General features: G+C 49.2%; 3 protein-coding genes across 8 annotated transcripts; 1 reads left to right on the top strand and 2 right to left on the bottom strand.

Moving 5' to 3' along the window:
* The first annotated feature begins 3,684 nt into the window (after window positions 1-3,684).
* Window positions 3,685-33,399, top strand: NCOA5 (nuclear receptor coactivator 5). 4 transcript variants are annotated; one of them, XM_036075401.2, is made up of 8 exons: window positions 3,685-3,825; window positions 15,794-15,860; window positions 24,951-25,277; window positions 26,673-26,809; window positions 28,042-28,168; window positions 30,224-30,423; window positions 31,754-32,074; window positions 32,533-33,399. In XM_036075401.2, the coding sequence occupies exons 2-8, from the start codon at window positions 15,823-15,825 to the stop codon at window positions 33,120-33,122; spliced, it is 1,740 nt and encodes a 579-aa protein (XP_035931294.1). In that variant the 5' UTR covers window positions 3,685-3,825; window positions 15,794-15,822; the 3' UTR covers window positions 33,123-33,399. The 4 variants fall into 4 exon arrangements, with proteins under 4 accessions (XP_035931294.1, XP_035931296.1, XP_035931295.1 ...); XM_036075403.2 differs by having other exon boundaries at window positions 3,686-3,825; window positions 31,754-32,097; window positions 32,533-32,712; XM_078057253.1 differs by lacking the exon at window positions 3,685-3,825 and adding an exon at window positions 15,252-15,316.
* Window positions 33,400-35,251: 1,852 nt separating this feature from the next.
* Window positions 35,252-72,279, bottom strand: SLC12A5 (solute carrier family 12 member 5). 3 transcript variants are annotated; one of them, XM_036075392.2, is made up of 26 exons: window positions 72,087-72,279; window positions 58,897-58,991; window positions 58,449-58,580; window positions 57,974-58,120; window positions 56,503-56,557; window positions 55,879-56,009; window positions 54,090-54,331; window positions 53,142-53,353; window positions 51,371-51,541; window positions 50,969-51,067; window positions 50,768-50,825; window positions 48,933-49,107; window positions 48,201-48,319; window positions 47,784-47,882; window positions 46,710-46,829; window positions 46,348-46,452; window positions 44,945-45,113; window positions 42,906-43,101; window positions 41,838-42,007; window positions 41,327-41,458; window positions 40,330-40,437; window positions 39,055-39,177; window positions 38,763-38,962; window positions 38,408-38,422; window positions 38,036-38,169; window positions 35,252-37,812 (listed from the first exon to the last, which is right to left on the bottom strand). In XM_036075392.2, the coding sequence occupies exons 1-26, from the start codon at window positions 72,205-72,207 to the stop codon at window positions 37,721-37,723; spliced, it is 3,420 nt and encodes a 1,139-aa protein (XP_035931285.1). In that variant the 5' UTR covers window positions 72,208-72,279; the 3' UTR covers window positions 35,252-37,720. The 3 variants fall into 3 exon arrangements, with proteins under 3 accessions (XP_035931285.1, XP_035931286.1, XP_035931287.1); XM_036075393.2 differs by lacking the exon at window positions 72,087-72,279 and adding an exon at window positions 64,559-64,875; XM_036075394.2 differs by lacking the exons at window positions 55,879-56,009; window positions 56,503-56,557.
* A 4,336-nt stretch (window positions 72,280-76,615) lies between these two features.
* Window positions 76,616-83,879, bottom strand: MMP9 (matrix metallopeptidase 9). The gene is made up of 13 exons (XM_036075400.2): window positions 83,668-83,879; window positions 82,927-83,159; window positions 82,419-82,567; window positions 81,991-82,119; window positions 81,729-81,902; window positions 81,350-81,523; window positions 80,779-80,955; window positions 80,521-80,676; window positions 79,434-79,704; window positions 79,170-79,309; window positions 78,707-78,857; window positions 78,512-78,615; window positions 76,616-76,930 (listed from the first exon to the last, which is right to left on the bottom strand). Exons 1-13 carry the CDS (start codon window positions 83,803-83,805, stop codon window positions 76,812-76,814), a joined length of 2,115 nt encoding a protein of 704 aa, XP_035931293.1. The 5' UTR covers window positions 83,806-83,879; the 3' UTR covers window positions 76,616-76,811.
* Between the last annotated feature and the right edge of the window lie 22,789 nt (window positions 83,880-106,668).

The raw sequence follows: 106,668 nt of genomic DNA, 5'->3' as shown, positions 1-106,668 counted from the left end.
AAAGGCTGAGAAGTGTTCTCGTGAGACAACTAGCAGAGCAAGACGGCAAGAAGTTCCTAAACCATGGAGTGCAGTGCAGCTGGGAGGTCAAGAGCCCAAGTTGTTCACCTCCAGTGCTCTGGGACCTTAGGCAAGCTACATAAGCTCTCTGTGCCTCAACTGCCTCGCCTGTAAAATCGACATAATAACAGTATTTATGAAGAAGACTATCTATATGACATTAGGAAAGGGAAGGAATTCTTTTTTTTAAAGATTGTATTTATTTATTTATTTGGCAGAGAGAGAGTGTGCACAAGAGAGGGGAGCGGCAGGCAGAGGGGAGAAGGAGAAACAGGTTTCCCTCAAAGCAGGGAGCCCACTCGATCCCAGGACCCTGGGATCATGACCTGAGCCGAAGACAGACGCTTAACTGACTGAGCCACCCAGGTGCCCCAAGGGAAGGAATTCTTAAACAAGACACAGAACACCACAAATCATAAAGGGGAAGGTTGAAACATATGACTACATTAAACTGTAAAACTTGTGAATGACAAGACACCATTAACAAAACGATAAACTGCAGCGAGAAGACCTAACCCTAACATGAGATCAGTACCCAGAATATGTAAACAACTCCTACGGATCAATAAGAAAAACAAAAAAATACCTCAATGGATGTGGCGCCTGGGTGGCTCAGTCATTGAACGTCTGCCTTCGGCTCAGGTCATGATCCCAGGGTCCTGGGATCGAGCCCCACATCGGGCTCCCTGCTCCGCGGGAAGCCTGCTTCTCCCTCTCCCACTCCCCCTGCTTGTGTTTCCTCTCTCGCTGTGTCTCTCTCTCTGTCAAATAAATAAACAAAATCTTAAAAAAAAAAAAAAATACCTCAATGGAAAAGTGGTCTAGAAATATAAACAGGTAGTTCATAAAGGAAGAAACTTGAATAGCTTGTAAGAAAAGATGCTCAATATCACCAAATTCAGGAGAATTTAAACTAAAACAACAAAGATATCATTGCATACCTACAGTCATAAGCAAAAAATAAATAAATGAATAAAGTCTGAAAATATCCAAAGTTGATAAGGGTATCTAGAAATGGTACTTATATGTTGCAGGCAGGAGTATACAACAATACATCACACATACTTCTTTGGAGAGCAGTCTGGCTAAACCTCCTAAAGTTCAAGATGTGATATATACTACAAAGTCAGCAAATCTACTCCTAAGTGTGTATCCTAGATGTGCACCCAAGGAGATATGTACTAATATGTTCAGTGCAGCACACTTTGTAGTAGAAAGAAAATCTAACTATTCCTTAGGACAGATACACAAACTGTGGCCGATTCATGCAATAAAATACTATACAGCAAATAAAATGAATACATTAGAGCAGTAGTTCTCAGAATTTAGGATGCATCAGAATCACCAAGGAGGGCTTGGGAAAGGACAAATGGCTGGGTCCTACCCTTGGAGTTTCTGATTCAGTGAGTCTTGCGTAGGTAGGGCTGAAATTCTGCATTTCTAACAAGTTCTCAGGTGTTACTGATGCTGCTTGCTGGTCCAGGGACCATAAAAGTAGTTACACGTTTCAGCACAGTTAAATTTTGAAAACCTAGCAGAGTTAAAAAGATAAAAGCAAGTTGGGAAAGGACCCATAAAATATATATCTAGATACATTAAACAATAGTATACAGATTGGAGAGATATTGAGATACAGATATACCTTTATAATAAAAGTACAAAATATATGTGGGAATGTATTTCAGGAGAGTGATTATCTCTGGGAAGGGAGAGGAAGGAAATGGGAAGAGAGTCTTAGCAGTGAGTAGAAGGGTATGTATTATATTATTTTGTGTACTTTTAATGCATGTTTGAAATGTTAAGGAATTGAAGTTCAAATTATATAGCATCTATCTCATGGATCAGTGTGAATAACAACTGATACAATGTGAAACTTTCTGGGTGGGAAAAGATAGGAAGATGAAGTTGGGCCACAAAATCTCTGTCCCTGTATATCTAACCAGAAAAATAATAATAATAATAAAAATAAGTTAAAAGATAACAAAAAATAATTAAGAGAATCAATCAATTCAACAAACAATGAAAAAGCATACAATTTTATGGCATAAACATCAAAAAGGGGTAACGCAAGAAAGAAACAGAAGATTCTGAACTGAGTCAAGTATGGTTCTTAACCTACGCACAAAAGGATACAAGGGAAGCAGGTGAATCCACAAAATCCTGAGACTTCTCACCTAGAGTGAGTGAACAACCTGGGGAAAATTAAAGAAAAAAAAAATCCCTGGGTGTAGACGTCCCTATCTGGCTCTAGGAGCTCTCAGCCAAGGTGGGAAAAACCACCCAGCTTCCATTTTCCCAGGTGCCATGATGAATTATGAATTATTAAGGACCCAAAGACCACGCTTATCTGTCCATAGGAATCAGGCACACCCTGCACTCACCGCAGGCGAGACAAACTAGACAATCCTTGTGTCTCTGTTTCTTTCCTTCAAGTATTTACTTGTTTGTAATTATACACTCAAATGTGATTATTCACCTAATTCTCTCTCTCCACTAGAAAGTAATCTCCAAGATAGCAGAGATGGGTCTGCATTTGCTCATGACAGTGCTTTGAAAGTAGGTGTCTGATAAATCATAGGGCCACCTAGTAGGTGTATAAAAAAATTCAGTAAATGGAGCACTGGGTATTATATGCAAACAATGAATCATGGAACACTACATCAAAAACTAATGATGTAATATTGGTGACTAACATAACATAATAAAATAAAAAAATTTTTTAAAGTATACTAAAAAAAAAAACATTCAGTGAGCAAATGAGTGAAGGAATGAGCAAATGAGTGGTTGTCAAAGAAATCTGACTTCCCATAGCATTCCAATTCCACAGCCACCATTTTTTCTTGGCATGCACTATTCACAAGGAGAAAAACTAGACCCCCGCGGGGTCTGAGGCATTTCCTAACTAATAAAAAAGCCTACCTGATTCATATAGCGATAGCTGTGATTAATAAAATGTATTTACAATTATGTGAGCAAATTCCATTCCCTCTGACAAATTATTCTAGAGATTAAATGAACAATACAGCATATTGCATGCTTCATAGTCAACAGTTATATTCTGCAAAATTTATTTTTTACATTAAATAAATATTCCAGAAAGAAGTAACTCAAAAAGAACCTGTGACTATATCACCAGAAGCGTTTTGCCCCTTGTCAGCGAAACTAATAGGGTACACAGCCTATTTAAATGTAAATTTAAATAAAGCGTTTTTTCTACCTCTCTGCTCTCTTTGTTCCTTGGGATCCGGAGGTTACAGGAATATATATACTATTCTCCAACACACATCCAAAGGTGTTTTGTTTTCTGTTGCGTTTTATGAAAAACTAAATCGAAGTATTTTAGGATTTAAATTATCTATTTCCACAGTTAGAATGGAAGGAAGGCGCTCCGAAAATCAGAAGAAAGGCGAAGCCTTTGGGGTCGGGGGACCAAGCCTGGCCCCATCCTTAGCCTTGGATGCCGTTACTAGGCAACCCCTAGCGTTCTCAACGGCCGCCGGGAAGCCACTTCCCCGCCCTCATTGCTAAGGAGATGGACGCCCAACACAGCCCTGCCGTAAACCCACGCGCTCTTACGACATTGCCGCGCCTGCCGCTGCGTGCGCGCCCTCTGCCCCCACTCTCCGCCCCAGCCGCCATTGCCTCGTGCCCGCGCCGGTCGGTTGGTGGCGCCTTTGTCCTACGGCGGGCAGGTGGGCTGAGGTGGAGGCGGCAGGGGCGGGCCTGAGGCGAAGGAGAGGCCGGGAGCCCGCCGCGCTGGTAGCGGTGAGTGCCGGGAAGCGGTGGCCGTCCGCCGAGGGTGGGGCTCACGGCAGGCGGTTGAGGGGGCTCGGGCCGGATGGGGAGGCTGAGGCGGGAGGGCCCGCTCGACGCGCGGCCGCGGTGGCGGCCTCGGCTCCTCTCCGGGTGCGCGCGGAGCTGCGCATGCCCGGTGCGGGGCGCGGCCTCTGGCTCCCGTCAAGCCCAGGCCCGGCCAGCCGTGGTGGGCTCGGGTCCGGGCGGCGCCGCAGCGCGGCCGCTTGTCTGTGCGCGAACCGCCGACAGTAGTCCTCTAAGCTTGTCTGTAGGGTAGGCTTGCACACCCCGCGTCCCTCTCTCGAAATGGTGAAGTCGCTCGCCTGCGGGCCCTCAGCAAGTCGGTGGCGCAGGTGGGATTCGAACTCGGACCGAGGCGGCTCGCCTCTCCGGGCGTTCTACCGGGCGCGCAGCGCCGTGCGGCGAACCGAACGCTGGCCCCCGTCGCCGCCGCCTCTCGGCCCCTTGACAGCATCTTCAAGGCGTCTGTCTCCTTGTCGCGTGATACCCCCACTCATTTTATAACGCGGACCCCGGGCCCCAAGGATGGGGAAGAAACTGTGCCCGAGGTTACCGCGGAAACTAGCGACAGAGCCAGCGCCCCAACCTGCTGGCTCTTCTGTCTCCTGGACCCAGGGCACTCTCCGCTCCCGAGGACCCGCCGGGGCCTTTTTTTAGGACGGCGTTTCCCAAATTTCAGTCTCTCGCGTTGCACCTTTCTGTCCGTGTACCTTCTGTACTGTTATTTATTTACCAAATGTTAATATTTTTCTTTAAACTGACTCCTTTTTTTTCTCCTTCTTAAATACATTTGTTTAAGGTGGAAACGTAAATCGCAAAATGGAAAGCCAGTTATTTTTCTAATGCTCATAAAAAATAAATACCTATCTATTAAAATAAACAGTGCGTCCTTGTTCCTCCTCAAGTTATTCTGCGTTCCACGCTTTGGGAAACGCTGCCCTAGGAGTATGGGGTTAATTGTCGTCCTGGCTTTCGCTCTGCACAGAATTTTCCCCTGAGGCGTAGCGGATTCCATGAAATGCCCCAGGATCTTCGGGGATGATGATATTATAAGGGCTTTTTCGTTGTAAACTGTTCTCATTATTGACTTGCAAGCGATAGTCCCAGGGAACTGCAGGAACTGTCAGCTCAAGTGCACCCGGTGTGCCCCTTCAGTTTTCTTGTAGCACTGTGGCATGGTAACCACCTGACAATTTCTGCATACGAAGATGGAGCAGTTTTGGTTTTTGACAACTCTAGATTTAATGTTTTCTGTATGAGCCAGTCTGGGTGTGAAAAGTAACTTTCATGTTGCCTTTTTCCAACCAGTAAACCCCAAGCTTTTGCATTATGGGTATTGGAGATCACTTGGCTATTTAACATCTGTTTCTTCCTATATTCTTGTTTCTTTGCCTTTCTTTTAGCTCATCTGTCACCCTCCAGGTACTCTTTGAAACCTCTGACATGATCTTTTAACCTAAAACATAGAAACTGTAGTTTTCCTTGTAGAATGTGCTGGAGAAATCGTATTTCAAGGCCCAGTGGAAGGAATTTTTCTAGGTGCATGTTGTTCCATGTCACATGCTGGTGAATACTGCACATTTAAAGAAGGCATTAGGAGCTCCTGTCTCCTTGCTAGATCAGATGCTGCCAATTGATGAATTGTTGAATAAAGCTAATTAGGTCTTTTCAAAGAAAGGGAGGCACTGAGAGATTAACTTATTTATGTAAACAGTCTGTTCTGTTTGTAGTCCGTTCATAACTCTTTTTGTGTGTGAGAGAGCAGATTTACTTTAATTCATTGAAAGGAAACTCAGGAAAGTGCTCAGGCCATTCAGTTGTTGCTTCGTCAAAGGCTCTTTAAAAAAAAAAAAAATCCACATTCCTTGGGGTTACTTTGGTAAGAGCAAAATGTAGAACTTACATAAGGCTAAGGTGTAAGGTGGTCTTCTTCACATTTCTCAGCATCAGTGCTGTTTAGAGAAGAAATGAGAATTTTCTACTCAGGTCCATTTCAGAACTTCAGCAAATGGAGCTTCAGTCTACCAGTGCTCAAAAGCTAAGTCATTTGGAGAGGTTTTAGAAGTGTGATAAAAAAAGAGTGCCTCATGGTTTGAAACTTCATTCTTGGTAACCGTTGCAAGCATTCCATCCCTGTGGCCTGCAGATGGCAGTGCCTTTGTATGGCTTGTTACTACTGTGAGAAGTATTGGAATTCAGTTGTGCTTTTTAGAATGAGAAACCTGTGGAGGAAATGTATTTAATATTCCCTTCAACTATCATTGTTTTTTTGTTTTTGACTCCCCACATAAAGAATGAAATGTCTGTTCTTAAACTCACTATCACTCTTAATGGTAATGATAACATACAACCATCGGTGCGTATGATTTACAAAGCAGGTTTTAAAGTACCAACTCATTTGCTCCTGCCAATCATCTTGTGAGATAAGTATGCTGATATTATTAAATATTTTTTGCTTATGAGAAAATAATGGCACAGAGAAGTTAGATTTTTTTTGCCCAAATCACATACTTAGTAGAACATATTCAAGATACTATTGAAGATAAAAGATTTTGTGGTCAAGCAAAATTGGGAAATAATGAGGTAAAGAGGTGTCCATATTCCAGAATTTTAATATGCTGAACATATGCACTGTAGATGTTCAAGAGAGGAAGGTATCATTGGTACCTTTCTCTTGCTATCCTCCTATATACATGTTTATTTTCCCAAACTGACTATTCTTTCTGCCACACTCTGTTTCATCTCTGTACCTTGTGGTTTACTAATGATTACCATGTGTCTTGAGACAAGTGCTTTTAAAGCTCAGTCAGCTTTTTTTTGTGCCAAAAGATTTGTCCTGTGAACAGCATACACATTTGTCTAGACTATTTGGCTTAAGCAGAGTTAAACTATCAAGAAGTTAGAAGGGCAGTGACCAACAGAAAATTACCCTTTATGCTACTTTCATTAATGAGAAGTGTTAATGAAAGGATCAGGGTAAGGCCACTGTCTGAAGCAGCAGCACATTAGAGAAATATGAAGTATACTGACAGCTAAATACATAATACCAGCATGCCTGCTGCTTTTTAAATGGTGGTTTTATTACCACCAGATATGAATATTTATAGGGATGGTCATTTTCATTCTTTATCCTATCACTAAAAAAAAAACGAGATAATAGGTCAACTGGACCAGTTACTTTTTTTTTAATTTAAATTCAATTAATTAACATATAGTGTATTATTAATTTCAGAGGTAGAGTTCAGTGATTCATCAGTTGTACAGAACACCCAGTGCTCATTATCAATTACTTTTATGTTAAGAAAATAATTCCCCTCAAAGAATCAGAACTTTTGCAGACCATAAGACTCTTTTCCCTTTATTTCCTGTTCAAAACAGTATTTTTGTTGACCTATATAAAGACCAACAACTTTAGGGAAGCATCAGGGCAACTTAAGTTGCATTGGAGGACATTTATAAAGCAGAATGTCTTATAACTTTAGCTCTATAAAATATCTTGAGTGATCCCCTGGTTTGGATCTAGAATGATTGAATTACTGAAGATTAGGTTGATCCTGCAGTTAGTGAGCAAGCTTTGGAGAACTTTGAATTATGAATAATTTGACTTTAAGTGAGTATACTTAATTATGCAATTGGAGATTGAGATAGTAATAACATATATTTACCATCAGAGATGATACAAGAAATTTATTTTTAAATGTCTCTTCAGAAATTATTCTTGATACCCAAAAGACAAAAAAATAGGAAAAATATGATTTCGTTCAGTGCAAAAACTTAAGATTATGAACTGAGCCTTTCTTTGGAAAACTTATTTCAGGACAGCATCAGTCACTAGAACAGCTTGTTGAAAGTACAAATCTGTATACTGCTCCCCAACTCCCCAGCTGACCAGTCTCTGGAAGTGGGGGCTGGGGAATCTGCCTTTCAGAAGCAACCCCTGCAGTTTTTATGTACATTAAAGTTTTGAGAACCCCCTGATTTAGGCTTTAGAAAATGAGTTTTCACTGGAAATAGAAGATTGAAGCAGATTCTAGTACTAATCTATTCATATCCCAGATTACTAATAGGAATTGGCAACTCTGGTCTATGGTTGGGTATACATTTTAAGCAAAACTGTAATTTAACTATAAAATGTTCTTTGGCTTCGTAGTTTGAACTAGAGGTAATAGCAATAGTTAGAGTATCTGTAGAGTTTTCAATATTGTAATTCCTTCCACTCACATCAGTAGGATGCTTTTACCTTCTTGAGAACAAAGAAAGCAGACCTACCAAGATTCCTTGGTCTGCTTATTAAATTTAGATTTCCTCCACCTTGCTTTTAGTGGTGTGGATGTGAAATCATATGTGTGACCATTTTTCTCTTCTTGCAAAGAGATGCATTTAGATACGAAAACCAAATGCCTCAGAAGAAGCAGGAATTTTAGCCCCTGCCAGCAAAACAATATCGACAAGTCTAGTTGGCAGAATTTAGAGAGAACTTTAGTTGGCAGATTGCCATTTATTAACCAAAGAAGTGGATAATATGCTATCAAAAAGTGGCAACTCAGTGGTTATTATTTTTCTTGCTATTTTATAAGTAGGTAATTGGGAAAAGAAGCTTAGATTTTCAGGATACTTTTTAAATGATCAAATAAAATTGAAAAGAAGTTGTTGGTGCACACTCCTCCTTGGGGGCGGGGGCACTGACCTATAATTGGATATTATTATTAACTGTAGTACAATGGAAACTTGGGTTGATGATTCCATTTTCTTTGGAGGTAGCTATGTGATTATGTTTTCTATACTGTTTTCAAGGGTTATACTTTGACAGATTTTAGCCATTATCGTGACGTTTTCTTTGTAACATGATGTTTATTGGTTATTGCTCCTTGAATAGAAGAGTTTAGAGAAGTTTCTAAATGGAGGATCTAAATATATGTTATGCATAAGCTAAAGAGATAAATAGGTAATACAGTTCCCAAATACTTGCCAAGAATCACCTGAGAAGCTTGTTAAAATACAGGTTCCTAGGCTTCATCCAAGTTTGAGATGGGGTCTGAGAATAACGTTTAACCATCTTCCTGGGTGGTGCTGATATATTTTCATTAAAGGAACGCGACGTGAAGAATGAAAATATGTGTATATATATAAATGAGGAGAGGGGACATGGGAAACTGTTTAATGGGTATAAAGAGTTTTTAATTTTGCAAGATGAAAAAGTTCTGAAGATCTGTTGTACAACATATGAATATACTCAAATGTACTAAACTGTACACTTAAAAATAGTTCATATGAGGGACACCTGGCTGGTTCAGTTGGTAAAGTATGCTACTCTTGATCTCTGTCATAAGTTCAAGCCCCACGTTAAGTATAGAGCTTACTCGAAAAAAAATAATAGTTAATATGATAAATTGTATGTTGTGTGTGTGTGTGGGGGGTTTTTTGTTTTTTTTTTTAAATATTAGGAAAAACTAAGGAAGGGTGCTTGGTTGTCTATTTCTTCCAGAATAGTGGGTGAGACTAATATTGTGGGCCATTAATTACTGACTCTGGCCCTAAGTTTATTTTATATTCCTTTACTGAAGGTAAAATCATAACCTTTTAAATACTTTTCTCATTCCTGTTCCCTTCATTGTCAAACCAGTGATCCTTGAAAAACATTACTATAGTTAACATTTTGAATGTCTTAGGTTTAAATACTCCTGCCTCCCTTTTTTGGGTAATACACATACAGGAAGCCTTCATTAATTTAGCTTCACTGAGACTCTATTATGGTAGCTCAGTTTATACAGGCCCTTTTGCCACCAATTTTTTCCTTTTCAGTAGCAAAGTTTTTTGTGACCTCCTTCTAACTCTGGCTTGCATCTGTAATTCCTTTCTCTTTTCTTCTTCCTGTCCCCTATTCCCTACACTAAACTTCTTATAGTATTTCTAATTAAGTTCTTCACGCCATTCCTTCACCTTTTACATGTGCTGGAATGACTTCTCTCTTTCTGGTAAACTACTTATCCTTCAGGACTGTTTCTTTTAGGCCTCCCTGCCTCCTCCATGTCCCTCCTACCCCTTATTCTTTCCAGTCTCCTCTCTGTCTTGTTCCTCCCCCCGCCACACACACATACACAGACCTTCATTATCTCTGCCATAAACCCACTTTAGATTATGATTATCTGTGTATATGTCCCACTCTCCTTTATTAAACAGTGAACTTCTTTAAAGCAGAGACTTTAGCCTTATTATTTCCATATCTCTATGGTGTAGTACAGAGTGTGACACATAGTAGGCCTAGAGGCATCTGATGAGCTGATTATAAACTGTCCTTTCAAGTGTGTTAATTTAGTTCTGGAAGGATCTCTACTTGTACAGTTCAGTTGAAATTTTACCTGTGTTAAATAAATCTGTATTTTACATTTTTTTGTAGCACAGGCTGTTTTACTAGTTTAGATTAGCTCCATCTTTGTGAATCCAAATTAGTGAGTTTTTTCTCTTAGCTGATGTTCTCCTTGAATCAGCATAACCAACACAGGTAGAATATCCATTTCATCAGGCTCAGAGAAATCAAATGACGACTAACCATCCCCCGCCCCCATTAGGACTAGAACTCAGATATGCTGATCAGGCAAGTGCTCTTTCTTTGAAAGAAGGAAAAAGGGCAGGAAATTAAATGTTGATAGAGAATTTTTGTCTGAAGTGTTGAAGTGATTAGAATATTGGTAGCAAAGCCAGAAACACTGTACAGTTGACCCTCGAACAACATGGGTTTGAACTGCGCAAGTCCGCTTAATATACGAATTTTTTTTACAGTACTGTAAATGTGTTTTCTCTTCCTTATGATTTCCGTAATAACATTTTCTTTTCTCTAGCTTATTGTAAGAATACAGTATATAATACATATAACATACAAAAATATTTGTTAATCAACTGTTCATGTTATCAGTAAGGCTTCTGGTCCACAGTAGGCTGTTAAGTTTTTAGGTAGTCAAGTTTTTCAGCTGCGTGGGGACTCCTAACCCCTGCATTGTTCAAGGGTCAAATGTAGTTTGAGGTGATAGAAATTGAAGTGGCAATTGAATAGGCTCTGCTCTGCTGGGTGTCTGGGGCACTTAAACATTGGTGTGACTGGCAAAGACTGGGCCTTTCCCAGGTTCTATCATTTTGATCAGGGAGTCTTAGCAAGCATTCATAATGGAAACCATGTTTTTCCGTTCCCTGTTGGAGCAGTATAGCATAATAGGTAAGCATTTTGGTGTCAGATCTGGATTTGAATCCTAGCTGTCTCTGCCTCCTGACTATTATGTGACCTAAGATAAGTCATTTAATTTCTCTAAATCTCAAATTTCCTCATTCGCAAAATAGAGATCATAATAGTACTTAACTCCAAGAGTTGTAGAAAGGATTGAATGAGATAATGCACATGATGTTCTTAGTACAGGCCCTGGGACAGAGTAAGCATTCTGTAAATATAAATTATCATTGTTTTTCCCATTCCTGTGCCTAGGAATAATAATCTGATACAGTTAAAGATATAATCCTTATTTTAATTAGAGAATGAAAGAGATAATCCAATATGAGGGAATGCATAGTTTTTAAAGTAAGCTTAAAGGATTGATTTAGAAACCATAAGCAGAGCATTCTCTTATCCCTGACTCATCACAGTATAACTCCTTATATATCCCTGATGTTACAGTATACCATCAAGGTCATCTTCATAAATCTAGTTTAAGTGAGAAGTCCAATCCTTTCCCCTCCCAGTTTGGGGAGTTTAATGTGTGATAACCTCTTTCTTGTCAGTATGGTTTTTCAAGTGGCATTATCTTTATCATCACATGTTTTCAATTTAGTAATTACTGATTATTAGTTGGTTTTCAGCTAAGCCTTTGGAGAATTTTATTTCATTTATAATCACATCGAAATTGTATAGGCTTCTACATTCTTTGAACAGCCAACAGTCCAACAGTGGTACTGTCAATAAGTGCAGCGATTCATGCTGCACTTTGTTTAGAATAGTCCTTATGGTTTTCTATTGTGATAGCTTGTGATAATTGATTTTAAGGTGAAAAGAGTTGTTTTTATGATGGTACAATTAAAAAATAGAGCAAAGCAGTTCTTGGTACTATGAATGAAACATGAATTTTTATTTATAGCATTATACAAAGACCATTGTGTGAACCCTGTCTAGCATATTAGTCGAAAATGTACATTAGGCATTGTGTCATTCTTTGAAAGTTCTTTACCCCAATCTTTTGTGACTTAAAACAGTTCTGCCACTTCCTGTGTGACATCATGTTTTCTAGATTATTTTCTGGGTTTTTTTTTTTTCCTCTTATGTAGATCCCTTCAGTTGGTGTTATTTTTCTTGTCTAAAATTCCTTACCTGAAAAGTGCTTTTAACTATTTTCAGAAGACCACTTAGAAGATATTCAGGCCAAGGTACCTTGTAGTGATGGTGATTTTGAATGGCATTCACATTGCTAATATAGCTCACAAAGTATGGATGTACCAACCAAGCTGAGGTGAAAGAGACACTGAGAGACTGAGTCTTTTTTTTTTTTTTTTTAAGATTTTTGTTTATTTATTTGACAGAGAGACAGCAAGAGAGGGAACATAAGCATGAGGCGTGGGAGAGGGAGAAGCGGGCTTCCCACGCAGCAGGAGCAGGGCAGGGAGCCCGACGCGGGTCTCCATCCCAGGACCCTGGGATCATGACCTGAGCCAAAGGCAGATGCTCAAAAACTGAGCCACCCAGGCGCCCCCTGACTTCAGGTCTTAAGGGCATTTGGCCAGGATGAGATAGAGCAGGAGGGGAAAGAAACATCAAAATTGCCACTGTCCTCTTGTTGACTAAATTCTAATTACGGTTCCCTACCTGATGTCCAGAAAGGTGCCCAGGTTGTCTTTCCATCTGTTTTTTCTTTTCCTTTACATTAACGTTGTTTCTATTTCCTTGGCATAGATTATATATCTCTGTAAGGATTTAAGAAGGAAAAAATCTGGTTAACTGATTAATACAAAAGCCCCCTTTACCAGTCCCAATATTTGCATTTTCAAACGAACCTCCAATCTCCCAGTTGATGGGTTATTGAATTATGTGACCCAAAAAAAAAAAAAATTGGGATGGGGCAAGGGTTTTTTTTCCCTTGACTCTTTAGATCTTTATTATACTTTGTGATCAGTTCCCTGAAGTTATTTTACTTTTGGTAGCTTCTCTATTCTTCCTGTATTTCTGAACTCCTAGGTTTTCCAAAAGTTCTGTGTCACCACGTGTTAGAATTTTTTTGTGTATCAGGATTGGTGGTGATGACAGTTTTGTTTTCATAACTCTCACTGAAACCCACCCTCCCCCAACCTTCCTCCAACCTGAGCAGCCCTCTTGGTTGGCAATGAAACTATCAAAAATTTCCAGGTCTCATTTTCTCCATATCTCACCCAAGGTGGAGACATAAGGAACTCTTAAATAGAGGTGAATAAACAAACACTTGGCATTTAAGAAAAAAATTACAGGGGCGCCTGGATGGCTCAGTCGTTTTGCATCTGCCTTCAGCTTGGGTCATGATCCCGGCGTCCTGGGAGTCCTGGGATTGAGCCCCACATCAGGTTCCCTGCTCGGCAGGGAGCCTGCTTCTCCCTCTCCCTCTCCGTCTGCTGCTCCTCCTGCTTGTGTTCCCTCTTTCACTGTCTCTCTCTGTCAAACAAATGAGTAAAATCTTGAAGGAAAAAAAAAAAAAGGAAAAAATTCAAATGGTCTGAGAGTTCTCTTTTTTACAGAAGAAACATAAGCCACACCATCCAAATATAATTGCTTTAGACTATTTAATGAAAATAGATGTTAGGAGGCAAATTATAATCAAAATGGTTTAAAGATAAAATAATCTTGAATTTTAAATAATCTTTCAAATAATTGCAAAAAAATTTCACTAACTTCAAATAAAATATTTACCTTCTTCATTCTAACTGGAACCAGCTTTGCCCCAAAAGTGTTTTAATACATTACTACTTTGGTGTCCCCGGTCCTATATGTAAGTGCTCACAGAAATGGATATAATTAGATAGTGTAATAGTCCTTTTCATATCATATGAGCAAATTATATAACATTAATAGAAACTTGCCAACTAAAGTGGTACCATATGTTCTGTACTCTAACCTAAATGTTCAGGTCAAGTCAATGTTTAGAGAAGTTTTCTTTATTCACAAGACCATTCAATAATATATGGAATCCTGCTGGGAGATATGGTGCTTATTTAAAAGAAATCTTCACACCCCTACCACCCTCAGTGTATTCCAGAGATACTTTGAAAACTACTTAAACAATCAAAGAGATGACATTTCTTTCTGAATCATATTCACCCTGTATTAGAGAGCAGTAGGTCCTTCTAAACCTGAACTGATACTCTTCACAATAACATATAAAAGAACTAGGTATTCCCTATAAGGCTTATCATTATATAATGTGCAGTTCAGATGTTGCTGAACTTTTAGGGTTGTAAGTGAAAGTGCTACTTGCCATACCAAAGCCATGGTCAGATATTACTGGCCAAGTCCTGTATAGACATTATTTTCTGATTTTTTTTTTTAAATAGAGGGATGATAGCATTGTGTCTACTTAATTGAAAATGTGAGAGGCAACTTAGGGTGAAATATGCTTCTCTTACTGTTTAGATTTATGTTACTTTCAGTTTATCAAAAGTCATTCTTCTCCTAGATACAGTAGAAACTCTGACTTAAAATGGAACTGAAGATCATTCTCACTTGAATAAGAACTCAAAAGTTGACAACATATCGGGGTAAAGTCTGTGCCAGACCTCTTCAGTTTTTTGTTATTACTGTGATCTCTCACACCATAGGACTCCGGTTGGAATTTTTTAAATACATAATTACTATTTTAAAGCACTCTAATTATGTGAGTGCTTAATACCATTTAATGTCATTAGATACACTACTAATTGCTTACTATGGAACATGGGAAACGAAACTACACTGCAGCAGGACGCAGTTTCATTTCTTCATTCAACCAAAAACAAAAATTTTTAATACATTTATTAATCTTTAAGTCATGTAAAAATTGTCCTGTGTTATCTTTGGACATAGATTGGTACATTTCTTTAGATATTTCATCAGTTCTTTCTTATACATGGTGTTTTTATTATTCACTTCAATTTTTGCAAAGCAAATTTGTTTTGTTTTTAGCAAGCAGGCTTTAACTGCACAAGTTGGCTTTTCTGTAAGTTTGTATGATTCCACTGTTCTCCCTTACCCAGTTGTAAATGCCATGCTTCTCTAATGAAAACTTCATATGTGGAGTGTTTTACTACCTAACCAAATGCCAATTCTTATTCTTAGGTACTTATCTGTGAGGGTTGTAGTTGCTAACATGTAATGTACTTCGTTTAGGAAAAAAAAATTTCTTCCCTACATCTCATTCTGGAACATTCTGTCCAGTGGAATGCAACACAAGGCACATTAAAAGTAGGTCCTGCTTCATGGCATATTGGAAGTTTTAAGACAACAGAGTCCAGCTGTTTCTTCTTTGTAACATAAAATGGAATTATTTGCCCTTGCTCTTTTTTTTTTTTTTTTAAACTCTGTCTCCTGTCTTTTCTCCCACTATCCTGCCCTCAAAAAAGAATCTTACAGCTGGCACTCCAAGAGTTTAGCAGGCAACCTTTTCTACTTTTGGAGGGGGCAGTTGTTAGGTTTGGGACTTGGCAGAGCATTAAAGCATTGTGTTAGCTAGAAAATGAGGGACATTCCTTATCAAACCATGACAATGTACTGCCGTAACTTAATAAAAATTGCCCAAGTGACAGTGTGTCTGCTGAATGGATTTTCTTACACCATCTGGTTGTCATTGTAGTTTTTTTGTTGTTGCTTTCATTTGAAATGTGCTGATGATTTTGTTTTTATTCCGTAGCATTGAACAGATGGGTTGATTATTCTTTTCAGATATTAATAAGGCAGCGGAAAGAAGAAATATGAATACGGCTCCATCAAGACCCAGCCCCACACGAAGGTAAAGTACCCTGAAGCAGTGAGTTACCTTGGGAGAGTTGGGCTCTGGGGAGTTAAGCCCAACTTCGTACATCAAGGGTCTTTTCTTCCCCCCAACAAATCAGAAACGCTCAAGCAAACAATAAGAACATGAACCTTGTGTGAAGGGCCTTGCTGCTTTTTTTAAACATACATCAGGAGATGCAGAGAAGCTTTGCGTTTTCGGTGACAAACCCAGCAAGTTCAGCTTGCAACATGAGTTGCAGGCGATTGGAAGAGGATAAACCTCTGTCTGTCCCCAGCTCACGTGTCACTGGGAGCCTCCACAGCAGGAGGAGTGCCCCAGGGTCGTTGGTGTGTGCCATGCTGCACTGCAGTGGGCAGCAGAGATTCGACTCTTCATTCCAAATGGCTGCCGGTCCAGATGTTAACCAGGTTTATGGAAAGTGCTGCTTGAGAGATTGCTGCCGTGCCTGTGCTGCAGATCCCCTGTTTGCTCGCATGCTGGGGTTACCATTTGAGGGGAAATAAAAAGGGCGAAAACACTCCAGCTCTCAAAAGTCTCCCTTTTTCTTAGCTTTTCTAGAAATAAAAAGCATTTCCCTAATATATTCTTTCTTCCAGTGTCTACAAAAGAGATAGTCCTGATGTATACCCATGAGATATGCATTAAATTGGCCCCTTCTCTCAAAGAAGAGCCTTATTAATGTTACCATTTACACCAAAGGTGCAGTATCCAAACTAGCCCCCTAACAGTACACAAGTGGATGCAGTGTGTGCACTTTTGTGTGGAACGCAGACAGATATGATCTATTCCATATCTTGTGTCTCTTCATGGCCCAAATGGATACTCAGTATGGATTTTGCTTTTACCTCTAAGTAAAAATACCAGTTTTCCACAATAAACTACATACCGTGGTAGACTACATTTCCTACAGTGAACTGAACACTGCTGAGTACGATGAATCCTGGTCTGTACTGGTAGCTCCGCAGGTCACCTGGGATATACCCAACTAACTTACACATAACATACAGCTGTCCTTTGAGACAAAAACACCTATATTTTGTTCCCCATTTACAGGAAAGAATGGCTGCTGTATGTTTGGTGTATGTTGCCCCCACTTGGATGTGAAGGGTGGGTATTTTCTAAGCTACCAGGAATAGATTATACATGACTGCTCTGCAGAGTTCAAGCAGACTAGCAGCAAGGTGGTGGTTTAATTTGGCAGCTTTGAGAGGTCTGCCGGTGCAAAGGAGTTGAATCTGACACCACAACTACAGCTACGCTACAGCTGCCAGGTGGACGCCCTGGCTGTCCGTTGGTCTCACTGCGGAAGTGAGCGTATACATTGCTATTCTGTCTGTCCTCTCTAACACTGTAAGGAATGCCTGTAGCTTACAGGTAAATACTGTGCTGATTGATTTTGTGGGTATGTGTGAGTATCCTAAAGAACTTAAATGAATCCTGCAGAACTTTAGCAGTTCCACATAATGTCTGCTTCCATTATGCTGCATCAAACCATGCTGTAGATGTTGGGAAGTCCCATCTGTGTTGCTTCTCATTGCCCCAATAAACCTGGAATACAGAGGGCTAAGAGTTTACATCTAATGGTCAGAAATAGGGGGCATCCATTAGAAGCTGTGGTTGCCAAGGGGCTTGAAAAGAGATAGATACAGTGTGTATCCAGTTTCCAAGGAGCAATAATGCATGTGTTTCTGAACTAGGTAGCTTACCAGAAGGAGTATGGAATGGGTAACTGTAAAGACCCTGGCTCCACTAGTAAAATCCCCTCCCCTCTCTTGTCCCCATGATGCTTATAATCTCTGGATAATGTCTGTGTGTTTTTGCAGGCAACTCCCGCCCCAAAAAACAAAAAACAAGGCACATTGAGAATACAGAGTAGTTCCTGTTTGTGCTCTTGATTTATGTCATCCTATTAATGATACTTAGCTAAATGCTTTTAACATTTCCAACTGATTATAGGTATTCAGCAGACATTGGCAATGTTGAGGAAATAACCATCTCCCCTGCTTGGAATCCAATGTAGCTATTGCCAGGACATTAAATTAAAAAGATTAATTTCGGGGCGCCTGGGTGGCTCAGTCGTTAAGCGTCTGCCTTCGGCTCAGGTCATGATCCCAGGGTCCTGGGATCGAGCCCCACATCAGGCTCCCTGCTCCGCGGGAAGCCTGCTTCTCCTTCTCCCACTCCCCCTGCTTGTGTTCCTGCTCTTGCTATCTCTCTCTCTGTCAAATAAGTAAATAAAATCTTTAAAAAAAAAAAAAAGATTAATTTCATCCCAACTTAAAATAACTCTATAATTTCATCTGTAATGGAAGAAATAGCTGTATGCTTTTCTTCTTTTTTCTAATAGTAGATCCCCCTAAAAAAAAAGCATACAAACAACATTGGAGGGGGCTTTTAAAATGTCCTCCCTGCCAGAGACATAAATACAAATATGTCACTTTTATATACCTTTTAAAATATCACCTTCCTCAGGGCACCTGGGTGACTCAGTCAGCTAAGCACTTGCCTTTGGCTCAAGTCATCATCCCAGGGTCCTGGGATCGACCCCTGCGCCGGGCTCCCTGCTCAGCAGGGAGTTTGCTTTTCCCTCTGCCTCTGCCCCTCCACCCCACTGGTGCTCGCTCTATCTCAAATAAATAAAATCTTTTTTTAAAAAATTAAATATCACCTTCCTCAGAAACAATTTCTAAAATGAGGTTGTTTGAGATGTGGATAGGGCAGTAGCTTCCTATTTTTTTTTACAATCAATAGGAGGCACAGTTGGGCTAATTTAATTTCCATCCAGAATCAGTCTTCCCCCTTGGTGCTATGTCCCTAACTGGGTTCCTCAGCATGTTATTTAACATGATGAAGTGTCATACAGTTATGCTTAATAAGGTTCAGGGAAGAAGGATATTCACATTGAGTAGAATGTGTTCTGAGCCCTGTCTAAAACCTGAGCAGAGAGCCCCAGTTTTTTACCTTTAAGAATAAAAATTTAAGGGATGCCTGGGTGGCTCAGTCGGTTAAGCGTCTGCCTTCGGCTCAGGTCATGATCTCAGGGTCCTGGGATCGAGTCCTGCATCGGGCTCCCTGATCAGCAGGGAGCCTGCTTCACCCTCTGTCTGCCCCTCCCCCTGCTTGTGTGCCTTCTCTCTCTCTCTCTGACAAATAAATAAAATCTTTAAAAATAAATAAATAAATAAAAATTTAAAAACTCTTAACGCCAGGCAAATTTGAATATTGTATTCAAAACAGAACACTAACATTTTGATCATCACACTGATCATGTATTGTCTCTTATGGTATACCAATAGGGCAGAAATAAACTGGAATAAGTAGGCAAGATGGATGACTAGTTAGCCTGGAAGAGGCTAATCATTTCTCTAAGGGTGAGCACTGGATATCACTCTTTGGGTACATACTTCCAGTCAGAGCCTTGAAGTAATTCCAGATATACCAGTCTGTTGACAACTGCCAAACTGCCTTCATTTGGCAACCCTAATAAGTTATGTGTCCCCAGCCATAGGATATGCATTGTTCACGGGGGAGAAAAAGTGTATTTGTGGCAGATATTTCCCTTAAGTGGTACTTTTATGTCTTCAGTGCTGCTCCTTTTAATAAAATTGTTTCTAAGCATGCTGGCAAGACCTTTGTAACACCTTGTTTTGCTGGACGTTAACCTTGAGTGTCAAAACACCTAAGTACCTTTGGGAGTTTTCACAGGATTATCACCTCTTCAAATGTCTCTGTAAGCCACAGTTCTGCTGGCATTGCTCTCTGTTCAGTAATGTGCCTCCCTAATGACTCCAGCTGTCAGCGTGTAATTCTGACAATATTGGTCCAGCCAAGCACAGAACTCTACATCAGGGATCCCTGCTCTGGATCAAATTTCGGCCTGAATTCTCATCATTTAACCCTTGGACCACTTCATTGGACTCTTGACTACATTGCTTAGTTACCATGTAAGTTGTCTAGCATTGGTGCTAGGCACTGGCCCTTACCTTCTTCAGAGACCGTGACTCTGGTTGTACCTCAGATGTTCTCAGTTTCTATCTTCGGCTCAACACCCTGGCAGTCCAGGTCTTGGAGCATACCCCTACACAGATGTGGCCTCCAAGTGAGACTCTGTATTTTCTAAACGTTCCTGTCTGACATTAAAAAGAGCAAATAGAACTAATTTGTCTACATCAAAAGTTCTGCAGAGAATTTTTCCTGTGTATTTGTTAAGAATGTTAGGCTTGGTGCCTCTTCGGTGAAAGTCATCGGGGATCGGCTCATCAGAAATATCCTAGCTGTAGACAAGTTTCTTATGTGGCTCTACGGTGCTAATTCCTTTGATAACCACTTGCTCCTTGGGTATGAGACAGCGCTAGCTCTAGGTGGGCCTTGCAAGTTAAGATTCCAGGCTGTGATTACCTCTGCACTAACACTTGAAGAACAGCCATCGGTTCTCAGGAAGTGCCACCTCTACCAACAGAAAAGTCATATCTGTGCTTGAGAAAATCATCATCGTGCTTCCTAGGAAGAAGCATGGACACTTACAAAATTTGGATCTGTGAGGTGTGATACCTCATTGCACCCCATATCCTACCAGCACCTAATGGCAAAATTCTGCACAAGTCTGTTGTCTCTGTTTCTCACGGTAACATGGAGCCATCGTGGTGGGGAATCAACATCACACAGCAGCCAGCCATTTTAGATAATATTTGTGGACAGTATCTGTGACAGAACAGAAGTACCAACAACTACTGAAGATTTTTTTTTCAGGAGCAGGGGAAAAAAAGAAAAGCTGGCCCTCCCAAGGAAAATATTCCAATGAACAGAAAGGAGATGCTGACAAAAAAGGACAGAGGCCTTCCTCCCTGACATTCTGTAAAGCCAAGGCCAAAGAACACCATCCTGGGCTTGAGGTTTCATTCTCTGGAGGAAGAGAAGCTCGAAGTCCATCACAGACTTCCAAGATGATCGTCTGTCAGTTCTTACTCTGTAGGCTCTCAAATGCCTAGTGCTCTGCACACCTCTTTAGTCCCCGGAAGAGAAGCTGTTCTACCAGAAGCACATCACTTACCATCTGAGCTATGGCTTTTCCCTTCACCCACCCTTCTCTTACCTCTCAAATGTTTCTAATGATATGACTATATTTCTCTCAAGGCAAAAAGCATTTGGCTTTTTTCCCCAGCTGAATAGATGAGAAATTTATAACAATTTTAGTAGTGTTTGTCATCTGCCTTCAGTTTGTGGACTCCAGTGCTGAAATTTATTTAACTGGTTCAGTTTAAAAGGTTCAGTTTCTTTTTAGCCTCTGGTGACGTACCTGAGGGTACACTACATTTGGTCTCCAGTAAAACACCTCTGGTGCCATGGGATGAGATTGTGAACCCTGTTACGCTCCAGAAACTTGCTTTTAACCCACTTGTTACCTAAGGTCAAGCATCTCATTCAGAGGCTTCCTCCTTGCGCACTCTGAATTCCTGCACCCTGTACCTCCCTTTTGTTAGCTGGTTCTTGTTTTGAGAAAGATGTTGGGGCCAGCAGCAGGAGCCCTTTTGTTCTGGGGAGATCTTTGTTAGGGTCCTAAATTTACCCTAAAAGGTTTTTTGTTTTTGTCTCTAGAAGAACAGCTTCTGCCATACTGCTCATCTTTTGGAGAAAGGAGAAAAGCTTTGCCCTTTCATATTATTATCTTCTCTGTTCCTACTTCCACTGTTTGTTTGGTTCTTTCCGCCTTGTGAATATCATCTTTTCTACATTTTACCCAGAAGGCAATTGAGGGAATTAGTAGTTTTGTTGCATATGGACTTTAGATTTATTGAGGGAAAGGGAGTGCTTGCCTTCTCACACTGGAAGCATGAACCGAGACTTTGGGATTCTAGGGTTATGGTCAGCCTCCAGGGATGGACTCTGACAGGTAAGTAAGGTATTTCAGTGGATTCAAAAGAATGAGAACAATATGGCATTTTTAATTATCCTAAGGCTGTGAATAATGTGCTGTGACTCGGTGTTCTTAGCCATATCCCTGCCCCTCATTTCCACAACCCGAAGGCTTTGTGTGTGGTCTGTGGTTTATCAGGTTCATGGTATCTCTTATCCCTGATTGCCAAGAACACTTGAAATCTGATTCTACCTCCAATGACTACTTCTAACTGCCCCCCAAGGCAGGATTATCTGCTAATCATTAATCCAAAAATACTTAACAGTTGTCTCTTCCCATAGGATCCTGAGTGTTTTCCCACATTATATATTCTATCAGATGTTACACATGTGAGGAAGATTATATGACATAATAGAAACAAAGTAAGAATCTTGGTTAGTCTGCACTTTAATAGGAAAAATGTTTAGCGCCTCCTCATTTAAACTCCCTGGTCTCCCATGTTTGCTCCCACAAATCAAGAGTACTTGTGAGCTTTAAAATGTATGACAAGGACTTTTCATAGATGCAGAATTGACATTTAAGTTATTTTTGCTGTGCCCATGTGAATGAAGTAAAATTGAGGCTTCTTACCAGGCTTGATGGCATCGTGATGGCTGCCTAATATGTTTAATCACGGTAGGTGACAAAAGTTTAAACAAAACATGACGCCTGCTCATAAGAGGCTTACAGTTGAGTTGAATAATTAGATTCATTAAACATTTACTGAACTGCATGCTGTTGTCCTAGGGATCCAAAGATTTCAGGAGAGCTTACTCTTCAGTAGAGAAGCGATGTAAACAGATAATTACAGAACCGTGTGGTAAGTGCAGTGATAGAAATACATACAACATAAGTCGTGGAGCATCTGCTGCATGCCAGACATTATAAACCTACATAGTGGGTTTATAGTGGAGAGTCAAACTGACAATCCTTGTCCTCATGGACTCACAGTTTAGTAGAGCAGACAGATGTTACACAAGTAAATAGATATGTCAAATTGTGATAAATGACAAAAACAGTGCTATGAGAAAATGTGGCCAGGATTTAAGAGCAGGAAATAAACTTTTAGACTATGAGAATCAGGGGTAAGAGACACATATTATGCTGAGACATAGAGAATGAGTATGGATCTGTTCTTGCTGCTCAAGTAGAGGCATCAGGAAAAACCTTGGCTAGTTACAGCTGAAAGGCCAGTGTGGCAAGATAGTGGTGAACTCCGGAGGGGAGTGGGTAAGGTTGGAGAAGATAGCCAAGACCACGCAGCACCTGACTAACCTTACTGGAGATTTTGGATTGAATTCCGAATACTGTGGGAAACCAGTGAAAGGTTTTTGCATATTTGAAAAATCACTCTAGAATAATATGGAGAAAGATTAGAAAAGAGGCAAGAGCAGAAATGGGGAAGTCTTTCCCCACGGTAGAAGTCTCTTGCTCTGGTTTTAGGGAAAGGTCACTGTGGGTTGGCCTTCAGCAGTACTAATGGAAATAAACATGGACAGAATTGATACTAGTTTCAGAGAAAGAACAGAATTTGGAAATGTGATTGGAAGAGCGGATGGGGCTTTGGAAAAGATGACGTTCAGTTTCCTGGCTTGAGTAACTGAGTAGGTAGGTGTGCCATTTATTGAGATGGAAAGGACTGGGGGAGGAGCATATTTGTTGGGGAAGTTCAAGAGTTCAGGGCAGATTTTATGGAGGTGGTAATCCTTAAAGTAGGTCAAACAAGAAACTGTTGTGAAAAGGTAAATATCAGATAAAGATGAGTAATAGAAATAGTAAGTGCTCTAAGAGTTGAGCAGCAGGAAAGATCAACAGTTATTAGGGAGATTAGACTTCTCTAATCTTGGAAGATTTGGGACATGAACTTTCCTGTGAGGATTGGGTGATACTTGCATTAGTGCAGGAAAAATATTCCAGGTTGAAAAACCATGTGAACAGAAATCCTGAAGCAGATAGGATTGTGTGAGTTAAGTCATAAGAACAGAACGGACGAGGTTGAATCAGGAAATGGGGGAGCAATAACAGTTGGGAAGGGTCCAGATTTGTTAGGGAGGGGTACCTAGAAGTGTGATTGTCAAGCTGCGGTTGGTAACAGGTGGAAATTTGAATGGTTAATCTGATGTTTATGTGTTGAATGAATTGAAATCTGGAAGATTGGTTTTTGGTTTGGTTTGGTTTGGTTTTTTTGTTTTGTTTTGGAAACTTGTTGATATCAAGCAAAAGGGTTTGGATTAAACTTTGAATCCAGTAGGAATGAAAAAGAAAAGTGAACAGGATTCAAGTGACTTAATGGGGAAAGGAAAGGAAGAATTGTTAACTTTCAAGAACTTAAACCTTGGTAACTAGGAAGATGATTTTTGGCAGAAGTGAAAAAGTCGGGAATGGGATTAAGAAGTGGGTTGAATAACAAGTTTAAAGAGTGGGGTGGAATGTCTCATGAAAAATATTGTATGAGAGCAGCCCAAACTTATCTGTGACTTCAAACACTGTTCAAAAAAAAAAAAGGAACCTGGTTCTGCCCTGAACTCAGATTGAGAGAGACCACTACTCAATAACTATGTTGAGAAGACAGAGAAGCTGAGTGTTCTTATACTTTACTGTGTGTGTCATATTGTACTTTTTTCTTTTTTTCCCTTAATTTGATTATCCTGCTCGATATTTTAAGTGAGGTTTTCTGTACTTCAGGAACAACTGCTTGGACCACTGTTACTTTGTATGAGATTGTGCATTTGCTCCTTTTTTTCTTCATGAGTCTTGCCCCTTACTGTGTCCCTCCAACTTTCCCCCCCTTTTAAAATCTCTTTCAAACATGTCTGGTGGGAAAAAAACAGGTTCTAGGGGAAAGATGCTTCCACTTTGAAAACCTGTGGAGATTAAGATGATAGCGTGGCATGTGTAAAGAATACCGAATTACTCCCTGACAAATACTGTGACCCCAGTCAAAATCTTTGGCTTTGGGTCATACATTCTTCTTTTGATGTCCTGATCTTTTGGGATCCTGAAGCCTACTAGTCTTTATTTGCTGACCAGTTGGGTGACTCTCTTTAAAATTTTAGTCATGTTCTCACTGTTTGGCTGCCGTGTTTTAGAGAAAAATGCTTGGAGAGGGTGGGGACCTCCTCCAATAAAGAGCTGAAGGGTTGGCTACCTTCAGTTTCTTTGTCTTAGCTCCTCCTTGCTACCTCCCACAGAGACCCATATGGCTTTGGAGACGGTCGAGACACAAGACGTGATAGATCCCCAATCCGAGGAAGTCCACGGAGAGAGCCCAGGGATGGCAGAAATGGCCGTGATGCCCGTGATAGCAGAGCCATGCGGGACCCCCGAGACTTGCGGGACCACAGAGATAGCAGAGACATTCGGGATCACAGAGACAGCAGAAGTATGCGTGATGCTCGGGACATGAGAGACCTTAGAGACTTTCGTGATCTAAGAGACTCTAGGGATTTTCGAGATCACCGGGACCCCATGTACGACAGATACAGAGATATGAGAGACTCCCGAGAGCCCATGTACAGGTACATATACAGCCATTTGCTTGGATTTTGTTGTTGTTTTTAATAACAGTCTTTTATGGGTATTCTGCTGAACTAATTGAAAGCTCTGTAAGGGCAGTGACTTTATCAGCTTTATATTTCCAATGTCTAGCAAGTGGCAGATGTGCTACTCAATAAATATTTGCTGAATGTGTGAATGTTTGATGAATTATGCTTAGCGAATGAATCTGGATCTCTCCATGTGACCTGTGAAAGGCAGCATTGTGCAAATGGAAAAAAAAAAAAGATGGAGCTCAAATTGTTTTGGCAGTGCAGAAACACAGGGAAAATGTACACGTGGCTAGTAGGTCTGGGGAAAAAACACTCGGCATCATTAGTCAAAAGGGAAATGCAAATCAAAGCCACAACGGGCTACCCCTTCATACCTACTAGGTTGGCTATATCATTTATTAAGGAAAACAACAAAAGAAAGTAACAATATTGGCAAGGTGTGGAGAGATAGAACCCTCATGCATTGTTGGCGGGCATATAAAATAGTGTGGCTGCTGTGGAGAACGGTTGGAAGGAGGTTCCTCAAAACATTAAATACAGCAGAATTACTCGGACCCATCAATTCCACTCCTGGGTACATACCCAAGAGAACTGAAAAGAAGGACTCAAACAGATACTTGTATGTAGCATAGCAGCACTCTCCACAGTAGCTGAAAGGTGGACAAAACCCAAATGTCCATCAAAAGATGAATGAATAAAAAAAGTGATATATCCATACAGTGAACTATTATTCAGCCAGAAAATGGAAAGTAATACTGACACCTGCTACAAGGATGGACTTTGAAAACATAATGCTAAATGAAATAATCCAGATGATACAAAAGAACAAATACTGTATGATTCCACTGACATGAATAGAGAAGGCAAATTCTTATGAGACAGAAAATAGATTAGCGGTTACAGGGTTGGGAAGTGAAGAGTTCCTGCTTAATGGATACAGAGTTTCTGTTCTGGGTGTTCTCAAGGTGATGAGAAATGTATCTGTGTATTTATATGAAATATATATATGGATGTGTGCATGTATTTTAAACCATAGTTTTTAAAAAACACAGGCAAGGGGGATGGGGAAGCATCAAAATTAATATCAGTAGTTACTATCAATTATTTTGCATTTACTTTAAGCCAGGGACTATTCTGAGAGCTTTCTGTATATCCTCCCAGTCATTTTGCAAAGTAGGTTAACATAGTCATGGCCACAGAGCGATAAGCGGTGAATCTCAGACACAAACCTCGTTTGTCTAATCCCAAAGTCCTGCCTTACTGTGCTGCTTCCTCACAGAGGAGTGGGTGTTGAAGAATTCTCTATATCTGAGTTTTGCAGCATAGGTGAGTTTTAACTTTGTGCAAATTTCTTCCACTTTTCAGGAGAGAAAGCTCTTATGACCGATACCTGCGAATGGATGACTATTGCAGGAGGAAGGACGATGCTTACTTTGACCGCTATAGAGATAGCTTTGATGGACGAGGCCCTCCAGGCCCAGAAAGTCAGTCTCGTGCAAAAGGTAAAGCAGCAGTTTACCTTTAATAATAAGTTACCTTATTTCTGTTACTGGTGAAGCCCTCGACAAATGAAACAGGAAACGAATAACCAACTAGAAAGGGACTAATGTCTTGGTGAAGTAATCCACAAAAAGAAGAAGTACAAATATCCTGCTAATATGTAGGGAACATTCAGCTTGAAGATAATTTATAAAATGCAAATTAGTACCATCATCCGGTTTAGTCATGTAACAAGAAGAAATGAATATGAGATTCCAGCAGTAAGAAATGAACAAAAAGTTGGAGCTAAAGAGGGTTAAGTGCTTGCTTTTTGCCAGTTAACAAAATAACTACAACTGTTTGCACTGTCTGTGCATCATGTGGGTTTTTTTGTTTTATATATAATTCTTATCTAACAGCATCTCTTATTTAGGTAAAGACAAATAGTTTTTTCAAAGCCTCATTTTTCTCAATACATCTTTAAAGATTTTTTAATTATTTCATAGTTGAATTAACCTTATTTTTAATCTGTAATAAAACTTTACTGCATGATTTTTTTTCCAGAACAAATTACAGATACCTGTCATTAAGGGTCTTAAATAGTTGTCCCCAAAATGCAAATTAGAATAACAACAGAATACCATCTTTTTTTTTTTAAGATTTTTATTTATTTATTTGACAGAGAGAGAGGGAGAGAGCACAAGAGAGGGAGAGAGCACAAGCAGGCAGAGGGAGAGGGAGAAGCAGGCTCCCTGAGGAGCAGGGAGCACGATGCGGGGCTCAATCCCAGGACCCTGGGATCATGACCTGAGCCGAAGGCAGTCTCCCAACCAGCTGAGCCACCCAGGCGCCCCAGAATACCATCTTTTACCATGTTGGCAGGAATTTTCAAAAATGACAATACCCAGTGTTGACTAAGATGTGAAGAAATAGCACTCGGTGATCCACCCCTGTGAAGGGATAGGTTAGTAACAGCCTCTTTAGAGTAGCAGCCTTGGTGTAGTGTATATCAGATGGCACATTAAAGTGACCATGCCCTCTAATCCAACTATTCCATTTCAGTGAATGTATAATAGTGAGAAACAATTGTACTGGCTATTTTTAGGAGGTAGTCCAGAAGAGTAATTCCGAGAGAGAGTATGTGTATGTTATCACCTTGGCCTATAAGTAGTTTGGGATTCACAGTAAGGCCTCTGACTTATTTTTACAGAAAGTCACAGTCCATATTTCAGTTTTCCCTGTTGGTGTCTTACAGAGCGTTTGAAACGTGAGGAACGGCGTAGAGAAGAACTTTATCGTCAATATTTTGAGGAAATCCAGAGACGTTTTGATGCCGAGAGGCCTGTTGATTGTTCTGTGATTGTGGTCAACAAGCAGACTAAGTAAGAATCCTTTGGGCTATTTCTCCTGAGTAAGGAGAAGGGTCAGAAGAGAAATTAAGACTTCCTTTGGCAGCTGTACCCACTGAATTTGGGCTGTGTATTCTAGCATTGCTCTCTTGTGTTTAGCTAGAGTTCTGTCAGTTGTAGCTTACAGAAAAGCCATTGCAAATTGGCTTAGGCCCCAAAGGGAAATTTTTAGTTTGCTTGGCTTGGAACTTTGGGTATGGCCACATCTGGTCAAACCATGTCATCAAGACTTGGTCTCTGTGTCACCTTCATGCTCAGACATGCTCAGACATGCTTGAAAAGGCAGAAGGGCACTCACCCTAGACATTTATCTTCTTCTTTTTTTTTTTTTTTTTTTATTTATTTGACAGAGACACAGTGAGAGAGGGAACACAAGCAGGGGGAGTGGGAGAGGGAGAAGCAGGCTTCCCGCCGAGCAGGGAGCCCGATGTGGGGCTCGATCCCAGGACCCTGGGATCATGACCTGAGCCGAAGGCAGGTGCTTAACTACTGAGCCACCCAAGCGCCCCTAGACATTTATCTTCTTAGCAGAAACTTCTTCCCCAGTGCTTCTACCTAAAGGCCTGGAACTGTTTCTCACTGGACTGACCTAGCTCACTCTCCCATCCTTGAACCAGCAGTACTGGGATGCCTTGATTGATTAGGGCTAGGTTATGTACCCATTCCTAGAGCTAAAGGTGGAATTAGGCCTGTGGAATCATGTGGACTGAGTAGAAGGGTGCTTTCCCAAAGGAAAATTGAAGAGGGAATATATGTTGGTCATGCAAAGCGGTAGATGCTCCCTTCATGGAAAAACTCCGAATCCCCAGTGCTTTGAGAGGTGCATGTCTCTGCATTTGTCAGCCAAGCCTTCTTTGTGAAGGACCTTTGTGAAGGTCCATGATCTTGCAGAACTGTTAAGAGACCATTCTGGCCAGTCCAAAGTTCACAGTACCTTTTCGCACGCCTCTTTTTCACATTCTTTCCTGAAGAGACTGAGCGGAGAGGCGGAAGGGAGCATAGCAGCTTGCAGGCTTTGGCACTAGCTATGTTCCCTTTCCCCAGGTGGTTAGTAAATAACTTCATGTGTTTTCCAGCAGTTTGGGGTTAAAGAGCTAATTTCAAGGCAGAGACTAGGGAAATAGGTGTTGAGACACGAAGCAGCAGGCAGAGTTCCCAGGCTCTGGGCTGCCTTGTTTAGAGATAGATGCTGCTTTGACTGTAGATAGCTTTTTTTTTCTTGACACATAATAATAACTGTCATTTTCTGAGCACCTACTCTACCACCCCTTGCTAGGCGCTTTATTTAAATTATTTTTAATCTTCACACTCGTCATGTTACATGGATATTCATTCAGTTCATCTCTTATTTGTATGGCGAAGCTATAACGGTAAGCATGCACACAGGGCCCCTTCCTCTTGTGGAGCTCACATCCTGGTCAGGCAGATGACAAAAATGGATGTATTGGTGATGAGCCCTAGGAGAAGAAATACATCAAGGATTTAATTTAGATTGGAGGGAAGGTCAAGGGAATAACATGAACCGAGCCATATTGTTCCTGTTTTATTGGTAAAGAAACAAGTCTGTAAGAGGTTAAGGAATTTGCTTAAATCTTCACAACTTTGTAAGTAAATGATAAGGCTGGGATCCAAACTTACCTCTGTAGCATTAAAGCCCATGGTTTTTTTCCATTATATTATGCAGCCACCCCAAAGACAGACACATGCCACAAGTCTTAGGCAGCAGGATGGTGTTTCAGGATGGACCACTGGACTACAGGACCAAGAGAAGGACCTGGGTGCTAAGGACTGCGCTGTTGGCCACTTGCGTGTGACCATTCTGAGCTAGTCATAACCATTCTGAACTAGATCAGTATAAGAGAAGGAATTGGTCTAGATTCTTGGAGCCTGAAGAGGGCACTAGGGAGACACTGGATATGCTAAGATTTGAACTCCCCTTAGGAGCCCACACTGCTGGCTGAAGTGCAGCAATGTACAGGTTGGGAGTTGGTCAGGGAGTACTCACCTGGATCCTGTTTGTCTCTGCAGAGATTATGCTGAATCTGTGGGGCGGAAGGTACGAGACCTAGGCATGGTAGTGGACTTGATCTTCCTCAACACAGAGGTGTCACTGTCACAAGCCTTGGAGGATGTTAGCAGGGGTGGGTCTCCTTTTGCTATCGTCATCACCCAGCAACACCAGATTCACCGCTCCTGCACAGTCAACATCATGTTTGGAACCCCACAAGGTATGGAGGCCCAAGTGGGTCAGATTTCCAGGAGTAGTCACTAGTCCATTAATTCTTTCATGTCTTACTCAGAAGAAGCAGGTTTTGAGCAAATGACTTGTAGGTCAGCTCAAATGTGGCAGGGCCCTTTTATAAACACACTGGAGGAGACTTGCATGGTCACATTCTCATCTGATACTCTTTCAGTGGATACAGTTCTGGGCCTGCTATCTAGAAAACATATTTATTTATCCCGTAGGTAGAGACAGTGGGATGCTGGCAAATGTTTAACAACTAGTTCTGGGGAGGGGGCAGGAGGCAGTGTGGTTTACAGCATTTGCTGATCTCCATGGTGTAAATGCTCCCACTGTGTCCTGTTTCAAGCCACCAACATGAAGTCACTTCAGAAGAGAGGTGCACCGTCGGCTCTCGCCCGTGAGAGCAGGTGCCGGCACATCTCTGGCGCACACTGCACTGAGTGCAGTAGAATCCTTGCTTTCACCAGACTTCATAATAAGGGACAGAGAACACAACAGGCGATGAGGATACTATCTGCGAGTGTGCTGGAGAAGTAGAAGGGGCAGGAGAGCAGGGAGGAGGCCCTGGAAGTCCTTGAAGCCCTTCCCTGAGGTTGCTTTCAGTACTTCGCACTCAGAATGCCCTGATGCCCTGGTCATTGCTCCTCCAGTGCGGAATTTTCCCTTTTCCCACCACACACGGAATCTCTTTGCCTGACAGGTTATACCCATAACCATAAAATATGTAAGGCTTTCCACTAAGTCATTTGGTCATTTGTCTCTCTGAGGAATAGTTCTCAAGATGTGTGAAGACATTTATGTAAAGTTCTAAGACTTCTCACCACCCTATAAGTCATGTTGCCCGCGGGTGAGGAGAGGAGGTTATGGTTACATTTGATCTTGATCCGTGACCTTTGAACTGATGAATTCAAAAACAGTAGGCCAGCTCTATCTTGAGCATCACAGTGGAGAGCCAGGCTTTACAGAAGGCCTTTTTTGGCCCCCTGCGGCCAGCCTCCCATGGTAATTCCCTATGTGGTCTTTTTGAATCTGTGGGAGACTGTCGTGTTTCTTTGATTTTTGCTACAAGTCTGTGATCTAGGAATTCCCCCAAAGAACCAGCTCTGTGAAAGGTATGTGTTCCCCACCAAAGAAATCTATTCACTTATCTTCGCAGCTTTCATTTCCCTTCTCCCTGCTCCCCATCCCAAGGCTTTTTGTCACCAAAATGGTTTTCTTGCTGGTTTGAGATTAGGAAAGGGCTGGTAGAGCCCAGCAGGTGGGCACTCGGGTGTGTTAGGGGAGAAAATGACTCCTATCATTCTCTCCTACAGAGCATCGCAACATGCCCCAGGCAGACGCCATGGTGCTGGTGGCCAGAAATTATGAGCGCTACAAGAATGAGTGTCGGGAGAAGGAACGTGAGGAGATTGCCAGACAGGCAGCCAAGATGGCCGATGAAGCCATCTTGCAAGAAAGGGAGCGTGGAGGCCCCGAGGAAGGAGTGCGCGGGGGGCACCCCCCAGCCATCCAAAGCCTCCTCAACCTACTGGCAGATAATAGGTACCTCACTGCCGAGGAGACTGACAAGATTATCAACTACCTGCGAGAGCGGAAGGAGCGCCTTATGAGGAGCAGCACCGACTCTCTGCCTGGTGAGCTACGTGGCAGGGCCGAGGTGAAGTTCTGACTCTGCATTTCTCTAACCCCCAGGCTCTGTTGGGAGGGTAGCAGGCCCAGGCTCTTTGGGGTGGGTAAGGGGAATGAGTCCATGCCCTGGGTTCTCCCACGGGCCGTCCTTGCTGATGTAATGATAACTTAAGACTTGGGTACTGAATTCCAGTCCCTGTAGTGAACGTGGCGATGGGTGGGCTAGGATTGCTGGCCACCTGGTAACCAAGATGGATGCCCTTTTGTCCTTAAGTCCAGTGGGACACCTAAGCTGTTTCCTGGAGACAGCACGTACCATGAAGTAGCCCCTTGGGGAAATTGATGTTATAGTCTGTGTATTATGTGATTGATGTGATCAGTGATTGTTGTTCTTCCCTGGCTGCTAAGCCGCCTGCCCACGGAGGGTACTTTCAACTGGATACCTCCTCCTCCTGTCTTTTAGGCCCGATTTCCCGCCAACCACTCGGGGCGACCTCGGGTGCCTCGCTGAAGACACAGCCAAGCTCCCAACCGCTCCAGAGCGGCCAAGTGCTCCCCTCTGCTACACCCAGTCCAGCTGCACCCCCCACCTCCCAGCAAGAGCTTCAGGCCAAAATCCTCAGCCTCTTCAATAGTGGCACGGTTGTGGCCAATAGCAGCTCTGCATCCCCCTCCGTCGTTGCCGGAAACACCCAGAACCAGAATTTTTCCACAGCAGCGAACAGCCAGCCTCAGCAAAGATCACAGGCCTCTGGCAATCAGCCTCCAAACATTTTGGGACAGGCGGGATCTGCTCGGAACATGGGCCCCAGGCCTGGGGCTCCTTCCCAAGGGCTCTTTGGCCAACCTTCCAGTCGCCTAGCACCTGCCAGCAACATGGCTAGCCAGAGGCCCGTGTCTTCCACGGGTATCAACTTTGACAATCCAAGTGTACAGAAGGCTCTGGACACCCTGATCCAGAGTGGCCCTGCTCTCTCCCACCTGGTTAGCCAAACCGCAGCACAGGTGGGGCGGCCCCAGGCCCCGATGGGATCTTACCAGAGGCATTACTGAGGCTCAGTCTCTCAACTACCCCCCCCCCCCCACCGGTCCCCTCATCCCCTGGCCTCCCACCAACTGCGTTCAAATAGAGTTATTTGGAGGATGTTCTCTGCGCCTCTCCAGGTCTACATCGAATGTTTCTACCACCTGCTCTCTCTTCTGCCCAAGGCTGTGTTGCTTACTCCTTCCAGAGTCAGAGTTTATACTGCATTTGGGGGTGTATCTTTTTTTGTTGTTTTTGTTTTTTGTTTTGTAGAAAATAAATATATCTGGGGTCACTTGGGCAGTATAGGTGTCTGGGCTCAGTTTATATGTCATGGGTTTCTCTGGTCTCTGTCCGCTGGATTTGGGGTGGGGGGTGGGCAGGAGGAAGCCAAGCCCAATTGGCTGAGTTTGGAACGGCACTTTCATGTCAGTCGCCACCGCCTTTGTTCATTTTGAATCTACCAAGGTTTTCCAGCTTCGCCCAGGCCGACCAGAGCTCAAGTTCCTGTCTGCAGCTCCTGCCTAGGGTTGCAGAGGACCAGCCTGGGCTTGGCCAGCACGGTGCCGTCGTCGTGCCCCCTCGCACATGTATGGGGTCTGCTTGAGGATTCATAGATCAGCTGCCCTGGAGTTGGGAAGTGGCCATGGCAGCCACAGAAGCAGGCACTCTTCTGCATCATCCAGGGTTGTTGGTTTAGGGTTTTCTTTTTTCCTTTTTTTTTTTTCTTCATTTCATTGGAGGATCTCCAATGGGCTGAACAGCTCCAGTCACCAGCAGTTCAACAAGAACTGTGAAATTGGACCCTGACCATTCTTCCCCCACCGCCCCCTTAACATTTCTGTCAGCCTCTCCTCCTCCAGTGCTAGTTTCGCGGAGGCTCTGAGAAGGCAGCTCTAGACTCCGGCAGGGAACACCCGTTTTTTTCAGTGATTGTTTTGAGCTTATGGCTCAGAAATCAGGTTCTTATTTTTCATCTGGATTCTTGTTCTGTTTTCTGAGCAGCAGGAGGTAGGGACCATTTTGATGTCAGACTTCTGGTAGCTGGACATGTCCTTGGTACCGGTGGCTGTTCATAACTTTTGAGCCAGAGTGAAATTACGAGAGCGCGGACTTCTGGCTGCCGCTCTAAATGGAGTCCAGGGAAGCTGCCCTCTCCCCAGGGATGCGCTCATTAGAGCCCTGTGGAGCACAGTCGCAAGGGGCCCCTGGCGGGGACGAGGGAGAGCGGGGACATCAGCTGAGTCCCTGCCAGTGGCTGAGCAAGCGATTTCACAAATTCAAGGTCCCCAGGTGGCAGCGTTTTGTGTTCCGACCTGTTTGTGTTATAGAGTGTTTTTTTCCTCTTTGGAATTCTGTGTTGTTAATAAGATGAGATGATTACTTTTTAATTAAAATGAAAAAGTAAAACCTGTTGTTGTCTTTTTGGGGCATTCTGTCTGCAGGGGCATTCCCTCCCAAGGTCAGAAGGGGAGGGTCCCTGATGGAGCCCTGACTGCTTTCGGTCTGCCGTGAGGTCTGCCCCCTCTTGTCCTCCTGTGTCAGGCCTGAAGACCTTCTAACCCTAGGCTCTCCTTGTGCATCCCACCTACTTAGAAGCTTTAATAACAGTCCAGAGCTAAAGCCTGCTGGCTAATGACGATGCTGTGTTAAACATCCTTGTTTGTGGTAGACTTTCAGTGTGGCAGCAGGCTTGTCCTCTTAACTCTAGGAAAGGAAAACAGGACCCTGAAGAGGCCATTGCTGGCCAGTGGAGTGGGGCACTCTCCTGTTTTGATTTCGTCTCAGTTGCCACCCTCTGTTCTGCCCATTATGTGAGGAGTTGGCAGAACCATAGAGTCACAGAAGCTGTGGGAGCCTGGAAGAGCATTTAATAGCCAGCCCCACCAGGAAACCCTGGGGCGGGTGTGGTGAAGTGACTGGCCCGAGGCCTCCGGTGGGCTGGGGATAGCGCTGAGCCTGACCTGCTAAGTGCTGTCCAGGACAGGGCCCCACAGCTGTCAGAACATGAACCAGGCCACCAGACCTGGAGGACCAGCCAGCGCCCTTCTGCCAGTGACAGGGTTTGATGAGGAGGCTAGGCTCCTGAAGAGCCACTCACCCCTCTTCCCACATACTCACCCTTCCCCCTCGGGTGTCCAAACAGCACATCTCAGGCTGTGAAGGGTATAATAAAATTATTTTTATTGCATTTTGTGCAGACGGGAGTCTAAAAAATACAGTAAAAGCTGTAAAGCATTAAATGGGAGCATTCAACAATAAAGGAAAGAACCAACGCGCTCCTTTCCGTATTGGCACAAAGAACACAAGATCAATACTGAGGCAGAATGCGGAATACTAAAACACACTGAAAATTAAAGGCAGGCCTAATAATAGTAATAAATAATCTTGATTTGGTTTGCAACCTCTCCTATTTACAAGGGTTTTCAACTTCATTGCATTGCCCTGCACATAGATCGTCTAAAACAAAAGCAACGCTAGTTATCACTACAAGGCTATTGAAATATTGCACTCAGAATTAAAGTCACTTGAATGGACATGAAACATCTAGCTACAATGATTATAAAGATAATTTAATGAATGACTTGTGATAACATTCATAACAAATATTGCACATGTAGCACAGAAAACTTGGGTTTTGTTGTGGGATGTTTGTCTTCATCAATGGAAACTTTGCTCTTACCAACCAGACATTCTGGGTCCAGATAGTGCAACTTTGGTTCCCTAATTGGTGTTGATACAGCCCCCTTCCCATTCTGCCCAACCTACCACTTCAGCCTAGGATGTTCCGGCCCCCAGAAGGCTAGGCCCAGCTGTGGTTCTCAGAGGGTGGTCTTTAGGAAGGGGGGGTAGGGAGGGTCAGGGGAGGGGGCCTGGTGTCCTAATACCTCCAACTTCCTAAAGAGTCTATCTGGCCCCCTCATCAGATCTCAGAGGGCTTGGCCTAACAGACAGATATCCAGACCTACCTCCAGCCACACCTGACCCAGTCTATAGATGGCAACAGCTCCAGCTCCCTGCCTTGGGCTCAAAGGGAAGGAGGTGGTGAGGTCAGGAGTACCCAGTACCCCCAGCTCTGGGAGGTGGACAGGATGTCTAACTAGGTGCGAATGTCAGGGCCCTGGGGCTGGAGGTACTGAACCCAGTCCCAGAGGGCGCTGGAACGAGCATGCAGTGCTTGTCCCCCTTAGTAACGCGCCCTGGGGGAAGGGAGCCCGCCCAATGCGCCTTCTCTAGGGATAGAGGGCGCCTCTGACCGGGCTGCTTGGAGCAAAAGCGCCAAGGATTAGAGTTGGAGAAGCCAAAGATCTTGGGTCCTAGTTGGAGAAGGGCAAAGAGACGCTAAGAACAAAAGCACGTGGCGACTCCAGCCCTCCCCCAGGCCCAGGTGCCTGGGAGACGCAGCTAGAGGCCGCTGCTAGGCAGCGAGGCCGGGCCCCGGGACGCGGAGAAGGCGGCTGGGTCCCAGCGGCCGGAGCCGCCAGCTGCCGGATGGGGACAGGAGAGGGAACATCAGGGGCAGAGCTGGAGCCTCCCCGGTGGGTCTGGCCCCTAAACCCGAATCGCCCCCCTCCTCCCTCGCCTGTCCCAGGGACGCAACTCCGGGGAGGGGAAGCCCTCCAGCTCCCCAGTTTCAGTCTTTGGCGACGAGCCATGGGATAGAGGGAGCAGGCGACAAGCCGACGAGGAGAGACGCCTGCTCCCCCTGCGAAGGCACGGGGGCGGGGCTTCCTCGGTCTCTCCCCACCCCCGAGGAGCCCCTCCCCTGCCCTAGCGCCTGCTCGCCGGGAGCCGAGAAGAGGCCGCGCGCTTCCCCGCAGCCGCTGGGAGGCGGATCCAGGAAAAGCCGGACACTGGTCTCACCCCATCTCCGAAAAGAACTCGTGGGAAGGGTCGGAAGCGCAGGGGCGCGCGGGAAGGGCGAGGAGGCGAGAGCGGGGCAGGGGTGCCGAGGGGCCAGGACCACGACTCCCGCCTGGGCCGAAAGCACTTTTGCTCCCAAACTCGCGGACGTCCAGGAAAACCCAGCCTCCCGAGGCCGCCGCCTGCCCCGGGCGCCCCCAGCGGGAGAGCTCGACAGCGGCGAGCAGAGAAGTCTGTTGCGCTTCTAGTCACAGAAATATGGGGACGTTAAAAATACACGCGATGTCTCCTGTACACTATGTATAGGCGCGGCCCCGCGCGGAGGGGCGGCGGATCCGGCCGAGCGCGGCCTCCCCACCGCGCGCCCTCCGGCCGCCGGGAGCCGGGCCCGCGCCGGGGCGCCGAGGAGGACCGGGCGGGGCGGGGGAGAGGACCGGGCCGCTAGGCCCGCGGGGGCTCCTCACGGCCCCGCGCCTCCGCTCTCCGCGCCTCCCCAGCCTTATTGCAGCGTCTCCTCCCGCGGGGCGAGGCCGGGCCCGCGGAGCGACGCGCCAACGGGGCGCTCGGGCTCCGGCGTCCGCGCGGGGCGGTCCTCTCCGAGTCAGCCCCGAGCGGCGTGGCCTCTGGGCTTCAGGCAGCGGGGAAAGGGGCCAGGGCGCGGGCACAGGGTCTGTATGTAAACGGTGACAGCGGCGGGGGGCGCGGCGAGGGCTCCGGGGCCGCCGGCCGGGCGCGCTCGGGCCCGGGTGGCAGGTCCTGGCTCTCAGGAGTAGATGGTGATGACCTCGCGGCCGCCGCCGCGGACCAGCATCACCCGGTCCAGGTGCTCGGTGAGGACCTCGAGGAACTCCATGTCTGAACGCGCGTCAAGGAGAAAGACCGTCCCCTTCCCCTCCACACACACCGCCCCCCCCCCCATGGAATGGGGGCAGCGATCGGCGCCAGGGAATCCTGGGCCCGCGTCCGGGTCCGAGGTAACTGAAGCAGGAACGGGCTCAGCTCTTCCATCCCAGGGCGAGGACCCGAGCCCCCTGACGTCCGCCTCGATCCCCCACCCTCCACTTTAGGTCCAGGATACAATTTTCGTCACCGTTGCGGTTGCGCGGAGGTCCAGGCATGTTGAGCAAAACCAGCTTGGCATCCCGGGATTTCTTCACGATGACCTCGTTCAGCCGCACGGCCGTGTGCATGCGCCGCACGTTGGACTGGTTCCTGGGGGGGCAGAGGGGAGGAGGGTGTGTAAGCAGGAACCGGGAGAGCTGGACCCAGTACCCTCCCCGTCCCAGGCGCACTGGGCCGCTGGTACCCGGTCAACCCCAGGCCTCCCGAGACTGGGCTATTCAGAAACCCCAAAGGTCAGGACCACGAACTGAGGGTTCATGATAAAGTGAGGAGAGCAGGGACCCTGGCCAACCCAGAAGAGAGAATAAAAAAATCCTGAAACACTTACAAATTCTCCCACTCCCTTCAGGAAACAAGAGAAGCAAAGAAGAACAAGAGAGGGGTCAGAAGAAGGAGAGACTGAGGACTTGGGCCACCATCACCCCCTATTGCCCCCCCCCCCCCCCCCCCGTGCATACTGGTCCCGCTCTCCCACCACACCCCCTTCACTTTTTCACTGCCTACACCTGGGAGTGCTGACCCTCAGCAATTAGCCCAACCCCCCAGTTCTCAGATGGGGAAACCCAGACAAGGTTTGGGCTGGGTCTTGGACCAGGACCTCCTCTGCTCCTTTGCTCTGCCATGGGGAGCAAAGACCCTGTAGACTCACCCCAGCCCCCAACCCCCAGCCCCCAGATCCCTACGGCTTCATGCTGAAGAAGTCCTTGATGCCCTCGGAGGAGACCGGACTGGGGCCCTTATTCTTCTCTGCCACCGACTTGTCCTTGGTCCAGGTGAGATGCACCTTCTCAGGATCTGCCTCGCCCTCCCCCTCAGGCTCCTCCCCCGGGGATGGAGAGCTGCTGGGGCAGCTGGGAGCGCTCTGGTCATGGATCAGCTGCACCTGAGAGATGAAGGAAGGGGCAGCACGTGACTCCTTTACAGGCCAAAGGTTCTGCCCCCACCGGCTGGGGCCAAACCACCCCAGCTGCACACCTCCTCCTCTGCCTTCTCCTCACTGTCACCAGCTGTCTCTTCCGGGACGTTGAGGCGGAGCCGAGTGTTGACCGGATTCTTTCTCCGGATTGAGCCACGAGACTCATCTGTAATACTCTGGATCTAGGGAGTGACACGGGTTAGGACCAGCTCTGCTGTCACTCACCACCCATGCCCTGCAAAGAGCTACGGCCAGAGCTGATGCTCTGTCACAGACGCACGCTTTTGGAAACTGTACCAGTTGTTAGAATATTGCAGTGTTTCCATACCAAATACCCCGCTCACCTGGCCATTCCAACTCATCTCCAGAACCCCTGACCTCCCCACCCTCCAGCAACCAAAGGGTTAACACTTGGCCCCTGCAGGGCTCTATCTTAGCATATGGCCCAGGGCCAGTTCTGAGTGGTCAGTGCACTTGCCATTTCTTATGCTTTTTTACTATCACCCCTGGACAACATTCCTGGAGTGTTCATCCTTCTCAGCTCCAAAAGGTACCCATCACCCATTCCCCTGAGGATCCATTAACTCCAATCTGAGAAATACAATATTCATACCTGGGAGACCCCCTCAACCATGGTCTGTCACCCTCACCTACAGGATCTGCCACCCACTCCACAGGCACCCTGTCACCTGCCCCCAAGAGCTCTTCAGTCCCCAGTCCCGGAGTACCATCACTCATTTCCCCGAGGACTCCACTCCCTGAGGTGGGGCTTTCATCCCAACTCTCGGGGACTAGTGGTCCCACCTTACCCACACCTGGACGATCTGACACCCATACCCCATGGGAGGCTCATCATCATTGCCCCCGAGAACTCCCCAACCACAGCCTAGGAGGTGTGTGCCCCCAACACCCACCGTTAGCTACATCCCTAAATATCCGTCTGTTACCCACTCTGGCAGGGTCTATCACACTATCCCTTGTCCCCCCGACTGTCGCAGCCCACGCCCCTGAGGAATCATCATCCACACATATTTAGCTTCCACTGTTCTCCATTGGGCCCCAGAAGTCACATACAGAGGGGGAAATCTGTCACCCAGGCCAAAGCCCTCGGCATCGTGGCTGGCAGGCTTGGTAGGTGCAGCTGCAGTGTGGAAGCTGTTGCTAGGAAGCCCGGTGCTGGGAGGTGGGCTTGAGGGGCAGAAGGGTGATGAATAATGCTCTAGGGTGAAGGCCGTGCCAGTGGCCGGGAGTGTGAGCCCTGGGCCCTCCCTACTGTGCAGACCCAGCGCGGGCAGCAGCTTGAGGCTCTCAGAGCCCAGCCAGGGCAACCTCACCTCCCGCTCGCGCTCATTCTTGGTTAAATGCATCTGTTTGAGGATCTGGGACCGCTGCTCCATCACCAGTGTCTTCTCGTAGGTGTAAGCCGATATGTCGCTCTCGTGCTGTGGGCGGGCAGGGACGGGGGCAGTGACGGGGGGCAAGGGAGGAAAGCATGAGTTCAGGGGCAAGGCCAAGGGAAGGGAGGCAGACCCCCCCCTTCCTTCTGCCAGCCTAGGGCTTCTCTATCTAATGACCTAGTTTAACAACAGCTGTGGGAGGCAAGGACGAAGCAGAGGGCAATGTTCCTTAAAGGCAATACAGCTCATTCCCTCCTCAGCCCAACGCAGGACCAGGCGTATGAATGGGTGAATTAATGAATGAGTAGATTAATTAATTACCTGGGTGAATGGAGAAGGGGAAGAAATTTTATAAAGGAACAGTGATGAATGAGTACGTATATGGATGAATGGGTGGTTGAGTGAATGAATACATTAATGAATACACAGAGGGATGGGTGGATGGATAAATAAACCGAGGGAAAGGTTGGATGAGAGGCTCTGTAGTGTCATCTCGAGCCACGTGGACTCTGAAGGCAGCTTGCCGGGGTTTGAATCCTGGCTCTGCCACTTAGTTGTACTGTTGGGCAAATTACTTAACCTTTCTGTGCCTCGACTTCCTAATCTGTAAAATGAAAATGCTGATGGTTGTACCTATTTCATTGGTTGCTGTGAGAATTAATATATATAAAGTGCATGAGACAGTGCCTCACATATAATGACATGGTTATTCTTATAAAGGAGAGAGGGAGGGACGGACAGATGGATGGTGGGTAGACTGACTCTTGGGTGACTATGTGAGAGGCTAAGAGGTGGATAAGGTACGGAGGGGGATCCACCATCATAAACTGATATTTTGGGGGTTGCCCAATTGGTGCTGGGACCAAGAGGAAAGAGGGCTAGGTAGGACACCAAAACCTCAGGGGTGGTGTCTCCTGGGCTCCTGGGCACTCACCATCTCCACCACCTCGACCTCCGCGGTGATACGTAAGTGGTATAGAAAGGTAGTCAGGTCCTTCTTCATCTGGATGCTATTGTCGTCCATCTGGGCCACCGTGAAGATACGCATCTTGCACTTCCGCCAGACCTGGAGAAGTGAAAGGGGACCCTGAAAGGTCCAGCCCAGATGCAGTGCGGAGATCCAGAGCCAGAACCTAGAGAGGACCCTGTCCCTCGCCCTTCCCGCCCACCTTCCCACGCCTACACGCAGACCAGAAATCCTCTATCTCAGCGTCCACTCCCTACAAAACCTCCCCTGCTTAGGTAAGGGTCCCCCATTAAAGCATCCATTGCTTGGGTTAAGCATTGCTCTCCTTTACAATGCAAGGTGTTGCAAGAGGAGACACAATCAGTTCCCAGCATCTCGGGATAAGGGGGGTGATCAGCCCCCTTCCCCTGAGCTCTCGGGGAGGAGCTCCGGGGGAGGCAGGCCCGGGGCAGAGCCCGTGAGCCACGCCCGCCCTCACCTTGTGGTGCCGCAGCAGGAAGGGCAACAGCATCAGCATGCCGCCATCGTGAACGATCCACCAGACGTCGATGCTGCCCTCGGAGAAGCGCTCAGGGTTCCCAGGGAACATGGAAACGTTCTTGGTGACCAGCAGGGCCAGGTGACCAGCTGTGGTTTCCCGGACCAGCTCTGGGCAAGGCCAAGGAGAGAGCCAGATGGGAACACAGTGACCCTGGTCCCTTTCCCGCACCATGCACCTGCCACGGAGGCTCCCGGCACCCAGTGCCCCGCCCCACCCCCACCCCCCCAACCCGGCCTTGGATGGAGTCATCGGAAAACCAGCATCCTCGTAGGTCTCATCATTTAATTGTTGTTTGCATTTGGGAAAGCCTCTCAACCACACTGGGCCTCAGTTTCCCCACCTGTCGAGTGGCAATAACACCACCTGCCCTTCCTGACTATTAGGAACTCTCCCATGCATGGCCTCGTTTATCCTCCCAACTGCCAACTACAACCCACTTATAAAGGACACAGAATAGCCTGGAGTCATCAGGGCAGCCTCTAGGTTTACCAGCTGTGTGACCTGGAGCAAACACCTCCATCTCTCTGTGCCTCCGTTTCACACCAATGAAGTGGAGGAGACAGGTAATAGCCCGCACGGGACTGCTGAGAGAATGAGAGGCTGAGTCTGGCACACAGAACACGGTCTGTAAATGTTAGTTATTATATTACTACCAAGGAATCCAGTGCTCAGAGAGGGTGAGTCACTTGTGAACCATCACACAGCGAGGCAGGGCCAGAGGCAAGATTTAGACCCGGGCCTCTCTGACTTCACCGCGGTAGCTCTTTCCACTCCCCTCCACTGACTCCCTCCCAGGGCCGAGCCAGCTCTGCAGGGCTCAAGATTATCTCCTTCACACCTGAGTCCCCAGCACCCGGCACAGCGTCTGGCACGTGGCCAGCTCCGAACATCAACACCTGCGGATGCAGAATCCGCACCTGTCACGTCTGGGAAAGAGCACCCGGGCCCAAGAAGGAGAACCCGCAGCCCATCACTGCCGCCCCCGCCCCGCCCACACTGTGTTACCAATGAAGTTCCTCCACGTCTGATGATCTTCCTTCTGCCGCCAGTTGCGGGGCCAGCCGACCAGCACAGTGTTGTGCTGCAGGCCCCCGAGGCCCCCAGACTGAATCAGGTGCGACACGCCATCACGCAGGTTGGAGGAAATCACCACCTGGCAGAAGCCCTTCACTTTCTCTGCCTCCATCAGGCGCCGGATGGACTGGGGAAGGGGGTGGAGTGGTAGCATGTCAAACGAGGATGAGCCTCAGGCCTCCCTGGCCCTGCATGGCCCCTCGTGGCCTCCCTTCCTCCTGTCTCTCCCCTCCATCATCCCCATCTTCCTGAAGCTCAGCTCCGATCATGTCAGCCCCGGGCGGCAGAACTGTGCATGGTTCCCCATCACCTGTGGCCCCCATTCCTTGCTGATCCGTCAAAGCTCTCCATGACCTTACCCTGCACTTGCCCCCACCCTGCCATCGCTCACAGTCCCCCTGCAAGCCCTCCAGCACCGCCCTGCCCCCTCCCCCACTATCCATTCCACCCTGCCTGAAACCACCCCCCCACCCAGACCAGAATGTAACTGGGCTCCCCTGCATGCCCAGACGATTTGCTTTGAACGACTTTTAAAAAATTAGCATGAATGATAAGCATTTTAAATGCACATGCCACCCACACTATGAGGGTAGTGTTCTTCTTACTCTCATTTTATAGATGAGGAAATTGAGGCTCAGAGGAATTAAGACTTGCTTAAGGCCACCCAGCTAATGGATATCATTGTAGGGGCTCAACTCCAGGGCTCTGACTCTATGCCCCATACTCTGGACCACTACCCTGATGTCAAACAGAGCAGGGCTTCAACTCCTACCTCTGCTGCCTCCTGGCTGTGGGACCTTGGGCAAATCACCTAACCTCTATGAGCCTCAGTTTTCCCATCTGTCAAATGGGGATCATGACAGCTAGCTGATGTAGGAACAGGCAGAATTACAAGATATGATGTGGGTAAGGCAGAATGCTGCCTGACAGATTGTAAACACTCAACACATTCTATTACTCTGATATGAACTCTTATGAAGCACCTATCAACTGCAGACAGGTTTGAGAGCTTTCTGGGTATGTTCCATCTTCCCACTAGCCTGGAAGCACCTTGAGGGCTGGGATTTGGTCTCACAAACACCCCCATCTCCCCATGCCTGGCATGCAACACATTCTCAGGCTGCATGTTGAAGGAAGCTGACCAGCGGAAGCCTCCAGCTCTGGGCCTCAACAGATTGGTGTGAACGGCCCAGTGAGGCAGAAACAGCAACTGTCACAAGCCATTAGGGGTGCCCCTCCCCATCTCTCCTCGCCTCCCTCCGGCCCCCTTTCCTTTCTCCACAACTAGTCACAGCCCCAAGGGGAGAGAGGTCTGGATCGAAGACAGAACCCACTTCCTCTGCTACCCACCAGGTTCCAGAAACCTGTTAGTGCCACATCCCGCACAAGCCACCCGCCCCTGCCCACACTGGCTCTGGACTCTGCTCTGAGAGTATGGACCATGGATGCAGACAGCAGCAGGGGACCCAGAGCCAGGGACCCAGGCTCAAATCCTGACTGTGCTTCCAGCCAGCTTTGTGGCTGTCAGCAAGCTGCCTTCCCTCTCTGGGCCTGTTTCCTCCTGTGCTCACACTGCCAACTCCACGTGGTGTGGGGACCGAGAGAATCACAGATGTGAGAACACCCTGAAAGATGTATACTTGGGCAGGGAGAAGTCTGGAGTAGGAGTCAAGCAGTCCTAATCTGAGTCTCTGTTTTCTGTCCTTAGACAAATGCTCTGACTTCTCTAGGCCTCAGTTTCCTTATCCACCAAATGGGCCCTTTGGGCTCTGATGGTCTTTGGTTCTGAGAGCCGGATTCTAAGGAACTCACTCTCTGAGCCCTTAGATTCCTGTTCTAAGGAAGATGACAGAAAAGCCTGAGCCCGCTTTGATCCCAAGGGTGGGAAGGAGGGCAAGTGTAAAGGGACAAGGGCTGTCCTCCTGAGTGCCCTGCCCTCCCCCCTCCCACCAGGGCCTCAGCTCACTCACCTCCTCTGCCCGCTGGGCCTGGGGATGGTTGTCCAGAAAGGTGCCCTCCAGGACGGAGCCCACAATGGTCAGGCCCTTTCCCGCCTTGAGCTGGGAGGTCAGTGAGAGAAGCTGTGGGTGTACCACGTTCTGGTCTTGGTCCACGCGCACCAGCACCAGCAGCTGTGGCCTGCAGAGGATGCAAGGTGGGCCATACAATACCCACCCAACCTCCACCCACTGTACACCACACACCCACGCACCATAAGCCAGTGAGTTTACTAGCCATCCGTCCTCTATACCCCCATCCCCTACCCGTCCACCTAAACATCCATCCACCCATCAATTTCCTTGAACATCAACCCATCCAACCAGCTCCCGCACAGCCACCCACCCACCCACCCACTCATCTCTCAACCACCTCACTTACCCATCCATCCATTCACCCACCCATCCATTTTATCCATCAGTCACCCACTCATATCCATACTAATTTACCTATACATGCATTAGTCACCTAATTACCTGACATCCACCTGCCACCGTCCATTCACACATTCATCTGTCAGCAATCACCCTCCGATACATATATACACTTGGCCATTGACCCAACTACTTATCCACTCATTTCCTTTTTCATTTGGCCACCCCATCCATCCCACTGCCCATCAGTTTAAGAGCATTCTCTAAGCACTCGGGGCTAGACGTTGTGCCAAGCATTTAAGAATTCACAGACAAATAAGGCAAAGCCCTGGTCTCTGGAAGCCCCAGTTCAGTAGACATCAGCAAGAGCAAGCCAACAATGTCCTAGGCATAGTTCAGAGTTCAGGCCTTCCTCTTGGCCAAGTGACTTGAGAGAGATGAGTGAGGGCCGGGCTCACAGAACTGTCAGCTAAAAAGCACCCTGGGTTGAGAGGCGGGAGGTAAAAATTCTGCTTCCAGTTCTGACTTCCATGGCCTCTGAGACCCTCTCTGGCCCCTGACTTCCACACAAATAAAGTGGAGAGATTGTTCTGAATCTCGAGATTTCTAGGAGCCCCCATAACTCCCCAGGTGAATGCAGCCACCTCCCCCAGAGTAAATGCTACACGATATTACATTCGTCTGTCTCTGTGTGGGGCCTTCTCCGTGGAGCTGTTAGCTCACTAGGTCCCCACAGGCTGGAAGGAGGCCTGGCACATGGCACATACCCTGCATTCATACATTTTCTAAACACACGATGGAATGAACAGAAGGATGAAGAGATGGTAGCTCAGGCCGGCCCAGGGGCTGTAGGTGGGAAAGGTCAGATGAGGCTGGGCTGAGAAGGGGAGGTGAAGGGCAGCCCATTGTGGGGGGGACAGCATACACTGAGCAAAGCTGGTGAGGAAGGTCAGACCCTGCTCCCTTCCCCTGGGCCCCTCCACGTGTGCCTGGCCACTTACCTCCAGTTCTTGGTATGTGGGGGCCCTTCCTCCAGGCGTAAGAGGGCGTAGCGTGCCGCGCTGAGGGACAGGCCTCGGATCCCATCACCCCACTCCTTCTCAGCCCTGGAGGCCCAAGGGGATCAACCAGGGGTGTCAGAAAGACCCATGCACACTGAAGTGGCCGCCCCAGGGCAGAAAATGTGCAGTCATTCTGCCACCTCCTTTTCTCAAAGCTTCAGCCCCTCCCTCAGCTCCTGTCCTCTATCCCGCAATCCCACACCTATCACCCCTTTCCCTCCCCCACTCTTACCTCATCCCCACCCCCTCCCATCCCTTAGCCTCTCCCAGCCCTTCCCATTCCCCCCGCCTCCTGCGCTTACCCACGGTACTCGATATACTTGTAGATGAGCCCAGCAATGAGCATGGCCACCAGCGCGTAATACCAGGAGCAGATAAACATGAGGGCCAGGCAGAGGCTCATGCCCAGGAAGGAGAGTGTCCTGGACAATGGGAGGAAGGCCCAGCCTCTGAGCCCTGGCAGGACTGTCACTGGTGCTGGGGCTCAGACAGCAAGAGTTAGATGGGGTAGGGCCTGGGCAAGCACTGGGAGGTCTAGGGTTGCTCAGGTCTGGGGGGGCTCACACCATCATCTTCATGAGCAGCACCATAGGGATATGGGACCTTCTGGATGAACGAGCAGCCACAGACAGGGCACCACCCCAAGCCCCACCCAGCTCCTTGTCCCAGTGCCTTCTTAGACCCTGCTAGACCACCCTGCCTGAGGGCTTCCAAGGCAGAGGTCTCTGGAATGAGTTGTAGGCAGGATCTCCCGGTAAGAGTGTGCCCCCAGGAAGAGGTGACTGGCAGAGCAGGAGCACTATGATGGGAGTCGGGCAGCCCAGGTTCTAGTCCAGGTATGCCATAGTCTTTCTGGGTGACTTGGGGCCAGTCCCTTCCCCTCTTTGAACCTGTTTCCTTTCTGTAGAACAAGTATGGTCATTCCTGCCCTGTCTGCCCCATGGGCCAACTGTGAAGATGAAGGGCCATAAAGTGAAATGATCAGAGCCCCAGGCTCCATGTAATAAGCATCTTCTGGTCATTAAGCCCTGTAACACTCACAGGAGCCCCATGAGGTCAGGGCAGTTGTCACCACCATTTCGTAGCTGAGGAAACTGATGTTTCCTCTTCCTAGTCTGTAAGATGTTGAGGATGATGCGCAGGGGAGGGATCACAGCCGAGACTGTAGATGGCCATGTTATATTACTATTTGTGATTTAGAAGGAGACCCTCTCCAGAACCTTTCTCATGCTAGTCGGGCTACAAAAGCTGGAGAAATGGGCTCTCTATTTAAGTTTGGGATCCTTAGACCTCGGGGATGGGTTAGGGTGAGGTGGGGGTTGGGGTGGAGATGAGAGGGTGGTTCCATCAGGCAGGGAAGGGGACAGGGCACCCACCAGTGGTAATATCGAAAGCGTGGCCTCCAGTTGGGTGTCCTCAGCAGCGTCTGCACTGCACAGGCCAGGTTCACAAACATGTAGCACATCAGGAAGAACCTAGAACACAGAAAAGCCCCAGGAGAGAGAGATGCAAAGGGAGGCAGAAATAGAAAGAGAAATATAAAGAAAGAAAGGGGGAAAGAGGATAAGAAATTGGAGAGGTGGTCAGATCACGTTCTGGTGCTTAGGAAGGGATTCAAAGGCCAAATCCCCTTACAACATACCCTGGCACATGTGGGAATGAATCTCCATATAACAAAAGACGGACCATTAAACAACTGGGTGGGCTACCCAGGGTCACAACTGGAGGATCCAGGTAGAGAGACACCCCCCTTCCCCCAGAGCTGATGGGGAGGGCAAGAGGCCAGCACGCACATAGAGAGGATGGGGGCAACCTCGTCGAGGGATGCAATGAGGATGCCGATCTCGCAGATGCAGGCAGTCAGGAGCAAGGCCCACGTTGGCTCTCCATTTGCTTTGCCATGGCCAAAGACCTGGGGACAGAGCAACCATCATAGAGGTCTGAGATCTTAGAGACTTCTCATCTCTCTTCTCCAGTCTTGGGAACTAGTGCAATAGAGGCAGGACTCCCCTAACCAGTGAGGAAGTAAGGAGAGGATGCTGTATTCCTCATCCTTTAGGGGTACCCAAGGGGATGCCAGGCTTTGGCTGTGTCTCTCCCACTCTGTCATTGGTACCTCAGGGCAATGAAGTTCGAATGATCCCTTAAGGGGAAAAGAAGCACCTGCGGGACAGATGGAGAAGAGCTACAGGGGCCAGCAAATGGCCATGACTGTGTGCTCCATAAATCTTTTTTTTTCAGCACCATGGAGAGAGCCACACTTTTCTTGCCCTTGGGCTGCCTCCCTACCTGATCACTCAGCCAAAGGAGAGCCATTTGTTTCTCCCCTAAGAGCAGACAACTCTGCCCAGAGAGATGGCACTGCCATGGGCCAAATCCCAAATAAGGCACACCCATTCTTAGTGGTAGTGCAGGGCGGAAGGGCCCCAGGGGGCCTTGCCTCACTGGGTGGTCTCTCTGGGCAGTGGCTTGGCTGGCTGGTGTAGTGGATGCGCTGCTCTTCCCACACTCCACCCCCCACTGACCTGTAGGAAGGGCACTATGCCATCCCGGGAGATGGCCTGCAGCAGGCGTGGGGCCCCCGTGAGGCTCTGCAGCCCAGCCCCACAGGTGGAGAAGAAGGATCCGATAACAATGACCCAGGGGGATGGCCAGGCCAGTGTGCCCACCACCAGATTGCCATTCACAGCTTCGCCAAACCTGGAATGAAGGGACAGGAGATGCTGGGTGAGCAATGCTGCCTCAATTTCCAGGGCACGTCTCCCACACCGACCTCAGGACCAGCTGTATGCCCACTGCGGGACTAGGCTCTAAGGGAGCAAGGGGGGAGACAAAGCTCCTAATGCCCTGGGCACTTTCCATCTGTGTGACCTTGGGCAACTCATTTAACCTCTCCTTGCCTCAACTTTCTCAGCTGTAAAACAGAATCATTATAAACCCATCTCATGTGATTGGTGACAAGATAAAAGGAGATAACACAGGTAAAATGCTCAGCACCATGCCTGGAACCAGATCCTAAGAGTGATTACGGTAAATGGTCAATTGTGTAATATTACGTTAACCTGGTAAAATCTCTTAGCTTGTTAGAACCTGTGTCTCCATCTGAAAAATGGGGTCCTGACCTCATGGTGTGGTCATGGTCATGTGGTATGAGAATCAAAGAAAAGCATTTTCTAACAACAGCATTATCTTAAATTGAAAGATGCTGCCTTGGTCGGTAGAGAGAGCCCTGTGACTGGAGTGTGCAACCAGAGGTTATACTCAAATGGGCCATTGCTGAAGGACTACAAGAATCAGATGAAGGGTTTTACTGGATCACCTGCTGAATCCCTTGCAATCCTGTAGGAGGTCTATGATTAAATGAAATAAGTGGAGATTAAGTTGCCCTCAAAAGTGAGTAAGTGTAATATATGCAAATTGTCCATTTGGCCAGGTCACTCCCCTGCTTAAAACCTGTCAGGGTGCCCCTGATTTTCTATAAAATAAAGCTCTAATGCCCTGGTACCAAAAACCAGGCTTCCAAGACGCTCCAGCCTCATGTCCCCATTCTCCACCTTACAGGAGCCAGGACAGCACCATGGAAACTGTCTTCTGTGACAAGACCTCCTACTTCACCCTGCTGGTGGTGCATGCCCACACCCTTCAAAAGTGTATGCTCCAGCAGCTCTGAATTGCTTATAGCTACAGGCACCCACGTGCACATGCAAGCATGCACACACACACACACACACACACACACAGCTGTTTCTCTCCTCTACCTTTGTTCATGCTGTTCCCACCACCTAGAATGCCCTTCCTACTCCTAGTCACCTAAGTAATCTCTAATCAACATTTAAAGTGAGAAGGATAAATAAGAAAATGTGCATAAGGCACTTCCAGCATCACCTCCTCCTCCCCAACCCCCTGGGGACTGGATTGCAGTCTCCTGTGCACTACCAGAGCCCCCATACTTTACTTTATCCCACTCCTGCTGCTCTGCATTCCGAGTCTGTTTGTTGAGTATGGTTACCAGCCCCCAAGAGCTCCTTCAGGACAAAAAGCATGGGTTATTTATCTTTATTCCCCCCAGAACTCTGGACAGCGACCAACACATAGACATCTAGGAAATGTTAAATGGGTTAATAGATTTTAAAGGAAAGTAGCATTATCCTCAAAAAAAAAAAAAAATGAGACACCATCCAAGCTTCTTGAGCAATATAAAATATAATATAAAAAGGTGAATTTGCAAGCAATCCCCTGTGACCTCCCTCCCACAAGTCCCTTTGCACGGGCTCAGCACTCCCTGCTGCGTCTGTTTCCCAGAACTTGGCCCCCTATACCCACCACCCAGGACAGAATCAGCCCTGATTCCCTCACTTACTTGTCCCGCAGGACGACTCCCTCAATGCAGGCCCCAAACAGAACAACGGAGCTGATATCTGTAGCAGAGGATGAAGGAGAATCCCCAGGGTGACATTCCCCCCTTTCTCCTCCCAAGCTAGCTGGGTGAGGCAGCGGCGGAAGCTGCCCTCCCTCCAAGCCTCCCCGCCCAAGGTGGTCCCAGCCCAGCAGTGCAGGATACAGACAGCAGAAGTGGTGGCAATGGCCAGAATGGTGCCAGTGGGAATTGACTTCTGGGCATCCCGTAGGTCCCCGGAGCGGTTAGAACCAGCCATGATCCCTGTGAATAGAGGAGCAGCTAGGACAGGGTCCATAGGAGACCAGACAGAACAAGAAGGAAGGACACCAGCCCTGGAGTCGGGAAGCCTGGGATCTAGTCCTGGCATACCAACTGGTGTGAGAAGCTGACCATATTACTTGGCTTCTCCTGGCCTTAATTCCCTCATCTGTGCAATGGGAATCCAGATCGTTGGCTCCTGCCTATGTGATGAGATTGTAGGACTAAGAAATTCCCCACATCATCATTGACTCTCTCTACCCATTACTCCCAGGCAGAGTCCTCCCTCTCTGAGCTCCCCTTCACCTGTGACTGAGGGGAAGTAGATGCCAACCAGCAGGGTGAAGTAGGAGGTCATATCGCTGAAGACATAAGGATGGTCCATGTCAACAGGGGCACTCTCTGCCAGGCCCACCGAGGGCATCCCACGCCTCTCCACAATCACCCCTTTGGTCAAGTAGGAGCTCCAGAGGTTCTCTGTGGGAAGAGACAGGATGCTCAAGAGAAAGACCAGAAGTCAAGGTGCTAGAGCTCTAGGGCCAGGATGTAGGGTGGGCAAAAAAGAAGGGTCAAGGTCAACCACTTCTCACTCCCCTGGGGGCCTTGGTTCTATTTTATTCCCACCGACATTTCCTAAGCTCCTGCTTTGGGCCAGGCCATGTGCAGATCTAGTCCTTGCCCTCAAATAGTCCTGTCTAGTGGGGTAAAAAACACATAAAGACCTATCTCAGACTGATTCAATATTCCCAAACTGATCTCAGCACCCAGCCACCTCAAATCAGCTCCTTTTCTGTATCCCTTATCTCAACAAATGGCACCACCATCAATTCAGACAGCGTCACTTTGTCTTCAACTGCTCCCCTCTCCCTCTCCATTTCAAAACCATCTCCAACTTCTGCCCACCATTCCTTCTAAATATTTCTCAGATATGCCCCTTCTCTCCTGTCCAGGGTTCCCTCACTTCTGCACTATTGACATTTTGGGCCAGATCATTCTTTGTTATGGAGGGCTGTCCTACAGCACTGTAGAATGTTTAGCAAAATCCTGGTTTCCATGCATTAGATGCCAGTAAAAAGCATCTAGTTGTGATAGCCAAAAATGTCTCCAGACATTGCTACATGTCTCCTGGGAGGGGGGAAACAACCATGGGGGAGAACCACTGCTCCACTCCCACTGACATCACTCCATCACTCTAGGTTAGAAAACCATCATCTCTCACCTGGACTCAGCATTGGCCTCCCCCTGGACTCCCTGCCTCTGTTCTCTCTCCCTTTTACCTCATCCATATTAGCAGCCAGAATGAACCTTTAGAAATGACGAGCTGACCATGTCCATCCCTTATTTGAAACCCTTTGGTGGCTCCTCATTGCCCTCAGGACATGGTTCAAACACTTCAACATGGCTTCCAAGGCCTGCCACAATATGGCTTATACCAGCCTCTCTGACATCATTTCTTGCCCCTCCTTCCTCTGTACTTTATGCCCCAGTCATACCAAATTATTTGTGGTTGGAAGGACACAATATGCTCTTCTCTGTCTGCATGCTTTCAGGCAAGCTGTTCTTCTACCTTAATTCCTTTATTCCCCTAGTATAACTCAAAATCTCTTATTTTTCCTTCAAAATCCTCTTCAGGTGAGTCTAGGAAGCCTTGTCTTGCCACCTTATACCATGACCACTCCCTCCCCTGTGAGGTCTCTGTTCATTGAATGCACATCTACTCATACCGTAATTTATTTGCTAATACATCTGTGTCTGCCATTAGAGTCTTTGAAGCCAAGGACCGTGACTTATTTATGTCATATTCCTGGCGCTTAGCACAGTGTTGGACACTAAGTAGATGCTTAGTGAATAGCTGTTAAACTGATGACTTTCTTTCCTACTAGGTGGTAAGATATTTGAAGGCTCCCTTTCATCTCTGTTCCTTCATGATGCCAAGGACAGGACATGGCCAGTGTAGGTGCTCAATTAAAACCGATGGCCTTTAAGTGAATCCCAAGGAGAGTTCCTTAATCCTGACCGTTTAACCCACAATCCCTGTAGTGTTCCCTGGACACCAGCCCTCTTCCCTCCCCCAGACCTTTGATGAGGCCACTGGCAGCGCCAGGGATGCCCTGGATCTCTGTGACATTGTTTCGGGTGAAGTATTCATCACAGGTGGCGTTGAGGAAACGGGAGGAACAGAAAAGGCCCCAGAGCCGTGTGGTCACCGTCTCATTTCCTTCCCAAGCCAGCTTGGCACAGACATCAAAGCCATGGCGAGACAGTGTGCGGTTCCCCAGGAGGCAGATCCTAGGGAGAGAAACAAGGGAGGAAGATGGGGGAGGGACATAACCTTGCCTTGGCTTCACAATAGAACCACCGGGGGGAGCTCTAAAAAACACAGATCCCAGGGCCCCGGATCCAGAGATTCTGATGTAATTGGGATGGAGCCCAGAATGGGTGTTTTTTCAAAGCTCCCCCAAGTGATTTTAGTATGCAGCCATCCCAAAGAAGCACCGTTTTAGTGCAACGCTATGTTTCAGCACCATGGACAGCAGTCTCTGTGCGTCATCCTGGCAGTGAGATGTAAGGGAATTTGTCCTTAAGAAAGAGGCAGAACCCACAGAGATCTGTGCCCCTAGATCCTCTCTTCTATGACCTCTCCCATGATAGAGAAGGTGTCCAACGCTAGTAAGTTGTCCTATTCCAGGAATTTGTCCCCACCCAGGAAATGCTTCCCTAACAGAGAGTCATCCCTTCAGGAAGCATCCCACTTGGTTCTTCCTTCCTAAGTCCACCCCACCTGCAAGAGTTGACCCTCATAGGGGAAACTCTGCCCACCTCCAGAACATATTACCCCACCCTGTAGAGATTCCCCCCAAACCAGGAGAGATTTTCCCTCCCAAGGAAGTTTGCTCTGAATCCACAATCACTCAGATTCTGAGAGATGAGGAGAGGGAGGTTGGCAGAGGCTGACATTGCAGACCCTGAAACCGAGCCAGGGAGGAGGAGGACAATGCCTTAGGCTCAGAGCAACAGCACTTACGGGAAGTTGGGTGGGTCGAAGGCAGATTTGATGACCCCGGCATAGATGGCCAGGATGGAGAGGATGACACAACCCAGGAAGACAAGGGCAAACTTGTTGACATACTTGACGCCCACAAATACCACAGTGGCCATGCAAGTGAGCACACAGGTGCCATACACACGCATATTGTTCAACATAGCTGCTGCCTCCCCACTGGCATCTTCTGCCTTAAAAATGGCCATAGCTGGGAAGAGGTAAGCCTGTGGAAAGGGGGCAAGGAGGTCAGGTGAGTGACACAGCAAGAACCAGCTAAGAATCACCCCCAAGGATATAACCCAAAGTGCAGGAAGCACTTTGGAAAAAAATATGCTCATCACAGCATATTTACAATAGTGTAAGACTGGAAATGACATTCACTGATAGGAGGAAATGTGATCATCTGTATTCTTTTTGCACATGTGTATTTTCTAAAATTTCCATACCAAATATTAATGTGTTTATATTCTTAGAAGTTATTTTCACTTGTAAATGATATTTACAAGGGGAGTTTCTAGTTATTTAGGGAAACCTATAGAGTTCTATTTTACAAAGCAGAATACAGTATCACATAGTAAAACAAACAAAAAAAAATAGAAGGAAATACACCAAAATGTTAATGGTGATTTTCTTTGGGCAATTGTTATTTCCCTTTTTACATTCTTTGATATTTTTCTAATTTTATGCAATGGGCAGAATTGCTTTTATAATAATTTTTGAACTATTTAATTTTTTTAAGTCATGGAAGTCTATTATCTTCTCAGAATTTGGCTCCTTGGGTCATTTATTTGCCATCCATCCTCCCTGTCCCCATAGTCCTCCCTTTCTGCCCCCAAACCAGAAGCTGCATCTTTTAGTTCTGGTTCTCCAAGACTGTGGTAGAGTGGACAAGCACTGGCTTTGGGGTCAGAAAGGCACAGGTTCATATCCCTTCCACATGTTCCTTAAAATCCCTGAACTCTGCTTTCCTCATCTGTAAAATGGGGACATTATCTAACCCATAGAACAGTTGTAAGGATAAACTAAAATGATAAATTGCAGGCCATGGAGCCTGGATAAGGTAGCGGCTTGGGAAATGTCAGCCCCACTTTCTATATACCAGGAAACCCTCCTCAGCTCCCACCTCCTCCTGGAGGGGCAGGAAGAGCCAAGACCCACATCAGCAGCCTCTCCTTCAAATACTGCCCAGCAACCTGACTTCTTCTCATCAGTCACTACTCCTAACAGCTCTCTTCATTCGGCCCCCTCACATCCTTCTTCTCTTTTGCAACCCACTGGTCATCAGCCCTGGATAATGAACATCCACAGAGAAATCAGAACAGTCCCAGGCACATGGTAGGCAATCACAAGATGCAGCTATTATGTGATATTGGTTTTTATTACTTCTACCATGATTTTACTCTTATCGACCCACCTCTGCCACTTGGTAGCTGAGTGACCTTGAGCAAGTCATGTCGCCTCTCTGAGCTTCTCATTTGTAAAATGGGCATAATAATACTTAATCCTCATGAGGATTCAAGATAATGACTGTAAAGCAATTGGAACTCTGCTGAGAGCACAGTGGGTGCCCAATGAACGACAGCTGTTCATGTTACGTAATTACTGTATCTTGTCTCCCCAGCTAGACTGTGGATTCTTTAAAGACAGAACCACATCTGATTTCCTTTTGGCCTCACTGAGGGCTTGGACCTCTCCCTAGGAGGTGTCCAGGGAGCACTGGTTAACTGACTGACAGCCTGGAACCCCACACCTCCTCCTCGGCCCCTCTCACCAGCAGGATTTCGATGGTGCCCAGGATGTACATGGCCCCAGCAAAGGTAGTGCCCAGGTAGAAGCAAAGGCCCACGGCGCCCCCAAATTCTGGGCCCAGAGACCTGGAAATCATGTAGTAGGAGCCGCCCGCTGCAGAAAGAACCTGGTGTCAGCGAGAAGTTCAAGGGGAGCTGGGCTGCCATTGGGGGCGAGGGGGCTCAGGGACAGAGATGAGAAAGGGGTTGTTCTGGGCCTCACGCCTTACAGGCTACAGCCCTAGGACTGGTGGGAGACTCAGCCAGCCACTCTGAGTGGATTTTGCTGCACTAATTACCATGTTGCTAATTACCCCTCTAAGGAGGTCATGGCTCAGAAAAATAGGATGACAGAGAGGAGGGTCTCAGGCAAAGGGAGATCTCACATCGCCCTGTTCAACCCCATAAACTGCTTCCCTCCTTTCCCCTTAATACCACTGTCCCCACCTACCCCACCAACATCACAGCCCAGCCCCCAGGTTCACAGTATTGTCCCTCTCAGTCCTGACGGCCCATAAAGCCTACGGTCCTATCCTTCCTTCCAACTATCCAGGCCCCCCTCCCGACCATCCAGGCCCCATTCCCCTCCAAGAAGCCCCATCACATACCAGGTACAACACCATTGGTTGCAATTGCACTCATGGAGATGGCCGTGAGCATTGTCTGTGAGGAGAGAGATCATCAGAGTGGCAGCTAGGGTGGGGGCTGCATTGCCCTGGGTAAAGGCCAAACCTTATACCCCATAAACACCTGCCAAACCCACAAGTCCTTGCTGAGCTTCTCCCTGGTCCTATTCCAACTTCTACTTCTGCCAAAGTCCTTCTCGTCAAGAAAACCTCTTATTCACTACGCACACGGAAGAATCACAAGCTACTTGTGCTCATCAGAGAGCTCTGGAAATCCCAGCTTGGCCTCTGACCAGCTGTCTGACCTGGGACAAGTCACTTCACTTCTCTAAGCCTCAGTGTCTTTATCTATAAAATAGGTTTGCTGTGTTCCTGCCTAAATGCATACAATGAATCTGATCCCGAACAGATATGTGACAAACCCAGACTGAGGGACATTATACAAACTAACTGATCCATACTCTTCCAAAGTGTCAGTGTCATGCAAGACAAAGAAGGAGGAGCTGTTCCAGATTAATGGAGGCTAAAATGAGCTCATAAATGAATATGAACGTGATCTTGAATTTTCTTCAGTTACCGAGGACATGATTGGGACAATTGGCAAAATCTGAATAAGGCCTACAGCTAAAACATGATTAAGGTGTCACTATTAAGACATCATTAATGTCTCAATGTTAGTTTCCTGGTTTTGATCATTGTACTGCGGTTATGTAAGGGAATGTCCTCATTTTTAGTAAACACACGCTGAAGGATTTAGGATAAAGAGGCATCACGTCTGCAACTTGCTCTCCAATTCGGGGGGGGGGGAAGGGTATTTACAGAGAGGATGGAATAAATATGATAATATGTTAACGTTTGTTCTACTCTTGCAAATTTTCTGTATGTCTGAAATTATGTCAAAACAAAAGTTAAAAAGAAATAAAATAGGCGTACTAGCATCAGTCCTGGCTACCACACACGCAGAGGTGGCTCTAGGGTCACGTGCGAGCAAATGGAAACGTGACGAGAGGTAGGTGTTTCATAAATATTTGATTTTTTAGGGAGGATGGAAAGGATTCTGTTACAAAGCTGTTTGTGACACATACCCCCATTTTTTGTGAGCCTGGGCCAACCAAAATGTTAACGACTGCGGTTTTCCAGGTGCATTTGGTTTCCTTCGGGACGCCTATCTTTTTCATCAATGAATCTGCATTACTTGTGTAATTATACACACACTCACTTACTCACACACACACACAAACACAGATCCAGGTGAAACCTGGTTAGTGGCCATCAGGGACCAGCCTGTGAGAGGCAGGAAGGACCGGTCAGACCTAATTTACTCTCAAAGATCATACGCAGCGGTTCCTATAAAAAGCTCAGGTCTCATGCTTCCCCTCCTCCCTGCCCCCACCCCAGGTCTCTGCTCTGCCCCAGCGGTCAGGGGGGTGGGGAGGGGGAAGGTGTCACTCACACAGGAGCAGCAGATGAAGACCATGCAGAAGGCCTCCATGATGCCTGCAATGCCCACCACCCACGTGAGTCGCAGGAAGAGGATGACACCGAAGATGTTCTGCAGGCACGGGAGGTACACGCCCATGAAGGTGCCCATGCGTGGGGCCTGCCGAGGAGGCCAGCGTCAGCTCATGCAGCCCCTAATCACTGCAGATGCCCCAGACCCACTCCTCCCCATTCTCCATCCCCCACTCTCCTCCTGACTCCACCCCCATCCCTTCATCTCTCTTCCCTCTGGTGCTCACCCCCCTTCCCTCTCCCCTCCTCCTTCCATCTCTATCCCTCATCTCCCAACCCTTCCTCACCCTCAGCCCCTTACTCCTAGCCCTCTGCCTCCATCATCCATCCCTTCAACGGACACTCTTTTGTATCCCCATCCTTTGTCCCCTCCACCCCTCCTTCCTCCCTCATTCTTTTTCCCCCAAAGTCCTCACCTGCACTGGCTTCTTTTTTCCACCCTCATTGTTTTCTGCCTCTTCATGCTCCCTACTTCCCTGGGGCAGGTTGGTGTAGTTGGCCAGGCCACTGAGCAGGGAGGACACCATGGGGCTGGTGTCCATCTCCTCCTGTGGAGGGAGGGTGGCAGTGGTAAGACACAAGGGCCTAGGGGAGGGGCAGGCAAGCTCCTTGGTAGGAGGCCAGGAGAGATGGGGGCAAGGATGGCAAACCACTGGGGCTGGGATGCCATGGGGAAGGAGGAGGAATAGGCATGGAAAACAGGGAAAGAGGATGGCGGGGTAAGGAGAGGGAATAGCAGGGGTGACGGGAAGGAGAAGGTGGACCTGAGAAGGATGTGGAAAGAAGGACACCTCCTAAGGGAGGGAGGGATGGCAGATGAATGGGGAAATGAACTGGAGAGGGGGGCGCACCCCAGCAACCCACCTCAAACAGGGCCATGTTCTTGCCATCGTACTCCCTTCCCTTCTCTGTGTCAGTGCTGTTGATGAAGGGGCTGCTCTCCTTGGGGTTGCCATCACCTGAGAAGGCAGAGGAGTTAGGGGTCTAGCACCAGCTGGTTGTCATCCCTCTGCTTGCGCATCCAGCTGTGTGGCCACTGGAACTCTCTGAACCTCTGTTTCCACATCAGAAAAAGCTGGAGCTAACAGTAGCCCACTGCAGTGTTTTCGTTGGCAGCACGTATAAAGAGCCCAGAGCACTCCCTAGCACATACTACGTTTTTAATGAACATGTGAGTGCTTCCTTGCTCTTGGGGGTCCTTCTTCATTCACCAGGGCACCCAAGACTCGCCGGGTCCCCCTCCTTGACCATACCTGGGACCATGCTGGTGTTCTGTGGTGGAAGCATGCTCTTTCCCAGAGGCAGCGATAGAGAATACTACAGCCAGAGGCCCAAAGGATACTCCATCTCTTGGAGAAGTGACCCATTTGGCATCTTCTATGCTCCTCATGCATCTTCCATCAACACATATTCACTGGATCTCTCCCATGTGCCAGTACAAGCATGGGGAGGGAGCGAAGAGTAAACACAGACCAAGACACTGTCCCTGCCCTCAGGGAACCCACAGGCAGGAGAGATAAACTAGTATCCAGGAATTTCCAACCCAGAGTGGTAAATTCTGTGATAGAAGATGAACAAGGGACTGTGGGAATATAGGAGAGGCATTCAGCCCAGCCTGGGAGGTCACGGAAGCCTTCCCAGAGGAAGTGACGAGTAGGCTGAGAACTGAAGGATGAGTAAGAGCTAGACTGGGAGGGAGGCGGGAGGATGTTCCAGGCAGAGAGAACAGCATGTTCGCTGTCCCAGAGGGGAGAGTGAACAGAGTGGGTCAGAAATGCTGAAAGAAGTTTGATCTGGCTTGAGTCTGAGGAAGGGGCATGGAGAGAGGGGCTGAAAGGTGGAGACTGACTTATGAAAAGATGAGCCTCGGAAGGTGTGGGCTGGGTCCTTAAATGATTAGCAGACCATATTAAAGGTTTTGGCCTTCATCCAGAGGACAATGGGAAGTCATCGAAGAGTTTGAGGCAAAGAAGTGCCGTGAATGGAGTCCTGTTTTAGAGCAATCACTCTGGCCTTTAGATGAAGAATACAGATGCTAGTTTGAGAATTTAAGCAATCCAGGCAGGGGCTGATGATGACCCAGACCAGAGCAATGCAAGGCAATGGGCCGACTCAAGAATTACTGGCACATATTTCTATGCCAGATGTTTGGGGACGTGGGAAGGGGGAATCTAGGGTAATGCCTGGGGTTCCTAGCATAGGTTAATGGATGGGTGATGGTGTTATCTAATAAATGGGGGAAGAGAAGAGATTGGGGGTGGGGAAGATGCTGAATTTGATCGACGGTAAGGTAGAATAGGACACTCAAGCAAGTATGTCCAGAAGCCACTTGGATATACAGAGTGGGGCCCAGGAAAGAGGCTGGGCAGAGAAAAGATGAGGGTAACCCATGAGAATAGGTGGAGGAAGTGTGTGAAACCATGCATCTGGATGAGATCACCCAAGGAGAAAGGCTCTTGGGCATCTAGGAGAGGTCCTTTCAAAGAGATATAGGGGACCCCCACAGGCACTTTACCTTGGCTTCAGCCAGCACCCTTTCTCAGTTCCAGGGCTGAATCCCAGTAGTAGACATCTCTCTGGACCCTGGGGAGACTCCCCAATTAACAAATCCCAATGAAGTTGAGGCCCTATGTATTCTGAATTTCTTGTCCCCTCATCTCCTGTCATGTCTCTCTCCACCTCCATCTTCCCAAATCCTCCTCCATCCTTCTCCTCCCTACCTCCTGGAAATCTTCCTTAGTCACCCAGCCTGGGTCCATCCCTAGAGCACAACCTATTACAAATCCAATCTCATCCCTGACTCAAAGTCGTGGAAGGGGGAAGGGATGCCTCACTGGCTCCAGGGACACCCACCACCTTCTCCTGCCACGACCTCCACCTCATCCATCAAGCCAGCAACTCCTGATCCCCAAACTGGGGGAGGGGGGGCACCATTACCTCTTCTTTCTCACATATGAGTTCCTGGAAATGACAGACCTGTCCCCCCAGTGAGAACCTAACACATAATAGATGCTCAGGAAAAAAAAAAAAAAAAAGTCTTTGGAGGTAAATTCCCCCAGGCTCCCTTCCTGACCCCCAGGGTCTCAGAAGAGCTGTCTGGGGCCAGAGAACAGGAGAAATAAAAAAGAAGTGGGTCCCTCCTCCTTTTAAAATGCTGACAAGATGCTTCATATTCTCACCACACTATGGTGGGAACAAGAGGGTTGGAGGGGGATGAGAACAAATTTCTTGATGGTTAAGGAAAGGGGCTGGGGTCAAGATTTAGGCTCCAGTTCCAGCTTCATTGGCTGTGTCGACATGTTGGGCAAGTCGCTTAAACTCTCTAAGCCTCAGTTTCCTTCTTTGCAAAGGGATAATAATTATGCTTAGCACACAGGGCTGTCCTGAGGATTAAGGAAAATAATGCCTGTTGGGTGCGCCTGGTACATAAGTGCAACTATTGCTGCTATTACAAGTACGATTATTATTCATGTACATGGTGCCCCACCCAGCCCGGGCTCCCCATCCCATAGCCCTCCCCAAGCTCCCAGATTTAGGGGCCCTGGGCCCTGTGGATCTGGGTCTCTCTGCCGGCGGCGTCCGCTGGGGGCCAGAACAACCGGACACGAGAGCCCCTCCCCTCTGCCTTTCACGCCCCCTCCCAAGCCCCTCCTCCTTCCTGGGGTCCCGGGGCGCGTGCGGGGTGGCAAGGGGGGCGTCCTGGCCCGAGATTCCGCTACTAGGCAGCCCTGCGCCGGTCTCCATGGCGACCGCGCGGGGAGAGAGCGCAGCGCCGAGCCGAGGCGGCCACGCGCCCGCAGCCGCTTATGTAACGCGACGCGCAGCGCGGAGCCAGGCTCCGGGCCGGATCCCAGCTAGGAGCTGAAGGCCGGGGAGAGGGCGGCTCAATAGGCTCGTCCTGGGTGCCGCCCTTCCACCCGCCATCTGGACGGGACGCTAGGCTCCCGGCCTCGTCTGCCACGGGCTGATTTCGTCCCCTCCTTGGAACGGCGGGCGCACTGGTTGCGGGGAGAAGGGCGAGCTTCAGGAGTTCTCAGAGAAGCAGGGGGAACTCGCCCTGAATCCCCAGAGCCAGGACGCAGGCTGATGGGTAGCGGCGAGTGGCGCGCGCGCGAGAGGCAGGGCCAGACTGAGGCTGAGCCCTCTCCGCCTGGCCCCCGCCCCCGCCCCCGCCCCCTGGGAGCTCTCAGCCCGAATCGGCTTTCAATTAAGCTGCGGCGGCCAGAGCTCCCGCGGAGGAAACAGGCGAGCGGCGCGGGCTAAGGAGCCTCCCCCGGGGGCCTGGGGCCAGGCCTAGGGGAATCCCCAAGCCAGATTGGGGGGAGTGGGGGAGGGCGTCAGACTCCAAGGGGATAGGGGTCTTCTTTAGTCCAGAGGGTTCTTCTTTAGTCCAGAGGAGCCCTCTTACTCTTTGGGCTATTACCACCTCCCTGAGGTCAGTACCCAGGTCCTCACCTACATCCCCAAGAACATAAGATCAGAGATGGCAGAGGCTCTTGGTCTGATAGTCCCTCTTCCCTCAAGCCCAGCAGGTCCTTAGGGCCCCTTATGACCATCTTGGGGCATCGCTAGGAGTCAGTCTCCCTCTGGGACCCCAAACATCTGACCCAGGTACTGGCCACTCTAGTTCCAGGTTCCGGACCCTACACAGAGAGAGAAGGTCTCCAGATGGGCCCTCTACACTCAGAGTCTAGAAACTAATGGGGAGTGGGTAGAACCGAAGGGAGTTCCTAGTTCGATCCTGTTCCACACACAGATGCCTCTTTTCTAGGCCTCCTGAGACCCCATGGAAACCCCAAGGCCCAGAAAGGCACAAACCTCAGGGTAGAGAAAGCAGGAGCTAGGGGATCGGACCATACCCTAGTGTCTGGGGGGAGCAGAGATTATCTCTCAGCCTGAGCCCTTGTCCTCAGAGTGGAGGCATCTGAAGGGGATCCCAGATGGCAATGACCCCCCCACACACACACACACAACTCATTCCCTGGGCACCGCGTCGGGATGCCTGAATCTGCCGCAGACTCTGCCAAACCCTCTTCCCCCGTAGCCTAAGCCTGCTGGGGAGGGGGCGGCTGCTGGATGAGGCAACCCCAGGGTCACTGGGGAGATGGATGAGCTAGCTGGCCAGCCAGTGGTTCAGACCCCTGTATACCACTCAACCTCAGGGAGAAAAAGGGGGTCTTAGACAAAGAATTGGGGACCCTGCTGTCCGCAGCCTTCCCAAGCGGCCACTTGGCTCTGACTTGGATCCAGGATCCAGAAGACTTCAAGTCTAGGCTCCCAGTCCCTGAAAGCCCCGCTCTTTCAGTCCTTGGGGCTCTTTGGCCATCCCCCGCGGAGGTCTGCAAGAGTCTCAGCTCAGAGGGTCAAGCAATGCCCAGGGGAGCGTTTGAAGGCGCGGAGCGCAGACAGCCGGAGCGGGAGGCGCGCTAGTGCGCAAGGGACGCAGCGCCGCTGGAGGGTGGGGGGTGGGGGCGGCTGACAGCCGTGATGGATGGCTAAGACCGCTGGGGGGCGGCGGGGGGCCTGGGAGCCCGAGGGGGTGGCTGGACCCGAAGACCTCGGAGCAGGGAAGCCGTGGAGGAGGGCGGCGGAAAGCAAGAGCAGCGAAAGGACTTGCTTCAAGCCCCTGGGCTCCTAGCGAGTCTCCGCACCCACCGCAGCGCGTCCGCAGTGTCCGCGCCGCGGCGCCGGGGATTCAGCGGCTGGGACCCCATTCCTGAGGCCTCACTGGGGAAGCTAGCAGAGCTGACTAGAAAGGCTCCCCCTTGCCCCGCCCTGGCAACCTCACTGTCATCCCAGGGTACCGAGAGGAAGGGGAAAGAGGGAAGAAAGGAGGGTGATCTTGCTTCCCGTCCTGAATAGGAACCCATGGGTACGCGAGAGGGAGAGGGAGATTCCGCAAAGTAGAGCTGAAAATCTCCGGAGGAGGTACGCTTCAGTCTGAGGTCGGACCTCGGGCAGCTTTGGGGGAGGGGGCCCGGATTGCACCAAGTGTCCCCTTAAGGAGACACCGCAGCCCGGACGGGGGCTGTCATAGGGCTCCAACCCCCCATGGACACCTTCCCCCCACCTTTCAGCTGGAAGTCTCAGAGCGAGGGACTGCAGCAGACTGCACCCCCCCACCCCCTCCCCGCGCCGCCGGTCAACGCTCTGCGCCAGGACGCCGGGGTCCCTTCTTGGGGAAAGGAACCCTCCTCCCGCCCGTCGAGGTCCACGTCAGCCCATTCTAGCTCTTCCATCCCCTTCCCACCGCCTCCCCCGCTTAGCTAACCCATGTCTGTCCCGGGCTGTGGGCAACGGCAAGCCCTCGGCCCCCAGCCCTGCCCGGGGCGCGGCGCATTCCAGCACCTCGGACAGCGCCTGGCGCATTCCAATGGAGCAGGGCTCCAGGCCGCCCTGGGCGCCCACCGCCCCGGTCAGTCCCAGCCGCTTCTCTGAAGGAGGCGGCCCCCGCTCTGCCTCTAACCCTAGAGCTGCCTCCTCTCTTCGCCGCCCCCTCCCTCGCCGCCCCCGGGCCGCTGCTTACCGGGGTTGGCTCCCCCATCGCCGTCCTCGCAGTCCGTCAGGTTGTTTAGCATGGTGGCGGCGCGGCGCCGGGCCCGGGGATGGCTGCTCCGCCTCGCCCGCGCCCCTCTGCCCGCCTTCGCCGCTCTCTCGCTCGCTCTAGCTCTCTCTCGCTCTCCGCTCCACGGAGGAAGAAGCTGCAGTGCCCGCCCGCCCGGCGCACACACACTCGCACACGGACACACGCTCACACCCGCGCGCGCCCCCTCTCAGCGGCGGCGCTGCTCACCTCATCCCGTATGCAGGAGGCGTGAGCCACTGGCGGGGTTTTGGGGGGGAGCGCGAGAGGGAGGAAGAAGAGGAGACGAGGGGCTGGCAGAGCGCGGCTGGAGGCCCCCTCGCACGAAAACCGGGGGCTTGCACGGGTGGGATGGAGGGGGTGCTGCGGGGGACGGGGGCCTCGCCTCCCACGAGCAGACGCAGCTCCGCCCGCCCCCCACTCTCCGGCACAGGCGGGGCCGGCACGTGGGCAGGTGCCATCCCGCGCCCTAAAAATAACGGCAGGGAACTAGGTCGCGGCCGCGGAGAGGCGGCCCCGCAGCGGCTGGCTGGCTGGGGGTCTGGGGTGACCCCTAGGGGGAAGGCGAGGAGTACTGAGGCGGCGGGGGTGGGGCGCCATGGAATATGGGTCCCTGGGGAGCCTGTCTGCAAAGCTGGGGAGGCCAGCCCTGAAGAAGAGCGGAGAACCAGATCCTTTCCCAAATCGCTGTTCAAGAGGTTGGAACCGGGGGTGTGTTGAGGCCAGAGCCCTTAACTGAAGCACTGTGCTGCCCCCAGGGGGTTCAGGGTCACTGTGCTGAACTGTCTGGCTCATCCTGTCTTAAAATGGGAAGAGTGGAACCTGAGGAGTTGCAGTAAACCCTCTCATTGTGCTTAGACTGAGTCCTAGCATCTCACCCCCAAGACAAATCCCAGTAGTCCACAGACAGGGACCCTCTGACTTTAGAATGACCGTGGGAAGGAGATGTGGTGAGGAGGAGATAAGGCGGCAATGAGATTCCAGGGATGGCTGACTCCTCACTGGGGATGGTGCAGCCTGGAGGGAGGGCAGGCTGGTAGCAGGCTGGCCGGTAACAGTGGGGGAGGGAGGAATGAGGCCACCAGTTGGTTTGGGACCAGATTTTCTCCTGGGGTGGGAGTGTCTAATCCCCTAATCCAGGATTGCTTTCTGAGGATTCCAGAGCCAGCATGCTCTCTGTGTCCCTCCCCTTCCCCTGACACCAGTCCTCCAGAAGCTTGATTGTCCTAGGACCTCTCTGGGACAACCCCTAGAATCCAGACTTGAGTCTGCAGTGGAGACATCTCAGGAAGCAGCATCAGAGGTTTGGACACTTTGTGTCTCTGGAAGATCTAAACATCCAAGGGTGAGAGAAGGGGAAATCATTTTCAGAACCCCCTGGCCCCCAGCACTGGCCCTCTAAGTTTCAGGAGAGTTCTGGGGCTGAAGGGGATCACATCAATCATCTTATCTAACGGACAACTTTCATCTTATAGATGAAAAAGCTAAGGTCCAAAGAGGAGAAATGACAGCCTATGGACACACAATGCCAGTGAATGGCAGGATTTGGTCTAGAATCCAGTTTGCTTTATTCTAGTTTAGGACTCTTCCTCAACATAAATTCTTTTAAAAATTTGTCCTGCCTCCAACAGAAGGGACAAGGATAGAGTCAAACCACACTGCTCAGCTATCTCTGATTCTTGGCTACTAAAAAGGGAACAGGGAAGGGTCTGAGATGAGCTCTTTCCCTTTTCTTGTGGTCAGGCTTCAGAGATGCAGGACTGAAGTGGCCCCTCAGCTTGCAACTGGAGGTAGGCCCAGAAGATCTTCAAGGGTTCTAAAAAGCCGCCCACACTAGAGACCCCATTCTAGGACATGGCTTTTCAGAGCCATTGACTGGACCCGCAGCTCAGAGTCCTTGCTCACAATTATCAGTGGCTTCAGATGAGGTCAATCATAGTCTTTGGCAGCTGACAGAAAGGGGCTCCGGAGGGATCCACCAATAAGGTATCACTGCCACTGGGTTTCGTGGACGCTAGAAGGACTTGTTAGGATGGAGAGCTAGCTATTCAGACAAGGTGTAAGAATTGGTCTTCTTAGCTTTCCCAGGGAGAAAAATTTTTTAAAAAAGAAAGAAAGAAAAGAAAGAAGAAAAGAAAGAAAGAAAGAAAGAAAGAAAGAAAGAAAGAAAGAAAGAAAGAAAGAAAGAAAGAAAGAAAGAAAGAAAGAAGTGAAAGGAATTTGAATTGGTGACAGGGGCTAAAAGGATAGCTGGTGGAAAGACCCATGCTCAGGAATTTCTAAGCACTCCACTACCTACACACCCCACCGTCACCACCACTCCCAGCAGCATTATGGTTTTCCACTACTCTGTAGAGACAGGTAACACAGCAAAATGTGTGGCACGTTCATATGCGAAATGCTGTGAAATAAATTAAATGCCGAGATTTTTTTCAGCAATCTCAGATCTGGGATGTTCCCCCAGAGGTATTTCCATTCATTTACGGTCCAGAGCCCTGGCCACTCAGGGACTGAGCCCACCCACAGGAGGAACCTAGATCCCAGGGGGGCACAGGTGAAGGCAGGGGTGATTTCTCTTCCCTGGGTGCCCCATCTGCCTACCCTCACTGGAGTTCCTATCTCACAAGGCATCTGGAATTCAAGACAGTGAAGTTACCCTGTCCTCTGCCCCCAAACTCTGTATCCCTGGGAAAAATTAAGTTCTCTTTCTGGGCTTCAGTATCTCCATCTGCAAAATGAAAGGATTAGGTCACATAAATCCAAGGGATATCTTCCCACTCTGAAAGCTCTTAGTGCTCTCTCCATTTATCTCAGACTAAGCCCAGACCGAGTAAAGAGATGGCCCCTAAGGGAGACCCTACCCCTTCGATTCACACCCCTTACCTCTCAAGGAGCCTCGTCCCTATTCTGGCTTCAGGCCAACCATCTGCAGTGAGGCTTTGAGAAAACACCATTGCAGACCCTCCTGCACTGTTAGCCTGGCCTTGGCCAGTAAGGTCACCAGTAAGGTGACCCTCAGCTCTGAGCCCCAGGAACATGGCTGCCAGCTTAGCATCCCAACTCCACCCAGAGCCCTAGGAAGATCTAGGGCAAGGGAAACTCTCTCATTCAAGCCACACAAGATGCAGAGCTGGGAAGGGGCCTGTTCCTGAATTCTGAATGTCTAAAGTTCACCACCAGCCCTCACCTTTTGCATCTCAGAGAGAAAAAAATTTCAGGGAAGCTGCCTAAGTGTCAGGATGTGGGAACTGGAAGAGACTTTATAAATTATTTTTTTCCACCCCTCATTTAGGGGGAAATTAAAGTGTAGAAATGAAAAGGTACCAATTTTCATCATGGGGTGAATTTGCGGCAGACTGGGGACTAGAATCCAGCTCCCTGACCTCCAGCCCAGGGCTCCATCCACTGAACCAGGTATGAGGCCGTTTGGAGGAAGCTGGAGCCACCTGGCTGGGTCTTCTTTCCACAGGAGGCAGGCACAGTGCTCCTCCTCATGGCTCAGTCCCTATCCATCCTTATCTGCATATCATTACCCCCGTGACCTAACACACCCACCCCAGCTCTGTCTTCCTGGAGCCAAGGCCCTGAACTCTCTCCTTCACTCCTCTGCCCAAACTACATGCCTGTCCTCCAGACCCAAAACCCTCACAGTGAATTGATGAGTCCAGCGCACAGCACACCGCACACACACAGGGCTCGCCGCAGAGCACGTCAACCACCATTGTCTCCGTGGCAACCAGGGGCTTAATTAACAGGCTGCAGCCCTGTCACCATGGCAATGGCACCCCAACAGCCCCCCATTCCCTATAGATTCAGCCCATCTTTCCTCTTTCTCAATCTGGACCCCCTTCGCACGGCAGCCACCCCCCCACCCCCACCCCACCTGGAGAGCTGGTGCCCGCAGATCGCTCTGGTTCATTGAGGAGAGGGGGGGAGATGAGGGGGATGAGAGAGAGAGAGGGAGGGAGGGAGAGCAGCCCGTCACCATGGCAACTGCAGCCCCGTTCATAACCAGTTTGTTACCATGGAGATTCCCAGGGCTCACCTTGGGCTGAAGTACTGGGCAGTGAGGTTCTGAGTCCCGGCTTGAGGAGGGGGTGACCGGAGAACACCCTGAACAGGCTGGCGATCTCCAAATCAGATATTTATACCAATAACTCAGTGTCATTCTTCCCAATTTACAGATAGACTGAAACATGAGATTTGGGTATGGAGGAGGCAGAGAACTTCACCCTTCTAGATCATCAAAGAATCCTAGCATTTTTATGGCTAGCATGACCCTCAGATAGCTTCCTGTTCAACTCCTTTATACTACAGATGAGGAAATTGAGGCTCAGACGGGGGAAGCAATGTGCCCAAGGGGACACCACAGAGCCTGAGCTAGAGCGTGGATGGGCTATATTGTGGTCTTGCTCCATCCCCCCAGCATAAGTCAGCTCCTTCTCACTCCTGGGAACACATCTCAACTCCTGTTAGTCTTAACCCAGGCCCAAGGTTCTTTCCAGTGCCCTGTATTGCTCCACCAGAAACTGAGGCACAGTGGGAAGTGGTATAAAGGGATGCGAGAATCGCTCAGAGTGGTAACAACTGGCCCCAGGTCCACTTTTGTCCAGCCAAGTCATCGTCAACCTCCCCATAGTACAGACGAGGCAACTGAGGTGTGGTGGCTGCAGCTCAGGATTCGTGGTAGATTCAAGGATCAGCCTCTGACTTGCTTCTTTCAGCCCCGTCAGTTATGCCCCCACTACAGCTGATCCCCTGGCAGCAGGAGGCACTTCCAGAGGCAAACTCCACCCCCTGAGTCCAGAATTAAAGACAATGCTCATACACAAGTGACCTGCCAGACCTCTCCCAACCCTTCCCCACCTTCCACATGCTGCCATTTCTCCCCATGGGCCTGGGTGAGGACAGGAGGTGAGGAACACATCTCCTTGGGGCCCGAGGGCTGACACAAGAAGAGCTGTGGGAAAGATATCGCCAGATTTCGGTTCCCCTAGGGAGCCCCTGTCTACCTCCCCATGCAGTGACCTACCAAGGCAGAGGGGCTGGAGGGCACCTCTCAGGACCAAAGAGGTTACAAGTCACCCAAATCATTCTCAAGATGAAACTTCTGATAAACTCGTGCACACAGGTACCCACCCCAGACACAGGCCCAGGAATACACACATGCCGTCAACATACTGGAATACAGTGGCACATATAAGCACTGACTCACTGACTGCCCCACAGGTCATCAGAGCTTATGTGGGATGCTCCTCCTTCAAGACACACAAAGACACACACACGCACCCTGCCTCTGCCACAAGCACTCAGCATTCTAGATTCACACCCAGTTTGCACACACACCTGCACACCCCCAAACTGGGGACATATTTTACTTCAACATGCAGGATCTTGGAAATGGGAATGGGAAGACCTATCGATCCCCCAGGAATGAGAGAGAGGGCCATCTTATTCTCAGGCCAGGGGATGGGGAATGGGAAGAGAGAAGGCAAGAGTAGAAGAAGCAGGAGCTTCCAGCCACTCCCTCTCTTGTCTGATGAACATTAAGCACCTACCAAGTGCCAGGCTGCGGGCTTGGAACTTGGAACACTAAGACAAAAGGATATGGTCCCTGCCTTTAAGTTGTAGGAGCCCCACAAGTAAATAACTCCCATCCACTGGGACATGCTCTAATGGTGCAGTGGGTGGGCAGAGGAGGGATGATAGCCTCTGCCTGGAAGCAAGGGAAAGTGAGAAAGGCTTTCAGGAGAGGTGAAATGAACCATAACCTACAGAGTGAGTAGGAGTTTCTCTGGCTAATGGAGGTGGGAAGAGGAACACGGACAGGTATGCCTCGGAGCAGATGAGGAAAGAGTTTGAACGACAGACTACGGTGCTGCGTTGGCCTTTATCCTAAAATCGATGGGGAGCTTGTGTGGAGGGCGGTTAGGACAGGATCAGAGGCAGGCAGACCAGTGAGGAGGCTGTGGCTATGGCCATGGCCATGTGAGAAATGATGGAGGTTTGTACAGAGTGATGGTGACCAGAAGAGAGAGAAGACAGACTCAGGATTAGTTTTGGGGGTGGGCTGGCCAACATGTGAGGACCAACTAGATCCGGTGGGAAAAGAAAAGGAAGCGCTGAGAATAGCTCTTGGAGTTCTGACTTTTGAAACTCTAAGGATGGAAAGGACATTCATGAAAATGAGAAAAAATGAGAAAGGAGACAGTTTATGGGGAAATATGAAGAATGGAAGGAGCCCAAGAAATCCAAATGGCCACGTCCAGGAGGCAGCTGGTTTAGGGGCTGGAGGCCTGCGGAAATCTAGGCCTCAGTTTGGTCATCTACACAAGAGGGAGTTCGCCAAAGAAACCCCGAAAAGGCCCCCTCCAGGGCTGTTGGTGCTTAGTTTTGCTGCAGAGTGAGCTCACCTGCGGCTCAGCAGCGACCCCTGGCGGCTCGGGGAGGCTCTTCCTCCTCCCCGTGCTGGGGCCACTCTGAGCAGATTCGCAGCGTTTCTTCCAGACCTGAGGGGCGCAGGGTCAGGAAGAGGACCCCTGACAAGTGCCCCCTGCGGAGAAGACTGTGAGTGCATCCAGGATACTAATTCTTCACCGAAAGCTAGATGGATCCTTCACCTCCCCTCTTCTGTACCCTGCCTGTAACTTCCATTACTAGACAACAGCAATGGGTCCTCGAGGAGGACGCCCCCAATCTAGCCTAAGCTTGCTCCACCCAACCCTCTTCTGGAGTTGGAGCAGAGGGACTTAAGTGGGTCCCCAAGGGTCGGGACTGGACACCCCACAGAATCCTCCCAAGATCTAGCTGCCCAAAAGTAACTTATCTTTCTCCCATCTCCTCCCCGGGAGGCGCTGTCCGCGACGTCTCCAGGGAGGCCGAGAATTAGAAGATCCTCCAGGCCCCAATCACCTGCTGAGCCAGCACTAGCCCCAGCGTCCCGGACTCATTTTACCTCCCGCCGTCGACCCCACCCCTATCCTCCCGGCACAACCCCTTCCTCTCTGGTCCCGCCCTTTTCTGCCCCCAAGCAGAGATAGTCCTGCCTCCTCCCATTGTCTTTGGACCCACCCCTTAATCATACTGCCCTCCCCTTTCCCTGGTTTCACCTTCTTCCCTCTGGTCCCGCCCCTTACCCGAAATGACCCCGCCCCTTTAGTGCCCTCCAGTTCAGCCCTCTTTTGACTCTAGCCACTCCATCACAAGATCCGCCCCTTCGCCTATAGCCCCACCCACCCTCTTCCCTGTGCCACGCCCACCTCGAATCTGGCCCCTCCCTTCACCATTGCCCATCCAGCCTCCTTCCCTCCCGGCTAGGTCCCAGCTCTTCTCCCTTCTCTAGCCCTCAGCTGAGACCACCCCACCTCCAGCCCCGGCCCTGCCCCTTCCAAGAGAAGACCCGCCCACCATGGCCCCTCCTCTTCTCTCGCCCCGCCCCACTCCGGCAGGCCCCGCCCCCTGCGGCCTCTACCTTTGGCGTCTTCCCCTGAGAGGTGGCGGAGACAGGCTGCCGAATGCGGGTGGGACTCTAAGTCAGAGGTCCCGGCGGGCGCCGCGGGAGGCAGTGAGGTGACAGTGAACCTGCGGCTCATAGTGCGGAAAGGGGCCCGGCGGCGGCGGTACGGGCCCAGATCGCACAAGTGGCTGCAGCCCGGCTCTAGCAGACAGAAAGAGCGGACTCCCCCCGTCCGCCGCCCCCCACCGGGCGCGGCGCCGCGCAGGGTCCTAGTGCCCGCTGTGCTGAGCTTCAGAACGTGGCCATTTCGCTCCAAGTCCCTGGGCTCTCAATTCTAGGAAACGCCTGAGGATCCCACCTGCAGCTGAGAGCCGTCCCTACACCGGGGGCCCCAGTGTGTGGCTCCTGGAGCCCGGGCCCACCTCTGCTGGGGTCTCCTAAACACCTGGGTTTTATTCACTCATTCATTCATTCATCGCATCTGGATAGCGCTCCTGTGTTTCAGGCAAAGGTACAAGGCACTGCGGATACAGCACTGCCTGAGATGGACCGGCTTCCTGCCCTGGTGTGGCTTAAATTCTAATGAGGAGTGCGGGGAGAAAGATTGTAAGTGAGCAAACGCATAGACAAGATAATTTGAGGTTCTGGAATATGTTAAGGAGAAAAAATAGGATCCAGGGATAATGACTAGGGGGAAGGACTACTTTAGAGGGTGACCTAAGAAGATTCCTCAGAAGATGTGATATGTGAGCTGAAACCTCCCTGGTGAGAAGGAGCCAGCCATGCAAAGATCTGGGGGAAGAGCTCTCCGGCAGAGAACATAGCAAGTGGAAAGGCCCTGGGTTGAAAAGGGGCCTGGACTGTTCAGGGAGCAGCAAGAAGGCCAGTGTGTCTGGAACAGAGTGAACAGAGGTGAGAGTGATAAGAGATGAGGGAGGGGGAAACGGCAGATCATGTGGCCTCTTGAAGGTTTCAGAGAGGAGCCACTGGAAGTTTTTGAGCAGAGGAATGATGTGATCTGACTTATATGTTAACGGGATCACTCTGGCTATTGCACGAAGACTCCACTAAAAGAGAGCAGGAGTGGAAACTGGGAGTCTAGGTAGGAGGCTCCTGCAGAGCCTCATGCGAGAGGTGGTAAAAGCCAGACTAGAGCGGTGGCATTCATCCAAGTCAAGGTATGTTTTGGAAGTAGAACATACAGAACCTGTTGCTGAATTGAACGTTGTGTGGGATGGGAAGAGGTGTCAAAAAGGACTCCTGGAAACTGTCGCACATTGCTGGTGAGAGCATAGATGGGCAGAACCACTTTGGAAAATTGTTCGATCATATCTGCTCAAGCCGAGCATGCCTATACCTGTCTTGCCAGCATTTCCACTCTGAGGTATGTACCCTGCCAAAGCACTTGTATGAATAAGTAAGATTTAATACATTTGAATATACAATATCCTACTTCTGCTTCTACAATTTCTCAACACATTTCTAATTGCATCGTTATTTGCTGTACTAGGTATACTAGGTGTATGCCCCAAAGAAATGGCTGCCCATGTTCACCAAAAGACATTTACAAGAATGTGTATTGCAGCATTATTCATAATAGCCTCAAACTGGGAACTACCCAAATTCCCATTAACCATAAAATGGGCAAATAAAAAAATAAATGGATAAATAAATAGTGGGACATTCATACAGTGGAAAACTATAGTGTGAATGAACAATCTATAATTCACAAACAATATCTATGAATATCACAAATAAAGCCTTGAGCAGAAGAAGCCAGATGCAAGAGTACGTACTGTAAAATACTATTTAAAGTAAAAACTAGTCAAAATCTGTCTAAGCTGTTAGAAGTAATGGTGGTAACTCTTGGGGTGGAGGGGTAGCGATTGCAAGGGAGCAGGAGAGGGGACATAATGTTTTGTTTCTTGATCTGGATGTGGGTTACACAGTTGCATTCAGTATGTGGAAATTTATTGAAATGTACACTAATGGCATGTGGACTTGTCTGTATGTTTATTCTATTAGAGCAATAGTTCTCAACTGGGGTTAGTGTTGCCCACCAGGGAACACCTGGCAATGTTCGGAGACATTGTTGATTGTCACAACTGGAGGGCAGCGTTACTGACATCGAATGGGGAGATGCAGCTTGTGCTGTCCAGGCTAGCAACAGGTCGGCCTGGCATGAGCCACGGGTTCCCCATCACCTCCCTGCACTCCACCCCCACATTGGGATCCAGTGTAGGGAGAGGAGGACTGACCCTGAGTGGGTCTGCCATCCGTCCATGATCCCACTACTCCCTGGAGGAAGACACCAAACATTCCTACAATGTTCCCCACCACTAAAAAAATTATTTAGCCCGAAATGTCAATAGTGCCCAGGTTGAGAAACTGTACTAGAATAAGGAGTTCAACCGATACCTAGGTTTTAGTACTCATCAGGTTCTAAGACTGATTGAGAGCAGATGATGTCATCAAGGTAGTAATGACTGAAGCACGTTCAGAAGGTGGATCCCAAGAGTTCAGTTGGACCTGTTAGGCTGAGAAGCCTATCAGGCCCCTAAGGATCATGCAAGTCGGCCCTTGAACATACAAGTCTGGAGCTCAGGGGAGAGGTTAAGGCTGAGGATATAGACTTTGGGAGTCTTTAGTAGAGAGATCTAAAGCTGTAAGCCTGGACGAAATCCCATGGAATGAGTGTACACAGAGAAGTCCAAGGATTGAGTGCAAGGGCATGCTATCATCTAGAGGTTAGAAAGAGGAAGATCCAGCCAGTGAGGTGGGGAGAACCAGGAAGGGGTGACCCAGAAACTGAGTGCAGAACAGCATTACCAACTGTGTTGACCAAGCTGAGAGACCTGTAGGATGAGCCCAGAGGGCCCGTCGCATCTGGCTACAGGAAGTTCATCGGTGGCTCGGAAAAGAATGATTTCGGCGGTGTGGTGGGGTGGGAGTCAGGCTGAAAGTGGTAGCAGAGAGAATGGAAATTGAAGAAGTGGAGACAGTGAGTGGAGACTATCCTTTGGAGAAGTTTTACTGTGGGTGGAGTGAGAGGTAGAGAGATGGAACAGTATCTAGAGAGAGACAGAGGTTCAGAGGGGCTTTAAATAACCCCTATTAAGGAATGGGGGCATGCCCCTGGGAGTGTGTCATTCCTCAGTAAGAAATGGATGAGGTGGGTTTGAATCCACCCAAAGGAAGCTCGGGAGGAAGTTCTCTGAGTCCCTCAAACTCCCACTTGGGCCTGAGTCCAAAAGGCAATCAAATCTGAACAAGCCCATCAGCTCCGCTCACCTGCCCCAACCCTCCAGTCAAGTCCCTCTGCTTTCCTGTGGGGTCACGTCCATGCTCCTCAGCCTGGCATTCAGACCTTGTCTCATCTAGTCCAGACCACCATTCCCCTCAACCATTCCAGAATCCTCTCTGCTCCACCGCCATCTGCCTCCTAAAACCACACACTAGAGTTCGGAGCCATTTCTCATTCCCCCAAAAGCCCCCCTGCTTTTTCTCTTCTCCCAGGCTTTGCCCCAAGAGCCCGCAGTCAAATCCCACTGCCACCAGTCACCAGCTATGGGACTTCTGCTGAGCTGTTTAATTCTCTGTCCCTCAGTTACCTCATCTGTAAAACGGGGGGAGGGGGTGATGGCAGTAATACCCATAAGGTAAGAGCAGTACCTGCCTCGTGGGGTTGTTTTAAGGATTAGCAGTGTTAACATGCATAAAGCGCATGGCACAGTGCCTGGCACAGAGCCCGTGTTGGACTAAGGGTAGCTATTATCATCATGTACACCATATTCTATTTATCCGCTGCCTGATGTCTGTACACTTAGGATGTTGCCATTTCTCACTCCACAAGCCATACTGCAGTGTCCCTCTATCTGTTGTTTTGTGCGCATGTGTGTGAGAGATGGCATAGACACATTTTTAGGTTTAACGGTTTCTAGTAAATTACCCTCTAAGAAGACCGTTCTACTTGCACAGGAAGAAACTCTTGCTCATCTTTCCAGATTCAGTTCAAGTTCAGATGTCATCTTGGCTGAGAAATGTTCCCTGACTTCAGCCACAACATACAGAATCACATATACACACCGTTATTCTAGAATAAAGGGCCACACGCCGCACCCTCTCCAAGTGTGATTCCCACCCCCACCAGACAAAGAATCACCCTGGTAACTGAGCAGGACTCTTTGGGGACTGAGCCTGGAGTCTGCATTTTAAGCAAGTTCTGAGGGCACTCGTGTACCTAAAGTTGGAGGACCCCGAGAGGTCCTTGAGGACAGAAACATAATCCGATTCATCTCTCCTCCAGCACCCAGCACCCAGCACAAGGCCTGGCTCCACGCAGGAGCTCAATAAATGTTTGATGAATGAATAATATGTTGGCCATTTCCCCAGCTGTAAAATAGAAGTAATCACATTATATCTTCCTAATAGGAAGAATGAATGTTAATATTCATGAAGTGCTTAGGACACTACCTGGCACATAGTAAACACTCTATCGATTACATACATGCGTGCATGCATACATACATACACAACTCTGCTCCTCAAGGTTAAAGAATTCAAGTTTATTAAAAACATTCCAGCAAAAAAGGAAGGTGGAAAGAGAGGGGCCCAGCCCACCTCAACTCTTCCTTGTCCTCCAGAACAAACCCACCAGTTTGTATCCGGCAAACTGGCTCCTTCCCCATTGGGATGGTCCCCCAGGATCCACTCTGCAGTGCTGAAGCAGGATGGGAAGCCCTAATCCTCAGGGCACTGCAGGAAGTCAAAGGTCACGTAGCCCACTTCATCCACCTGGTTCACTTCATTCCGAGAATTCACACGCCAGTAGAAACGGTCCTGGCAGAAGTGGGCTTTCCCTGCAGGGGGAAGGCAAGTACGAGAGAGGTGATTCCAACCCTCCCACAGACACATACAGAAACAGGAGCAAGATCTTTGCCATGGTCCCTCTTGGCCGTTCTAGATCTTTCCAAGCTTTTCAAAGGACACCTCCATCTCCCATCCCCCCCCCAGAGATGTCGGAGGGCAGGAAACCTCAATGTCCGAAGCCCTGGCACCGAGCCTGGCACACAGTAGGTGCTCAGAACAAATCACTCGACATTCATTCATTCAGTCATTCACTTCATCAAATATTTATAGTGCTCAGAGGCCCCGGGGGGATACAGCAGAGACCAAAATGCAGGCACGGTCTCAGTTCTGCGGCTGCTCACACTCCCATGGGGTAGGAGAGACGATTAACAAGCAAACACCTAAATAAATGAGACTGTGACAATGAAGGACATAAAAGCAAGTAGGTGAATAACGCACGAGGGCCAGAGAAGGTCTCTTTGAAAAGGCAGCCTAAGCGCTGAGAGCCGAAGGGTAAAAGGGAGGCAGCCCCCACACAGTCTGGGGAAGCTTCCAGGCGGAGAGAACAACTGGCGTGGAGGCCCGAAGCTAGGAGTGACCTTGATGTGTTCAAAGAGCAGCCAGAGGCCATGCGGGTGATACGGGTGATGCGTGATGTGGAGCAGAGAGATCGACAGGAGTGCTGGGAGGGTGAGAGAGCAGATCAGATCCCGGAAGTTCTTTTCTTTTAGGATTTTATTTATTTATTTATTTATTTATTTATTTATTTATTTATTTATCAGAGAGAGCGCACAAGCAGGGGGAGCGGCGGGCAGAGGGAGAGGCACTCCCTGCTGAGCAAGGATCCCGTTCGGGACTCAATCCCAGGACCCTGGGATCATGACCTGAGCCGAAGGCAGACGCTTAACACCACCCAGGGCTCCCAGTAGTTTCTTTGACCTTGGAACGGGTCTGGAGTCGCCTGCAAGACCATGGCCCTCCATTCCTAACCACTCCGTACTTGTAGAGAGTATCTTCGTGGTATTGAACAACCAGTATGGCTTGGACCAGGGTATTTGCAAAGGAGATGGTGAAAAGTGAGTATTTCGATAGTAGAGTCAACAGAACTTGTCAGTTGATTGCATGTGAGTGGGGAGGAAGAGAAAGTTAAGTATAACTCCAGCTATCATCCCCATTTTACAGATGGGGAAACTGAGGCTCCGTGAGCAGCAGTGACTTGCTCAAAGACAGTTATGGATTGTCTTTTTTTTTTTTATCACTGTATCTCCCGTGTCAGCACAGTGCCTGGCATGTTACAGGCACTTGATAAATATTGTCTAATAAAGGAATGAGCCTCCATGCAAAACATGTGTCCCGTACTGTGGGAGCAAAGAGCTTCCAGCCGGGGAAGCAGGAAATCTGGGTTCTAGTTCTGGTTGTTCTCTTGTGTCCCTTTATGATCTGGGATAGGTCCCTGCCTCTACAGGGAACTTAATCTGTGCTGGGGCATTTGCCTCAGTCTAGAGGGGATCTGCTTTTTCTCCCTCAGAATTTGACCAATCATCTGAGGCCAATTAGGTGGGAACAGTGGCACCCGGGTCTGCAGCCCTCACCTTGGTACTGGAAGACGTTGTGCGAGTTCAGGGGCACCCCGGGGAACAGCTGCTCCACGGAGCTGGGGGTCTTAGGATCAACGGTCTGCGTCTTCACATTGAACCTGCAGGAAGTGGTGAAGAGACAGGTGCTGGGCCGGAGGGCCGGCGGATGGCGCCCGGGGTCCCCCTGCCGGCCGTCGCCGTGACTCTCACCTCCAGAAACGCTGCCCGCTGAACAGCAGCACCTTACCCCCGCCTTGCGGGAGGGCCCCAGTGATTTGGGCCACCTCCGGTCCCAGGCCCAGCTTGTCCAGACGCCTCGGGCCTAGCACCGACGCGCCTGTGTACACCCACACTTGGCGCCCTGCAGGGGAGAAAAGCCGCATCGGTCTGGGGGCAGGGAGTGGACACGTTGTCTTTGAATGTCAAGAGGAAGAACCCAGCGAGGCCTTTCTGCGCCCGACGTGCCCGCAGTCTCGGTGCCCACGGAGTAGAACCGCTCCGTAGGACGATGCGAGGGGACGGTGAAGATCAGCTAAATTGCACCCGCCAGAAGGGGGCGCCTTTTCCTAATCCGCGGAAAATGTATCACGTATTACACTCGGTCTCTCGGTCTTCCTAGATTGGCGAGGATGTGGATGGCGGGGGCGGGGGGAGGAAAAAGGAGGAAACTAACCAGAGAAGAAGAAAATCTTCTTGGTGAGCGGGTCCTCAAAGGCGGAGTCCAGCTTGTGGGGCAGCGCCGGCCACGAGTCAGTGATGAGGAAGGGACCCTGCATCCGGCGCCCCTTGCGCTCAGAGAATCGCCAGTACTTCCTGGGAATGAGAAAAGGGACCGCGCGGGGCACTGAACTTTGAACCGAAGGTCAGTGGGCGGAGAGGGGCAGGCAGGTCCTTCCTCCAAATCCCCTCCCCCAGCTACACATCCCTGCCCCTTTACCCATCCTTGAAGAGATGCAGACGGTTCCCGATCTCCGCGATGGCGTCGAAGAAGTTCACTTTGCATATATCCTCTGCTGGGTTGAAAGACACTGTAGTGGCCTCAGAAGGGCCAGCAGTGGGGGGACCCGTGGGGCCAGCTGCAGGGGGGCCTGTGGGGCCAGCAGTGGGGCGCTCTGAGGGGCGGGTAGTGGGAGGCCCCGTAGGGCAGCCGGTTGGTGGAGCGGGGGGCTGGGCGGTTGGAGGCCGTGGTTCAGGGTCAGGGCGACGACCTAAAAAGAGATAGCGGATGAGATATCCTCTATTCCTGCACACATCTGCGCTGGTGGACTATATGCCCCCCAAAACCCCATGAATGAGGCCCCTGGCACTCCCTCTTCTCACTTTAGGTGTTGGACCTGCCTTCCCCCAGTCACTGACAGGCTGATTTTCTCCCATACATTCACCTTTCATTCCAGTTATGTCTGTCCAGTCCCTGGGCTGTCAGGCCCTGATTGGGCCCTATGAACACAAGACATGCAGGGGCTCTCCCTCCGCCCGCCCCCCCAGGCTAGTGGGAAAGAAGTGTGTTTTGGGCACGCAGTTAGTGCTAAGAGCTTTATAAACTCACATTAGCTCATTTGACTTAAAAAAAAAAAGTAGATTATTTAATATCTCCATTTTTTAAAAGAATAATACTAATGATCATAAGTAATAACAATAAAATATTAAACACTTATATGGTGCCTACTATATGTCAGGCATTATTCTAATCCATTTAAACCTCCTAACAACTCTATGAGGCAGGTACCACTATTAGCCCCATTTCACAGGTGAGAAAATTGAGGCGTGAAGTAACTTACATGGTCACCTAGCCAGGGAGTGGCTGGACTGGCTTTTGAACCCACGTCTGTCTCAGTCTAGAGTCTGGGCTCTTTATCCCCATCTCCAAGCACTGACCAGGCAGCAATTGGACCCACTGGCCCCAGGCTTTCCCACAGATAAATGTTGAGGTCCCCACTCCCCCCTCCATTTCCCCATTCTCGGTACAGCGACAAAGCCCAGCCCTTCCCTCCATCTCTTCCCTCCATCCCTGCCCCAAACCTCACCGTACAGATACTGGATGCCCTTCACATCATCCTCATGCAGGGGGGGCCCCTCGGTGAAGCTGTACATGGGGTACATGAGTGCTTCCGGCACCGATGAGTGATCTAAACCCAGCGCGTGGCCGAACTCATGGGCGGCCACAAGGAACAGGCTGTAACCTGGAGGAAAGAAGACCCTGAGATGTGAGTCCTGGGCCGACCTCCCAGCCCTGGCCATCCCTCCCCCAACACCGCTGCCCCCAACCTTGGATCCCTGCTCACCTTGGTCCGGGCAGAAGCCCCACTTCTTGTCTCTGTCAAAGTTCGAGGTGGTGGCGCACCAGAGGTGCCCATCTCCGCGGCCCTCCCTGGTGCATGTCGAGTACTCCTTGCCCAGGAAGATGAAGGGGAAGACACATGGCTCCCCTGCGGAGTTGCCCCCGGTCGCCGTGGAGTCGACTGAAGAGATAGAGAGCCTTGGGTGAGCCAGGTGGGTGGGTCCAATAAGGGACCAGGCGCGGGCCAAACAGGGAGCTAGCTAATCCTGGTGTCCTATTTTAAAAGCCTAGGGGAGGGTGGGGCCACAGCTGCGACCCGGCTAGGGTGGTGGGCGGGGCCTGGGGACCGGAGACTAAGGGAGAGGCAGCAGGCTGGGCTAAAAGGCCAAGACCCAGGGAGGCGGGGGGCGGCACGTGGACCTCAGGGGGAGGGGCTGTGATCATGGATAGGGAGCGGGCGATCCTGAGGCCCAACGAAGCGTGGAGAGACAAACCGATGGGTGGAGGAGCCGCGTTTCGGGGACCAATGCGGAACTAGGGGGCGGGGCTGAATCTGGTAGGCGGGGCAGAGGTACCTCGGGTCGGGCAGAAGCCAAAGAGTTTGTCCTGGTCGTAGTTGGCCGTGGTGGCGCACCAGCGGTAGCCGTCCGAGCGACCGTCGGTGGTGCAGGTGGAGTAAGATTTGCCCTCGAAGGTGAATGGAAACACGCAGGGCTTGCCGTCCCCATTGCCGTCCTGGGTGTAGAGTCCTGGGGAGGCCCACACGACGGCCCGAAGGCGCCGTGAGTTTATTGACCCCCACACCATCTGTGCACTCCCTCCCTCCTCTCCCCATTTCGCAGATGAGAAACTGGGCCCAGAGAGCACGAGAGAGACTTGCAGGCCGCACAGCACTAGTGGCAGAGCCGGGATTAAAATCCAGGGTTGTGGCCCGCGCCGCGACCCCGCACTCACTCTCGCTGGGGCAGAAGCCGAACCGGCGGTCGGTGTCATAGTCGGCCGTGGTGCTGCACCAGGCCACGTCGTCGGAGCGGCCGTCCGTGGTGCAGGCGGAGTAGGAGCGGCCCTCGAAGGTGAAGGGGAAATGGCAGGGGGCGCCATCTGAGTTTCCGAAGTAGGTCGGAACCACTGCAGGAGGAGGGGGACAGGGTCAGGGCGCCTGGCGATGAGTGTGACAAGAGAAGGGAATGGGGGCCGGGGAGGCTCAGGATCTCACCGACGCCCTTGCCCAGAGACCACAACTCTTCGTCGTCGAAGTGGGCGTCTCCCTGAATGCCCTGGCCCGGAGGAAAGGCGTGTGCCAGGAGCCCGTCCTTCCCATCGAAGGGATACCCATCTCCGTGCTCTGAAGAAGCAGGTGGAGAAGAAGGGAGTCAGCCGAGTGCAGTGGTGCAGATGGCGCGCTGCTCAAGGGCGCTGCATTGCGTGGGGGCTGAGATGCCGCCTACGAGCAGCTGTCCAAGCCTTGCGTCCCCGCGCTGTGCCGCGTCGGGCAGGAGGGGGCGCATAAGGGCCACCGGCGGCCAGAGCTACGGGGACAAGCGAGACAAAGCCGGGTCCAGTGCCCGCTCTCTTCTCTCTATGGTCCTCCCACCGCTGTCCCCGTCCAAGACCCTCCTGGCTTTCCCCTTCTGGCGTTCTCACCCCTAACACCAAACTGAATGACGATGTCGGCTTCGGGGCCGTACACGCGAGTGAAGGTGAGCGGCGTCACCGCGCTCCAGAGCGCGAAGGCGCGGGCAAAGGCGTCGTCGATCACGTCGCGCGGCAAGTCTTCCGAGTAGTTTTGGATCCTGGAGGGGAAAAGCGGGAGGAGAGAGGTCAGAAGTGAGGCCGGAGCAGGGGCAGTAGCGACACCCGGTGTCTCAGCGACCTCAGCAAGCACAAGCCTCCCTGCGTTCCACGCTCTCATCTACAAAGCACTTGCAGACGCATTTTTTTCTTGGGACTCTCACAATGGTGCGAGAGGGAAGACTCAAGATTGCGTGCAAGACCCATTTTCCTGAAGGAGAAACAGGGGCTCAGAGGTGGAGCCACTTGCCCCAAGCTGCACATTTGAATCCAGGGATCGGTCTAAGGACGAGATCGCCGCCGGCGCGGGGTCTGGCCCTCCCGCCCCACCCCTCCGCCTCCGCGGGGCCCGGCCGCGCACCAGTAAGTGATGTCGTGGTGGTGCCACTTGAGGTCGCCCTCAAAGGTCTGGAATCTGCCCAGGTCTGGGACGCCGCAGCGCGGGGCCCGCATGGCCTCCAGGGTGGTTTTGTCCAGCTCTCCAGTCTCAGGCAGAGACAGGCGCCTCTGGAGAAGCCGCAGCGCCCGACCTAGGGACTGCTTGTCGTCGTTCATCTCGGCCACATGACTGTAGCCATAGCGAAACAGATACTCCTGTGGATGGAGGGGCAGAGATATTCCAGAGCCGTGACTCTTTCCCTGCCCTACCCTGCCCGGGTTCCCTCTGCCCAGGCACTCAGGGACTAGCAACTACCCAGGACTTGGTACCCAGGATACCAGGGCTAATGCCCACCCATTAACTCCCTTCCCTGTAGACATCCTCGGCTCCTTCCCACCCCGGGGTGCCCCTGGCCCGGGCCTCCCTCAGGGCCCCCTAGCATTTACCCCTGTCCACCCCAAGCCCCTGCCCACTCCAGAACCCTTCGATGCATCACTACCCCCATCATGTCCCATTGCCCACCTCGGAAACTCTTATTAGCCATTCTTGGCCATCACTGTCCCGAGCCTCCGAGGGCCCTCCAGGGCCTGATCCTGGACACCTCTATTCTCCAGACATGCCCATCACCCCCAACTTGCCCCAAGGTATCTCCTCTGAGGCCCCATGCCCTCCCTGCGACTCCTGGCCAGCCTTCCCCAACTCCAGCCTGGGGTATTAGCCTACCTCAGCCAGCTGCTTATCAGTGAGATCAGCTCTCAAGTCTTCGGGGAAGACCACGAGGGTGGGCTTGTGTGGTCTGGGAGCTGCAGAGCAGTAGCCCAGCACCAGGAGCACCAGGACCAGGGGCTGCCTGGGGCTCATGGTGAGGGTGGTGGTTTCTAGCTACAGCCGTCCTTGTGGGGGCTTTAAGAAGGCTCTAGTAACTGAATCAGTAGCCCCGCCCATCCCTGGCAGGCAGGGGCTGACTCAGGGGGTGGGGTGCGTTGGGGTGGAGGGGGCAGCCCAGCATGAGAAGGCAAAGAAAGGGCTTACACCACCTCCACCTCTCCCCGCTGCCCACAGTTCCCAATGCCGAGTCAGGCAGGACCCCAGACCCACAGGAAACCACAGGCCCATAGGGGAAGGGTTGGGTTTTGCAAGTTGCAGAGCTTGTGGAAACTAATGAAAGCAAGGGAGGGAGCGGAGGCTGGACTCCCTGAGCTCACCACCACCACCACCACCACCACCACCACCACCACCGAAGGCCCCGAGTGGTCAGCCCAAGGGAGGGGGATGGAAGATTCCCCAAGGTGTCTTCCTGAACCCAGTGATCCCCCTTCCTGGTCAGACCCCATCCATGGGCCCCTTCCCACACTGCTAGACTCTGTCCTCTTTTCTCCTCCCTGGAAGCCTTTCTTGGCAGCTTCCTCTCCCTGCCCCACCTCGGGGCGGAAGGAGTGGGCTCTGCTAGGCAGGAATTGGGGAATTCCACCATTGTAACCCCTGTCTTCCACAGTCTGAATCTTTCAGGATACTAAAGGGGGAAGTTTATGGCATCTGGAAGCCAGCCGATGGGCTTCATTCTCTTCCTTCAGGGCCTCAGGCAAATGTCCTACTACTCTGAATCTGCTTCCTCAGCTGTGAAAAAGGACCCTTTGTCCCTAAACTGATGCGAGGATAAAATGAGATCAAACACAGAAAATGCTTACTACAGCGTTATGTTGCAAGTCCTCAATAATGGCCTTGGTCGCTTTTAATTACCTGGCCTGAGACTGTGATTCCAACTTGAATCAGGAGATTGGGGTCTTGGGCTCTAATCTGCCGCGTGACCTACAATAAATGCCTTCCGATCTCTCTGAGTTTGGGACTCTTCAACTGCAAAATGGGGGAGGGGGGTGATCTCGGGGGCCCGTTCAGTCCTCCAGCCCCTTCCCCACCGAGCACAAGCTCTAGCCCCAGTTTTCACCAATATGCCTCCCTCCCTCTCCTCTTCCCCACCAGCCCCGTGGGGAGGGGTCTGTGTTTGCCTTCCCTGAGGCATCACGTGGGGAGGGCAACATAACAACCCAACAAGTTGGATTTAAAGGGCTCACTATGTGCCAGGCACTTTCTTTTTCTTTCTTTTTGTTTTAAGATTTTCTTTATTTATCTGAGAAAGATCATGAGCAGGGGAAGGGGGAGAGGGACAAGCAGACTCCTCGATGACTGAAGAGCTTGGCACAGGCTGGGCTCAATCCCAGGACTTGAGCCAAAGGCAGATGCTTAACAGAGCCACCCAGGCGCCCCAGCGGGGCACTTTCTATGCTTATCTAATAGATGAATCTCTGAGATGAAGACATTTCACTTCCCTTATAGGAAAGTTGAAGCTCTAGAGTTCGCTAATCAATGAGCATCAGCTTTGGAGTCATGCAGCTCTGGTGTTCAGTCCCAGCTCTGCCACTGCCCAGCTGTGTCGCCTTGGGCAAGTCACTTCACCTCGGAGCCATAATAATCCTGCATTTCTTGAGATCCACTACACGTGGAGTACTGTGAGAACTTCCCTATAAGCATCTCATTTCAGCCCCACCACCACCTGTGAGGTAGATTTAATGAGTACCCCTCCTATTTTTAGAGGAGGACCCTGAGGCTCAGAGCAGTTAAGGAACTTGCCTATGACCATACAGCAGGTTAATTCACAGAACCAGGATTCAAGCCCAGGGCTGCCTGGCTCTGAAGTCTTTCATCTTTATCACCATTTACAGGGAAGTCAGATGACCAGAGGGGTGGGGGGAAGGAGCTCAAGGAGGAGAGACTTAAAACCCAGCACCTTCTCCCCTGATCCCCTGTGCCCACCCAAGAACAGAGAGCAGGATCAGGCCTTTGGGGGAATCAGAGGCTAGAACAGGGGACCAGGGGGACTATATTCCAGATTTGAGAATGTGAGGTCACTGAGCAATTATCATTTTATTTTATTTTTTTATTTTTTTAAATATTTTTATTTATTCATTTGAGACACAGAGATACAGAGAGAGAGAGAGAGCATGAACGGGGGGAGAGGCAGAGGGAGAGGGAGAAGCAGGCTCTGCGCCGAGCCAGGAGCCCGACGCGGGGCCTGATCCCAGGACCCCGGGACCACGACCCGAGCCGAAGGCAGACGCCCAACCATCTGAGCCACCCAGGTGCCCCTTTATTTTTTTTTTTAAGATTTTATTTATTTGAGAGAGAGAGAGAGCATGAGCAGGGATGGGGGGTGAAGGGGCAGAGGGAGAGAAAGAGAGAGAAGCAGGCTCCCCGCTGAGCAGGGAGCCCAAGGGGGGGATCAAGACCTGAGCTGAAGGCAGACACTTAACCAACTGAGCCACCAGGCTCCCCGAGCAATATCATTTTAGAGATGGAAATAAAGAGACCCTCCCATCCAGGGGGTCTCCCTCTGGTGGCCGACTCAAGCTTTAGGAGACTCCACGAACCACCCCCAACTTGCCATCAAAGGTACAAAATATGTCGTGTCTATGTATGTATGTCATGTTTCTCGAATTTAACACTACTGATATTTGGCGCCAGATTAATTCTTTGTTTTGAGGGTCTGTCCTGTGCATCGTAGGATGTTTAGTAGCCTCCCCAGCCTCTCCCCACTAGGTGCCAGGAGCACCTCCCCCCTGCCAGTTGTGACAACCAGAAATGGCAAACGTTGCCAAACGTCCTCTGGGTGGGTGGGAGGGGCAGAATCACCGCCAGTTGAGAACCCCTGATGTTTGTTGATTTTTTTGTATATAAAGGGTCCAAAACATTTATCATACACTCAAACCGTTGATGATGATCCTCAAATACTCAAGTATGTGTGGAGTTTTTATGGGCCAGACATTGTGCTAAGAATTTGGGAATGCAGTAGTCACCGAGATTGTCATTTGTCATTGTGCTAATGGAACTGAGCCCAGTAGGGGAGAAATTGAATGAATAAGTAATTACTAGAGAGACAGACATCACAAGGGGGCAGTGTACTAATCTACTCCAATTACCCCCACCATGCAGATGAGGAAACTGAGGCACAGAGTAGAGAATTTACCTCTCTCCAGTCACAGAGCAAGCCAGTGACAGCATGGGTTGGACAGTAAGGAGCCGTAGCTCTAAGCCCACACTGTGGGGCCAAGCGACTGAAGTTCCGACCTCAGTGCCGGCACCACCTTGCTGTGTGATCTGGGCAACTGACATAACCTGACCGTGCCTCAGTTTCCCCATCTGTAAAAAACGGGGGTAATGATAGTGCTTACTTACCTCATGGGGTTGTGAGGGTCAAATTAACAGATATAAAGTGCCTGGCATACGGTAGTAAGTGCTTGCTGATATTTTAATTATGATGGCCATCAGGGTCAGGCCAGCTGGCTGTTTTTACCAACTCGGGGGCAGAAAGAGGACACCCAGCCAGGAACCCCTGGCTTCATTCCTGGAGTCAATCCAAACAAGAATCCTCCTTTCCTCATCCCCTCCCAACTTCCTCCTTTACCCACCCCCCCCCACACCCACTCCCCAACCCCCGCATCAAGAGGAACTTGGGAGAGCACCCTTTCAACACAGCAATGGCAGGAAGTGGTTCTGGTTACCACATCCCCTTCCCCACTTCCCTCAACCCCTCCTTCCAACACCGCAAGTTTAGCCAAGGCATTGGGAGAGGAGGCGGAGAGCAGGATATTCCTCCAGGTGGGTACCCCTTGACCCTGACCGAGAGTCACAGCTGGGACTCTAAATCCCTCCCCCAGGTGGAGGTCCCATAAGATGGGGAGGGGGCTGGTCCTGGAGCCCTGAGTCACCAGCCGATGACACAGCCCTGCAGGCTGCTGTTAGTAACACCAGGCCCCCGGACCGACCGGGGTCAGCCTCACGAGGTGAGGAACCTCTCCCCGCTATGTAGGATGGGGAATTCCAAGCCTGTTCCTCCTGAACCTGCCAGAGACGGGAGGGGCAGCCAGGCCTGAGATGCCCCGGCAGGAAATGGGAAAGACACTTGTGTCTGTGATGAAGCAGAAAGGTGTGTATACAGCAAGACACTGCCCCGGGGAAGAGCATCACCCAGGTCCCCGCCCCCACCCACAAACACACATACCATCCCTGGCCCCAGGGTGGTGGCAATCACCAGTGGACTCTTATAGGCCTTAGTAATAATGTCTTGCCTCCCACTTATCTCTGTTGAGCTCCTTCAAAAGGAAGCCAGATAGTAGAGACTTTGGAATCAGACCTCCTGGGTTCAAATTCCAGTTCTGACTACATCTGTCCGTGTGACCTTAGGCAAGTCACTTTGCCTCTCTGTGCCTCCATGGCCTCGTCTGTAAAATGGGGGAGAACAGTCCTCACTCAAAGGGTTGTGGTGAAGATTAAATGATATTATACACTGCAAGTTTTTAGCACACAGTAGGTACATATACCAAAAAAAAAAAAAAAATGTTGGCTGTCCTGATGCCATTACTCTAATGCTCTCTCCTTTACGAATTAGGATTCACGATCCTCGGGGCACCTGGGTGGCTTAGTGGTTAAGCATCTGCCTTTGGCTCAGGTCATGATCCCGGGGTCCTGGGATCGAGCCCCGCATCGGACTCCCTGCTCAGTGGGAAGCCTGCTTCTCCCTCTCCCACTGCCCCCTGCTTGTGTTCCCTCTCTTGCTATGAATCTTCGAGGCTCAGGGAGTTGCCCGAGTCCACACAGCTAGCCAGGGGCAGACGTGGGATTCCACCTAGCTAGACACCAGCGCCCTGTTCTTTCTACCACATTCGGCATGTATGGCTAGACATGCTGTGGCCAATCACCCCCACAATCAACACACAACCCACTTAACGCTTTATCCAGTGCAGTCGCGTACCTTATCACGTCTGATCCGCACCGAATGGCAGAACTTCTTAACATTTTATTTGAAGCCGAGCTTTCAGGGGAGGCAGAGACTATAGCCCATTCTCAAGGCGACAGACCCAAGGCCCAGAGAAGTTGGGCCTTGTTCAAGCTGTTCACTGTCACACAGCGGGTGAGTGACAGCGCTCCTGCGCAAGCCTCTGACTCCAAATCCCGTGCTAAGATCAGGTTACTGAATCCAGCAAGAGGGAAGTCAGTGGGGGAAGCAGCCAGAGGGTGGGGTGGGGTGCCCAGAAATCAAGCTGGAGAGACCAACAGACAGACGGAGCAGGTGTGGAGTATTTGACTGGGTTCTGTAGGGGAAAAAAAAATTGGGATCAAAAGGGGATAAAAAGATGAAGGTAGCTGGACAGGGCAGAGAATAGTCTAAGGGAGTTTAGAGAGGTTTGCGTCTACAAAAGGGGATGGAGCTGTGGAGGGAGAGTCATGCCAACTGAGAGGGAAAGAGGACGAGCCTGGGACCAGCAGCCTTGACAGCGTATTGCCCACCAGCTAGGTGTGGATTCCAGCAAAGCAGGTGCAGCCACCAAATTTAAAAGTTTGTGTGTTTGTTTGTTTAGATCAAGACTCTATTTTTTTTAGAGCTGCTTTAGTGGGTTCACAGCAAAATTGAGAAGAAAGCACAGAGAATTCCCATATACCCTCTGCCCCCACACATGACCAGCCTCCCCATTATCAACACCCCCCACCAGAGTGGTCCATTTGTTACAATCTGTGAACCTGCCTGGACACATTGCTATCGCCCAGAGTCCAGAGTTTACATTAGGGGTTCCTTGGTGGTGGTGTACATTGCATGGGTTTGGACAGACGCATAATGACATGCATCCATCATTATGCTATCATACTGAGTAATTTCACTGCCCTAAAAATCCTCTGTACTCCGCTTATTCATCCCTCCCCACCACAAAGACTGATTTCGATACTTGAAAAAAATCCTTAAAGTAGCCACCATGGGAAAAGTTGGATCTTTGGTGGACTTCCTTATATAGTCATTTCAGGGTTTAGTGCTGTTTTACTCTGAATGACATATGGGGCAGGGCACCATATTCTTAGGGATAGCAGCCCCTAAATGTCTATATCTGGTCCTGTTCACAATGGGGAGGGGGCTGGGGAAAGCCCTAATCCTTGGAAATCGCAGGTGAAACAGTTAGTGGTCAAACATTAATCCTAGGTTAAACATTCAGTTGGTGCTGGCCTGAATCGAGAACCTTGGGGACCGGAGTGGGAGGGAGAAGTCCACACTGCACACAGGATAACTGGCGACTTCTTTGCCCCTTTTCCAAACCTGGGCTAAGCCCCTACTCTTGGCCAGGCACACTATCTCATGCATCTTCTACTTAGGCAGTTCTCCAAGGGTAGTCCCAGGACCAGCAACATCAGCACCACCTGGAATTTGTTAGAAATGCGGATCCTCGACTGCTCCAACCCCAGAATTACTGAATCAACACCTCTGGGTGGGACCCAGCACTCTTTGTTTTAAAATGCACACTCAAAGGGGCACCTGGGTGGCTCAGTGGGTTAAACATCCGATTCTTGATTTTGGCTCAGGTCATGAATGATCTCAGAGTTGTGAGGTCAGCCCCTCCTGGGGCTCCGTGCTTAGCAGGGAGTCCGCTTGGGGAGTCTCTCCCTCTGCCCCTCCCCCTACTCACACTCTGTCTCTTTCTAAAATAAATAAATAAAACCATAAATAAATAAAATTAGGTAAGAATCTAGGTCTTTCTGACTGTAAAGTTGATGCTCCTCACCACAGAATTGTAATGAGGGATGACTTCAAATATTTAACAACCAGGATTCCCACCAATTGGACTGATTCCATCCAAGGAGCTTCAGGAGGCCCCTCTTTGGGGGGGGGGGAGGTTAATGATTATTAACCCTTTCTTGCCTGGTTCCCTGGTCCTAGGAGTCTGGGGACAGGGGCTAGGGCTCTGGGGCATTTAGAAGGTTCAAAGTAGCACCTGTTACCAATGGGTAGGTGAGGAAAGATTTGAGTATTTTAACAACTGGTGCTTACCAGCTGAACACCAGCCCTGAGTATAGTGCGCTTCCCAGGGAAGGCTCCTGAAACTTGCACACCGGGTGGCGGGCCTGGAGCTAAACACAGCCCAAAAGAGAGCACAAGTATAACAAAGGTCTTATGAGAATACCTGTTCGACAGTGCTTCTCAAATCGGGCTGCGCATTGGAGTCTCCTGGGATTTTCCTTGAAATAGCAATGCCGGGGTTTCATCCCCCAGAGATTCTGACTTAATTGGTCTGGGTTGCAGCCTGGGCATTGGGTTAGTTTTTTTGGTTTTGTTTTTTATTTTTATTTATTTTTATTTTTTAAAGATTTTATTTATTTATTTGACAGGGAGAGACACAGCAAGAGAGGTAACATAAGCAGGGGGAGTGGGAGAGGGAGAAGCAAGCTTCCCGCTGAGCAGGGAAGCCGCCCCCCATGTGGGGCTCTGGGATTCCAGGACCCTGGGATCATGACCTGAGCCGAAGGCAGATGCTTAACAACTGAGCCACCCAGGCGCCCCTGGTTTTGTTTTTTTAAAGAGAACAATCCTATACAGGTTCCCTGAAGTCTGGGAGACATTCTAGATTAAGAACCCCTGGTATGCATCAGTATTTCCCAAGGCCTCGGACTTAAAAAAAAAATACAGATTCTCAAGAGATTCGGATTCAGAAATCAGCGGGACCCGGAACTGGGTGTTAGCAAGCTCCCCTGATTTAGAAATCAGTGACAGAGATAGTCCCTGCCGGCCGTGGCGACTGAGAGAGCCTCAGAGATTCTACCCCCTCACACCCAGCCCACCCCCAACATAGCTGAAGCAACCAAGAACATTTTGCCAGGAAGTATCCAGAACTAATTTCCGCAGCTCTTCCTTCCCCTGTGCTGCAGAGACATTGCTTTAAAGAACACGCTCTGAAACAGAGCCTAAGACACCCTCCCGGGGGAGAGCCGGTTCCTGGCTGTACTGCTCAGCGCCGGAGCCCCAGGCCTGCTCTGATTGCCTTTCTTTCCCATTAATCCTGGGACACCCTTATTTAGATGTGATCTGCATACATTTGCATATTGAGTTCCAGGGCCCCCTCCTCCTCCACTTCCCAACCCTGGGCATGTTGCGGGGGTGGGGGGGGCATAAAACTAATGTATTCAGGAAGCCTGCTGAGATGTGTTTGAACCTCACACAGCGCTGGGACTTTGATACACCTGAAGCTGGGTTGCCAGGCTGAAGGGAAGACAGCTCACAGGCTCAGTGTGGATGCAGCAAGAGGCCTCCCGAGGTCTAGAACCAGCAGTTCCAGCCCAGCTCCTAATGAGAGGCAATGCGGGATTTCTCCAGTGGGGAAAGATAGGAGCAGCAGTAGATGGGGGAGGGGGGGTAGGTGAGATTCCTTCCCAGCTTCAGAAGGGGCCTGGCTTGGAGACCACTGATAAGGTTGTCCCAGCTCCGACCACGGGCTCCTCGAAGCAGCAGCCAGGCACCAGCTGGTGCAGGGGAAGAAGCTGGTGCTGGAGTCCCACAGGGCTGGATTTGAACTCTATGCCTTTGGATAAATGACTTCCCCTCCCTGAACCACACAGTTTCCTCATCTTTATAATGGGACTAATAAGCTGATTACAGTGATGGGAGCCACGGCTTTATTCGGTTACTCAGTAATGGAATAGCTTTCCCGGGGCCCTTGAGAGGCGGGAAGGAATCTAATGGGTGCAACCGTAAGGTGGTGCTGGGAGCCCAGCAGCCCCACCAGCCCTCGCGGGCTGTCCCCGCAGCACGGTTCCGGCTATGCTCACAGCTGACCAGCCTCCTTTGCCTCTCGCTTACTTTCCTAGTCTGGTCTTGAGCCTTCACCTCACTGCTGGGAGCCTCCGGAATCCTTTTGGTTACCTTTCTTTATGCTTAAGTTAGCCCGGACCAGTTTTGACTGCTTGCAGCCAAGGGCCCCGATTGACACAAGGACCGTTCTGTTCCTTCCCCTCAACCTCCTGAGGGTCTGGCTTTGATTGCAAGCACCACCAGCCGGGTTTCCTAAAGTCCCCTGGATGCCCCTCCTGTAGCTCTGGGTGGTACCTCCTCTGCCTCCAGGTCCCAATGCACTTCTCTCCAGCCCTGCTTCTCCCTCCTCGCTCGCCTGCCTGCTTCTGTTCTATTCATAGCGCATTCTCCTCCCTGGTCTTCCCAATTTCCCCACCATCGGTATAGAATCCTATAGTGCAGCCCCCCCGCCCCCGCTGCTGCCATGTCATCCGAACAGCTGATAACCTGTATAATCCTCTTAAACCCATCCCCTCTGTACCTGTCTACTCGGGCTGCCATAACAAGGTACCACAGACTGGGGGGCTTACACAACAGACATTTATTTTCTCACAACTTTGGAAACTAGAAGTTTAAGATCAAGGTGTCGACAGGGTTGGTGACTCCTAAGGCCTCTCTCTTTGGCCTGTAGATGGCTGTCTTCTCCCTGGGTCCCCACATGAGCTCCTCTCTGTGCAGCTGTGTGTCCTAATTTCTTCTTCTTACACGACATCAGTCATACTGGATTAGGATCCACTCTAATGACCTTGTTTTAATTTAATTACCTCTTCAAAGACCCTTTCTCCAAGTATAGCCACATTCTGAAGTCTTAGGAGTTAGGACTTCAACATATGAATGGGGGGGCGGGGACACAATTCAGCCTCTGCATTCTCCTCTATCCTCTGCGTTCTCACTGCTACTGCTTGAGCTTCAGCCCTACCCTTTCTCACCTGCTAGTGCACTAGCTCGCTCCGCTAGCCCCCCAGCACCCACACTCCAGATTCCTCTCCTTGGCCAGCTCTCCCTGACCATGCCTCAGAAAGCTTCCATGCCCCTTAGTGTCTCCAGAAAAAAGACTGAACTCCTTAGCCTGGCACGCAAGGCCCTTCAGAACCTGGCTGTAACCTCCTTTAACAATCATCACACTGATCAGGGCCGGGGAAAAATGGCCACACTGTCTACCGCCTTGCTGGTGTCATTCATGATTTTAAAAAACAAACAGGGGCGCCTGGGTGGCTCAGTCGTTAAGCGTCTACCTTCAGCTCAGGTCATGATCCCAGGTTCCTGGGATCGAGCCCCACATCGGGCTCCCTGCTCCGCGGAAAGCCTGCTTCTCCCTTTCCCACTCCCCCTGCTTGTGTTCTCTCTCTCTCTCTTGCTGTGTCTCTCTCTGTCAAATAAATAAATAAAATCTTTAAAAATTTTTTAAAAAAATAAAAAATAAAAAACGAAACAACAAAGTGTAATTCCTGCACATACAGCTTCAGCATCACCTGGGAGCTTGTTAGAAATGCAGAATCTTGGGCCAGGCCCCAGACCTGCTGAATCAGAATCTGGATCACCTGCACAGACCCCAGGCGATCCGTAAGCACGCCGAGGCTGGAAAGTTTACGGGCACCACAGGAGTGAGGCCTGGGGTCACCTTGTTGGGTCAGAAACGTGACTTTGTCCTGACAGAACCATCCAATTCACAGGAGTCTGGAATGCATAGCAGATGATGATTCTGAACAAACAAATGAACTTGACGTCCCAGGGCTATAAGAATGCCTAACTCACAAGTATGGACACATGAAAAGGCTGCTGGGGTGGCCCCCTGATGGAAAAGGCAAGGTTCTCATCTCTCATTCCTATTTAGCATTTATCGAGGCTCTGCTGTGTGCCAGGCTGAGTGCTGGGCATCAGGCAGGTGTATGGAATGAAAGGAGACATGAAGTTTGTCCTGTAGGAGCTCACAAACCAGGAAGGGATAAAGATCACAAAGACATGCATTCGGGACGCCTGGGTGGCTCAGTCGTTAAGCGTCTGCCTTCGGCTCAGGTCATGATCCCAGGGTCCTGGGATCGAGTCCCGCATCAGGCTCCCTGCTCAGCGGGGAGCCTGCTTCTCCCTCTGCCTCTCCCTGCCCATTCCCCTGTTTGTGTGCATGGTCTCTCTCTCTCTGACAAATAAATAAATAAAATCTTTAAAAAAAAAAAAAAAAAAGACATGCATTCGTGGGGGGTACCCACCCACCCTTCTCCTCCACTCCTCCTAGTTCAGTTCTCAGAAGACATCACACTCTACCCCTGGAGTGCACTCTCCACCCCCCTCCACCCTGCCTCAAACCCTTCCCACACCTCCCCTCTCTGCCCTCCCCCTGTGCCTGGCTAAATCTTCTTCAGCTTTCAGATTTCAGCTGAGATATCATTTCTTCCAGGAAAATACTGCTGACCACCCCAACCTGGGAAGTGGGGCTCTTCTGTGCTCTCATGATTCCCCTCAACCCACCACTTCCCTTACTGTGGCATTTTTCATAATTTGCAGTGAATTTCCTGTTTATTCATCTATCTCTCCTCACAGACTGAGATGGTTATAAAGAGAGGACCCTTATCTGCCGTGTTCATTATACTTGCAAGTATTTCTTAAGCATAGAAAAATAATAGTAATGTTATCTGCTTTTTTCTTAAATTCATACTATGTGCCAGGCACTGTCCTAATTATTTATATGTATTAACTCATTTAATCCTCACAACTACCCCAGTGAGTGGGTGCTGTTATGTTTCCCATTTCACAGATGAAGAAATAGAGACACAGAGAAGTTAAGTAACTCACCCAAGGAAACACAGAGATTAAGTGGCAGAGTAGAGATTCAAACTCAGGCAGGCTGGCGCCAGAGTCTGCATATTGGAAGAGGGGGTGATTAATTCTATGGAGGAGAAATCAGAAGTCAGTGAAGCCTTCAGGAACAACACCTGAGCCTGGTTTTGAAGAATGAATAGGAGTTTGCCATGTTAGAAAAGGAGCGGGGGCGGGGGGGGGTGGCTTTTGCAGACTTGACAACCTCTTATTTGTCAATGCAACAGCCATTTTCCTGAAGGGCAAATGGAAGGCAATGGACAGCACTCCAGATATTGGCCTATGAGGCTCAGACAGAGTGACTGTCTTAGCGTCCAGTTTCAGCCTGAGTCATGCATGAGTGGGGCGAGGCAGGTTACACGTGCCCTAGGGCTCTGGTCCTTCACTCTCTGCGTGGGTGAGAAGTACCCTCCCCTCCCCTCCCCTCTTGCTGCAAGATTCAAGGCTCACTCCTGAACTGTGCTCCCATTCCTTGCAGGGATTGGCTCACCACCTCAGAAGGAAGGTCCCGGCAGGCACACCTTCAGGCAGGTGCAGGCCCAGCACAGACCTGGAGCCTGTGAGAAGAATCGAGGAGTTTCCCCAAAACCTCACGCAGGCTGTCCTCATCCTGACCTTACAAACTCTGGGAGTCTCCTCCGGCTCAGGAGTCTCCTGACTTTTTAAGCCCCAGAATACTTTCAGGAAACTGGATCTCAAGAAAACCCTAATACATAAGACAGATTAAGAGGTGTTCTTTGGCTCCCCACTTCCATTGACCCTGTCCATGGGAGGGGCCCTGAGGTCTGATCTAGCCCAGCTACTTCTTTTTACTATTGGGAAAACTGAAGCTGGAGAAAGGAAGAGATTTGCCAAGAACACAGGACAAGTCAGGGCTAGCACCTAGACAGGAACTTGGGCTTCCTTGTTGCAGGTTCTTGTCTCACAGAGTAGTAGAATGAATCTCATGGACACAAAAAGGTGAAGTGAAAGTTTATTAAGTGAAGATGAGAATTGAAAGGAATGAAAATAAACCTGTAGAGGGTGAGGGGTCCCAATGGGTTGCCACTGAGTGCAAGTATGGTCAGTCTTTTATAGAAAACTGACTAGGGAACTTGGTAAATATCCTGTCTATAACATTTAGGATAAACAAGGTGGATTTGTAAATATCATTAAAACATCCCATCTATATTTAGAACAAACAAGATGGATTTGTTTTGTTCCCTTCTCTCTGGTTAATATCTCATCTATAGGGGCCTCTGGGTGGCTCAGTCCATTAAGCATCTGCCTTCGGCTCAGGTCATGATCCCAGTGTCCTGGGATCAAGCCCCACATTGGGCTCCCTGCTCCGCGGGAAGCCTGCTTCTCCCTCTCCCACTCCCCCTGCTTGTGTTCTCTCTCTCGCTGTCTCTCTCTATATATCAAATAAATAAATAAAATCTTAAAAAAAAAAAAATCTCATCTATAACATTTCTGGCATCTGGGACTTCTGTGAGCCTGGTTAGTAGCCTGAGCCTAGGCAGGGCGGTCAGGGGCCTCCCACCTCTCCCTGCCTATACCTTAACCCCTTCCTTACTCATCCTGAGTCAGACTAGCACTCTTCTCAAGCAGCACCATCTCCCCTGTCCTCTCTGTCCTGGCGATTGGAGCACTCCCCTCTACCTTCATTCCTACCCTTCAGTCAGTCAGCAGACCTTTACCAGGCTCCTTCTAAGTGTCAGGCACTGAGTTGGACCCCTGACCTCAGTGGGTGACAGAGTGGTGTGTGCAAGACAAACAGGTGTGTGTAATTCACACACATTGACAATCCCCTCTGACAAAGCCACAGCAAAGACCATCCATCCCTTATTCTCAGGGCCTAGTACAAAGTAGGCGCTCAATAAATATGTGTGGAGCACAGAGGAAAAAGTGATGTGGGGATGGTGGGGTGATAGGAGGGGAGGGCCAAGTTAGACTTCAGATACCCTCCCTCTCCCTCTCTGACCTCCCACCACTCAGCACTTGCATGTTGTGATGTGATGGTGATGATGACAGGCTAAGGACAAGAAAACTCAGACCCAGACTCTGCCATTAGCTCCCAGCTTTGTGTGCTGGTTGGTCTAGACCCAGACTGTCTGACCCTATGGCCACCGGGCCCATGTGCCTGTTTCAATTTAAATTAATTAAAATGAAATACGACATAAAATTCAGTTCCCCAGTCTCACTAGCCACATTTCCAGTGCTCAAAAGCCACATCTGGTCAGTCGTGATCACACCCAACAATATAGGTTAAAGAACATTGGCATCACCACAGGAAGTTCTTCGGGACTGTGCTGCTAGTCTAGAGCAGCGACTTGCAGATTATGAATTTCTGGGACTAGTACATGTTCAAAAGTATTTGGGCAAGGACAAAAGTTTGCCAACTCTTTGGGGTGCCTGGCTGGCTCAGTTGGTAGAGCATGCAAGTCTTGATCTCGGGGTTGTGAGCTCCAGCCCTATGTTGAGTGTAGAGATTACTTAAAAAAAAAAAAATTCTAACTCTTCATTTTGCCAGAAAAATTTAAATGCAGTAATAATGATTTAAAAAAAAAAAAAAGAACATGGATACTAGAAGTAATATGAAATCTTGCACTGGATCCTGGGCTTAAATAGCCCGCATTAAGATATATTTCATGGAATAATTAGAGAAATTTGAATTAGATTGTATATTGGAGGGGCGCCTGGGTAGCTCAGTCGGTTAAGTGGCTGACTCTTGATTTCGGCTGAGGTCATGATCTCAGGGTCCTGGGATTGAGCCGCGAGTCTGGCTGTGCGCTCAGCAGGGAGTCTGCTTGGGATTCTCTCTCCCTCTCCCTCTGCCCCTCCCTCTGCTTTCTCTAAGATAAATAAATTTTTTTTTTAATTTTTAAAAAGATTTTATAGGGATGCCTGGGTGGATCAGTTGGTTAAGCGTCTGCCTTCGGCTCAGGTCATGATCCCAGGGTCCTGGAATCGAGTCCCGCATCAGGCTCCCTGCTCAGCAGGGAGTCTGCTTCTCCCTCTCCCTCTGCCCCTCCCCTGGCTCATGCTAGGGTTCTCTCTCTCTCTCTCAAATAAATAAATAAAATCTTTAAAAATGTATGTTTTTAAAAAGGATTTTATATTGGATAATTGTACTGTGGTTATGTAGACGATAGCCTACATTCTTCAGAAATTGGGGTGGAAGCTTTAGGGGTGAAATATGAGGATGTCTGCAACTAACTCCTTTCTTTGTGGTTCAGGAAAAAATATTATATATCTTTATAGAAATATAAATATAAACATAAATGGACATAAATAGAGAGAGAGAAAAAGAAAAGAAGCAAATGTGTCAATATATCAACTGGTGAATCTAACAAAAACAAAAAAATAAATAATAAGACAAAGGGAAAAACAAAGAACTGGTGACTCCAGGTAGAGATTATAGGAGGGCTCACTGTACCCTTCCTGCAACGTTCCTGAAAGTTTGAGAATTTTTTGAAGTACAAGGTTGGGGGGAAAATCAGAAGTCAAGTTTCCTCCGCTGCCGGGCGGAGCACAAGTTGTCTTGCCGGCTGGGGTGATGCCCAAGGTCTTGATGTGGGGTGTCAGTTACATGGTGTGTAGTGGGTTACATTGTACCTCTGCCTCACCCCAAAAAAGCAGTATCCACCTGGAATCTGTGAATGTGCCTGTATGTGGGAAAAGGGTTTTTGCAGATGTTGTTAAGGATTTTGAGATGAGGTCATTCTGGATTAGGGTGCGCCCACAATCCAAGGACTAGTGTCCTTCTAAGAAGAGAAAGGTAGAGATTTGTTCAGAGACACAGAGAGGAAGCCATGTGAAGAGGTGGCCACAAGCCAAGGAACTGGAACCATCAGGGGCTGGAAAGGAAGGATTCTCCCCCCCGCCCCGGCCCCCGAGCCTTCAGAGGGAGGATGGCCCAGCTGACGCCTAGATTTCACACTTCCGGCCTCCAAAACTAAGAAGTAAATTTCTGTCCCTTTAAGCCACCAGGTTTGTGGTCATTTGTCTTGGTAACCCCAGGACACGCTAACATGGGTGTGTTCACTTAAGGAAAATTCATCAAACTGTACACTTAAGATTTGTGTGCCTGTCTCTATGTGTGTTACACTCCTTCAAAAATGTACTTAAGGGGCACCTGGGTGGTTCAGTTGGTTAAGTGTCTGCCTTCAGCTCAGGTCATGATCTCGGGGTCTGGGGATCGAGCCCTGCATTGGACTCCTTGCTCAGCAGGGAGTCTGCTTTTTCCTCTGTCCCTCAACCCTCTCTCACTCTCTCTCTAAAATAAATAAATAAAATTTTTTAAAAAATATACTTAAAAATAAATAAATAAGAAATGACGATCTACTATCAGCGTTCAGTTTTTAAAAAATCTTAAAAGAAAAAGTTTAGTAAGGACATTATTTCAAAATAAAAGATGGGCCCTTAAAATGAAATTTAACATTATGACACTATTTCCCTTCATTTTGCTAAGAATCCGCAAACATATGTCATCATAGATAAGCACCAACTACAGATGGACTGCATCAGAATCACTAGGAGAGCTTTAAAAAATCCAGAATCCCAGACAGAGAGGTCACGGAGAAAGGATAAGGAGTCCAGAAATAGACTTGAATACATGTGGGAATTTAGTATATGCTAAAGGTGGCATTTCAAATTAGTGGGGGAAGACAGATTATTCAATATGGTGTTGGTTCAACTGGCTAGCCACTTGGAAAAAAATAAAGCTGTATCTCTACCTCATTCCAATTTACCAAAATAAATTCCAGATGGATGAAAATGTTAATTAAGGGAGAAAAAAAAAAAACACCACCCTAAAAGGACTACAAGAAAATGTGAGATGTTTTCCTTTTATAATCTAGAGGTAGGAATTGCCTTTAACCAACACTTACTGAATACTTATTCTCTAACTTTGTGCTTGGTGCTAGAAATGGAACAAGGGTGATTGCCCTCCAGGAACTCATACTACCGAGGGTGATCTAAAACACTGGTTCCCAGGTTGTAAGATTTCACTAACCATTAATAATAATGTTTTAAATTCTTTGCTTTTTAATAATCTGAGAGTGAGGAAAGCATTTCTATGCACAATACAAAAATCACAAAGTTGTTATGAAAAAAGATTAATAAATTTTACTACATAAAAACAAATGGCCAAAAAAAGCAAAAAATAACAAAAACAAATGGTCCTGATGGACAGGGGAATGAAGATAGATTGCTTAATGGGTATGAGGTTTTTTGGGGGTGATAAAAATATGTTGGAACTAGATAGAGGTGGTGGTTGCATAACATTACGAGAGTACTAAATAGTACTGACTTGTAAACTTTAAAATGATTAATTTTGTTATGTGAATTTCACTTCAATTAAAAAAAATAGGAATGCAAGTTTTGGGGGTTTTTTTAAAGATTTTATTTATTTATCTGACACAGAGAGACACAGCAAGAGAGGGAACACAAGCAGGGGAAGTGGGAGAGGGAGAAGCAGGCTTCCCGCTGAGCAGGGAGCCCGATGCGGGGCTCGATCCCAGGACCCCAGGATCATGACCTGAGCCAAAGCCAGACTGAGCCACCCAGGCACCCCAGGAATGCAATTTTTAAAGTCAACTTTAAAAACTCCAAATGGTGTGTGTGTGTGGCGGGGACTCCAAATGCCTCGCTGGGGAAAAACTTGGTAACACAAAGGGGAGACAAAAAATTCATTTCCCTAATATACAAAGAGTTCTTAAAAATCAATAAGACAAAGATAAACAATCCAGTGTTGGTGAGGGCCTGGAATAACAGACAACCTCATATATCATCAGTAAGAATGTAAATTGGTGTGAACTTTTGGGAATATAATTTTGAAATCCTGTAATTTAAATGGACATAACTTTTTTTTTTTTTTAAGATTTTATTTATTTATTTGAGAGAGAGAGAATGAGAGACAGAGAGCATGAGAGGGAGGAGAGTCAGAGGGAGAAGCAGACTCCCCGCTGAGCAGGGAGCCTGATGTGGGACTCGATCCCGGGACTCCAGGATCATGACCTGAGCTGAAGGCAGACGCTTAACCAACTGAGCCACCCAGGCGCCCCAAGGTTAATTTTTTTAAAAAAGATTTTATTTATTTATTTGACAGAGAGAGAGACAGCGAGAGAGTGAACACAAGCAGGGGGAGCGGGAGAGGGAGAAGCAGGCTTCCCGCGGAGCAGGGAGCCCAGTGCGGGGCTCCATCCCAGGACCCTGGGATCATGACCTGAGCCGAAGGCAGATGCTTAACGACTGAGCCACCCAGGCGCCCCCCAAGGTTAATTTTTAAATTGTGAAATAGCTTAGGCATAGGAAAAGTATAGATAATAATGAAGTAAACTCAGGTTCTCACCGCCCAGATTAAGTAATTTAACATGACAGACACAATTCGAAGATCCCTGTGCATCATTCTATGGCCCACCCCTTCCTCTCTCCCTAAAGGTAACACCGTTTTGAACTTGGTGTTATCAGATAGGCATGGTTTTGTGGTTTTTTGTTTTGCTTAGGTTTTTTTAGATTTTTTATTTATTTATTTGACAGAGAGAGAGTGAGAGAGCACAAGCAGGGAGAGAGGCAGGCAGAGGAAGAGGGAGAAGCAAGCTTCCCGCTGAACAGGAAGCCCAAAGCAGGGTTCGATCCCAGGACCCTGGGATCATGACCTGACCGGAAGGCAGACGCCCACCGACTGAGCCACCAAGGTGCCCCGATAGGCATGTTTTCATTCCTATGCCTTAAAATTCTTTTTAAAATTTCTATATCTATCGGGGCGCCTGTGTGGCTCAGTCATTAAGCGTCTGCCTTCGGCTCAGGTCATGATCCCAGCGTCCTGGGATCAAGCCCCGCATCGGGCTCCCTGCTCCGCGGGAAGCCTGCTTCTCCCTCTCGCACTCCCCCCTGCTTGAGTTCCCTCTCCCGCTATGTCTCTCTGTCAAATAAATAAAAAATAAACTTAAATAAATAAATAAAATTTCTATATCTATCAATAAAAAACATTATTTTGCATGTTTTATCCTTTATAGGAACAGTGTTAATTTTTACAGTAGAGCTCTTAGACCCAGGCAAGTGAGGCCTTGGATCCAGACCTTTAGAGGGGTCTCCCTCTGGCCCTTCTCTGTCTGTGCCCCTCTCCACGGGGCAAGGAGTCCAAGGGAATGTGCCCGTGCAGCGCCTGTGAGCTCCTTAGAGACCACAGTCAGGGTAAGCAAGCCCGCGGGACTCCCAGTTCAGATAGCCTCCGGTATTATGCAGCACCTATGCAGGTCTTTCTCCAGGGTCCATCCTCCTGAAGACGGGCCAGGTGCCTGAATGTGCACCTGAATGATCAGTGGGGTGGCCAAGGGGCTACAGTTTGGGAAGGGGTCGGATGGGGAGTAAATGGAGTGGAACTTGGGGGCGGAGCACACAAATGGAGTGGGCTGGGGGGGATGAGGTGAGATCCAGATAGGGGGTGGGCCTCTGTATTCTTGCCTTGGGCTCTCCTCCCCTGCCCCGCATACACACACATTAAATTCTGTGCATTTAACAACTCGCTTTTCCACTCAACATCACGTTTTCGGGCATGACTGATCTTCATGCCTATATAGTATTTCTTTAACGTTTTAAAAGTTTCAGATCCCTGGCCCGTCACCCAGAAGATTCTGACGTGGGGGAGGGGCCAGATGGCTTCTGCGACTTTTGGAAGCTCTGTGCGATGCAGCTGGGCAACCCCATTTGGGAACCATGGGACATAAGCCCCTCTTGGCATGTCCCTAGTTTTGTACAAGCTAATATTGTCACTTCCCGCTGCCCCTCCACGGGGTCCTCAAGGTCGACCTGGGCCGGCCACCCGAGGCCACCAGCCCAGCGGCCTGGTTCCTGTCTTAGGGACTAGCGGAGGCAGCGGGCGCCCCCTGCTGGAGACAATCGCGAGCTGAGCAGATGGGTCCTTCCACGCCTCCACTCCGCCACGCTCACCCAGGCTTTCCCCTGTGCATTTAGGGTACTCCACGTGGACACAAATAATTGCCATCTGCTCTGCCTTCGTAAGACGTTCACGCGGAACACAGACATCCTAAGAGCTTCCTTTTATGGAGCCTTTATTAGGAATGAAGGAGTGCCCTGGTGGAGGATTTGTGGGCTCAGGTCCTGGTCAGTCCTCTGATCACTGTGTGACCTACAGCAAGTCATTGAACCCCTGGATAACTCAGTTCCTCATGAATGAAATATGGGGCTGCAATGTCACCGATCTCACAAGACTGCTTTGAGGATTAGAGTTGAAAGTGGTGCCTGGCGTGTGGCAAGGACCAGTCACTATTAGATGCCAGACCCAGGGCTAATGATTACTCACAGTGACAGAGAGCTTACTGGTGTCAGCCGCTGTTCTATGTTCTTTCTGTTGATTATATCATTTAACCACCACAACTCCATGAAGTGAGTAGGCTTCTATTCTTCTCCAGCTTACAGAGGAGGAAAGTGAGGCACAGAGAATCAAGTTACTTGGTAGAGGCTCACAGTAGGTCAGGGGTGAAGCATGATTTGAACCCAGGCAACTGTACTCCAGAGCCCATACTTTAAAGTTTTTTCTTTTAAGATTTATTTATTTTAGAGAGAGAGAGAGCGTGAGTGGGATGAGGGGCAGAGGGAGAGGGAGAGAGAGAATTCTCAAGCAGACTGCCTGCTGAGCACAGAGCCCGATGCAGGGCTCGATCTCAGGACCCCAAGATCATGACCTGAGCCAAAAACAAGAATCGGATGCTCAACGGACTGAGCCACTCAGGCGCCACGAGAGCCCATTCTTTTAATCACTACATCCTCATGGCAATCTGGCGAGGCACGTACTATGCCCATTATACAGCTGGGGACACTGAGGCTCAGAGAGGTGAAGTGACGTGCCTCAGATCACAGAACTAATTAGTGCTGGAGCCCTGGCCTGGACTCGCCCCAGTTCTGTCTCTCTGCATTGTCTCATGTAACTCCATGACAACCCAGAAGGCAAGGTGACCCTGTGTGACAAGTGAGGACCCTGGACGGAGATGATTGAGGGACTTGCTCAAGGTCACAGAACCAGTTAGTAGGGAGCTTTCTCTGTTGGGGGCGGGGCCCGCGGATATTCTATCTGGGGCCTAGCACCTCCACGGTGCCCTGCTGCTGCCCCGACCATCCCTTGCCTGTGTGATTACAGCTCCAGGTCCCAGGCGCCCGAGCTGAGCACCACTTGCTTCCAGCCCAGCCTGGGCACAGCTGTCAAAATCGTGCTCTCAAGCTGTCACTCAGCCTGAGCCTGGCCTCTGCATGGGTTGCTGGGGCTTCCTGTACGGCTTGAGGCTCAGATTCCATTCCCCCGCCCTCTGGGAGGCAGCTGGTACCATGGAAGGAGCGGGCGTTCAGAACCAAACAGTCGAGGGTTCAAATCTAGCTGGGCCCCTTCATTTCTGCACAACCTTGGGTGAGTTTTCTCCTCTCCCTGAACTGCCATTTCATCCCCTGTAAATGGGGATGAAAATGGGGTAAGGATCGGCACTTTGCAGGCTCCTGCAAGGATGAAATGCAATCCAGCATGTACAGCATCTGCTACGTAGTAGGGGCTCAATTAATGTTAGATCCCTTTGCTAGTCCTTTGCTGCAGACCCTTGTCTCCAGCCCTTCATTGCTCCTCCCAATAGGCCCAGCAGTATCCACCTTCCCTTCTTCGATAAGGTGTCTCCAGGCCTGGGTTGGGCTGGTATAGGACAGGCATCCTCTGTGGAGGTGCTGGGGGGGGGGGGGTCGCACAAGCACTGGCTCATAGGCAAAATAACATCCCCACATATAACTCAGTACTGTTCAATGACCTCACAAAGACTGATTGAGCACCTACTATGTGCCAGTAACTGTTCTTGGTAATGGGGCTATGGTGGTAAGCAAGAAAATCAAGATCCCTATTTGCTATAAGTCACTGAGAACATACCTATTCAGTGTTCAGCTGCTGGGCGGGGCCCCGTCCATGCTGACACTAGGCCCATTCACTGCCAGCCTGCACTGTCTTCCATACGTTGTTTCATTTAATGCTCCCAGATACCATAGGAAGTATTCATATCATCCTCAATTCATAGGTGAGGGAGTGGAGTGAAGTAACTTGGAGAGGAGGCAGGGGCTGACTGTAGGCAGTCTGATTCCAGGACCTGAGCTTAACTGCATGGCCACACGTTCTCCCTTTTACTCTTCAAGGTTTGTATTGTTATTCCCATTTTACAGATGAGGAAACTAAGACTCAAAGGGAATGAGGGCTGGCCAAGGTCACACAACATATAAATACAGGTGCTGGAATATTTGGACCCTAGGTGTGGCCCGACTCCAGACCCCAGGTTGCCCCTGACTCATTCAATAGCTATTTTCTTCCCAGCAGAGGAAAAAAAAAAAAAAATCAGACCTGGGTCTGGCCTTGGGAGGCTAAATCTGTTGAGGAGGCTGGGGGATAATCAACAGCATTGCACTATGGTATATGTCACGGCAGAGGCGTGTAGAACCTGCTAGGGAAACATACACTAAGGAGATAGCAACTCTGCTGGGAAGGGGTCCCGGAAGGCTCCCTGGAGGAGGTAATGCTTAAGGTGAACGTGGAAAGATAAAGAGCCTTAGAAGGATCAAATGGAATGGGGGGGGGAGAACTGCCTGACAGCATACACATGATATGTGGCTCCTTCCTAGGTGTGGGACTATTTGGGCCACTTAATTTTTCTGTTTATCTCAAATCCCTTCACTGCCCTTCTCCTGCGCCACTCCTTATGGCAGAGGCTGGTCCCTGCAACCCATGCTTCCTGAGCTCCTTTGCCAAGTGGCTTCTGGCTAGGTTCGGCCAATGGGGAGAGCAGAGTAAGATGAAAGGAGAAGCTAGGGTATTTCTCCCCATCTCTCTCAGCCTTGGAGGGGGGAGTGGCTGTGGCAGCTAGGAGGTCTCCTTCATAGTTGCAGGTTCTGCTAGAGAGGCCCACTGTGGTCGCCGCTCCTCTCTGGGTGGCCCCAGGTACCAGTCTTGGTAATGCCATCTCCTCCCTGTAGAGTGCGGGGGGAGGGGGGGGGCGTCATGGCTTCCTGAGTTGTTGCTAACCTCTGGTTTGCCTCAGCTTCCCCTGGTTGCTCTTTCTGCTCAGCACAAAACTTTATAACAAACTCTCCATCATATTAGATTCCCTCTTTGGAATCATCTGGTATGGGTCTTATTTTCCTGAGTAGACCCCTGACACTCTGTGGCTCTGTTTCCTAGCCTATAAAATGAGGGCTCATTGATTCATTCAACAGATGGGAATCTA

This window comes from Halichoerus grypus, chromosome 10 (assembly GCF_964656455.1).
Source record: "Halichoerus grypus chromosome 10, mHalGry1.hap1.1, whole genome shotgun sequence".
Taxonomy (NCBI): Eukaryota; Metazoa; Chordata; class Mammalia; order Carnivora; family Phocidae; genus Halichoerus; species Halichoerus grypus.
The sequence above is the reverse complement of the archived record's forward strand: the minus strand, read 5'-3'. Positions and strand labels throughout refer to the sequence as shown.

Coding starts and splice junctions, on each gene's coding strand:
- NCOA5 (XM_036075401.2), top strand. CDS start 15,823: ATGAATACGGCTCCATCAAGACCCAGCCCCACACGAAG. Junction 28,169..30,223: donor GTGGTCAACAAGCAGACTAA/GTAAGAATCCTT, acceptor TTGTCTCTGCAG/AGATTATGCTGAATCTGTGG. Junction 30,424..31,753: donor CATGTTTGGAACCCCACAAG/GTATGGAGGCCC, acceptor TCTCTCCTACAG/AGCATCGCAACATGCCCCAG.
- SLC12A5 (XM_036075392.2), bottom strand. CDS start 72,207: ATGAGCCGCAGGTTCACTGTCACCTCACTGCCTCCCGCGGCGCCCGCC. Junction 58,992..72,086: donor CTCAGGGGAAGACGCCAAAG/GTAGAGGCCGCA, acceptor CTGCCTTCTCAG/GTGATGGCAACCCCAAGGAG. Junction 37,813..38,035: donor CCGCAACGGTGACGAAAATT/GTATCCTGGACC, acceptor ACGCGCGTTCAG/ACATGGAGTTCCTCGAGGTC.
- MMP9 (XM_036075400.2), bottom strand. CDS start 83,805: ATGAGCCCCAGGCAGCCCCTGGTCCTGGTGCTCCTGGTGCTGGGCTAC. Junction 82,568..82,926: donor CACCACGACATCACTTACTG/GTGCGCGGCCGG, acceptor TTTCCCCTCCAG/GATCCAAAACTACTCGGAAG. Junction 80,956..81,349: donor TGGCTTCTGCCCGACCCGAG/GTACCTCTGCCC, acceptor CTATCTCTTCAG/TCGACTCCACGGCGACCGGG.